Here is a 144,179-nt window from a genome sequence, read left to right as displayed (position 1 = left end):
AGTAAGCTAACTCTTTTGACCTGTCTCCCTGACTGTTTTTAAGCTCCAAAATGCCTTTCTTTGTTGCTGGAAAACAATAGCTGATTTGACTAATCTCCTTAAATCAGGAAATACCGACAATCAAAATCTGTGACATGAAACAACTAGTCCAGTTACATGAGTAATGATTTTGATGTAATGATAATCAAAATAGGCTTCAGTACCAGAGGTTGAATACTGCAGTTCAAACTGTATTATGCTGTAGAATGTTTTTATTTCAAAGCAAAAAAGTTGAAGTTCCTTGTACAAGAGCTAGTGCTACGTTCGGGATGCTAAAAGGTTTGTTTCTTAAACACTGCGCCATTTACGGTCCACCCCTATACACTGTGGGAGAGAGTCTAAACTTCATCCATTTCATAGGTATTTTTCTTTACCAGGCAGAGACATTAGCTGAAATCCCTTTATGGTTCTTAAACAATGTCTAACCCTTATCAGTTTCATTTAAACATCTCCCAGTTGAATACAACATGGTTGCAGCAGTTGTGGAACCCAGATCCAGGATTTTAAGAATTACATCAGCTGTTACAAACTTCGACGCTGCGTTTACTCAAGACAAGCCAGCTAAGGAGGTGGATAGAGTGTGGCATGAGACACCATGGTAATGGAGCTTATTGTGAAGGAGGCGTGACCTTGTGTCCTCAGCGTCGTTTTGTCAGCAGCCCCTAGGGTTTGCCTATGATAACCTCAGCTAGTCTACGCTGTCGCACACTGACCTAACTCATGCATGTGCGAGTCTTTGTGCTCGAGAGGCTGATCTCCGGGGAGCGTGCATATTTTGGGCTGATGGTTGTGGTGGGTTAGAGACATTTGGTGAGGGCCGGGGTGGGGGGGGGGGGGGGTTCACAGGTGTTTTGGAGGACATCCATTTGTTCCCTTTGGAGCTACAAGCCATTTGAGAAGATCACTATGATTGGAATTAGCTGTGGACACGTCGGATGGTATTTAAAGAGAGTTTATGACCTTGTTTTCGAATTAATGAATAATCAACCCTCTTGACAGCAGAGAACAGTAAGATATGGGTCTTATTTTCATGCTTATCCAACATCAGTTTAAAAATCTAATGGATATTCTTCAAAATCATTCCATATTTATAACTTAGAACTATATATACTTCGAGTATTATAGACTGGATTAGTCCCAGCGTTTACTGTCTACTGTCTGAGACTGAATGAAATTATACCCTGTTCAGATGCCAGCTTTGGTGAAATGGCCTTTGAATACAACATAGTAATATTTTTTAGTTCAGAACATCTTTCTGAAACCAGTTTTATTGCATTAAATAGCAAATATAAAAAGACACTTGAACATTATAGCTGTCTATGCGCATTTAATTGAGCTAATTCTGTCATAAGAAATGTATCATCATCAAATAATTCCCGTCCAGGATTGAATGGCCTACATAGATAAAGAGGTTGATGTTTATAGAGCCAAGTACAGTATAGGCAGGGTTTCAGGTACTTACTGGTTTAGTGTGAGCTGCCCAGTGCTGTGCATAGAGGGACTGAGCAGGCATGGCAGGGGCTGGTAGGACGTGGGGTGGGCATGATTCATAATAATCAGCACAAATCCGCAAGCATTAGTCATGAACCCAACTAAAGGTCAAAAACAATGCAGTACCCTAAAAATACAATGGTCAACAGATTGGGAGGGGTGACAGAGAAATAGTGGAGGTATGCTGGGAAAATTGTCCTATACACTGAACTCCTTCCATCTGAGTGTTGTGCAGTTTGCCATTATGTTTGAGCAGCAATACAGCTGACGGGAGTCACAGCTGACAATCGGAGCTTCTGGAAACGAGAGGCTGCTTCACAGAGTTGGCAACATGATAGAGCTGCCTAGAGACTCAGTGCTGTTTTCCTTTGCAACAGCCCACTGCCTGCAAACACGCACGAGCCAGACGGACTATCAGGCCAAGTAATGTACCCTTCAGTTACCAGTTACATCACTGTCAGACTGTGGGGGGGCGGGGGGCTTAATCCGTGTCACATGTGAGCTGCTCTTTCTTTATCCCCGGGACAGGCCATCCAAATTAGTCTTTGTAGTGACAACTCTATAACAAATTGTTTGCTGGATGGCTGGGGCACGCCGTGACCCCCCCCCCCCCCAGCTGACGACCATAGCAGGTAAGGTGATTTCCCCGGCCGCTCCGCAACCCTTATCCTTTTCTGGGAGTTCCTGCTGCAGCTATTTCAGAGCTCTTTAGCTCAGGTGTCGGAGATCGGCTCTGGAACTGAATAGCCACCCTGATGCCTGACCATCCTTCGCGGGAAAACCCTCATTCTATAACAGTGTGAGGTGCTATAGCATTGAATTGTGTGCTGAGTCTCTCAGTTCATGCAAAGGAATGACCAACACAAAGTACCTTATAGAGAGGCTACTGCCACTGCTGACCCCCCCCCCCCCCCCCCCAAACCACCACCCCCTCCTGTCCCGCCCCAAACCGGATGATTATCTTTGTGATCAAAGGGAGGGTTAATCCTATGAGCCTGGGTAAAAGTTTGCAAGCTTTTACAGCCCTCTGATTCACTGTGTTTGAAACCAGTCTATGTTACTGGAAAATGAATTAAATGCCAGAAATCGTCGTTCCTACTATCTGTTAGATACACTTTCAAATGTGATCCTAACTTTAATATTTGATGTACTGCTACAGTTTTTATTTTATTTTTAGTTTTCAATATATTTATAAATGAACACAAATTTATCTAGAGTTATAATGAAATGAAAGGTATTTAGAGTTATAATGTTTGACCTAAGACACCTCAGTAAAACCTGTGCAAAATGTTACAAATATCTAATTCTTGTATTTCAAGAAGGAACCAAAAGCCACATTACAGTCTGAAACTGCAGTAATTAATGAGTGTCAAAGCAGTGTGGATATTCCAGGCTGGTTCATATCAACTTTATTGGAACTAGAGGGGATAGTTTTCATCATCTGTTAAATGTTATTTTCTTATTTTACTTGCTGTAAGTTACAAGAAATTTCTGGCAGCGTCAAAGGATATTAAAAGTTGATAATGCTGCAGTGACAATAGAGTAGAACTGGAATATCCCAAATGCAAACCTTTTAACCGTACAGTATATTTAGTGAGGAGATTTAGACGTTGATTTAGATTTAGAAGGTTCATGGGGACTGTTGGTTTTACAATTTAAAAGCCGATTTATAAGATATCCAAAAAGCAGTTAATAGGGTATAACAGCAATAGGCTTCTTAGTCATTTAGCTGATGCTTTTGTCTCCACGAATTTGCAATTTAAATAAGAAGTGGAAATAACAATAATAATGCTGCAAAAAAAATGTGTAACATTATAATAGTGATGTGCATTAGTATTCTTTGGCGGCACATCCTTCCCCAATGCACCCCCTATTTCCTATATTTATTGCATCATTATTATTATTTTTTTTGTTTGTTTCTTTGTTTGTTCTTTCATTCATTTGTCTGTTTGTTGCATCTTTTGTTTCAGGTCTTATCTCTGCACTGTCTCAATGCTGTTAGTTAAGTTTTGCTGTATTTTTTTACCCTGTTGTCCTCCCATGCACCTGTGACAGACTGCACGCGGAGAAACGCAGAGTTGCTTTTAATCTGCATGCAGCATCTCCCATCACTGCAACAGGATTACCTACAGTATTGCAAATGAGATTCATAGAGTACGAAGCACTGGCTGCAGCTCGTAGGCAGAACCTGCAGGCCTGTTTCAGTGTTTTGCATTGGAGTCACCTTATCTTCAACCCTAGGACAACATTTTCCCTGTGAAGGACCTTCAGAAATAGCACTAATTTGGGTTTTAGGATAGAGCAATTGAACAACTATCCTGAGCGTTTTTATAAAGTATGTTGAAATGTCTTGAAAGGACCTACAACATTTTGAAGACCAAAGTATGGTTTGATGGCTCCACGAGACACAGCCATGTCCCAGAGATCTGGCTGACAAGTAGAATTACTGAGCTGCATTTCCCACCAGTTCTTACCAGGATGTGCACAGAGGAGCAACAAATTAGAGTCACACCATGCCTGTTTGCCCACTGGTACGGTGTTATCGTGCAGCACTCATTCGCTTCAACATGACAAATCCCCTCATTCAGTTCCCAGGAATGATTTTAGAAACTATTTACGTAGGAATGGGTTAGTTTGCATGTCCTGTGACAATCTGAGCAGAAAGGTCAACAGTGGCACAGCCAGTGCACTGCTGCAAGGGATAGGTGTCATCACCCACTGGCACCAGAAGGGGGCTCGTGTGACGTCAGACATGGTCAGAATGCTTGGTCCAGAAAACAAATGATAATCACAGCCTTCACTCACCATGAAGAGCAAAGCTGTATATTCTAAGCTACTGGTTATGTATAGGTTGTACATCTGATTGGTTACACATGTATGATTAATCTCCACATTGAGTTTAACTGAAACCAGCTCATTGACTATAAGTTCTGTGTCACACATCAGACAAACATCTATCTGGATCCATAAGCAGATCCCCAGCACCCACCATTGCTGCTCACACCCAGAGGATATTTACTGATTTGTCCTTTTCATTATAAAGTGAAGCTATTTCCTTATTGGTTTTTGTCTTAGTAACAACATAGAAACTACCAACAATCTGTTGCACTGAGCAACAGTGCCGTGCAAAGACTATACACAGGTGCTTAGCTTATGGGGGGGGGGGGGGGGTTGCTACGATCATTGGTGATTGGTAAAATGGGGGTGAGGGGGGCACAGTTAATTTTGCATGATTGTCGGTGTCATCGCAAACAGGCACTCAATGCCTCAAAAGTATGGAACTTTCAGTTGTTTTCACAAAAGGGATCCCCCCCCCCCCCCCCCCCCCCACACACACACACACACCTCACGTGTGATCTGCAAGGTGTTTTCAGATAAAACAGATAGTTTAACTGGAACACTAATAACTATTAATTGAATGACATATCTGATTAAGCTGGTTAATATTATGCTAATATAACTTCCGTAAAAATATTAAGGTGTGCAATATTCTGTACAACTTATTGCTACATACATGTTTTAATGTCCTCTTAACAGATAAGAAATGATCCTGGTTGTCAGACAAGTGCTATTCAGTTTTTGACCCAACATGGCCTCATTCCAAAGGGTGTAGTTAGCCTGACTGTCGGATGAATCTGGGGAGAAGGGATAAGGCAGCCGTTGTGGGCTCTCTCTCCTTACTGGAAGAGCAAGGCCGGGCTTGCACCCTGACTGATGACACTGGGGCCTTAACTGCCTGCAGGTGTGCAATGAACACCCAGGCCAGCAGGGGGCTTTGAACTCCAAGCCAAATGGGGCCCCTGCCCACACTGGCAAGCCCCATTTCTGCATTCTGTTTCAATTAACAGTTTTCTTTCTCTTATTCTCTTTTTTTATCTCCATGTACTTTTTGAAATGTATATATATTTTGACTATAGGTTTTACATCCATTAAAACGAATAAAGAAAATGATTTTCTCCAGAATTTGATGCATTTGCTAATCTCAGAGAATATGTAGTGTTTTTCTGAGGGTATATTAAGGCATGGGAGTTTTACTATTTATGTACCACAGTAACTTCATGAAATGTGCTGATAAATGCAATCAAATTGTCATTTATGATCTAATGATGCATGAATTTGCGTTTAATTTCTGCAAATGTATTTTATAATTATGCATTCATTTGATAATTAAATATAATTTATGTGGGGCTGCGCTGAAATACCTGAAGGCTTTTCCGAAAAAAGGAAGGTTTTTATAAGTTTAGATCTACCCCTTTTCAGGTATTAAATGGAATATCGCTGAAGTAAATTCCTAAGGATGGTGGAGAAGACTTGACTGTATTTTACAAAAACGGCATTGACGTCAAAACAATTATCATTTTTAGGTGTTCAAATTCCAAAGATTTAAGGCAATTTCAAGGGGAAATATATCAAAATTATTATTTATTCACTTGAACAAATTACTCAAAAATCTTTTCATACAATATATACAGGGCCATACCTAGAAATTCGGTGGTATCAAAATGTCACTGGGGTTCCCCCCCGATTTTATTTTACTACTTTTACATACTCAAGGGCCCCTGTCAGGTGCTAGAGCCCCTGAATCTGCCAGAGTACCCACGCCTTTCCAACACCCCTGATTATTCAATAAAAGATGCCCTTAGGCTATATTAAACCTGCCTCACAACGTTCTTAGGTAATGCTTCTGTTCCAGTTTATATTGGAAGTTAGAGAATATAATATGTGCTGTCAGCAAAATTTTTCTGAAATAGATATGAACGTATTCCTGATTGTCTTTGTCTATTTACGTTCAGTTTTTTAAATCACTCCTGTATTTCACTCTTGCCTCAGTAAAAGTGACAAATAATGCTAATGCAGAAAATGTCAACAGCAAAAAATATATATAATTTCTATTTAAAAGGGACAAATAAAGATGTACGGCTTATGAAGAACATGCACCTCTTTCCCTCTCACACTGTCTATGGGTCTCTTAGAGGTAATTATATACTGCAGAGGTATTTTACTGCCATCTAATGGCTATTTAAAAACTTACATTAACACTCTACTCATTTGTAGTGCATGATTGCTTGTAGGGTTTCTGCAGCCATGCCTGGTCTTTAGCAAAGGCTGTGTGACCCTCCACCTTCATATAATTCATCATTGCTGAGACATTGGCATGTTCTTATAGATGTAAGTGACTGTAACTTGTTTGAATCTGTCTTGTTTGTTCACTTTGTCCATTGAGCAGAGGTGGATAATTCAAGTCCAAAAAGTACAAATCCAGACCACGACATTATTTCAACCCACCACCTGAGTGAGTGACTGTGACTCTTTATACTCAACTGTTTGGTTATAACAAAATCTTGGTCTGGATTGTTACTTATTGGACAAGAATGATCCACCTCTGCCACTGAGTTTGCATTGTTACAACTGTCCTGCAAACCAAAGACACATTGACCACGAGGTATTTCAATTGTATTATTTAATAAGGGGGCTGTATACAGTACATCACTGTAGAACAGAACCCTGGACTCTATTGTCCTGTCAGACATGCATATGTATTTGATTCCTTCAAGATTTGCTTCGAGGGGGGGTTCTGAGGCTTTCATCACACTCCAGTGACAAGCAGCAGGAAGGTGTCACACAAGGCGCAGTAAGTTTCACTGAGATGCTGAACCGTTCAGCAGTTTTGCAGATACTCCTGTTTGTCAGCAAAGTAACATTTATAGGATGATGCTTCGATTTGACTGTAAAAACAATATGTGACATCAGCTCACTTCCGATATAATGTAAACAGGGATCCTACTTTGATTCAGATAAACAGAATTTTCAATCTATTTTAAAAATGTTCATAAAAGTTTTAGAACAAATTTTTATGAAGAAAGTCCCCCTCAGACAAGGGAATAGGTTTGCTTTCAATGCTAGGAGGGGTCAAGACAGCCCCGATCTTCTCACCCCCCCCAAACACATATGGTACTCCCACAATATCGGTAGGGACATCGTGTCCACGTCCAGTCCAAACCCAAATCTGCACCCTGACCTCCTACTCATAGTCCTCATTGACATTGGTTATAAATACCAAATAATTATTATCTATCTATCTATCAGAAGACGCGAAGACATTAAATAATCACATGCACATTGACACATTCAGATACACACAAGGCCTAAATACACACATTCACACCCTCGGCACGTATGTAAAATAACACTTTTGGCTACATGGATGACCCTCCTCCACACACACTGGTTTACATACAAACTCATGTTTTCAAACATACAGTAAAGTAAATGGATTTTAAGATATAAGAAGTTGGTGGCAAGTTTCCATCAGTTACATCAGGTCTCATATTAGTTCAGGAGCTTATAAGCAAATCAGAGCCAAGCGAGTGTTGGAGTTACTGGCATCCATTGTAACACCAGCTTCCTGTCCTCTCAGGCTGCTCCCCTGTCACCTCCACTCCAGCTTTCTGAGTTAAACAGTTATCATGTGGCTCAAAAGGGAGGCTTTAGGGAGAAATTAAAGAGTATTCCTGGTCTGACGAGCAAACAGGACAAACACTGGGTACTCTGGGAGGCTCCATAGCACACTGGGAGCAGGGATGACAGGCAGTGGGAGGTGCCGAATAATGGTCTGTCAGCATCATGCGTATTGTCTACACAGCCCTGACTCCGGACGCTTCTCTAGCAGTTCCCTCTGTTTATTTCCCTAAGTGGAAGTTAATGTGTAGAATCATCCATAAGACAATAAATAGGAAGTGTTGTAATTATACTGTGTTAAATGGTGATGCTTTGGTGTCTGGGTGAAAGATCATACGCTCACTAATGGCATGATTAACATGGTGTTTCATAAATCACGAAGCCTGGTATTTCAGCTTATCTTCAGCACGTTTCTTAATATATTTTCTTTTGTCAACCTGTATACTAATATAATAACAGAATCCAGTGCCAAATGTCAAATAAAGGGATTCAGCGAGATGTGAATGCTGCATCTTTATAGACGTTTATGTGGATTCTTGTGCAATCTGGCATCTGTTGCCTAACACTTCCCTGAGTAAATTCTTCACGTAATCGTGATTTAGGCCAGGACCTGGAACCGATTTGGGCTTGTCCTTCTGCAGTTATGCAATTAGCTTCAACAAATGCAAATTTGGTAAAAAATTAAAAACAAGGGAAAATCATCATAGATACAACTTTGTAAAAAGGCGAAACACATACAGCATCACCACAGGTCTGATTTACTTAGGGATCCTACCTAAGATGATGGTGTCTTAAGGTTTAGGCTCAGGATGGTTTGGCTAAACCCCAGTGAATAGTTTAAAATCCAGCTTTATTTTGAGCTTTTTACTTTAGCCTATCAGATTAACAGTCAGCAACAACACTGACTTTCATTTTAATAAAAACTTAAAATAATAATAAAAAATCATGTTATGTATTTTAATGTTGGAAAGTAATGTTTTCCAGAGTTTGACCATTCACATCAAATATCTGTTTTTTCCATAAAACGGGAAGTCTGTCGAGTTTTCCCATTCAGCTTTTTAATGCAATAATCCCAGTTTTAGATTTTGCTTCAGATTCCTATTCTCATGGTTGACATGAAACCAGTTATTTTCCCAAATTTGATTGTCATGGGTTTCCTGCAGCACTGACCTTGTCAAGCACAGAGGGACTGGAATGCAGTTACTGTATACCGAATCAGCCAGGCTTTAGCTACCATATATATATATTCGATACAACATAGCGATAGATAGCTTTTGTGATTCAGGCTTTAAATGAGATCATGTAGGTCTTCATGTTTAAAAGGTCTGTAAAGCTTTGTCACCCAGAGGCCTGGTGTCAACATCATTCAAGATTAATGTAAATTTATATTTTTAATCACTGTATGAATTGTCACCTCAGCCATGTGCCATTAAAAGTACATATTGACCTATGAGGATATTCTTCCTCCCACTCACTCAACTCCTTGGTGTTAAACTTGTTTTAAAAAGTATTAGCTGCAACTTGTTTTGGGTATGATTTGGGAGTGCACCCACCGTGGTGGCAGGGCTCACCAGTTAAGCATCCCAGATTAAGTTAAGTGAATATAGATGCTCTGCTATTCGACTCAAAAATGTTCTCCATAGAGCCAGGAGGGAACAGCTGAAAATGGGGAGAACAGCATAGGCGTTGAAGAAAGAAAAACTCAGAACTTCGGAGAAACGGTCTTTCACCTTGGTCAGTGGGTGCTGTTAAGCTAAGCCAAAGCCGACCTGACAGGTAGTCAGTCTCACTTTCACCTTGCTGCCGTTGTTTAGAGTAAGCCCAACTTTTTCAGTGTACAGTGAATATGAATATGCTGAGACCAAGGGTGGCCAGTGAAGAACACAATCCTGCTGTGTGGTCTGCTTTCTCAAACGTCTCTTAAAAATAACATTTTCCCAAAAGGAAATATCGTAAGACACATGAGCTGTAAAATTTTGTATCCTAAAGCAATTTATGTATCAAATGGGCATTCTTATAAAGAATGCTTATTTCAATCTATATATTATAAAAATGGCAAAATTATATAAACCTGGATTCCTTTTGAACATAAGTTCACTCCATATATGACAGACAAATAGTTATTTTTATTAACTGTGTATGACTGGATTTTGAAAAATATTAAGTCAGACATTGATGTTGATGGGAGTAATGGATGGAGGGCTAGTGAATCCATTCACCTGTAAGGAGATTAGAGAAAGAATCAGGAAAAAAAAACAAAGCAGTCTTTGTCGTTCCCAGAGGAATTCTCTGTCCAAGATTGGTATGTTCCTGGATGGTGAGGTGCATGGAACAGAGCATCCATCCGTTATCCAAACTTCACAGGCGTCACAGAATTACTTAGAGCAGAATGCAAGGCTACACCCTGGGCAAGAGGCCCTAAGAAATGCACACATAGGGACAATTTCAGGACACCAGTCGACATACGGAGGGAATATGGAGGGAGGGAGAACAGCAAGACGAAAACCTGACTCAGCACTAGCACCTAGGATGGAAAAGCCTTTAACGACATTGGTTGAGCAGGTAAGTCAATGCTTTTGAGTGGGGGTGGGGTAGGTAAGCAGAGGAGCAAGACCAAAGTGCTTAACTGAAAGCAGATGACAGAGCACATATAATACGGGCTGGCAGAAAAGAGGCCAGTAGGAACGAACAAGAGAGGGCAGATGAGTCAGTCAAAATGTATTTTAAGAGTTTGGGTAAGTCAAAGTGTGGGGGGGGGGGAGAAAGTGGTCAAGTCAAGGTTTTCACAGAGGTTGAACTGGATTACTGAACATGGCCAGAGCAGAGTGGGCAAGTGGAAGCAGAGAAGAACAGGTGACTGTTATGCCAATGATGAAAATCACTCTGTGGCTTTATTTTTATATCCACGAATTCCAGCAGCACCTACAATGATCTGCGTAGCTCACATTGCAAAACTGTGATGAGTGACCTGTGTCTGGTCTATTAATAGTAGGGCAATAAATTCTCAAAAATAAGAATAGCTTTGGATCACAGGGTAGGAAGTGTTTTCCTTTGACCCTATACATCAGAATTAAACTACGTTCTATTATAGTGGGTATAGCTTAATATAGGGTTTGTAGCTTAGGGAACGAAGAGGCATCCAGGAAATGTTTTCTGCTGTTAGACCCAGGGTGGGTCCTGCTGATATAAGCCTTGTCATGGTAACCTTAAGCGCTTCAGAAAAATACCCAGATGTATAAATGGAGAAAATGGTAAAACAATAAGATATCTAAGCCACTTTGGATACAATCTTCTGGATGAATAGCATCATATTTTAAAATCATATCTAAGTTGTAGAGTGTAGCAGGCCTGAGCTTTCCCCCAGCGAGGGGGCTGTTCTACCTTATCAGCTAGGTAGTTCACCATGCGTTTATGATTGAGCTTTGACATAAGTACTTACAGAAGGCCGTGTTGCATGGAAAGAGTCACACCTCTTAGCTACCCATTACTTCCCATTAATCTGCATGGAGCATCACGTGTTTACCTTAAGAGCCCCAAGACAGTTTGGATATGGCCATTTAAAGTTAATTTCTGCACTCTACGTTTCGCTCATATATTGCCTTAGAGTGTGTGCTGAACTCATTATGTAGATATATCAATTGCCATGAGTATAATTATCTGAGGGTCATTTATCAGGATTCAGTTCGCTACTTAGCAACTGGCCACATATAATCAGACGTATCCTGCAGGAAAAATAACTATTTGTCTTTCAGCTTTTGAAACGGACAGCAACCCTGAAAATAAGTCGATCTGTTAAGCCGAAGTAATAGATAACATACGCAGCAAAGTCCACAATTATGTGACTGCTGTAAGACACTCTTCGAACCCTCATAAATGCATGCAAAAGTGCAATGAACTGGACGTCTCAGAGAACAGGGAAGGTTTTGCAGGATTGACGGTTTAAGATCATCCTCAGGTCTTGAAGGGCAAAATGTAAATGCCGCCCTTTACATCGTTCATTCCTGGATAAAAGGGCATCTGTAGGAATGAAGCCGTAAAGTCCTGGCAACTGCTTGTCAACTGGCTGCCTCTAGAACTGTTATGCATATAATCCAGTACCGGTGAGCCGGGGTCTTAGGAATAGCACAGCAACAAGCATGTGAATGCTTAAAAATCCTGTGCAAAGTTGATGGCCCCCAAGCAATAAAGGTAATTAGCATGTGGCTAACAACGGGCCCCTGCTACTGACCTGTGTAGCCTGCTGCCATCAGGGCATTGCCAAACTCTATCTACCATGTGTTTCTAATCCACGCATATGGTCTGTGGCTGTTCCTAGGTGGTCTGCCTACATACACCCCCATAGACCTCCTCATTCCTCTTAGAATGTTCTCTCTGACTCCTAATGCTACTACAAACTCAAGAATTAACAGCTACCTATTGCTCTCAAACATGTAAAATCTTGCGACAGCATAATTGGATCATAAAATGTATGTGTCTGCCATACATTGTAAGCATAATAGGTCAAAAAACAAAATAAAAATAATTTCTGCACCACTATACATAAATCCACATGAAATAAAGGAGGCTGTGTTAGCAGCTGACGTATAATTAAAAACAGATGCATAAAGTACAAAATAACACATTTTAAAATTTGAATTTTAAATTTAAAGACAAGTAAAAACAGTGGAAGATACCTAGTAATGCTGAATTATGAATTCAAGACTGTGGGAAAATAATATATACTGTATGTGTGTCTTTTCTTATGTATAGGCAAGCAAATATACAATATTATGGTAATATGTCCTGTGTGTGGCTGTGTAGGCTAAGATCTTTGTGGTTGTGATTGGAAGGTCACCAGTTTAAGTTCCATGGCTGATGTAGTTGTTTCTTCTACGGCCCCTTATCCTCCATTTCTTGAGGTGCGCGGCCTCACCCTCTTCTTTTATCCTCTCTTGTATGTTGCTTTCAGCAAAAGCCTATGCTAAATTAACGTAGTAAAAATAAAAGGTCCAAGACACAGAGGAAGATTTAAATAGGAAAAAAACTGAACATTTAAGATAAACAGTCTGATGTCTCTCCAAGGAAAGGACAGAGATATTCCTGAAAAAAATCAACTGACAGCCGATGCCCAGTGTGAGTAGAATATCTCTACTTGTTCACGTAAAAGGCCGACATGCATGCAGGTATTTGGGATAATCTTTAAGTCCGAAGCTGTTCAAACTGAGGTGTGAAGTCTCTTCAGCCTGAAATTAGTGGTCTAATTAGGGAGTTGCATCAAAACCCCACATACACAACAGCCCTTTCTGGATAGTACTGGCCACACTTATATTATATAAAACATTGCTGGACATCATTGTGGTTTATGAACATCTGTCAGAAACAAGATAAGCAATTATGACCTTTATTAACTGGCTGTGACATACATGGGTGTTGCAACATTCATCAAGCAAATTCCTCAAGGTGCCAGTTCTCTCCTGGCCATGTGGGGGAAAAAGACAAACGCTGATGTCTGAAGTTTTGACTGTTTCTGTTAACACCTTTGAAAAAAGCACCGTCCATGCTGACCTTGTGTTGATTACAGTCTTGGAAATCAGTCCTAAGTTGCCATGGAAAGTAACAAAGAAGCATAACAAAGAAACAGACGTCATCCCAGCATCTAAAGACACACGGAACACACAACGTGGCATAAAGCTGAAACAGGACATGGTAAATCCTAAAAGCTGCTTTAAAAAGTCACGAAATCGTTATAGATGATGTGGAACCAAGAGACAGATGCGGTCTCCTGACCCATGCTGTCAGAAAGGCCCTTGTTTATGGAAATAAGTGATTCCAGGTGAAAACATTCTCCTTACTTTTTGGGACCTGTGGTCTTATTGCGTCATATAATTATTCGACACAGTAATAGCAAAATTCAAAAAATTAACTGGAAGCTTTTCGTTTTTTTTTTTTTTTTTTTTTAAATCACGGATTTGTAGCCGGGGCGGCATGGTGGTGCAGTGGTTAGCATTGTCGCCTCACACCTCTGGGACCCGGGTTCGAGTATCCGCCTGGGTCACATGTGTGTGGAGTTTGCATGTTCTCCCCGTGTCGTCGTGGGGTTTCCTCCGGGTACTCCGGTTTCCCCCCACAGTCCAAAAACATGCTGAGGCTAATTGGAGTTGCTGAATTGCCCGTAGGTGTGCATGTGTGAGTGAATGGTGTGTGAGTGTGCCCTGCGATGGGCTGGCCCCCCATCCTGGGTTGTTCCCTGCCTCGTGCCCATTGATTCCGGGATAGGCTCCGGACCCCCCGCGACCCAATAGGATAAGCGGTTTGGAAAATGGATGGATGGATGGATGGATTTGTAGCCAAGGTGGTCTGTATAAATGCTGTGTTCATATACAAATTGACACTTCATTAACCCTTCTCTGTTATTTGTATTTGTATTGAAATAAATGTGGAAATAGGCGTAACAATGCAGTTTTTATCACACTTCTGCTTTTAGGATAGTAAAGTGTTCATATAAGTGTTTTTCAACAAACTATTGCTGGGTTTATTAGCACCATAAAGAAAGTTCCACATTTAAGTATTCATAATTATTATAATGAACACGCATAGCCATGAATATCATTCAAAAGAAAATCATTTTAAACATAACATTTCTAATCCACACTCAAATCAATAAACTAAACTCTAAACTAAGAAGCAGAGGGTGTTAATTTCAGGTTCAAGTACAAATCCAGACCAAGATTTTGTTTCAACCAACCTGCATACACTCTGTAAATGTGAATGTAAATGACTCCACATACTCAACTGGTTTGTTGAAACAAATATTGTTCTGGGTTTTGACCTTCTGGAGCTGAACTTTCCACCTCATCTAATAAATGCCTAGGTGAACATTGTGAACCCATCAGGACGCCGAACAGACAGAATATAAAACAACAAAAAATCATTACAAATACAATACTTGAGAGAGAAGAGTTTTTATGGCAAGAAATAAACATTAATTAACCCTTGACTGAGAGATCTGGTGCAATACCAGTTATATTTTATACATGTCCGGGTTACGTTCAGGCCATTAGATGACTTTGATGCTATGCGAACATCATATACATCATATACATATAGTCCTGGGGAGCTGGAGCCCTGTGTAGCTTAGTTCTTTCCCTCTTCCACCACAAATGATGTGGTAATTAGCACAAGGAGTTGAATCAGGTGTGTTAAATGAGAGGAAACCCAAAAATGTGCAGGGATCCGACCCCCCAGGACTGGAGTTTGACATCCGTGATATACACTGTACTATATATCGTATGCTGCATCTACACTACTCCTGTACTTCTTTAAAAAGCCAAGATTTTCTGTATTACTGGTATTATAAGTTATCAGAGTTGGGTAATACAGGTCCAGAGAGTAAAGTCCAGACCAAGATTTTGTTTCAACCAACCAGTTGAACATAAAGAGTCACAGTCACAGAGTATTCAAGTGTTTAGTTCAAACAAAATCCTGGTCTGGATTTTTACTCTCTGGACCTGAATTACCCAACTCTGTAAGTTATCAGGCTATACACTGCGTGATTATACAGCAGCTACACATGGTGCACTGCAGCCGCATACATCAGCTGTGCCCCGCTCCAAACAGGATCTTTCAACTATGTTGTAACCTTATGGAACCTCGTGTCATGGCAGCAGAAGCAGGTGGAACGCAAACACCCACCATGCTCAGAGTTATGAGGAACACCAGCTATTTGACATTTTATTTTTTTGTAAAACTTCCCGAAAACAATAAAAAAATATTTGCAAAAAAGGAATATTTACAGTATAAAAACCCACTGTTTGGGCTTTGCGAAATACCGTATTTGGCTTCACCCATAAAAGGACGATATAGACCCTACCAATACTGTGGAAGTACCGTGTGTTTCAGGGCTGATTTTGTTCCTATCCTTAATCTACGTGATTCCAAAACAAAGCTCCGGATCCTGTCTCTTGGTTCCTAGGTGATAGGCTGCCTGGACTTTTGTAGCTCCTGGCAACTTTCATGTGTAATTTTCGCGACGCAGAACAGGAACCATGACCTTTATACTAAACAAGTATAGGAGATGAAAAAATGCGTAAGTTAAACTTAACACATTATTTCATATGAGACTACAGCATGACGCTGAAACAATGGAGCATAATCAAGTTGTTTTAAGTTGTTAGTTATTGGGAGGCTTGATCACAATAAAAACGGGAGACAGCCTTTAATTAATATTTTATTTATACGACCGACGACATTTTTATAATTCTTAATAAATCTGGTCAACAGGTTGATCTTTTCCACAGAATAACAAATGATGCAACGTTATTAAATAGGTAGGATGACATGTTAGAACAGTATTGGACAGTGTTCAATAAGGCATCGTATAGTGTTTTTTTCTGTGTGAAATTTCATAAGCATTTAATATTTGACTTACAATATTTTCATCTTACGATGAGTTCGTCGGAACGTAACCTTGTCGTAAGCTGAGCATCTGCACTTGATATTCTGCTTTTCTGAGACACAGAACAGTTTTAAGGCTTAACTTTGAAAGGTTGGGGTACAGGAATCAATTGCCCTATTGCAAAAATATGCAACTATAAATACTTAAAAGAGGATCAGAAGGGAAATTTCTCTTCAACCTTATCAAAAGACAAAACAAAAGAAGGTTTGAAACGGATCGGTCATCATGGAACGTATGAAAAAAGTACGTTATGCTACAGATGATGGACTAAACTTTCCTGGCCTGCTTACAATACTCAGTGTATCAGTAAGACACGAACATTTCTCAGCGGTGTCTGCATTGTTATTTTCCATGTTATTAATTCGGATTTCCTAAAGAAATCTTCAGATAATCATCTTTGAAACATAGGAAAGTTGTGCCTTGGTTATTATCAACATATTCATGTCTGAAACAGATGGTGTGAGAAGGATGTTTGCATAATTTTTGGATCCTATTTCAGGCACAGGTTCAAACTCAGAACTCTGCATCAAACCTCACAATGATTTTTGGTAGCTATTTTAAGTAATTTTAAGAGAGCTGTTAGGTTATGACTTCTCTGCTTCTCCCTAATATTCACATTATGAATGTAAGAAATAAAATTCCAGCCGTTTAAAACGAGCATTTACAATTTGTCTTCAAACCAATACATTCAAATTTGTATCCCAAAAATTTAATATTTCAAAAAGATATCCTTCTTTTGCCCTACATGAAAAGGGTCAATGATTTTTACTTTGAATTGGATACAAGGGAAACAATCTCTTTGCCCCATATCATCTCAGAATCGCTAGGAAGGTTACTTTGTCCCCTCTGCGGGTTTAAATAGGGTGATGGATTCAACTGAGTCCGTCCATCAGTGATTATCTCCCTTGCAAGTAATTTTCCATTTTTATATTTAACAGGTGAGCTAAATACTACATCTGATTTCTTCCAAAGCTACTTCTTCGGTTCTGAAGTTACTATCAGACTTTTCAATAAAGTTTGATAGCTGTACTTTACCAACAGCAGACCTTTCTAACAAAAGCTGATATATCTTGGACAGTATTTCTCTTCCTGCACAACCTTTCAGATCTGGATGTGGTTGTAATTTACTATGCGCTTCAAGTGATAAAATACATAAAGTGGAAAACGAACAAACTAGCTCTGATGATGTGGAACAGATCAAATCTACAGATTTGAAAGAAATCTCATAGCTAAGTTAAGCTAAGATATTGGTTTATATATTTTGCAAACTAAGTTTCTTCAGCTAACCTGATATGCCAGCCTTAAAAGTCCAATTCAGTATTATTGTTTTTGCTTAATGTACAGATGCTCCCTGGGTTACAATGGTCCATGTTACAGTATTTTGACTTTACAATGGGCATGATTATTCAATAAATAGCATGAGAAATTCAACATTTTATTATGAATTAGGCTTTGTATTAATGATTTTGCCCAACTGTAGGTCAATGTAAGTGTTCTAAGCATGTTTAAGGTAGGCTAGGATGGGCTATGATGTTTGTTAGGTTAGGTGAACTGTATTGAAAGGCATTTTCGCCAATATTTTCGCCTAACGATACATCCTCAACGATGGATTTATCGGAACGCAACCCCATTGTTACCTGGGAAGTGCCTGTACTTATCAACATGGTTTCCCTAAAACTGTTTAGAAATAATCTGGTTACAGTATTAGTAAAAAAAAAAAATACCCTTGGATATGCTAATGTTGTACAACTCAGAAAGTAATGTGAAAGTGCAATTTAGCACTCTACGGATATCTACGCTCCATATATAAATTAGGTGACTGTTGTTGGCATGTAAAAGCTCCCTCTTTCAAATAACCTGCTGTGTCCTACAGATAGGAGCTCCCCTTATATGGGCTAACCTTTTGTCCTGTTCAGCGACCTCTAAGAAAGAGAGAGGCCGGCATCCCTTTGCACATCTGTGGGCCTGATGTGGAGTATTGGCACACAGCGGCTCAGCCCTCATCCAAGGGCTTTTCATACAAGCTCAGTGGTCACAGTGTGTGCACCATGTGGGCCTCCTCACCTCTCCATTGGTTTGCAGCTTGATGCACCACCTGGATGTGGGGTCTTATGCTATTGCCCTCTTTTATACACCTTTTTGGACTAACTTGCCTGGTCTATCTTTCTTGCTTTCCAAATGTTCAGAAAATGCCAATTCTTATACCATGGTTCCAAAGATCAGTAAGGTACTATCAGTATTCCAGCCCAGAAAGCGCAACGAGAGTAATAGATAAATGTTAAATTGATTAATTGTAATAGTGGGCAATATCATTAGTGGTCTGTGTGACTAGGCAAAATGCCAAGCCAATGTCTTCATTAATGGGTGCCAACACAACTTTTCACGTAAACTGAGAAAATAACAGAATGAATAATGCAGCATTACATCATAAATCTCAGGCATTACAGAAGGTTTTATTTTTCATTTCTTAGCGGTACAATTACCAAGCAGTTTGGGTTAACTATCAATCTCTGGGATACAACAGTTTTGCAATGCAGTTACTTAACCACTCTGTCAGCCGGTGCCCTGACACAACAGCGCTGTGTTTCGGAGCTCGTTCTGAGACAAAAGCGAATAGTGCTTGTCAAGAAGATATAAGAAAGTTATTACATTTTTGAAACATCAAGTGGTTCAAACAGTCTAGAGGCATGATGAGGTGATAAAATTGCGCAAGCTTTTAGATGTTTTATTGGCAGAATTCTAGCACACTTGGTGAAGAGTTTGCCATTTGGTCCTCTGTGCATTTACTGCAGGGAGATGAATGAGGTGAAATATTTCTAACAAATCAAATGGAATCTTTTGCAGAAGGAAGATGACTGAGTATAAAACTATACAACTGGAGAAAATTGTTTCAGGCAATTAATTCTTCTTTGAAAAACCCTAAATAAAAAAAAAGATTAAACAAGGGTAGGCAAAAATATAATATGATCAACGACCTGCTCTTTGATGTGATGAACACAAAATGTGGCCACAGAATTTCAGTCTCCAGAACACCAAGCCATGGCTGCAATGATCTCAAGATTAAAGTGTAACACCAATATAATATAATAAAGTAAAAACTGTACTAAAATACAAGGAACAAAGGTATTTGATTTCTGCCACTAATGGGAACTGTTATGTATTATCTGCACAAAATATTACACCTAAATAAATCAAGTCTGACCAGGTGGAATCGCTTCAGGATTTTGACATTTGTTTCTATTCAGTCGCCAGCTCAACATCGCTGGGCTTTGGGCTTCATGCTGGCTGTGGGTAGTGGAGGTGTTGGAGTGGGAGTGGCCAGTGTGCTTGTCAGAGGTGGATCAGTACAGATAGATACAAAGACCCATGAGACGATGCATTCATTATTCTAGAACATAAGATTTTTGTTAATGTATCAACCATATTCGATCATAAGGTTCCACTGATAGTCGGTAGTCATTTTAATACCAGGAACAGGGAATTCTGGCCACACAATAATTTTTACAGAACCCATGTAGGACATGCACGATCTGGCCTCAAAAGAGTTAGCACAAATATATATTAGTCTGGCTTGGACTGAACTTAAACCCATAAATTTTTTCTCTTGAACGTCAAGAAATATAGAGACTATTTTATAAATATATACCCTGACCAAGCTCGGAAGCTGGAAGTTATTGGTAAACACAGTAGAATTACAAAACACTTTAATGAAAACAATGTGCATTTCATGGTAGGTTTTAGGGTCTTGGCAAGGACACAGTTTGGAGGGCAGGTCCAGTGCTTTGGCCGTTTTACACAATTCAGGGGAACTGGGATATTCTTCCATCAGAGACCATAATAAACCACTTATTACTACACCATACTAAGGTGATGAGTATTAATAAACATGCGCACAAATTCCTGTGTGAAATTGTGGAAATCCTACAATTACCTGTTTGGGAATCTTATATTTAGATTCTGAAGAATTTAAATAATGGTAAACCACTGACATGGAGTTTACATGTTCTTCCCATGTTACATGAATTTCCTCTGGGTTCTCCAGTTTGTTCCTGCGGTCCAGAGACATGTAATTATACTAGCTGGTGCCACTTTGTTGCCCCTGTATGTGTGTGTGTGTGCATGTATGTGATCTTCCATTCTTTCAAAGATATACCCCAGCCTTGCTTCCTGTGATAGACTCAACCTCGACACTGTTTTGAGTCTATAAAAGTGACTTGAACTGACCATTTTAAGTCTTCTTGAACTATGCACATGTACTAACTACGCTGCTTATCAATACTGTGACACATTTCTTAATATGGCAAAATAGACAAGCATCAAAAGACTTTGAAATAGAAGGAATAGGTTTTGGAAGGCCCCCATATTTGTTTCAGCAAAAGACCTTGTGTCCTAATGAAAATGCCACTCTACTAGTGTGGGATCTTAACCGGCTCAAATTCCAGCCTTGTTTGCCAGTTAAAAATCCAACAATTTTAATTCTTTAAATACACCTGCTTCTCAACTTTCACCATTCTGACGGTCTAATGGGGATCAAAAAGAAGTTACTGGCGAAGCTGTGCAACTTAGTTTCTACGAAAAAGCAAACAGATGCAAGCTGGCGTGCAGCAGTTTTGGCCCCAGCAGCTCTCCCATTGGTTCACTGCTTGCTTTGGTTTGATCACAGTACATGTGGCTCGTTTACGAAGCACCCCAGGCCTGGTCTACCCAGAAAGTTTAACTTATTCAGTTAGCGCCATTAAAAGCGTCCACTTTGATCTACCGGCCTGCTTGATATGCCACTGCAGATAGTCATCTCTGCCTGGGGCTGCTCTGTGGGCACGCGAGCAAAGGCCCTGCATTGCAATGAGCCTCTGAGAATGTTGCTAGTTAGCTTAGCTATGCACGGAAGGTCGAATTTTCCTCTTATGATCTCTGTAGTTGCATCAGAGCTGGGCCCAGAGCTCTCACACACGCACATGCATGCACACAAACAGAGACACTCGCTCGCACGCACATAGCCACAGGTACAAACTTTCATATGCACACAAACACATGTAAAGAACTGCAGAGAGCGATACACATCCATACACCAACACACACACACACACACACACACACGCAAGCATTCATAAAGATAGCTAAACACATACACATGCACGCACATATCAGAATGTCCTATCCTTCATTCAAATTACCCCAGAGATAAAACTTGCCTCAAGTGAGAACGAAAGCACAACTGGGCCTAGTCATTGTTTGTCCTCAACACTTACAGAAACCTTCTGCTCTACCAAGTTAAATATTAAATGCCCACAGCAGCTGGTTCCAGAGACCATCCTTCTACCAAAAATCTCCTCCTTTGATTTAAAAAAAAAAAAAAAGCACCATGCTGTTAAAAGTTGATGCAAACTAGGGTCCAGCATTTACCACGGCTCTGTGACGGCTGATTATTGCAAAGGCATTTACATCACATTCAAAGATATTTGATTTGATAAAATAGCCTGGGAAATGTACCAGATATGAACACTCACATGTCACTGCATTACCAGGCCTGATACCGATCAAATGTATACAACTGATTCACCGGTAAATGGGATTTCACAGAGAAATTTACCCCACATGCAGGCATGTGTCCAGAAACTGTAATGGGAGTGGTTCACTAGGGAAAGAAATGCTTCCTCTTCAGAGGGAGATTAATGACCTCTGTGATGCAGCTGTGACATCTAAGCAAAACAGTTTATGCAGTGGGACACATTAGCTGGGACGTTGGGAGTTGCTGGTTCGGATGGGGCGGGCACTTTATCCATATATAGAGATATATAGAGCGAGAACATTAATTCAGATTAAGGCCAGGTCCATAACCTGTGGTCCCCTCTGCCCAAACAATGTCTGATAAGAACACAGGGACATGTGAGAGCTGCTGCAGTCTTTCTGTGGGGTGGCCAAACGGGCTGGACTCAAATGACCCGCAACAGCTGGTAATCATATAAAGCTGACATCAGGCCGCCTGATCGATGATTTACCTCCAAGAGGCTGCTGGGAAAGAGGACTGAGAGTCGAAACAAGTTATGAAAAATAGGGAGTGAGCATTTTCTCCTACACGCCACATATAACTCGAGCAAAAAATAAAAAATAAAACCTCTGACGTGCTGTTAAATGAAGTCCCGGTAGGTACATAAATGTCATTACTGCATTATAATGCAGATAAATTTGTCTGCATTGACTCATGCTAGTGTTCCTTTGCATGATGCTTGTGATATTTCACAGGTTTTGCAATATGTTGCTGACAAGACACTTGTCTTCTCTTTTCATTGGGTGAGACTTTTTGGGCTAATTCACTGTTGAGGGCGTGAGGGCTTTTATTGTGTCTTACAAGGTTTACAGCATGAAGGAGACACTGACATGGGAGCAGTCAGAACACCGTCATTGAGAGGCTCTGTCGTTTGTGCATTTCTTCAAATAGTTTGTGTTTTTTGTCATTTCTGGGCTTTAACGGATAAAAAAAGGATGCTGCACTAAACTGACACTTTCATAGTTAGCAATGGAATCAGCTAAAGGCTTCAAGCATATGGTTTTGAACTTTTTCAGAATTCACATGGTCCTTCATTTTCCCTAGGATATCTGTCCAGGTTGTAACTTCTGAAGCTTTTTATCTGTAGTCGTTACCCACCGTTCAAGCAGCAGTCCTAGACAATAGAGAAAAAATACACTGCAGGCGTCACAAATGGTCCCAATAAAGATTTTAAAAACACTGCATCTTAAATGACCTTAAATACTTAAATGGTTACACATGCAATCAGCACAAACAAATTGCAAGTGAGAACAGCCAGTGTGCAGCAGTTAATACCCCACTCATCACTGCCTTATAAACAAATTTCATCTAATGACCTTCAACAACATTGAAATAGACGAACGTGATTTATTTTACGCCTATGTATACACCAGGCCATTAATATGTGTTGAAGACATGCTGCTGCAAACATCCTGCGATGGAATCCAAGCTTCTCTCTCCTTTAACAATGCAAATCCTTCATCACTCTGTCCAAGACACTGGCTCTATTTTCTTTGTCGTAGAATGAGTCAGTATCATCAGCAAAATATTGAAGAAGAATATCATGAAGCCCCTTTCCATATTTTGTTTGTAAATGTTCCTTTTTATAATTTTGTGTTTAAGTCAGTGTGTTTAAGCCAGCATGTGTTCATTTTTATCTCTGCAATATTTTGAGTTTTTTTTAGATGTTTTAATATTCCACTCATTTGATTTATACCGTTTGGTTAGAACTGTCACTACTCCAAAGTCCAGAGGTCCAATGAACACGCCAGACAAGCTAATACCTTTGTCCCCTGTATGTTTGAAACCGCATCCTATATAAAAGGGAACCACCAGATTTTTTTTGAATGATAACAAGCTTAAAATCGAGAATCCCCGGAAAGTTATTTTATTTATGGCCATGCTTGTTAACTTCATCCCTAATTACTCCAGATTTGATTGTCGCTATGAAACAGGTGTGTACCTGTGCAAAGGGAAATACAAAATGCAACAACCGCACTGAAACAAGCACCAAGAATGGATACTGACCAGGAATATCCTGTCACTCTCGTGGGTTCAGTAAAAGCAAATCAACTTTTTTTTTCTTTCTTCCCAACCATTGACTTAAAAGAGCCCATTTACAAGTGAACTGATTGCATTCCCGGCCTAATGGACCTATTAGAATGTCCTTCTGTCATTTTGATAAGATCAAAGCATTCCCAGGGTCCAATCATTACTTTATTCCTTGGGCCATTATGTACACTATTACGTCAATTAATACCATGACTGCAGCTGTATGCATTTAACTCCCTTCATTGCTGTCTAATCAGCTAAATCGGAGCCTGTGAGTCACACAAAAAGTAAATCATATCACATATTTATCACACAGAATCACGCTAAGCGAATTTGAATAAAAATTCATTAACCGTTAACACATTAAAGAGACCACCAGTACAGTATGAATAAATGGGACAAAATTGACTCAATATTGGAAAGAACTTCTTGCTAAACCTCTGTTCAACTTGATCTCTAAATTCTTCAGTAAGGAACCGAAAATGTATGAGGTTAAATCATACAGTGCATTCCGGTGCAACGAGGAAACTGGAATAAACCCAAGACCGCACACTGGTAGGGGCAAGGTCGTTCCTGGTGCAGTGCGAGATCGACTCATCGCTCATGTGCTGGAATGTTCCATTTTTCAGGTCTTCTGCAGCCCCCACGTCGTCTTCACGGGCCACAGTGCACGCCATATGCAAGTGCTCCAGCTCTCAGCTCATAAAGCGACTGCCCTGTCCAAACCTGTCACAGACCCTCCCAGTCCACCCGGCGAGGCCTGAGTGACAGATGACGTTTCCATCCTGACTCGGTACACAGCGGCAGCAGGAAAAACAAACGATCCTCCCTTCTCCGGGTGGCTCCATTCCATGCTGTCAAATAGTCCTGACCCCCACCTGCCCCGCAGACCATCCCACACCAACCCGGGATGAATCCTTTGCCTTTCTATAGCCTCCTTCATCCTCGGATTACCCAGGCTTGCGATGCTCTACCTGCCAGGTCATCTGAGGACCTTCCTTGGGTAGGGTATGTGTGTGGAGGGGAAAGCTAATGCACAGGCCAATTTGTGCCCCTGTGCCTCTGCATAAGGGTCATGCAGCCAGAGCAGAGCAGTGTTAATGGGGTGAGAGGAGCTGTACTGTATAACACTCTTGTCCTGTGGTTCAGCCAAAGCAGATATTTCACTGTCACTTTCTGGGGGAAATATGATCATGAAATACACTAAGCCAAACTACGGTTAATTACTTTTGGAGGGACTTTCATAGCAATGACACAATTTGAATTATCTACTATTAAATTTTAGTAATTCTGTTGCAATTCACCAAAAATAAAATGTCTTCTAAGGATGGGCTTAAGCTGAAATAAAGGATTTTCCTCACATTTTGTGTTTCAGAATCCGACTTGTTTCTGTATTTTTATTTTCTTCCTAATTCTGCTTCATGAGTTGTATGCAGTTAAGCAACATTTATTGTTAATATAGATTGTTATATATTTGAATTCAGAAATGGATCTAAGCCAGAGGTGCCCAATCCTATCTGGAAAGGGTCGGTGTATATGCGGGTTTTCACTGCAAGTCCCTAATTAGATTACTAATTAGAGGACTGATTGGCTGAAGAGTCCTCACACCTGGGTTTGAACAGCTGACATAAAGGTTATCCCACAAACCTGCATACACACCGGCCCTTTGCGGATAAGATTGGCCACCCCTGGTCTAGGCCAACTAGTAGAGCAAGGGTCTCTGTTCTGTGTGTGGAGTTTTCATGTTCCTCTGTGTGGCGTGAGTTTCCTCTAGGAACTCTGACATCTTGCTTCCTACCTTGCAAACTGGTCTTTGTGACTGGGACTATGTGTGTCCAGTAATAGACTGGCAACCCATCCACGGTGACTCTGTGCTGTGTGCTTCCCCCAACATGTGAACCTGTACTAGAGGAGTAAATGGAAAATGGATGTATGGATGTATATTAAATATACAGCACAGGAAGCTGTAAGTGTATGGAATATTTAACAAGTAATGCCTCACTATGCAGCGCTTCCTTACTACTGCAAAGTGTAATTTGACATCAACATAATTTTTCAAAATTAATCAAGTGTGTTGAAGTTAAAAACACTGAAGTGACTTACTCACTCTTAGAGTAGAAGCACTAAAGACAAGACTGTATTACACTGTTAAAGCCTACTCTTATTATCCAGGACTTTTAATGTAAATCACAATGTCTGATGCTCACATCGTAGTTAATCAGTGAACATTTTTGATACCTTATAACAGTGTAGAGATGCACATTCAGAAAAGTGTTATCAACATTCCCAAGTGTAGATTGCCTGAAGACTTCCTAATCATTCTGAATCAACAGGAAAATGTCACACAGTTTCCATGATAGCTGATGAATGGACTATTTGAATTTTAAGGCTGCATTTTAATTAGAGCTTTTGTTGGTAAGCTAATGCATGACTTTTAAGCAACATTCTACTGAACTGAATAAAGTATATTAGAATCGTATTGTAGCTGCATTTATTGCATTTTGTTTTTATGACGTTTAATTTTAAATTTGATTCTCTGATGCAGCTAAACAAAATTTAACAAGAAAGATCAACAATGACTTTGAGAGTTTTAGTAAACTAAAAAAAAAATAAAGAGTCAAATATCGCCCTCTAGTGTCCATACACTTTTCGGCATGGTCATCATTTTTCTAATGTTAAAAAATGCCTTCCATCCCTTTTCCAAACACTAATCCATGAAAGGACTACGAAGTTTAAAAGAAAACGTTTTGAAGTTTGCAAATGAGAAAAAAAAATGCTAGCCAGGGTGTCTGCAGGAACACTGATATGAAATTTAAGACCATTTTAATGCCACTTCACGTCGAATCAATATCAATCGAGACCCACACATTTACACTACGATGACTATATCCAGATCTTGTTCAGGTTTAGAATTAAAAAAACTTACAACAATTGATGTACGAATAATAAATCAAACTTTACTAAACAATCAAGGCATGGGTGAGAAATCCTCCTATTATTCAATCAAAAAAGAAGTGGAAAAACAGAGACTTAGACCAAGACATTTAATGTCACATTGTCCAACATTGTGGGAATTTAAAGTGGCAGATTTAACAGACTCTTGAGTATTTGAATTTACAATCTTCCATGGGTTGCTGCTTGGAAGACGATGCTCTAGTCTATGTTTCGGGAACAGAAACCCGGGAACCCAGAATGCAATACACAGGGCTTTAGTTCAGGGAATAGACAAACATAACTGGAATCTGCAAGCAGGATCAGAGTTGAGGTTGAGGAGCAGGAGAAGCTGGAATTCGGAGAAGTTAATCCTACACGGAACACATGAGACAGGAAGCAAGCACGTGGGTGGTTCCAAGGGGAAGGGGATTGGGACAGGAATGGCGCAAGGAAGGCACATAGGACAAGTCAGGGCTAAACAGAGGAGAAAAAGGAGACTGCTTGGTAAGTTTCATAAGAATCAACAATGTCTTTCTCTGAATGCGATGCGGAACAGGGGTAAATATAGAGCAGAACAGGTGTCTCCACTCTGACGGGGCTGATGCCATTGCATTCTCATGAGAGGGGCATGATAGAACCCCTGCCATGGCTGAGGAAAGCACCTGAAATGACCCTGGAGGTGAGATGCTGCCAGGGTTAGGTGGTTGCGATGGAACTGGGCCACCAGAGCAGGGTCAAAGCGCATCTGCTGCCAGCACCCAAGTCCTCTCTTCCAGGTTGTAGCTCTACCTATCCACCAGGCATTTCAGCAGGCTCAGGCCACAAGTTTTGGAGAGCCTGGACAGTGAAAACCTCATTGTTGTCCAAGGGAATGGGTGGTGGAGATCCCGTGGGGTCAACGGGGGCATGAACCATGCTGTAGTAGATGGGTGTGAGCAAGGATATGCGGAGCGACAGCAAAATGCGATAGATGTGGGGCAGCTGCAGATGGTGGGTCACGGGCTAGTCTGTTTGAGAACAGCCTGGACAATGGTGCTGGTCAGCCCAGATCATCTGTCGAATGCACGTGGTCTGGAGTTGGCAGGGGTATGCTTTCACACCTGTCAGCTGTGGGGCGGAACCACGTCTCTACTGAAGGAACTGAACTGGGTTGGGACTAGAAGCGCTTGGTAACTGAGGATGCGCTGAAAGCGAGGTTAGTGGACTGCTACCTCCTACCTCATCAACCTCGGTGACAAAAGGAATTGAGGGTCAGTCTGCTGAAGGATCGGCACTGAGCAGACGAGGTCCTTCAGATCGTTGAAGGGCAGATTTGGCCTTGGGGGTCCAGAGAAGTAATATCCACTGAGAACACGGCAGGTCAGTGAGCTAGGCAGCGACTGAGCTGAACCCTCAAAAAGTACAGGCAAATGTTTGTGAAAAACAGAAAGCACTACAGGTCCTCGATATTCCAAGGCTGGAGCCAGTTCCTCACAGCTTTCACCTTGTCCTCATTCATCCCCACTCCTCCTGGTTGGATCAGGTATCTAAAAAAAACTTGATTACATATCAGTGGAACTCAAATTTCTCACCTGTGACGAAGAGGCGATGGTTGTGGAGCTGTTGAGAGACTTGTCGATCGTGCTTTATGTGTTGTTCAGGGGAAGCATAGATGAGGATATACACAAGGATGAACTGGTGCCGCATGTCAGCCAGTATCTTGCTTTTGAAGGTCTGGAAGATGGACAGGCTGTTGGACAAGCCGTATGGCATGACAAGGTACTCATACTGACTAGTCATCATGATGAAGGCCGTCTTCCATTTGTGACCAGCATAGATATAGATCAAGTTGCAGGCACATATGTTGAGTTTCATGTAAAGCTGCTCTGAGCTGTTCCAAGGCTGATGGGATGAGAGATAGCAGCTTGCGTTGCTTCTGAGTGATGGCATTCAGGGTTTAGTAGTCAATGCAGAGACAAATTCCCCATCCTTCTTCTCAAAGAAAAAGCTGGAAGCAACCAGAAAAGATGATGGATAGACAATCACCTGGGCCAATGCCTTCAGGACGTAGGTCTTCATTGGCCCTTGGGTAGACTGCCCCCCTCCACCAGCTTGATGGTGCGGTCAGTGTTCCGGTGAGGGGGCAGTAAAAACACCTTGCTACACAAATCCAGGAAATCTCAGTACTCCACAGGAATCTGGGCATCTCCCTCGAGCTGTGCGGTCTCTACCAAGGATACCCTGGAAGGCAGTATTAGACATGCAGCAAAGTACCTCTCTGACCATAACCCAACCAGAGGCTAGTGGGGGTGCGTCCACTCAGTGGAGGGTGAGAGGGGGTGACACTGGCTCCACAGGGATCTTGTTGCACTGTGGGAGCTTCAGGTTGATGAACCTCCCCACCATCAAGGCTTGCTTCTCCAGCTGTTCCCCTTCCTAAAACAGAGTGACCAGAATCACAACTTGCTGTGAAGGCAGAGCTGGATCTGTCTTCTCTGTTGGTGCTTGGTGGGGGGATGTTGGACTCTGCCTATATGCAAGGGCTTGGGGTCTGTTGAACAAAGAGTCTGGGCACGGCACAGGAGTTTAGTCCAAGTCAGGGAGAAGTGGGAACCCAAAGAAGCAAATCCTACACAAAACACATGAGACAGGAGGCAGGCACATGGAGGAGGGTTGGAGGGGAACAGGACTGGGACAGGACCGGAACAGGCAAGGCAGGCAAGATCGCTTAGTGCTAAACATAAAGGAGAACACTCAATAAGTAACATAAGAATCAACAATACCTGGCACTGAATGCGAGGTGGAACAGGGGTAAACAGAGAGTGGAGCAGGTGTCTCCACTCTTGCAGGTCTAATGCTGCTTTGTTCTCATGGGGGGACACTATGGACTTTTGGCAATATAGTTATTTATTAATGAAAAACCTGAAATGCACATTTTAAACAGTACTAATATAATTTTTGGTTTAATGAATATTACTACACAAAACCAAGCAAATCTCACAAGTATAATGATCCCTGGACAGTTGGGTGACATGAAACAACAATCAAATTCAATGGCTAAAACCCAATTCCAAAGTTTTCAGTTATAAGAATATAAGAACTTATTTCTCAATGTGTTTATCTGAATGAAATTTAGATTTTTGTTTATGGCTTCTGTTTGTTAAATTGTAATTTAACAGTAATTCAAGACTCCGGTTCTCCCTATTCCCTGCAAATCCCGCTCATAATATGAATGATGTATGAGACTCAGCTTTACAGCTTTTCATGGATGTGATGCCCCAGAGGGCCAGAATGTGTAATAATGTGAAAACATTCCAAACAAACACAGATCAGGGCAGGTCCAGCCATGCCCATATGTTTTACTCAGTGCTGAAACATCCCATGTAAGGTGACCCAGGTCATGGTTAAGCCTCACAGCCCTTACTGGGCAATTTTCCGGCCACAAAAACACAAACAAACATTTCATCAAATTCCTTTATTTTACTCTGGAATACTTTTTTTTTTTGGTTCCAGGAATGTTAAAATGTTAACGTCACCTAAAATACTGGAATAGTGAAGTCTCAGTGAGGTAAAGCCTTAATACAGAAAGTATATCACTGTATCCCACATGATTCATTAAAAGTAAGAAACACAAAAGTAAGAAACACAAACTTCCATGTTATATACTTTGTAGAAATAAAAAAAAACCCTACATTTGAGCAGTATTTTGGAATGTGCTATTTTATGACGCCAAGATACAAAAAAAGGATCTATGTATAATTCAGATATTCCTGATTATCTCATATACATACAGTCATAAAAGACAATGTAAGCCCTAAGTATAAAAATGTTAATATCAAATTACCAATAATTACCAAAAACAGCAGTTCCAGTGGCTATTTTAATAACCATATTTAATCCATTGTGCTTTTAGTAAAAATGATGTGACTAATCATAATCAGTAGATTATCAATGGACATGGATGGTATTAGAATTCCAGATTTCAAAATCAAGGCCACTATCATACACTCATAAAGGACTAGCCTACATATATTTTTCACATTGTTTTCTCCATGTAAAGTGAAGGTAAGCTTTCCTTTGTGTGCACATTAGAGAATACAGCCTGGAGTTTAAAGTGTAAACACCACAGTAAGTGCAGCAGTTTGTGAGGTTTGACATCAGCAACATGTAATTGAGACACTGAGTATACATCCTTTACATCAAAACTGTATACTAAAATGCAAAACAAAAGAAAACAAATACAGTTGGAGTCTTACTTTGTCTCTTCATTTACCTTATATGCAGCATTCGCGCGAAGCAAGAACATCCGATACATTTCAAAACTGACAACAGCTGCATATAAGTGCAAGGGGACATACTCCAGTAGTGGCTATTTTCGAAGGGCCAAAACCTTAAATCATAATTAAGCAATTATGGCCAGAAAGAACAAGGACGAATGCACACTCTGAATACTTACATTGTTAAAACTCCATGAGTAGAAAAATTATGATGTTCAGTAAGTTTTAAAACTCTGATCCGATCGAATCTCTTCATACTTCTGGAAGGGGTAGTAACAATGGCTTAGAGACATGGGGATGGGACCTGTTCACACCCATAGAAATTTGTTATATTGAGGGGAATTTAGCTACAGTAGTACATACATGAGTTGCCGTTCGCTTGGATGCTGCTTAACCATTATTTACTCTGATGGTCACTGTCTCTGATTATCAGGATTTAGTAATCTGTTCACACAGATGGATGTTTAGTCACGACACCTACGATTTACAGTCATGTTAACATCATTTTAAGTTGACAAGAGGGACAGAAATCCAGCCCCCCTCCCCACAAATAGCTTAAGGGGCACAGAGGGGACTGAATTCAGATGCCACAGTAGGACGCAACGTCTGTGGAGTCCACAGGACAGAACCTTACCACATAGTCTGTGGTGCAGAGCTTATGGCTTCTGGGTAATTTTAGAGGGCAACTGTATGTTGCACCCTCTGTTTATATAACAAACTTACATACAAATAACATGAAGCCGAGACTGACTGACACGTGACTGAAAAACATGTCTTTTTGCTAAAGGTGACAAACAGGCAGCACTTATTCATTTAGCTGTCTGGATACTTATTGTTTCAACTTATCGATTCAAGTTCTTCAGTTCCCACCAAAAACAGTGACATGCAAAAGTTTTGGCACCCTTGCTTAAAATTTCTGTTACTGTGAACAGGTAAGTGAGCAGAAGATGAGCTGATCTCCAAAAGGCATAAAGTTAAACATGACAGATGATAAATATGCCTTTTCGTGATCAGTTCATGTTCTGCTCACTTAACTGTTCACAGTAACAGGCATTTTAAGCAAGGGTGCCAAAACTTTCGCATGCCACTGTATAAAGCACAATAACTTGCCGTGTTTTTAAGATGCAACAATTAAGTCATAGATTTAAAACGAAAGTTAATTTTACCAGTGTTTCTGCATCCTCAATCTAATTAAAGTATTTGCTGTGGAACTGTCGATTGAGCCAGTAGGGGGCGCATGAGGCTAGCTGGTAGAGGACACAACGAGGTCCAGCTCTTTGGCGCCCTCCTGAGTGCTGGTCAGGCAACAGCTGCCTGACAGCTCCGGGAAATGGCTGGCTCTGCCAGGGGGGCCTGGGGAGGCTGGTGACTGGGCCAGGTCAGGTTTCTTTGGGGGAATTGGTGGAGGATGCACCCTCTCCCCCCTAGGAACGGTGGGTGATTTAATCCCAGGGGAAAGGGGGCTGGAGGATTTGGCAGTTGGAGAGAGGCAGGCCAGGCTGCGGTAGTCTGTGCCAAAGGGGGAATTGTTAGGGGCGGATGGCTTAGCGCTGCCTTGCTGGCTGGTGAATCGCGATAACACCTGGGTGACGGTGTGGCGTGCTAACTGCTTGGCCGTGTGCTCGGCTGTAGTTGGCGAGAGGTCGTGGGGAGATGCCGGCCCACCAGCACTGTGCTCCTGCTCGGCTTGGGCCTGGAACTTGTGACGAGCAGCCTGAAATCGCTGGTTGACGCTCGCCTGGTAGGAGGATTGGTAGCCAGGGCTGAGGGCACCGGCCCCACCCAAACGCTTGGCCAGGACCGGAGAGGAGCAGGGTGAGGAAGTCAGGGAGGAAGAGGCAGTGCTGCTTGGTGACAGGCTGGCATGGGGGTGGATGGGAGAGCGCAGTCCTACCCCATTCTCCTGGCCATAATCATGGGCTGGCTTCTCTACTGACCCCTCTGCGTCCCTCTGAGTTTGATGGTGCCCGTTTATCTTGGGCAGAGCCGGTGACCTGGGTGCAGGCCTCTCGCCAGGCTCTGTCTGGGTGGCAGTGGAGACGGTGGTGGCCTTGACAGGCAGCATCGCGGCCATCTTGGCTAGATCTCTCAGCAGTCCTTCCACCTGCGCCTGCAGATCTCTGCGGCGGCCTTCCTCGTGCCAGAAGCGTTCCTGCGCTTGCGTCGCCTGCTCCCGCTCTGCCTGCATCTCCGCTTGCAGAGCAGCCACCCGCTGGCTGTCCTCCAGGGCCTGGGCAGTGGCCCGCTGGCACTCAAGCGCCAGGGCAGTAGACAGCTGCTCGTTCTGGGCCTGACCTTCCTCCAGCTGGCACACCAGCATCTTCTGCTCCTTCTCCAGACGCTTCACTTGTCCCTTCTCAAAATCCAGCTGCAGAAACAAACAGACACAAATGCTCAGAGCGATCATAGTATCATCCATTCACCATTTACAAGCTACAGTAGCTAATGCATGACCGTCAGCTTGAGAATATAAAGGCCTTCATTTTAACTTTAGTTATTTACACATACATTATGAATAAAAGGATGCCGTTTTGAACCTTCCGGATCCCTAACCTTTCCCAGGAGCAGAAAAACAAGCCACACTTCCCTACTGAAAGAGCCAAATGACTGCAGTAACTTAGCCTACTACTATAAGGCAGGAGGGATAGACCCTGGCCACCTGGACACAACCGGTTTCCTGTAAGTACAACAGCCGTTTCCTCTGCTGACTCGGGGGTGGGGGGTGGGGGGGGAGATCCCACTGCAAACACAAGAACATGCTGAAGAATCAAAGGTTCCCTCCATTGTGAAGCTCTGAAAAGAATTATGGCTTGTTGAGTTGGAGGAGGGGGTTAAGAAAGGAAGACGCTACACAGGAAGGGAGAAGAGAGGCGAGGAAGCATGGAAATGCAAACACTGAGAGCACATGCCATTCATCTCCCTTCCAGAGAATTCTATACAAGGCATGACTGTTGCATCCCATCGCAAAACCCAAACAGGGACCTTAGGGTTGGTGGAAAAAATGTTTCTGGCTGGAAAAGATTCTTTCCACACTGTTTCATAGGTTCATTGGCAAGGTTTTCTGTCTGTAATTCAAAAAATTAATTTATGTCCTTGATTATTGCTGTTTTCTGAAATGGGGTGGCTCTGATTTCTGGACTGTATGGATCTGAATATGAATAAACGTTTCTATGGGTAGGGGTGTCCAAATTTTTGACTGGAATTATATATGTCGATACACTTTGAATGATCAATGACGATCACGTCAATGTGTAACAGAGGCACTATCAATACACAGTGATTGCAAAATACAGTGTCATGCTAAAGTATTCAGACATAATCACATTTTACTCGTTATATGTCACAAAATATATTTAATAGTCCGGAATCTTCCATTTGCATTAATATTTAAATCTTTTAATTGTAGCAAACCTTAAATTTAAGGCGCAAACATTAATGTTGTGAGGCACCCATTTAACTGAATGGTGAATGCCAGTGTGAAGTAACAGTGGTTGACAATAAATGATCACAGGTCTTAAGATAAACACAGATGTGAGAGCTTCTGAGATGGATAAAAAAAACCCAAAGTTCCCAAAAATTCTTGTGAAACCAGCTTATTCAATCCTCAAGAAATGCAAGAAGCAATAGGCAGCACAGATACTGCCCAGATCAGGCCAAGCCTCTAAACTGAGCACTTGAGCAAAGAGGAAACTGGTACAAAATGCCTCTCTGAGGCCAAACTACAGACTGCAATGAATGCAATGGGGTAGAATGTGTGTCAGTCGTCCATTAGCAGAACATTGCATAAAACCAGCCTGTTTGGCTGGAAGGCCAGAAGGATGCCATCGCTTAAGAAAAAACACTTCAAAGCTTATCTATAGTTTGCAACAAAGCAACTGAGTGATGCAGCAAGAAAACAGCCAAAGGTTATGTAGTCAGAGGAAAGAAATGCGGAAAGCGTTATATTTGGCACAGACCCAACACAGCACATCACCCAGGTAACACCATGCCCACAGTAAAGCATGCTGGGAGCAGGGTAATGCTATGTGGCTGCTTTTCATCAGTTGGGACTGGAAAGCACGTGAAGACTGAAGGAAGAATTCACGGTGCAAATTACAGGCATAAAGTAAAGGAAAACCTTTTTCTGTTTGCTAAGAATGGCAAATTGGGACAAAATTTCATCTTTCAACATCTTAAACAGCCACTGCTACCCTTTGCGTGACCTCAAGCAGCCCAGTCAAAATCCTGATCCCAATCCAACTGCTGTCCACAAGCCATCTCCAAATCCTAAAAAAATCTATCAACAAGGTACGCAAAGAAAAACAAATAATAATAATAAAATAATAATAATAATAGCAGATGCACGTAAAAGTCTTAAAGCTGTAATCGATGTCAAAGGTGCTTTTGCCAGAAACTGAATTCAAGAATCTAAGTACTTATGCAAGCAGTATATTTTTGTTTTTCTTTTTTATATATATTTTGTGATGTAAAACTCATTTGATTTTTATTAAAATTGAATTAAAGTATCTAACGGAAAGAAATAATGAGATTTCTCGTCGAATAAAAACATGTCTGATCGCCATGAATGCTTTCTATATGCCAGGTAACTGCCCTGGTCATGTACTGTGAATGTGACCATGCAGGAGGAGAAGAACAGAAGGTGCTCAGAAACCCCATGAAATACAGAAGGAAAGCACAGTGAAGGCACTTTGCATGAGAACTTCAGCTGGGTACATCACATGCAGTCTTACTTCCTGCAGCAGCCGCTCCCGCTCCTTCTCCAGCATGTAAGTGACGTCATCCCCCTGTGCCGAATCCTGCGCGTGACGCTGCTTTTCTTCCTCAAGGTCAGCAATGACCTGCCGTGGACAAAAGGGGGCAGCACCGGCCCATGACCCGCACGGATGCATTAAGCCAGGTGATAACAGGCTCATTTCAGCGTATCCACACAGCATACGCAATCATTCAGGCCACAGCCGGGGACACGTCCACACATCTTTAAAATGCATTAGAGAGCAGGGACGCTGCAATCCTAGCCTTGATTTATGCCTGTCTCAAAAGGGCCCCGATTCATTGCTAAAGCACCATTTAGCTCCTAAACAAATTCATTTTATCAGTGATCAAATTTCAATAGCAGATGATGGATCAGTCCTGGCAATGAGAGCACACTCTAGCAACCCCCGACCCAAATTGCCTCTTATCCCTCCCCTGCTGATCCAGACCCATTATGTGAAGCCAAGCCTCAGAACAATTGCCAGCTGGAGGCGAGGTGCTGGGGGGGGGGGGGGGGGAGAGGGGACAACTGTTTTGGCAGATGCACAGCCCTGTTCATATAAGCTAGATGGTGTAGGGTGAGAACAGGAGGCTTTGAAAGAAAGATAATTGAGCTCAGTCCTGTTATTACTGTCATTAAACAACAGCTGGTTTGATTAGAGACACAGATATGTCCCAGAGACTATTATCAGCACAGCCTAATTGCTTTCTTTATTTATAAAAGAGAAACAGAGAAGAGAAATATGCACAAGCAAAGAATTATTATAATGAATAATATATAATGTACAGACAGTGATTAATGGATGCTTTAGCAGAGGCAGTATTCCGGTCAGCACTGTTTTTAACAATGAATTCAGTTCAATTTCAAACCTTTCCTTTAGCGATTAACAAACTGGGCTTGTAAACATAAGGTTCTAAGTTTATGTTCTATGTTCCGTGAAGAAAAGCTCCTGATGTTGCTGAGCAGCAGTACAACCCCCAGATGGACTGAGAACGTGTGGGCTTTGTGGATCTACCTTCCTGTGCCGCTTCTCAGCTGCAACCAGCTGGGCTACGGTTTTCTGCTGCATCCTCTTGGAGTGGGCTATGACCAGCTGGAGAACCGCCATAGGGCTGGGCTGGAAGGCGGCGGAGCTCGCTGTTTCCCCGGCCCCGGAAACCAATCCCCGGACTGCCTCAGTGTCACGCTGCAGGGCCAGGAAGGGGTCACTCAAACGGTACCGCCCATAGCGCTCCTGCACGAAGGCGTCCTGCTGCTGGGCCTGGAGGACGAGAGGTGGGAAGGGGTTTCCAGGTCAGAGGTCAGGAAACAGATCTACAGAGCGGTGACAATGATGTGATTTACATTTCCATCTGATTCACTGCACAGATGTACTCGTTAGAAGCACTTCACATAACCAACAGAAAAATGTGATGCATTCAGCTTCACATTCACCACTGACACAACGATGGTGACAGCACTCGCACATATAGTAGCAATAGGTACTATCACTGCAATGCACAAAGAGTACAGCTTCATTTGGAGATAAAATCTATAACCACAGAAAATCTGAAAAGCTTGTTCAACAATTAGGGGTAAAAATGATCCAGCTGTGGATTAGAATTCTTGCAGTGAAACAGCTGGAGATGTCCTGGTGATATTCCTCTCCAGTTTTTTAAAGGAGGATGAGGAATGAGTTTGCGGCCAGGCCCTGAAATGGTGTGTCAGCAGGCCATGACCAGCAGTGTGGGACAAGACAACCACACTGCTGAATATGAAATTGTTATTAAAGGGCAGTTTTGGAAAAGCCCCTTGAAATGGCATGTAACAGCGTAAGAGTTAAATGGGAGTTATAAGTCAGATCAGGTACAGAAAGAGAGAGCCGTATATTATTTTGGAAAATCTAAAGCAGAAGTTATTATTTTCAGCTTGATAAGTAAAAACATTCAGCTGTAAAGCAGGGTGTGGCCTGGTGCTACGGCTTTACATAAATGTAATAGTTTCTTCAAAAATGCAATTTAGATTTTTCTTGCCTAATTATTATTGCAATGCATATGCTGTATCCGCCCTAGTCGTCCATGCGCTAAATATTGCGATCTGGATATTAAGAAGCAAAGAAGCTGCACCTGCATACTAAAAAAAATCAGATGTAATGGGTGCAGTTACATGCGAGTAATTGTAAATAACCCGACGGTTGAACAAATATAGCAGTTCCAAGACAATTAAAAAAAATGTATCAGCTGACTGTGTTATTGCTCTATGGAAAATGACTTAGTTTCTGGAGACAAAAAAAATAGGAAAATTGGTACATCTACTTGGGGCAGAAAAGAGCCAGAAAGTGTGCAGTTGGAGAAACTGTAATTACCAGCAGCCTGCTGCACTGAGACTAGCAATTGGAAGTAAGGGTGGGAAAACATATCGATTCTATGATTATTTGGCTTTGATGATTCAATGCCAAGTCACAAAATATTGTTAATTTATGCCTTTCCTGAAATGAATTTGAAAATATTTTTGCTGAATTTTACCTAACGACCACACTTTATGGTTAATTGTTTTAAATATAGACATTTTCTGATTACTCTTGTGTACTATTTTGTTTGTTGCTTAACAAATAATTTTTTAGCATTGACCTTCATTAATGTTTGACATTAATGTACATGATGATTTGAGTCTCAAAGAACTGTTTAAAAAGAGATTTTAGCAAAATTAAATCTAATCAAAATTGAATTGAATTGAAGCTGAAATGCACTGGGCACTTGTGAATCGAAATCAGATTGAATTGTGAGGTCAGGGCTGATTCCCAGCCCTAAATCAAGAGAGATTATCCAGGTCAGATCAGGACTGCAACAAAAGGATAGACCTCTTTTCTGAAAGCTGAAACAGGACAGGCACGGAGTCCCAGCTGGCAAAGCACCCTGATATAATGGATAACAACGGGGGCTTAGCCCCTAGCCCCACCCCCAAGCAGGGGGCGTGAGCTTAGAAGAGATTGAGCTTAATTAGTCAAAATAGGTGTAAAAGCCCACTGTACCCCACCCTCACCATGGGGCATCTCCATGCCCTACATCAAGCTGAGGGCCGTAACAAATACAATCAAGTGCGTAAGCAGATGGTCTAGTCTAGCGTGTGCATTCAGGGTGAGAGATATACAAAGTGTGAATCTCAAAATGTGAGAAATGCATCTCAACTTCGACTTTGCTCTCATTCAAATGAGTGTAATACCTGCTGCCATGCATTTGCAGCCGGGCACAAATGGAGGGGTTATAACGCCAGTCCCATGGTTAATAAAAAGTCTGCCTCCTATATTACCAAAAGTCTGCTGCTGAAGTTCCGAAAAAATCTCGACACACCTGCCCATCTCAAATGGCACGCATGCTACAGTCTACGGGATTGACTGTCAGAGGCATCTTGTCACCGATACACAGGCAGGCCTACAATTCATTGCGTATGAATCCACTTTGGACTTGAATTTCAATGGCAGCCTCTTCCATGAAGCACCGACAAGATTCAATTTCATGTAAACACAAAGGTTACAGGGAAGGTAATTACCAGAAGCATGGACGTGCGGCTGCACACGGACTACGCTCCCCTCCGGGGGTGACTGCGACCAGTTAGCACTAATACCTCACAAAATCTCCTTCAAAGCTCAGCCCCTTAGAGAACTGCAAATGCACTAACTGTTATTCTTCATTTACAATCTATCCATCAGTTTTCTGTATCCCGTTGGTCCTATACAGGGTGGCTGGAGTCTGGATCCTGTTCATTTACAATCATTTCTTATGCATCTGCATAGTTAAATATTGTTCATTCAACTAAGAGAGGACAACCCCTGTAACGGAATCCAAATCATCCAAATTGAATATGCATGCTAATTAAATACTGAGTGACTATCTACAAACATTCTTTCTATAATACTATAGAGTCTCAATGTCAATGTCAAAATTTTCCATATTCTGGTACTTCTTTATGCAATTCCGTTTAAGCCTTCGGGACTTACGGGAAACGATTTGGCTCATTCTCACAGTCAGAGAGACCCGTGTCCTGTAAGAGAAAATGAAAGAGAAAGAAGCAGCATCCAATGCAGTTTCTGCTGTTATCTCCCTTTCAGGCTGGGCAGAGCCCACACAGCAGCAGGTGAACTGCTGCCAGCATTGCAGGAGGGGCAAGACGTTCCCAGTACAGCTGGAGGAACAGCTAGTATTTAGTATTTAAACTAATATTTACAATGTACAAACGAGGGGAGGCCATTCGGCCCATCAAGCTCGTTCGGGAAGAACTTAACTAATAGCTCAGAGTTGTTAAAATCTTATCTAGCTCTGATTTAAAGGAACCCAAGGTTTAAGCTTGTACTACTGCTGATAATGGCAGGAAAAACACTATGAAACGCTTTGATCGCACCTATACATCCCTTACATGGAACATCTGCCCATTGTCCATGCAGGGACATACAACAGGTGGAAGGAAGTAGAAACCCCCAAAATGACAAGGGGAGCTCATGCACACATGCAAGGCAGAGGCTCCAACCCTGGTCTCCAAGAAAAGCAGAGCATTCCTTAGCAGAAACACAACTATAATCTTCCTGTGTTACGCAAGCGTAGTTCTTTAAATCACTAGCAAGCAGGTCATCATTATGTGAGTGAAGTTTTACTGTAGTTCCCATGAACCTTCAGCTGGCAGACAATCGGCGTGCTTTCACGGCCAAATTCCTCAGACTATGACAGAATGCATTTTAACCTAATTGACGCTCAGTGAGGCATAATTTATGTGCGAAGTGAACCGATAGAATGGTAATGCATAGCTAAGCACAGGGTTCTGTAACTTTGGACCTTTTAGGAAAACAAATTCAAACCAAGATCATTTTTGTTCCATGTTTTTAAATTAGTTTTTTTTTAATTAATATTTTGATATAATTTTGCGACTTTGCTTCTTTTTCAGTTAAGTTTCATTTTAGTTTTATGAGTTGTAGCCATTTTATCTTGTATTTTTACTTTTAATTTTTTAAAAGGAAGGATCCCTGAAATGAAAACAGCAGAAAAAGTCATTATTCCTAACACAAAGCTTTAGTGAGCATTGTAAGTCCTAGAGCATAACCATAAAAGTATGTTTCTGATGCTTCTCTCAGTCACATTGCAGCAGTGACCATCTGTTCAAGGAGCAGACTGTAGCTCCAGCAGTGGCTGGCATTTTAAAGTCAGGGTCAAGGATCTCACAGAACCATATAAAGGCCGGCACTTCACACAACCCACTTGACATCATCGATCCAGTAAACTGTTGACCCAGGGCATTCCCCCTTTGTTTATTTTTTGAGTGACAGAATTGACCAGGGAGCACCGTAGCTGTAGTTTTAACTATGGCTGTCAAGGTTAACGTTAAGTCGCGGTGTGTTACTATGTCTTTGATTACATTAACGCATGCGTTACTGTTGATACCCAAATGGGAGAATCATACACGCAAAGATTTTTTAACAGAAACCTATAGCACTCATCGCTGGTTGTAAACAATGTGACAGGTTTTGTTGTGGCGCCAAGCAGAATCCCAGAATGCAACGTTAAAATCAAACGTGGGGAAACATTGTTACTTTGTTCATTGTGTCTTTTAATAAATTTTTATGTAAAATATAAGATCTATAAAATCTTTTTTTTTCTGGTATTGCAACAAGACTATATGCAATTAGTCACAATAAAATATATTGTGGACAGCCCTAGTTTGAACGTTACCTCCTGTTCATTCTTTCATAGCGTTGAGTTAAATTAGTTAGGTGCTTTCCCATAAGCTGTGCTCCACAAATACAAACCCTAACAGCCATGGCACACTTGCTCTGGTGAAAGTTTACGTTGTACTTAAAACGGTTCCACACTGTGCTTTCACTTATATGTAACCAGCATGACCATCCATCCATCCATCCATCCATTTTCCAAACTGCTTATCCTACTGGGTCGCGGGGGGTCCGGAGCCTATCCTGGAAGCAATGGGCACGAGGTAGGAAACAACGCAGGATGGGGGCCAGCCCATCGCAGGGCACACTTACACACCATTCACTCACACATGCACACCTACGGGCAATTTAGCATCTCCAATTAGCCTCAGCATGTTTTTGGACTGTGGGTGGAAACCGGAGTACCCGGAGGAAACCCCACGACGACATGGGGAGAACATGCAAACTCCACACACATGTGACCCACGCGGAGACCTGGAGGTGTGAGGCAACAGTGCTAACCACTGCACCACCATGCCGCCCCCGCAAGGCCATCCTTAATTTTGCCAATTTGAGATGCTAAGCTACGTTCACCATCAGTTATTTCGAGAAGGCACATCTGGTGGCCTATAGGCAGTCTTTTGAACTCAAAAACAGAAGTAAAAAACTGAGTTTCGTTTGTACTTATTTTTGTTTTTTTTCCTGTTCGTTTTGTAGCTTTTTGTTTTAATAACAGTTTAGGTTTTGTGCCCATGCTTTCGGTTTTGCTTTATTTCTGATTAATGAAATGCTTAAGTTACATATTGCTTTAGTTACAGTACTGGTTAACCTTAATTCAAATAACGGAAGTGCAATAGCCACCAGGGAAAGAGCTGGTATCCAAGCCTCTGACAAAATGTGTTGATGCTATAGCTTTGCTTAAGGGTTTGGCAGCGATGATTACCATGGGATTTGACCTAACAACCTTTTACTCACAGGTTAAAGCCCTCAGTGCTAAACATACTTTTTGCAGCTTGAGTCTGGCAGAGCATTATTAAAACTGGACTGGCTCCAGGCCCAGAGCTTCATGAATTAACGCAAAGCTCTACCTTCTCCCCTCTGATGCTGTGAGCCTTCTACTTTTCAGTAAGAAAAACAAAACAGAAGCAATTCTCATGAGTTTAAGAAGATTGAGGAAACAGCCCAGGAATGCAGACCACGTCTGGCCCCATTTACCAAGAGGAATTATGATCGTTGTCAACCCAGAGAGTTTAGCGACCAGTACACTTAGAATCACGGTGTCTGTTTGGTAAAGGACTTGCATACAAACCTCCCCCTGGAGCATTGTGTGCACAATAAATTGTGTCATGGGTATTGTAGTAATACTGTATCAGGTTATATGGAGTACTGTAGAGCAATTTTTGAGAAACAGCAAATAATTAACATCACACAATAACTTCTAATGAGTACACTTTCCTGAACACTAATAACGGCAGTCACGTAAAGAAGCGAAATATACTTCACAAATAAAACTGAACACAAATGTCAAACTGCCAAATTTGCCGTTCAATATTAATAGAAGTGAAAATTTCAGGTACGGAAATTAAAAATCCAGACCAAGATTTGCTTCAACCAACCATTTGAGTCCTCTGTGATTATGCATCTTTATACTCAACTGGTTGGCTGAAACAAAATCTTGCTCTGGAATTTTACTTTCCGGATCTGAACATTCCACTTCTGCATGTACTGCAAATGCAGATAAATCTCATGTATATCTGTAAATAAAACGACTTTCAAGCTGCAGTGCCAGTTCACTCTCTTGGTTTTCCATACATGCTACTGAATCCAATCTCATAACCAATCCATCCACATAAATAATTAATTGATTCTACATATTAAAAATACTCTGCACTCAGCACAGAATCTGCTAGAGATGTAGCTTTACAGAAACATTGAACGCCTTCCATTTGTTCCTGCCCCAGTTATCCCTACAAGGAACAAAGAGGTCTGTCCTTTCAGGCCTTTAGCAATGAGGATTACCCATCACTGCAAGATTTTCCCGAGATCCCCTTCAATTGCCTTATAATGTTATATTAGCCACATTCATTTCTGCTTGAGCTCATTTCCAGCATCTTATCTGTGTTCGGTTTCAGATTTGGGAATCGCTGCAACCACCACTCCCTGAAATCACACGACATTCGAATAAAGCAGACGACAACTGAATACGTCCAGGCCGCACAAAAATAACCACATTCCACTTAAGAAAGATACTAATAAGCTGTGAGTTTAAATGGAAGGATCAGCCATTCTGTTTGTTGCTGATGGCCTTCTTCTGCATATTGCAGGTGTGAAGGTTTGAATGGATTTCCAAAAACAGTACCCCTCCCCCCCATAGACCAAATAGACCAAATGAGCCCCCCTGGTTTTAATCTTCTTTCTATTATGTTTCATTATTGCACTAAGGCAATTGAGATTGTGAACAATGGTCAAATGAGCAAGATCTATAAAAAGAGCCTAACCCTTCCCTGCACCCCCACTAGCTTTGCACATTTTATTTTGAAGACGTGTCCTTTTCTCTTTTGTATTTATTTCTATATATTTAATTTCTACCAATGTCAGAGATAAAAAAAGACGACTAGAATAAAAAGCAAAGGGAGTGGCAGCTGTTTATTGACATGAATAAAACCTCATGCCCTTTGCAGTGAGAATTCTTACAAAACTGTACATTATTTTCAGGAGGATGCTGTTTTCATTCCTGTACCCATGAAGCAAAGTCATTACAGAACTTGTGGCCACCTGCTATAGCCTTGAAGAAAAAAAAAATAACGTCTGCTCAGATGAAAGGCTTTTCCGTCCAACCTGTTCCATCTCAGGCTTCAGGAATATCTCACACCTGGGGGCAGGGTGTGGGCCAGCAGCACCCAGTCCATAACAACCTCACATTCACCACTTCATTGCAGACACACCCTTCGCATGCTGCACCGAAGCAGCTTACCAAATAGTTGGGGGGGGAAGCTTGTGTCGGCTGATTCTATAAGCCCTACAGTTTCAGAGCAGGGCCAGATGTGGCCAGCATTCAGCTACATCACATCCGTCCACCATGCTTCTTACATCAGGTTTTAGGAATGCTGAGAATGTGGGGCAGAGCTAACTGCTCATGAATGTCATTTATTGTATAACTGCAAGTAAGTTAAAGTACTATTACACCAAGCAAGATATTAACCAAGACAAATAACAAGTCTGTTTTCAGCTTTCGGTCTGAGACGTGTAAGACGTGCACATGACAGCCTGCCAGCAGGACCATCCCACTTGTCATATTTCTCCAGCTGCAGACATGGCACCAAAATCTGCAATCTTGGGTGGGGCAGCTCGTTTGTTTTCCCTCCCCCCTGCTTCCCAGTCGCCGTGTTTCTCAAGGCCTTCCTTATCTCTGCCAAGGGGTCGCTTCCGCTGAATGGGCCGAGGTCCCGTACCGGAGGTGGACTTCAGACCCTGGTTTCCTGCCACTCCTGTGGCTGAGGAGCCCAGTCTGCTTACCACGTCGTTCTGGCTCAGTCACCATGGCGTGCAATAAAACTGGATACAAAAGGGAACGCCTGGTTCACCCAGAGATAAGAGACTTCAAGCGACGACAGATTGAGAAACAATGATCTTATTCATTATTGCAAAGGTAAGATAAATATGGCCTAAGGATGGAGAAATCTCTAGCTTCAGTCCCAACCATTTGAACTGGCACTAGAACTACTGCAGCAAATCTAGAATAAATGGATCACCCAAGGCCATTATTCTTGCTGCCCATCCTGTCCAGAAATGGCATTTATTAAATGGCTGGCAGTAGGAGGACAATCTGATGCAGCGTTCATCTAAGGCTTGGCTCCCTAACTTGTGTCATAAAAATTGACAGGGAAAATGAAAAACATCCCCTGTCTAGAGAGAGTAAAGGGTTGTCCAGACTGTTCAGGGCAGGTCTAACATTGCTGGTATTTTTAGAGGCGGGAGACGGTTGAATGACGGAACGCCACCCTCCCGTCAGCCATTCAGACACACCATGCGTGTGCAGGCACGTCTGTCTTGAGTCACAACTCTGCCATCCTCTCCCCATTTTCACCCACACATGCAGACTCACAAACACACACCCCACACACACCCACACCTGTGTCCTGTCGCACCTAGAAGCACAGCTTTGGAGGAGGTTCATTCTTCTGCGAGAGTGAGATCTTTTTTGTGTACTATGCTACAAGGGCTACAGCTCTTCATTTATAATTACAGACCTTCATTGGTGGATGTCACAGTGTTCTTCTCATTTTAGAACACGTGTCATACATCACCTGATACCTGATATTTGGAGGCAAAATTCCTGAATGAAGAAGTCAGAATAGCCAGCGTACAACATGTCAGAACTAGGGTGCATAACTCTTAAGCTTACTGTGATTAAATTACATCTTTTATTCACTGGAAAACATTATCTTAAGTTAGACTTTTCTAACTTTCTTAAACCACTGAACCCTAAATCAAAACAAACAAGAACTACTGATCACCAGCCACTAAAACATGAAACATAAGTGCTTGATCCTCGCTGTCCTAGTTGATGATAACTTACAGTTATGTTCTGTTCTCTCCTACCCATCTATATGGCTGGATATCTCACAGATGATACTCACATATAGTATCATCCTTAAGGGTACAATAATGGCGAACATTCTGGTCACGAATCAAGTCACCTAACTCAGCCAGCAGGTGTCTTCTCCTGTGAATACCTGGAATACTTAGCTAAAAATGACTGCGGCGATGGAGCAAACACAAAACAGCACAATGTTTTTCTCCCGAAAAAACCCCTGGTCTTTTAAAGGCATAAACACAGTCTCACACGGATCCCTCCAGGTTTAGAAATGGCCTTTTTGCCCCTGGGAAAATCTGTGCAGAAACAGAGACCCTTATTTGGAGTTGGTGGCCGTTCTCATCCACTCTCCGTGGAACTAAGCTAGATCTGATATCCAAGGAGAAGCTGAATGCAGGACAAGTAGTACGGCACTAATGGTCATACTTTTTAAAATATATAACAAAACACATAATTAAAATATTCTTTGTCTGTAACAATGAAGAAAGGAAAATAAATATTCTGCATGTTAAGTGTTACCCCCGATTTATTTAAACAAAAGTAACAGGCGCATGACCCAACACAATGAAACCATTTATTAATGATATTATTATGATTGTGATATCATCTCTGTGTAAGACTCCTGTTCAAATGTGCTGGAATTACAAACTGTTTTTGGTGTCATTGAATATATTTTTGGGAGAATGTGATCCTCCACAGAAGTAAACGTATCATTAAGAAACAATGAACAGTAGCATTATATGAATAATTCAACTAACAAAAATATAACAATAATAACAATCATTAAAAGTTGCAACTGCTGGATTGTGTCTATTAAAATATTTCAAGCAATGAACATGTACCAGACTTGCCAACTAAACCACATCCCCAGTGAGAGTCTTGCTTCAGATATTAAAATATACTTTCCATCTCCGTAAGTTGTATTGCAAAGGGTGAGAAACAAGCCATACTCCACATGTACATGTCAGAAACATTCTCCAAAGCAGTAACATTCAGGCTCATTTATATATTTAGCAGACACTTTTATCTGAAGTGAAGTATAATTGTGAATGCAGGGTTAGCAGCCAGTCCGGTGGTGAAATCGCTCTGTCAACAACTGGATTCAAACTGGCAAACGTCAGAACACAGACATGAGAAGTCTAACCTACTGAGCTACAAACCTCATTCATGCCATTGTAGTAATTCCATTGCATGGACAGGAATCGACTGGCCTTTTCTGTCATGCAGAATATGAGGAACCATCAGCAACTGTGCTGTTAATTTCAGTACAGTGGTTACAGTGAGAACATCTGCCCTGGTACAGCCACTCTCCTGTCACACACACACACACACACACACACACACACACACATATAGTTTCCATCATAACAAAGGCACCTTCATTATCCCCATGGTGAAAGTGTAGTTTTGCATATCCAATCTTACAATGCATGCCACATGTATATGCAGACATGAGCAAGTCTGGGGGGCAGAGTGCAGGGACAGCCAGTATCCAGCCCCTCCAGATCAGCTGAGGTTAAAGGCTGGACCAAGACATGATTACCCTGCTAGCTTCAGGAATCAAACCAATGATCTTTCAGACAGGGACACTGATCCCCAACCGGCTGAGCAACATACCGCCAGACACCCCTGCAAGGTATTTGGCCCTTCCTTTATCTCATCCCTAGAAGCAGTAGTGAATGTTAGTATCTTGCAAAGGAGCATTTCAGCATACAGTATAATGTGTTCTCCCATTGTGTCAGAAGGTGGTTTTCATTTTTGACAATGTTAACTTCCGTCGTCTTGTGAGGCATGACAACAGTCGACCTTTAGATCACAGGCACAACCCCACAGAGAACGCCAGCATCTAATTATACTGCACATGTCACTCCATTTTATCAGGTAAAGTACAGACACGCAAGTTAATTCATCTATGCCACCACAGGGCGTATCGTCATAGGTCATCTTTCTTTGGGGGTAGCCACTTCTGACACACATGTCAGTTTCCACCTGCTGTATATTGTAAATTCCCCACAAGGCAGCAAACTACCTCAATGAGACCCACACCTGCTTTTCATTATAAAGCCTAGATACAAGAGAATTAAGAGTCTGGATGGTTAAATTAGCCTCTGCCAATACAAAGTAGAGCACTAAGCACATGCAGAAATATAAATGTGCACATAATCATAGACAAAAGGCCAGTAATGAGATCCTCTAAGGAATTTGCCTAGCAAATAAGCCACAGGTATGAATAGATGGGAAAACCACGGGAATAGGCAGACAAACACGCAACAAAAAAGATATAATCTTTCCCAGATTAAATGTTGCCGCTCTGCCGAGGCTACTTCTCCTGTAAAGCGATAGGCAATCATGCCTGGTGTCACGATCTGGAATACATCAACACCGGTCTCCTGGAATTCTGATGATTCAGCAATAAGTATTTGCACCTCTCTGTATATAAAAAGGGCATTTCTTTAGGCTCAGCTCCCATATTCTCCTGCTTCCATTTCCTACTTTCCTGTAAATAAACAGGTCAGGAAGAATGAGACCGAGTCCAAGAATAAAGCATGTAACTTTAGAAAGACAAAGCCAGACCCCTCGCCCCTGCAAAAGGAAACTCTTTCCTTAACATTAACATGTAAATTTGTAAGGAAGCCAAGGAAGTGCACAGGACCAAAGTTCATCATAACGTAATTATGGAACATTTTCCTTTTTTATGCTTTCTAGTTATTAAATAAAAATAATAATACATATTTTCTCTGACTATATCCAGCCATCTTCCAGAACCGCTTACTAGTATAAGACCATTATATCTGATTATATTGGTGCAGGGGTGGCCAGTCTTATCCAGAAAGGGCCATTGTGTATGCTGGTCTTTGCTGTAACTCCCTAATTAGATTATTAATTAGAGGACTGATTGGCTGGAGGGTCATTACACCTGGGTTTGAACAGCTGACCTAAAGGTTACCCCAAAAATCACTACACACCATCGATCCTTTGTGGATAAGACTGTCCACCCCTGTAATACACGCATGACGTCAATGATGCAACTGCTCATTTAACAGGCATGCTGGCAAAGGGGTCATTTCTGTCTACGGCAGAGGTGCAGTGTTTGCTGGAAATTTGGGCCGACGAGAGTATCCAGGAACAATTCGATGCAACACACAAACTCTCAGAGATATCTGGTATAATACAGGACTATCTTCTTATACGTGCAGCACGATCAAAATTGCTGCACTGCATATTTCATAGATCTCTAAGACGACTATGCACCCAAAACGACTCCAAGTAAACTACAAAATAAGGTAATTAAACATGTGCGCCATTGTGATATGCGACAGTGCTTTCCTTCCTATGTGTTAAACACTAAAAGTCGCACGGTGATGACGAAATACTGCTTGGGCTCAGAATGTTAAGCGCAGACCAGTTAGTGGTCATCAAGTCTTTGTTTCTTTAATAGCATATTAATCATTTGTACTAATATTCTAATACAAAACTACTGACGTTAAATAGTGTGGTACTCAAGCAAGAACTTCCTCTCCAGTCCCGACTCATTGCGCACGTTCCTGTTTCACCCAATTTCACACAGCCTAAGTGCGCATACTTGTGCTGCCGTATCACTGGACATGACAGAACCATGAGTGAAGCGAACGATGACTTCATCGCTTACTTTGCTCCACTTCCCAGAAGGTGGGGGGGGGGGGGGTGGGGGGTGCAAAAGAATGGGTAATCTCTGCTTCAGGACAATGAGATGAGCTCATGTATGTATAAGCTCCTTCTCCCAAACCTTTTCCCAAGGCCATGGCTGCCTGCATATTACACAACCGGAGGGCAGTCGTTTTGTATTCATCTCAACCTAAAATTAAATAGTTCCGTGGTTTCAGCCAATGGCCCAATGACCGATTATTCTGTAGTGAGTCAGCAAAGATGAGTTCACCCCGACCAGAATCATTAAACTGTGCCTAGCAGCAATGGAACAAGGGGAGTATGGGAGCAAAGGCTCATTGTTTAATTAGCCAGCAGCAAAGGACAAAGAGCTCAAAGCAGATAGAAGGTTGAAGCTGAGGTGTCAGACCTTCTGCTTGCGCGTCCTGGGGGCCTGAAATTCTGCTCCACCTTAATTAGGCCATTCTACCTTATTAGGCCATTCACCAAATATAACACAATGGACTTAAATGACAAACAGACTGCTCCGAGGATTCACCAACATTTTTGGCCATCTTAATGTCTATTTTCTGTTATGGGTGCAGTTCTAGGTGACTCACTGTAAATCATTTAGATTGGATTAGTACTCAACTTCATTAACTGTAGTTTACACACAGTACTTGAGTCTGACTGGACAGAAGGGTGTTGATTAATTTTCTAAAACAGCTCAAATAGTGAAAGCCTGGGGTAAATCAATGCGTGATTAGAATCCTTAATTCTAGCTGGTGTTACGTAAAATTTCAAACAGAAAACACAATTCAAAAATAAAAGAAACTATAAAAACAAAGAAATTGCTACAAACCACTTAGATAACAACAGTGCTTGAGGCCAAGGACCAGGACCTGTGGTAAGTGATTTAATACCAAAATGATTTGCTGACGTAATGCACTTGTAGCCCAGTCATACTTTACAGATTTGTGTAACCTGCTTAAACGGAATGGTACGCAAGTCTGGTTTTAATAATCAATAAATAGTACATACTCAGGTTTTACTCATAATGCAGCCGAATAAGTAAGGGTAAATATATCTTTATGGGGACCGTTTAACCCTTACACAGCACAGTAATCAAGCAAAATACAAAGGTTTGTTGCATTTTTAGTTATTCCATTGCAGTCAGAGATTTTTAGCAAATTGAGTTTTTCTTTATGGGGATCAGGAAACTGGTCCACATGAGGGATAAAAAAATGGGTATTCATTATGTTGTGGGGACATTGTGTCCTCATAAGGTAAGGTATACCCGCTCACACACACACACACACACACACACACACATATGTCCCCACAATGTGATGAATATATGAATGAATACCAAATAATCGCTAAATTTCAAACAAAGCAGGTAGAATAGCAGTGGACTAGTTATGTAATAGTGAATGGAAAAGCACTTCAGAAATATACATTCCACAGATACATTTTTTCTTATTATTATTTTTATAATTACTTGTTTTATATATTTTTCATATAGGTCTTGTAATGGACTCCCATACTGTTTAGGTTACTCCCCTGTCTTGTGCTGTATGTTGCCAGGGTTGTGCAGATAAACATGACAAATATGAACCCATAATTATAAACTAGCTTGTTACTCTCCTGCATGGGTCTCCTGCGTAAAGCTGCTGTCAGCACCTGCTGTCGACAAGCTGTGTAACAGGGTAACAGGGACACCCAAAACAGGATGGGCGGGGCTACTATGAGCTCCGCAGCATGGAGTGGCTGTCGTCATGGTAGTGGCTGGGGGGGAGGGGAGGTTACACAAACAAAGTGCTGTTCTGAGAACAAGCTAAATAAGTTCCATGATTTAACCTTGTTCCCAAAACCCTTAACTTGGTCTGCAATTCATTGGCGAGAACATAAACAAAACTCCTCACATAAGACTTGATTGAATGAATTATTCGTCTAGACAGATTTCTGACCACCTTAGTGGTAACAGCAGCTCTTGCTTCTCCTTTCAATGATTTTCCTGCCGTGCAGAACTGCCAACACTCCAAATATCTTGGAGACAGCTACACTTTCCATTGTGTTTTTCATGAACAAAACCTGCATAACCTGTTACTAACCAGTTCTGGGCTTCCATGAAGGGTCTCTGAATCCCCCCAGCACGAGTGTGGCTCAGCTTCAGCTCTTCATACAAAGATCAACATGCCCATACAGGCCAACTAATGCACCTTCTTTGGTCATCATTGTTACCATTGGCAGGCTCACTCTACGAGCCAGTCCTGTACACTGTTCGCCTTTTAAGACATTACTCCTTAATGCATGCATGCATGCAGTACATGCTTAATAAAGACGCAAGACTTGGATTGGCATCAGCAGAGCACATGAATCTACAATAAGGCATAAATAAAGAATTTCATAATCTAGTCACAATGGTCATTGATATCTATGTCATTCGTCATGTACTGAAGCTACTAATCAACCATCTTGTAAAGCATTTTTTCGTGTTACCAAAGGAGAAATTGCTACAATGCCAGTGATGGCTTTTTGATTGCTTTGATGGGTCCCACTGAGGTTCCCCAAAAACGCAGTGGAATGACTTACCCTCAGTGCCTCAATCACCAGATCACGGGCCTCCAGCTCCCCCTCCAGCACACTGAAAAGCATTAGCAGCTCTGGCTTGCTCAGGGACTCCACATCCATTCTTGATTCCTAGAGGTATGAGCCAGAGTTAGGTGACAGTTAGGGACGAGTTCGGAAGAACGTTGACATCCCATCCCATCTTAAGAAGCAAACGACCTAACTGTCAAGTCATCCCTCCAAAATATTTTTGGGTTGTTGTCTGTAGGCAACACCTGCAGTGATGTCAATTACTAACAATTATATCAAGAATAATGATGACACACTTCTTGAACACCTGAGCAAAAAAAAATACATTGCAGGTTTTGTTCCAGTGTGTGACTGATGCTTCTGCCACAGTGCAATCAGGACCACATGGTTTCAAAATCTAATAGTGATAGGAGATGTACAATTTATCAGTTAACATAACAGTATCGGCCAATATTCATCAAAAATTAATGTACTGGCACCGGCCCTATGTGCCAATCTTGCCAGTTGATATTTAATCAATATTCAAAGCTAGCAGCACCAGAGCTAGAGACACAACCACTACATTTAGGAAGATAATTGTATTGAAAAAAAAATTATAATTTGCTGATCTGCACCAGCCAGCTGAGCAACTGTCACCACTGGCAACCCCCCCCCCCCCCTTTAATAAGTACTGATGACTTTCAGTTCATAAACTATAACTCTTTCCTAAACTAACAAATAACAGCAACATTCTGAACCAAATTATTAAAATATCAGTTATGGGAACCAATACTTATAAGTCTGACTGTCTTCATATGTAACTACTAATAAAAGAACATAGATCTGAAGGCCTGTGAAAACCATATAAAAACAGAAATAAATGAACATCTTTAAATATTTCTCTTCTACAATCTCATAATACTTTCAGAGATACATGTATAACCATCATACATTCAAAGTGCTGGCTTTATATTTCTATTAATATTGGCTCCTGTTACTAACCGTTCTAACTGTGACAAACTAAACCATCTCATCTCCTTCTAAACGGTCAAAAAGCACAGAATGACTAACTGTAATTCACTCAAGGCAAATACAGACACGTCTGACTTGCCAAAGCTGGAGTGAAGGGTTAGGCTATTGCCGAGTGAAAAAAAAACAGTCAAATGGAATCTCTTTGCCTTTGAAGCCTCTATAGAAACTGTACAGTATTTCAACACAAGGCTGTTTTGGATTCATCTTCCTTCAAATCCCACCTTTATACACAGAGTAATTATCATATTTCCCCTTCAGTTGTACCTTAACATGCATAGTAAAGATCAGATCAAAACATAATCACTGATCGTTGATAAAAAAAAAAGAATTTTTAGGCTTTTATTTTTATTAAAACTTCATGAAAACATATTACTTAGGCAGTTTGGGCAAGCCTAGAACTCTTCTTTAAATTCCTTGACACAGCAAGAGGCAAGCAAACTGGGACGACCATCTGCAGTAACAGGTTTAGAGAACAGTTGCTTTAGTTCCACAAACATGGCAGTTCTTCATACTGCTCCAAAATAACACTTCAATTTTAATCAATAAAAATTCATTCACTGGCCTGGGAAGGCAATAAAAATGGCAGCAGTCCTTTCTTGGCACCCTGATGCTGTGTCTTCAGCCACTTAACAGGAAGACAAAAACAGTAACACTGCCGCCATTCCAATGTGCGCACAACAACAGGAATGACGTCAGCTGCTTACAATGTTAAAGTATCTGATACTTCAAGCTGTAAGCTGCATTGGCACAAAAGTGTCCTGTTTAACCCATTCATATTTAATATCATTGTCCCAATGTGTGTCTACTCTGTGCCTGTATTCTGGATCTCTTTTTGCTGCTCACAGCTTCACTGGTGGTTTGTGGTTGGACCACAGAGTGTTAATTACAAAGAACAGCTCCCCCAATTCTGTCAAAAGTCTGCTAATTTTACACAATAAATCTTTATGCACAATCTACTGGTGTAAACTAGTAATTCTGCTCTTAATATGGGAGCATTTCGCATGTTTAATTTGTAGGGAAAAAGTAGAAAACCTATAAATACCCACAGAACTTCACCCTCTACACAATCCCCTTAACCGGCCGGATCTATAGTCTGCCACACATTGCATATTAGGTGACTTTGTCAGCTTCAGCCTATGACTTTAGTGGCATTCAGTGGCAATGCAACGCCTTTTGTAAAACTACAGGCATTTACCAGTGAATTATTAATTTAATCATGTTCTCTACATAAACACTTCTGGGAGAGTTCAGTGATGCAATTCCGTATTTGCTTCTGATTAATGCAAGAAAGGCTTGATGAGGGTGGATATTAATAAGGTGTTGCTGTGACTAAAATGATATTCATTTGAATGAAACAATATAATAATAATAATAATAATAATAATAATAATAATAATGATAATAATAATAATAAATGTATTTAACTGTTTTATCCAAAGGCAACATACATAGATTTCAGTTCTTAATCCTTTGCCCCCTCCCCAAATTCTAAATTAATTATTAATAAGGGTATCATTGTCCAGGATATTACCATTTCAATACTGTGACAATACACTGGATGAAGGGCTTAATGTTTAACTCAGGAAATAAGAAAAGCGTGAGAAATCAAACAAAATAAAATTTTTCTTCCTTTTACCAAGGTACAAGTTAAAACAGGCCTTGAGATTACACTTGCTATTCCATTATCTGCAGGGCCAAGTTCAGGCCTTAAAGCAATATTCCAATAACATTACCTCAGCCTAATAAATACACGCACAGTGAATAGTTTGTCACACATTTCCAGGTGGAGTCTGTACACAGATACAAGGCATCTTACGCTGAAGAGTGAACACATGGTTAAATGGGAGTGGTACAAAAATTATAAATGCAGTGACAAGTGTACAAGGAGAGATCTGGCAGTCATTAGCTGGGAAATTCAACCTGCTTCCTTGTACGTTATTTGGACGCGATGTTTCCCAGCACACATATCGGGCTCATCCTCGAATTCACAAGCCACGTGTGGATTAAACGGACACAGCACAGAGACAGTGGCTCCCATGGTTACAAAAAATGCCAATTCACTGGGAAATGCATACAGAACTTCGACAAAAGGACAAAAATAGTTCTTGTGGAATCGGCCGGAGAAACTAATATTATTTTTTTCCCGAACAGTAAGCCAAATATAGGGCACATCGCAACTAGCTATTTCTTGTAATCTTGTAAGTTTTTTCTTCTTTAATACATTTATGCAATTAAAAATCTAATTTAATTCATGTCTATTTATTTAGCTTTACATTTAAAAGATTTTAACCCTTGATTCTGCAATTTTTTTCATTAAATCCCCAAACCATGTACTTGCACGTTGTTCATTTATGAAAATTAGTCTTACTACAATTATTTGTAATGTATTGCGAATTTTACAAACACATACACAGGCTACAAGCACGTATATAAATGTAGTTTTTTACGTTTTGGGTAGTTGCTTTATGTTTCAAAGCATCTGCCAAAATGTTTCAACTAAGTTTTCTGTCCGATGCTAGTCTTTGGTTTACCATTTTTTTTGACAGTCTACACAAAAAAACCGATAAACATCAGCACAAAATATCCATACCTTCATGCACCCGGTACCAGCCTCTTCAATTTTCCCCATTCAAAATATGTTACAAAAATCGACTTACTTGTATACCAACCCCAGCGGAAAACACAGACAGCTATATTGACAAGGCGCTCAGCCAATTATCAGTAAGCATTCAGAGGCGCTGGCAAATAAGAACCAGTAGAGCAGGACAGGGGCGGGAAGGGGGCTGTCGCGCGAGGCTGGGACAAATCTCTTTGTTTGGATTCCAGTGTCCCACTGCTTCTCTCGATCCACACTGATTTATGAAGTAATTTCCTGTATATTTTATAGAAACGCGACATTTATATATTAATTATACTATTATTTTAGATTTTCATCTTTGGCTTTAGAATTGTTTTAAGCCAGGCGTGTATCGCAAATGACAAGTGACGTAAATCGTTTGGTTTAGCCTACATTTAAACTGCAAAACAGTCACATACTGTTTGTATAACAAACAATTATTTGTGATTAAATTAGTATAAACATAAGAAGGAAATGTGATTTAAATTGCTTTCATTATTTAACTCTGCTGAATAATACACTTAAGATCATCATCACATGGGGTCCACACCATGGCACATTCTGACAGTTTTGATCAAAATGCATTTTACCACGGACACTTGGTATTTTAAAAAACGCTATCTACATATATACTTTTTCTCAATCAAAACATTTGCAAATGGATACGTTTGTCCGTGTAGGGACAGGTGAATAATCCCTGGTAATAATCGGCAGATTCACAGAACTATTTAATACAAGTAAAAAAATAATAAGGACACCTGATCATATAGTTTACATGGTCAGTATTGTTTTCTACCAAAAATCCCAAACTAGTAATATATTAAGAATTACATTGTGGGAACGCACGTTGATGTAATGTACTGTCGTAATTAGTGTTTAAACACCCTCTGGTGGTACAAAATATTCCCACCGCTTTTAGCGAGGGCATTAACAGGACGGTAAGCTTGTTCGGCCTTCAGTCGTTTCTTATATGCGTTTCCTGCAGACCAGATTAAATTGATAATAAAGCTTGTTTTTTTCTAATTAAGAAATTCCAGCAGTATGTGTGGGAGAAAAGATTCAAGCTTGTAACATACTATAAACCCTTACCAATGCGATTTATGAAACAAAAGAACCTATTTACTTTTTCTCGGATTTCCCTGCCAGACATGAGAAATGCACATGCACTTTTAACTGAACACTTTGAAGGTGTTCCGTTAAATGTTGACCAGGTGGCACCATGCAGAAACAACACACTTTCCAATGTGTTGTCATTAAAGGATGGCTTGAGGTAATGAGTTTCAAATCCTTCCACACACACAGATATGAACAGTGAAGATGTGCTCTTTGGGGGCACCAGGTGCTGATACCAGAGAAATGGAGAAAAGCAGGTGGTGAATGAGTCACATACTGGATATTAAGGGATAGTGAAAATGAAACCCTATTCTTGTAAGTGTGTGTGGTGGCCTAAAGTCAATGGAGAGTAGGTTTTCAAAATATGTGAACCTAGTCAGGTAGAGCAAAAGGCACTTCTCCAGGTACCCCTACATCAAGGGGCATTTCCTAGATACCCCTGAAAAATCCTGCACCTTTATGTGATGCTGTGAGAAATGAAGGACTCTGGAACAGGCACCAGGAGAACAAAAAGGCGCTTTATCAGATTAAAACAGGAGTAAGGAAACTAACAGAACCATAACAGGTTGAAATGGGAAGAGTAGAACTGGGAAGAGCACAGGCCACTGGAGCACTGACATTAATGACCAAACTCAGGAACAGAGGACTTGGAAGCACTTATACACAGGACTAACGAGGGGCTGACATGATGCAGGCATGGACAATTAGCACAATAGGTAAAGGACAAGACCCAACTTGGGAGAATTAAGAGGGATCTGGAGGATCAGCAGCGACCCCTGCTGGTCCTACCAGGGCATAGATCAGACAGGGTGTGACACCTTGCTTGTCCTTTCCCATTCATGGTACTTCTAGATCAGGGGTGTCATATTCCAGCCCTGGGAGGGGGCGGAGCCCTGTGTAGCTTAGTTCTTTCCCTCTTCCACCACAAAGGATTCAGCTGGGCAATTAGCACAAAGAGTTGCAAGGAGTTGAATCAGGTGTGTTAAATGAGGGGAAACCCAAAAATGTGCAGGGATCCGGCCCCCCAGGACTGGAGTTTGGCACCCCTGTCCTAAGATGCATTCTTGAAGTTAATGAACATGTTTGGAATGCCTAACATCACCACTCACACCACCGGCACAATACTGATTGCAATTTGTGCCTTTTCAAATGATATTATCATATAGACACGTAGTTTATGTCTGAGGAGTTTAAAGACTTAAGGCAGCAGAATGGCATCATTAATTATGGAAGAACTTATAGATACCTTGAGTCAAACATTTTACGGTGGAATTAAAAACCTTGGTCTTTCTAATGCTGCATGGCAAAATATGCACTTACCTCTTTGGACTATGTCTGCTCAATCATTATCCACTTGAAGCAATATTCAAAAAGCTACACTTAAAAAATAGCAGGAGATAGATCTATTCCTATAGACGACACAATGGACATTCAAAACAGCATGGGGGAGGAAACAAATGCATTCCAGGAGTGACAGCTATGCAAACTGAATCAGGGTCCTACGGCAGTGTTTCTCAACACAGTTCTTGTGGACCCCCAGACGTTACAAGTTTTTGCTACCTCCCAGAGCTGGGAGCAAAAATATGGAGCATCTGAAAGGCCCTGAGAACTGGGTTGAGAAACTCTGCTCTACACAATCAATGGTAGAGAGATTGTTATCACATACAGGAGATGAGCTTATGTTGGGAGACTTGATGAGAAGATTCCAGGTGGCTCAGATGGGCAGAGTCCTGTACTGTCAGTAGCCATTAGAGACATGACAGCGCAGACAGTGCAGACAGCGCAGACAGTGCAGACAGCGCAGGCAGTGCAGACAGTGCAGGCAGTGCAGAAGTGCCTGCAACACCTCAAAGTCTGTGCTATTCATTCAAGATTAGGAGACAGCCTGAAGAGTACAGCCCTCAAAGAAATCAAAGTACTAAAAATAAAAGAGTAATACAATCAACTGAAGCATCACGGGCTGTTCTGTCTGAAAAAGATTTCACATGATTCAAACAAAAAGGGACAAAGATAATTCTTTGCTCTAAAAATAATATGACACTGACATGTTACTGGCTGTTGCCAGCACACTGTGTTTGAGTTACGGCTTGTTGTCGCTAGATATTACCATTGTTTTAAAATGGGGGCTAATGCAGTATATCACATCACCAAACCTGGGCAATGAAGATCAAATTTAACATTAAAGGATAGAAAATAAATTAAATATTATATGTTTATTTACATTAATAAAGAAATTCATAAATCCAATGCACGCTGGGTCAGTGTGTGTTAGACATTTAAGTAAGTTATACTGGCCAGTTTTTGGACTGAATTTTACCCCTAGACTCTTATACATTGGTGATACAAAATGTTCATAATATTCCAGAAGCTTGGTGTTTCATGGCCAGACTTCTGCAGCTCTCTACTTGCAGGTTTACCAAGTTGAGCTGTCGGTTCGCTGCAGATGATTCAAAATCCAGCAGCACGTCTGGTGTTCTATCGGCCTAAATGCTCTCCTGTTACGGCCCTCGATTCTCTATAGGCACTCGCATCAAGTTCAAATCCTTGGTGCTGGCCTTCAGAGCCATTAATGGATAGACATATTGTACACCTCCATCAGCAGGCTTACTAAGACCTACATCCCATCTTGCCCTATTCAGTCAGTAAACCACCACCCCTTGGAGATCCCTCCACCACACGGGGTAACAGCAGCCTGGTTCTTCTCTGTTTCTCATTAATGAGGGGCTTCCTCCTTCCTTTATGAATCTTCAGTCCTGCTTCTAGGAGCATGATATTAATCATCCTAGCAGTGCACTTCACACTACTTAATATTTCCTACTCTTTTTGAAGGTCACTTGAGGTCATCTTCTGATTTTTGAGGCACTGCTGGATAACTGCTGGATGGTCATCTCTGGAATTAGAATGTTGTTTCCACCATCTAAATGGCAGGTTTTTTATCATTGCCAGTGTCTCCTGTTTCACACTTTTCTTGTCTTACTGTGGCCTCAAAAATTTTGAGCCAGGAAGCAGCCTGCTACCCAGGGTAGAAGCAGGATTAAACCAGGATTTAAAAATGCAGAATTTTTTTAAATATAGAGTGTTAATTTTCTCTAAAGATGTATTATTATATGCTAAGGCCATAATGTTTCACTGTAATCTGCCTATAATATTGTAATCCAAGAAAGGTAATGCTAAATCAGTATAATGTTCTTTATGAAAATTAAGCTAAAATAAGAGCAGACTTACATACAGGCGTGTATAGGAGTTATGACAATAATATCCCCATCTTCCCAAGGCTCGCTAACTCATCTTGCTTAATGCTATAATGCTGTAACATTTAGGAATGAAGAAATATAGCTAAAACTGAATTTGACATCCATCACAGATCTGTTCGGCCTTTAGTAGCTTTCCTGTCACTCTGCAGAAACACACTGGCTGAGTGAAAACGGAACCTTCACCTGCCGCAGCATATTATTGACAAACAGTATTGACCTGCCAGAGGTGCGTCCTTGTTGGTCTTCTGGGAGCTGATTTATTTTTCTTTTGACTCCCATCCCATGCCCACTGGATAATTTCTCTGGGCACTGCCACAGGCTGAGTTAGGCCACACACAATGCTTTGCCTGGGGCTGCCTTTAGCTACTTACCTTCTTGGCTACTTTAGCCATTTGCACAAAATGAAGGTTTACCGAAACAGTTCAGCTTGTTCTTCAGTTCGGTTCTGTGCCTGTCAGTCAGACAGAATAGAACGGTAGTGCTGCCCCTTTGTTATGTCACACTCTCAGCCAGTGGCTTATTACAGTTAGAAAAAAAAGGTTAAAAGGTTCTGCTTGACGAAATCTGAAATGTCTTTACAAAGACCAGGTATAGATCCATCCGTCCATCCATCCATCCATCCATCCATCCATCCATCCATCCATCCATTCATTCATTTTCTGTACCAGCTGGTCCAATTCGAGGCCACAGGGGTCTGAAGCCTATTCTGGAGGCTACAGATGCAAGGCAGGGAACAACCCAGGACAAGACACCAACCTCAGGTATAGATGACAAACTAATTTCCTAAAATTCATAAAAAAAACGCGTGATTTTAACAAATTATGATACTTTGATGTAGCCTTGCATACTGCTGAATATGAATGTGATAAATGTCATCATTTATCAAAGGCCAATTAATGTCCATATAATATATCCACGCATAGCAGTCCTCCAAACATCTTTGTTTTGATTATTGCATATGCTATTCTCAGATAAGAACATACTAAGACCCATCTAGACTTTTCTCCTCTACATGTCAATCATCTTCAGAAAAAACATGAAAACAGCAATGACAAAGGCTTAATGCAATGTTAAAAAATAGATCTGTCTCATGAAATGGGTGTTTGGCTGCCACTTCTCAGACATAAATCACACTGTGAATTTTCAAATCTGCAATGTGAAACAAAGGCAGCTATACTCTGTATCTCACTGGGCTGATATTAAAAATGACTACAGGTTTTTGCTCTCTCTCATTCAAAATGAATGCAACCCATTAAAAGCTCTCTAATAACACATCTAAGCAAAATTTAATAATATAGACACAAATATTATATAGTTATAGGTTACTGGTCAGGTTGGGGAGGATGCACTGATGCAGCGCATTGCCACACCCACCACACAGCGAAACTCCTCGGGATCCTGGCCGGCGACCCCCCAGGCAGACACACGGTCCAGTCCCACCCTCCGGAAGTGGCCATCCATCTGCCACAGCCAGGTGTTACGTGGGCGTCCCCTCGGCCTGGTCCAGCTGCTTGCGTTCTCAGTTATGGTCGTAATGCTACCCTCACAATGCAAGTAACGCGCCTTGTTCAGGACTCCTCAAGCAACCGCTCAATCGACACAAAGTCAAACCAGCGGTACCCAAGGATTCTCCGAAGAGACACAGTACCAAAGGAGTCCAGTCTTCGTCTCAGGTCACTGGATAACGTCCGTGTCTCACAGCCACACAGCAAGACATGGAGCACCAGGACTCTGAAGACCTGGACCTTCATCCTCTTACAAAGATATCGGGAGCCACACACCCCTTTCCAGCGTCCTCATGCTCCTCCAATCCATCTGCTGACTTCATAGGAAGAGTCACCAGAGACATGAATGTCGCTGCCGAGGTAAGTGATCCTCTCCACAATGTCGACATTCTCCCCGCAGACAGACACACTACTGATGGCTGTGCCTAAGAGGTCATTAAAGGCCTGGATCTTGGTCTTTATCCAGGACACCCGCAATCCCAGGTACTCAGACTCCTCACTCAATCTCTCAAGAGCCCTGATCTAGGAAACTACAACCAAGGTAGTTTACTAAGGAAATTAAGAATAAAGTCACAAATGGAAATAAACTAATGATTTAAAAACTAAGCAGGAGTATCAAAGTCTACAGGCTATGAGCCTGAGCCTCATAATTGAAAGGAGTGACATCAGACACCATTGGAAGGAGCTGATCCACTGCAGCAACAGCTACTCCCTGAGTATGGCAGCCATGAGACCGACCAGACCAAAAGTCGGTATACCCAACAATGCAGATCTGAGTGCTGCCACCGAATTCGGCGTTTACGAACCCCCCCCACGGCGGCAGAGGAAGATGGTCATTTTGCCGGAGAAACAAGACGTTCCACGCGCCTACCGAGATGGGTCACCTCAAACTGGTACCCACACCTCAGCACCACACCAGCCCCGGTCCCCAACAGGCCTTCCTGCGGGCGGCTGCAGCAGAGCTACTCCCGCGGAGAGCAGAAGAGTATCGTGCCTGTTTGTATCGAGCAGTTGTGAGCTGTTTTATGACGGCTGGAGTGTCAATCCCGCCACCAACCCCCAATAAAATTGGTCCCCTGCAAGGTGGAGGACTGCATGCAGGGTTGGATGCAGTTTAACGTCATACCCAGGACGTTATAGTTACAACCATAAATTAATAATGATAACAAAATCATTTATTTTCTTAAATGCATAAAATTATCACCCCTTGATGAAATTCAGTACAAGTAAATCAACCTATTTAAGAAAATCATTTAAGAAAACATAGTGTATGTGTGTGTAAGTATGTATGTATGTACAGTATGTATGTATACTGTGTATATGTATTATCTAAAATACTTCATTTATTGTTCTACGTGTGATATGTTCATTGAGGTAGTGGCACAGAACTGGCTTACATGTAACATTTCTGTCATTTACTTCACGTTTGTGTTATCACCACCCTGTACGTCAATCCCAGCCTTTCATGTCTCCTCCGCTGATGGTGTCCATCATCTTTTCTGCCTGCATCGTGCCCCGCTCCCATGAAAAGAATCCTCACCCCTGTGACAGAAACTCCCAAGTTCCTGACACTTCATTTAATGAAATCCAGCCAGCAGCATATGGATTATTTGACTTGACAGGGCTTTAAATAGGGGACCTGAGTTTTGGAGGAGACATGGGGGAACACCTGGATAGCTCTGCTATGTGTAGCTGTAGTGTTTGTATCTGAATCTTATTGTACATATTGTATCTGTGTTGTTTCATATTTCTGATTGCATCTGTAATGTAATGTTGTTTGTCGCACAATGACAATAACAATAGTTGCATCTATGTTTCTTTAACATGAGGATCTGTTTTTGCTTAATTTTGAGTTTGACAATTAAAGGGATCACAAAACAACTTAACATAGAGTTTTGCCAATATGATATTTTCAAGTGTCCAGAACTTCTATTCCACCATTGTGATAGACTCCCACAGCCTGCTCCACTTTTATTTCTTGAAACCTTCTCATATATATATATATATATATATATATACAGGTATGTATATATATGAGAATATATATATTCTACTCAAATACAGATAGTTTTTTCTTTAATAATCCCAGAGGGAAATTCAAATTTCCCGCAGCTCAATACCAGTGTTAGACATAAAAGGTTGGAAAAACACACAGAATACTCTAGAGTACAGATATACGTTAAAAGAGGGTTACTGCCTATTCTAAAAGTTCTGTATAAAGTTCTGTATAAATAGTATTGAAAGTAAAAATAAAATAAGTAAACACATTAGTAACTGAGTAAGTGAGTTGACTGACCCACCATGCATGATATTAGGAATAAGTGAGGTTAGGATGAAATACTATTACTGTACAGTATGCATTGAGATGGGTTACTCACAGGCTAAATAGGCAATAAGTAACTAAATTAGTCCAGCTTTTGCCTTACTTCTGGGTCAGCTGTGTTTCCAAACCGCACCACGCATTTACACTGTATTTTTGTGTTTACACCCATTTCTGGTGCACTATAGATAGGCCCAATACCATGAACATTCTTCAGTACAATTGTAGTAATTAACCCAGGAAAACCAATAAGGTTAACACAGATACTGCATGCAGTATAAAACCAGGGAGGCAAACATTGTGTCCCTAAGAGAGCAGCTAAAAGACCCTCCTTTCCAGCATATACTGCATCGAAAACCGAAAAGGTCTCTGGTGCTTTTCATTTATTATCTCTCCTTTTATTTATTATCTATTATCATATTATCTGTGCTTTTAATGACTGTTGTCCTCTATTGCATTATTTGTCCCATGAGTCAATTGAATAAACAGCTTCATACAATAAAGACACAATTCAGTATGAGATGGAATGTGTGTTCAAAGCACTGAACACCATGTCTGAGTCTGGTAGTATAATGAAACATTAATGAAGCATGACCGTGCATGAAAGGCTTGCGTTTTTGGGAGTTTCTTTTTAATACTGTTTCCCAAATAGCATTGTAATTGAACTACTTCTTAAATGTATATTTAAATATATGTATTGTTGTATCATATTAATACTTGTCTTTTACTTACTTGACACTTTGCTCTCAATGAGAATATCATTATACTTTTATACTTCAAACATGTAAAAATGGAGGAAAAAAAACCTTGAGCCTTAAACTATAATGATCCCTTTGCAGTTCATAGTACTGGCCAGTAGAGGGCAATGCTGCTCAGTTTGAAAGATATATCTTGAGCATCGTGACGATGTCAAACTGAGAAATAAATGTCTCTGATTGTAAAAAATGTTACTGACTGAAAAAATGAAGAGAGAGAGAGAGAAAGAGAGAAACACAAAAGACACAAAGAAATGCAGAAGTCCTGTTTTTCCACACTGATAAAAATAGCATAATTAAGCAGGAAACTCCCTAGATCTAGTTTAGCAAAACACAAAGCAAAAAGCGGGAATCACAGTTATCATTATCCTTGTTCCATTTTTACCCACCAAACTATTTTGCCCCCGAAACTAACACGTATTAAACATATTAAATAAACACATTCTTCACATTGGAACAGATCATTTACAATCCATTTAATCCATTTACTCATTTAATTTAATCAGTTTACTCAAATACTCATTCATTTAAAATAAAGTGACAAGCATGGTGATGTAGTGACTATTGTATGACTATTGTCACTGTGGGGATTTTGAATCCCACCCTCCTCTCTTTGTGTGGAGTGTAGATGCTCTTACCCTGTTGCACAAGTTTCCTCTGTGTTCCCTGGTTTCTCTTCAAGTTATAGGACCACTTGTGACTCAACTTGTAGGGCCAGATGCAGGTTACCGTCATACCCAGGACGATTACAGATGTGCCAGAGATTAAATACTATGTGCCTACAATTTTTGAAAGCCAAGTAGCAGCAGCTATGTGGATTTCAAACCAACAAGGATACCCCCAATCAGATACTCGTCTTTTTGACCCCTTTGTGTGCTTCACAGATATTAAGTTCTCACAGCTGCCAAGCTTTGGTCGGCTCCCCACATAAAAGACCCACCATCCCACAGCCCGTGATGCTTTTACTGCTCTTCCTAGATCATGCAAGAGTTTCACTCTTCTTTCACTCAAGGGGTCAAACGCATGACTTCTTGTTTCCTGTGCATGATGAAGCACTGCAGCGTGTTTCTCTGTAAACATTTGCTGGACAGTCAGGTCTCTCTGAAGGGTAAATATTGAGAATATTGGAATAATTTTACATTTAATATGAATAAGTATTTCCTTTTGCTATAACAGTGTATGGTCTTTTGTTTTCTTTTCACTTTCTTGCATGATCTTCCTATCTGATTATCTTCCTCTCTTTTCTTCTTTTCTAATTAATATAGCTCACTGCAGAAAAAAAAATGTCTCAGCTGAAGGCATTCGTCCACTATCATGCGCTGATCCGTTCCACGTTGGCAGTGCATTATTTCCATTGTACATCTAAAATCTCAGACACCATTAGCTTTCTCCACCCACCCTATTACAACATTTCATGTAACTATCACAAAGTTTGCAAACTGCTACTAGTAATTAGTACTTGAACTGACAGAGGCATGCTTGCAACGGTACATTACAATGTATGGCTTGTTGTTCTTTTCACAACAAAACAAAATTAATACTCAAACATCATCAATGTACTTTAAGCCAATTTGTCATATTTATTTTTTTCCCTCTGTAATGAATGTCTAGAGGAAGCCCAGTACATGAGTTATACTTATTTATTTAACAATAAACATGAACAAACATAAATCAAAGTAATTGCAGTAAACGCTTTCAAGCTTTAGGACACAATAAAGTGCACTGCTGTTGATATGGGAAAGCAATTCGGTCACTAATTAGTGAGGATTGCATGATTCCTTTAGCAAACCTGTAAATCTCTATGGTTCTTTCTACTCGTGATGATAATTCTTTTTTATCACACAACTAGGAAGGATGAAGTAAAGAAAAGAAGACCCAGCAGCGAGACAACGAGACAAGCGTCAACAGGCCTCCACCACAACAGCAAAAGCCACTTGGCAGTGAATTTCACATACAAGGCAGCTTCACAGATAACGGTCTAGCAAGCTTGTATTGTCTCACGCTTCTGTGATGTCGGGGCAAAATATTTGCTAAAAGGTGCTTGCTGTTTATTTCATGGAGGAAGATGGGGGATTTCTATGCTCTGTGACACTCTGTGTTTCATGTAAAACACATGCTAATCAGCCCTTATGATTCAATTCATGACACAATCATGACCCCTGTGTTTGGAATCTGAAACTTGTAAGTAATTGGTAATGGGCACGGTCTGTATATGAAAAAGAGGCAGCAGGCCCATTTAGTGTCTTTTAATTATTCCAAATTGTCTACCAGCCTGACTCTTATTTCAATGTTTCTTACTTGATCCCAGTAAAAAACGTCATTACTGTTTGAGAGCTACAGAAAGTCGAATACAGGTGAGTGTGTGTGTATGTGTGCGTCTGCGTGTGCATGTGTGTGTGACCAAATGTTCCCCACAATGTAATAAAAACCTGTTACTGTATTTTGACGTTGTGGGGACCATTTTCCAGGTCCCCACAAAGATCTGTAAATGCACTCAAAGAACTGAAAAGGTATAATTTGGCTACTTATGGGTAAGGATAGGGCTGGGTAGCAGTTAAGGTCGTCATGTTGGGATTGCAGCTTCACATAGAACAAATTTAAGGTTATGATTTCAAGTGAAGAAATTGGTGAGTGGAGCCATTCAGCAAGCTCTGGTTATATGTTTCTGCACGGTATTTATTACCTTCTTGTCAAGGACTGTTTAACTGGTGCATGAAACATTCTCCACAATATTCAAATATTTATTAGCCTACCTCAACAGAATTTTGAATCATTTTTAAGAGCCAGCTCAAGGGCCAGTGGTGCATATGTAAATTCAAGGTTTGTTCTACAGTTATAACCCACGCAAATGAAAAGACATGAACATCTTACAGCTCCCTAAATGCTGAATAATTCAGATGCTCAATAAATAGCTGAATATGTGGTTGTGCTACTTCTTCGCACCACTGTGATTTACTATAGTATTTGTGTTTGGGGGATTGGCATAGAATAACAGATTTAATAAACGATTAGTTCACTTGCAAATATCGGGAAATTAATGCATAAAGTGAATGATCCACAAAAATCTGGCTTACAAACCTCAAAGTCTGTCTGGTTCCGAAGTCAATGTTACACAAAAGGTATTATTACGGTTTATCGAGCATCCGGAAAGCCAATATCAAGTTTGCTGAGCAATAACACTACCACTGAGTCCCACTGAGCCAAAAACTGGAACAGAGGTAAGAGATGGTTTACGTTAGAGTAAATGGATCTACGTGCAGAAGTAGAGGGAATTGTACTGGATGAGGAGAGTGGCTGCATTTTTGGAAAGACTCTATTGATTGGCAGTTAAATCCAAGAAAACATTGTTAGGTAAAAAAAAAAAAAACAATGGTTGGTCTAAAAATTCCTCAGAAGAAAACTTAAAGGGAAAACTACTTCTAGTACACTAGTGACACGCTAGGAAACTAGAAAACTAGGTTAGCAGGCCAGTGTGCAAAGTAAGCTATCGTCAGGACTTTATGTAGTGCCTGACAAGCAATATATAGTGGTTTCTATATTGTGGCCCCAACCCCCTGTAACACCAAGTCAGGACATGGTCCAATGGGCTGACCCCTGCCTCTAAGGTGCCCCCCCGATTATTCTGGAACACCCAGATACCTGAGTGTCATATGGAACTAAAGGAAAACTTTAGTCACCAAATTGATTACCTAGTTTAGATTTTGCAAAAGTAGGATTTTCCCTGTATGCTAGGATAAAACTGTGAAGGAGCCAACCGCCGTAGGCTAAATTTTCAGTGAGGGACCAGAGCTAAGATAGCTGTGGGAAAAAGCTGTATGAATCAGGAATACTATATAAACAAATATCCCCAAGAGAGAATCTAATAAGAGACTAAGTCTGATTAAAAATGCATCTAGTAAATATTGAAACCCGCCCCCTCTCCCCCAATAAAATATTCTGTTGGGTTAAGAATCTGTCATCTTTATTAAAGCTGGCTAATTGTAGTTATTAATAGATTATAGTTGCTCATTAGTGGACTATGTTTTGGTACCTGGACTACGTTTTGGCACCTGGACTACGTTTTGGTACCTGGACTACGTTTTGGCACCTGGACTACGTTTTGGCACCTGGACTACGTTTTGTTACCTGGACTACGTTTTGGTACCTTTTCAATCAAGAATCAAACTTTTCAGACTTTGTTTTTCTGACATTATTATAAACATGTTGTTGAACAAAGTCAGTCCGAGAACTGTATTAAATTAGTTCATCTCGAGTCATGTATGGTAAATATTAAGATTAATGCTTCTGGTCTTTTCTTTGTGATCAAGTTTTAATTAAAGAAAAATCTTTGTTTGTTTTTATTCTGATGTTATCCCTAAAATCAGCCCCCCCCTCCATTTTTTGCACAGTACAGGAATGATTTACTCTCTGGCCATATAGAATTATTCTGACCTGACCCTGACTTATTAATAATGATCTGAACATCAGACAGCAAAAATTAGCAGTTTAAATCACATTTGGCAAGGAGTTCATCGATTTTTTTTAGCTGGTGCATTAATGTGCCAATTGACTTGGTTCAGAATTGTCGCTGTTGATTGAATCAAGTTGTTAACCAGTAAGATGGTGCGGAATTTAAATGATTATAAACGTTGTGGCTTTCAGGCTGTACTGCACTTCATATTTCAGCATGTTATGTCTTTGGTCACTGTTCATATGACATGCATTGACTAAAATATAAATATTTCTGAAGGGAAGTGTTTGGCAAATAAAAATTTTCATACAAGACATTCTTCATATAATTCTGATATCTACAACCCTGATTCCAAAACTGGACAGAATGGGAACTGCTAATAAAATCCTGACGGGACAATTTTCAAGTTTACTTTGATTTATATTCAAATTAAAAAGTATACAAACAAGGTATTTCATGTCTTATGTAATCAACTGCATTGTCTTTAGAAGATGCGTCTTTATTCTAAAATTGCTTCCTGAAGCACATTCCAAAAAAGTTGGGATGTTATACTAATACAATGCTTATTGATTGCATATACACAAAAAAAAAGGACTCACAGCAGAAGATTAAATGCGTGTGCCTTGTACTCACACCACACCATTACGAAGTGATCAACGGAAATCACTGGTAATAAAATCTCTTCTCAAAACACAGTACCTTAATGATGGACTGATACGCAGCTCCAGTTAATAAACGCTGTATATACCGTGGATTCTACACACCAAGCCACCGATACAGAGTCCCATTCACATCACAATCATTGCCTGACTGACAATACAGGGCTACAAGGTGGGCAAACTTCAATCCAAACGATCTATGTGCTAAACTTTAAATGATGCTGAGTAATCCTAAACTAAAGAGGGAAATAACAAGAAGAATAAAAATATATTACCACGGGCTACACTTAAATAGCCACAGATGTATAAAAGCAAGCAATCAACCTTGCAGGCTGCTTCTACAAACATTTGTGAAAGAATGGGTCATTCTCAGGAGCTCAGTGAATTCAAGTGTGGTACTGTGATAGGATGCCATCTGTGAAATAAGTTAATTTGTGAAATTTCATCAATACTAAATATTCCTCAGTCAACTGCTAGAGGTATTGCAACAAAGTGGAAACAGTAGAGAACAACAGCAACTCAGCCACGAAGTGGTAGGCCATGTATAATCAGACGGGGGACAACGCATGCCGAGGCGCACAGTGTGGAGAAGTCACCTACTGTCTGCAGAGTCTGGTGTGGAGGAACTGGACTGGTCACAGAGCCCTGACCTCAACCTGATAAAACACCTTTGGGATGAATTAGAGCAGAGACTGCAAGCCAGACCTTCTTGTCCAACATCAGTGCCTGACCTCACAAATGCTCTCCTGGAATAATGGTCAACGATTCCCATAAACACACTCCTAAACCTTGTGGACAGCCTTCCTAGAAGAACTGGAGCTGTTATAGCTGCAAAGGATGGGCCAACTCCATATTAAAGCCTATGTATTAAGAATGGGATGTCAATAAAGTTCATGTGTGTGTAAAGGAAGATGTCCTGATACTTTGGGGACAATAGTGTATATAATGTCTTATTTTTAGTATGCTTTGTCCCTGCTGGTAGCCTCCTCAATCCAATCACCCCCAAGATAATCATTACTCATTTATGACTTTGTACAAATAGTCAGGATTATAGTATTGAACACTAAGTAAAAGGGAAAATCTTGTACTTTTCCAGTCCATGAGAAATGTATGTATATTGCTACAAATATCTTATATGCAGGGAGGATGGTAATTTTGTGCTGATTAAGTGCCACATTTTAAATAAAGCAATAAAAAAATCTTGTGGAAGCACATTAAAGTGTCACCTTTAAATCCCCATTCAAAGGAATATATTTCCTTTGTCATGCATTAAAAATAATCCTATTCATGCTTGAAAGATGGTACTCAGTTTTGGCAGGTTAACATGGACCTGTCTTCCTATACATCTGACGATATTTAAAAATGAAAAGCTATGGGGTTATTTTTATGATAACATTGTTATAATGTTAAACTACAAACGGACAATAGCAGAGCGGCCAAACAAATCCGTGGTGCTTTAATGTGCTCATATCAGGAATCACGCATGACACACTCAGCTGTTCACCATGTATTGTGAAGCTTTGTGTGTCTATTGTGTGTGCTTCTGTAAGTCCTCGCAATGCTCCGTTTTTCAGTCTGGCTCACAAATGAATACAGCCAATAAAATAGAACAGTCAAGGAAAAGGAAAAGACAAAACAAGGACTGACAAAAAAAAGAGAAAATCTAGCCAGCGGCGAGGGATGTAAACTCTGCAGCCTGGCGTAGAGCTGGATGCATCAATAAATGCCAAAATAGTTACTTTTTAAAATGAAATGTTGGATACATGCATAGAATAAAGCAAACAATGGAAACGCAATAAGAAAAAGGATTTCAAATTTAAAGTAACTAAACTATCACAGTTTAATGCAAATGATCAGTACTGTATATATTAGCTATAAAAGAGGCTGGAAGATCATTAAGAAGCTAACAGAGTTCCAGAAAACTGTATAGTCAGGTGTGCTGTTACAAAAAATACAAAGGGAATATAATGTCTTAAAAATAATGACGGCATTAGAAGGGATAGATGGATTCTTAACTGGATGATTGCTAAATGCCCCCAAAGTGTGGCCTGAAAATGGCTGGAGATATGAATCAGCACCTCTGTAAACTAGTCTCAGACACAATTGCATGCCAAACTGGAACTTGTGGCAAGGTTGACGTTAAGAAACATATCTAGGACCAACGAATACAAAATTTGCAGCCCTGTACAATTGTAAAAAGAATCATGGTTCGATGGGTTCTGTTCCACCCCTTTCAAAGTGAAGATTAAATCAAAATCTAAAGCAGAAGCTGATGTTAGTCTATCGGGTACAGCTGGGCTGGGCAGAGCTCAAAGTCAGAGACACACAGAAGTAAGAGCAGGTAGAGTAGAGATTAGACAGAGAACAGGCAAAGATTTGAAAAATAAGCAGTTATGGTCCTTATGGTCTCCTGGCTCTTTGCTTTGTCCTCATGTCGCCAGGTTGTCAGTTCATAATCTCAATCATCCATCTAATATAATTATCTTAACAGGAATATAGTTAGCTTTTGTTCTTCCACTTGTAAATTTGCTGGGTTTTTTGTTGACTGGTAGAGTCATGCTTTAAATAAAATTGTTTTTTGGTTAGAATTTTGGTTACATGAACGACTTGACTTTACCCCTTGAAAGATTCTAAAATACTAAATTCCTCTTCGGATTTGACCTATTCCTTTATCTAGTTTGTTCTTACTGGTTTTCTTTTCTATGGCTTTTGGCCATGAAATGATTGTCCCTTCATGTAGACTGTGTGACTGTTTCCAGTAAAATAGAGAGAGGTGTTTTTTTATGGTCTACTTACAAACAAAATTTATTTACCAGTGGAACTCACAAATGCAGGACTATTTAATCATGAAGGACTTCGATGTGTCAGACAAAATCTATATACCATTTGTGAGCTCGCAGGTCCAGATGAGATAAAAAGAAAAATCTATCCCAGAGAGGAAGTGAGGGGTTTGTGAAAGGAACCATGTGGTCTCTCTCTCCCTTTGGGATTATCTACTATCCTGTGCTAATTTTCAAAGATAATGTGAACTTTGCTGGTAATTTTATTACTATTACAGTTACAGTTCCCTCCCATTAACAATAATTGAACTGACGGTAAAAAGGCATTTGACACTAGACTACAGAGGAGTTGTGAAAACACAACCCAATAATGTATGTTCTGCATAAGGTTAACCAGAGATGATGTCTGACATTTCATCCTCTGTAATATTTTTGATTACTTTCTAATGTAATAGGAGAGTGCCTGCATACAAGTACAGGTAGACTACAATTGTACACCACAGCTACAGTTGTGACACAAAATTTTGGTATACTTACAAGCCCCTGTGCATTTCACTGTGTTCCAAGAGAAATAAGTGTAAGCGAAGAAAAGCTATGAGATTTTCTTATTTTTTAAGAATGAGAGGATGCACTGGCATTCGATAACTCGATTTAGACCCCTAATGTTAAGGGAAGCTACTTTAAGAGCCTCATCTCTATCTTTCCTGAAAGGGTAGCAGAGGAAAGCTGGTGTCCTGCAGACAAATAAATGAGTATATAAAACAAATAAATCACTAATAGGTCTAGGACACAATGCATTTTGAAGAAATACCAGTACAGAGAGAAAAGTAGGAGTCTTGAAATAACACGTTGCCACATCACATTCATTCCTAAATGATAGATTTTCAAATATGCCCTTCCCACCAGCCCCTTAGCGCTAAGCCAAACTGACCACCTTTTACATCTCTCAACAATACAAAGGAACGTTTGAAACTGATGCGTGTTTCATTTAGTATGGTGAGAAACACTATTTTATATTTTATTCACCATTGGCTTAGGTTGATGATCTCAAGTGTATTTTGGTGACCCACAAGGCTGGGGAGTCAAGTGTCAGAACTAATTGTTCTTATATTTTGTACCGAAATGTGAATTCCAGTGTCCTCTGTACCACTAGTCAATGAGAACAATCATTTTAATCAACATGTGCCTTATCTTTACGGCATTATCTGTCGCGATTGACATTCTATTTCTGGCTTAAAAGATTTGTGTCATGTTGTGTTCAAGATATGAGTTCCTTATCCAGCACTGAACTGTTGTTTTATTGGTTATGATTAAAATACACGTCCCACTTTGTTAATGTGATTTCCTGAACTAACAGGAGATTATGCGTTTATTTGCGGTTCAAGTACTGTAAGGGTGTTGTTCAAGTGAGGATGTATCTCCTTCGGTCACCGATATGTGAAGATGTTGCTAGCATTTATTTTGGGATGTACAGGGTGTCCTTTGCTCTGGGCATTCTCCAGTAACCTTTCGAGGTACACACCTTTGAAAAATTAAAAAACAAAATCAATGTAACATTATGACACATGCAATCAAATACATTTGAAACATTACACAACCAGTGTTTCCTTACCAGTCATGCCAGACCTTCACCAGTAGCCCAGTCACCTGTTAAGTTTTTGCCCCAAATAAAAATAACATAGTGGGAGAAATTCTGCAAAAAGTTTTTCACTTAAATTGGGCTTAGCTGTAATTGAAATTAACTCTGTACTCTCTTTTGAAAAAGCAAATAAGAAGCTTTATGATCAATAGATAGTAAATAAAATCACTCAGAATGACCCAAATGTTACTGGGTTTGTAACAACCCCCCCCGGCCCCCCCACCATATCGTTTTTCTCAATTGCTTAATTTTTATGTTATGTTGCTCAAAATCCATCTGTCTGCTAAAGACAGACTATGTATTTTCATCAGTGTCATACCTAATATTATTCTGTGCCATACAGCGTAGGAAGAGTCTCGCTCCATGACGGAGCTATCCTTTGCCGTAATTGACACCCAGTTTACATTCATAGCCTCCAAAGGCAGATGAATAATATAACACTTTATATTTTCCGGAACCAGATGGTATAAATTAGCAGCTGCAATTTAAAAAAAAAAAAACTGCCAGGCAAATAAATGATGGCAAACCTGTGGCGATTTGGTGGCACACTCTTTGTTTCTGTTAGTGACGGGCTCTGATTTGTAGTGTGCTGAATAGCCAGTGTCCTTGTTTCCACAGAATATTTCAGTTGTGTATCTCGCTATCTGCCCCTTTCTGGTTGGACTATATTGTTGTTTTTTTCATGTTTTTGTACCGGTACTCAAAACCTCACTTTGTGAATGTTCTGGTGTTGACTGAAAACTGAGCTAGTAGAAATTACATCTGTGAGGTATGTATGAACATTTGATTCTTGGAAAAAAATTTGTTCTTTTGAGGTGATTTACTTAACTGGTCCTTGTATCAGATATGCAAATTTGTAAGTACATTTATGATTATGGGAAAAGTGACGTAAAAACAGTCCTTTTGCAACACATGTTGGCTAAGGTAGGTGTATGAGCAATAGAGCTATATACTGTACAGCTCTGGAAAATCTGAAGAGGCCACTCTACATTTAAAAAAAAATCTGCAATGTTAAATCCTGCTTTAATCGTGGTTCTGCTGGCAGAAGGCTACGCTGAGCAGCAGGTTGCTACCAGGTTCAAAATTTCTAAGACAGCAGTACACAAGAATAATGTGAAACAGGAGACTCGGGGCAGAAGCAGCTTTCTAATGGGAGAGATGACCGTTAACTTATCTGACAGTTTCCCATAAATCAGAGGATGACTTCAAGTGACTGCGGAGCATTAAGTGCAGGTGTGAAGTACACTGCTGTATGCGTGTCTGTGTATATTTATGTGTGTATGTGTATGTATATGTTTATATATACATATATGCACTCATAAATTGAGAGATGGTTGAAACAAAAATTGTGCTGTGGTCTCTTAATTTTTCCCAGAGCAGAATACAAGGTGCTTGCCTACTTTGTATATGCTGATACCGAAATGAAATCAATATCACGATATGCACAAAACACAGTTTCACGATAACTACCATGTATCAGATGAAGGAAAGAATTTCTATTTAATACATAACAGAGGAAACACCAGTGCCCATACTACAGTAGATGCTTTGTGTGCTGGGGTTGGGGTGTGGGTATCCTTGCAGGGAGAAAAGACTCAAGTTCCTAGTTACAGATACAAGGCTGGGTGAGGCTGGTCTCCAGAACACACAACAAGATCACCTGCACCCTCCTGTAGCCCTTTGTTTCTTTTGTTTTCCTCACGTGTGTTTTATTTTCTTCTGTCATCTGCGAGTCTTTTGTGAAATATCTCCACCTTTTTCCATATTTCATACCCCTGTCTCATGGTTCTGTTGTCTATCCAACCAGGTTTACTATTATATTTAATCCTGAAAAAAAATGTGTGCTAAATCTTACCAGTATTGGCTTAGTGGACTAATGACCACTAGAGGCCGCTGGATGGAAGGATGATACCATTAGCAAGCAGAACCAGCATCTGGTATGTGAATATTAAAATATGCAAAACTCTTCCCACTGCAACGAGTTACCTACTTTAGCTTAATGTCCGCTGTGTCCTTTATCAATGACACTGACCCCCTGTGGACTGAGATGGTGTTAGTTATGCCCCTCCTTGAGGAATGGCATGGCTGAACCAAGATGCAAAAATATTTTCCTGGCCTGAGGCTGCATGCAGGGAATCCTCATTTTTGACAATCCATGGACAAGGTCACTAAATCAGCTTTGATGATCTTTTCCTGAGTGACTTCTGCGCACTGGTGCCTCACATCAATACATGCATATAGCGTAAAACAGAAAGGGCACCTACTGTTTTTATTGTGCGGATCCATTTCACTACCTTATCACTTTCAGCACTGGAAAATGGACCGAAACTCCCAGGAATTGATGGTGCATTTCATTCGGAGCAGGGTAGTGGTCCCCTGGGAGACCCTGCGTTCCTGGTTACACTGCGGGGATGCCTCCTTCTTCCCCCATAGCTCCGTCAAGCACAAAAAAAGGAGGGAAAAAAATTCTCAATGGCCACTGGAATGCAGTGTTGTCAGTACCCTCCATCACTGACAGAAATCATTACGACACAAAGTTATAGGCAGGAGGCATCATTAAACTAACGAGCAGTGGAAAAGGAAACATAATGACTGATTAGTCAGACATCACAATGCTTGTAGTTGTATTAGTTTCTTATTAGATAAGAAGGTAATGGTACAATGTGTGTATCCTATTTATTTCTGGTTTTATATGAATTTAACCCTTACATGGTGGGGCTTTGTGCTGCTTATAAAATCTACCACTCATGCTAACCCACTCTGATGGAAATCATCAGTCTGTCTTCAGTGCATTTTAGGTTTGTTTTTTGAAGCTGGCAACAGGGTAGAAGATTAACGTTCTTGCACTGTCCCCAAGCAGAGACCTTGCAGGAGCAGTGAACCTCAATGTAAACCATTCACAGTACCCCTTCTCCGCTGCCTTTCACTGTTCATGATGAGGAACTCGCCATAATATATCAGTACAAACCTGCCAGCAGTATGCCGGCCAAAGACAGGTCAAGTGCTTTTATTACATGCAGGGGCTCGAGGATTTTCAAGTACGAGGTTTCCGTCTGGATCACTGGCAGCAGTGGCACCTGCAGACGTTATTTGATTGGGGTGGCCATCGAGGACCAGTTATATTTTTGGGGATGGCTGCACTACGCCATGTCTGTTCTGTGGATCTGCTTAGGAGATAATGTATATTTTAATTTTATTGCTTTGATGTGGGATGGCAATGGGGGTGGCCACATATTTCCTAAGGGGGTCTTACCCACCCCTTAGATTCTCCCTGACTAGCGGAAACAGCAGGGCACTCAAACCTGTAAAATTAATGCATTACAACAATGTATAAATAACTGAGAGTGCGGAGAAACATCCAAGGGGTCTGTCATCTCCCTTATTTTAAGTTTATACCCGTTAATTCCAAGGAAAAAGACCAGGGAAAAGGCTTGGTTCTGCTGGGACAAGGCATAGTCTGGCTGACAAGCCCTATTTACCTGCAGTCAGTCATCCATCGTATAAAGTGTCCTCTCTTGTCTGGTCCGCGATCACATATTAAGCCCTTGTGCCACAACAACTCAGACCCTTCCCCAAGCCCAGCATCAGTCTTGATTTCCTTGCCTGTTCCCACTTAGGTTTTATGTTAGTTTCACCCCTTTATTCACTGCCCTGAATACAATCACTGTTTCCCTGTGTCACATGGAACTGTTAGCCTTTTTAGCAGCACCAAATCATAAAGGATAATTGCTTTCTATCTAAACTAAGAATTTTGAAACGTATAACTATACAATACATAAATTTAGATAAGCCAGAATTGATGGAAGAGCTGACTTCCCTCAGTGTCTGAAAGTAACTATGCCAGCTTTTTATAAGCGTATCTGTAGTTAAAGCTGACATTTCTACCGTCATATGTATTAGTCAATGTTCTTTTCTTTGCCAAAATACAAACATATATATATCCAACTACAAAGAATTTTTAGATGTTCCTAGGTGTTTTTCAATTTTCTATCTTTGTGCTCCTAATGGTGGGCAGTTTCCTGCCTGATGCCCAGCCTGGCTACACATCTGCTGTCCTCCTCTGCTTGCTGCCGGACCGCACTGCTCCCCCATCCCGCTGAAAGAAGCAGCTTCTTCACCTGCCTGTCCTGACATCAGCTAGACCTCACGCATTTTTTCCTAGACTATATACAATTTTACTTTGCAAACTGGGACTTTAATATTTGAACTTCCTCTACTGGCCCCTGGAGGATGGGCTCCTCCTTTGAGTCTGGTTAGGGTTAGGACTTCCTCTGCTGCCCCCTGGAGGATGGGCTCCCCCTTTGAGTCTGGTTAGGGTTAGGACTTCCTCTGCTGCCCCCTGGAGGATGGGCTCCCCCTTTGAGTCTGGTTAGGGTTAGGGCTTCCTCTGCTGCCCCCTGGAGGATGGGCTCCCCCTTTGAGTCTGGTTAGGGTTAGGACTTCCTCTGCTGCCCCCTGGAGGATGGGCTCCCCCTTTGAGTCTGGTTAGGGTTAGGGCTTCCTCTGCTGCCCCCTGGAGGATGGGCTCCCCCTTTCAGTCTGGTTAGGCTTAGGGCTTCCTCTGCTGCCCCCTGGAGGATGGGCTCCCCTTTTGGGTCTGGTTAGGGTTAGGGCTTCCTCTGCTGCCCCCTGGAGGATGGGCTCCCCTTTTGGGTCTGGTTAGGGTTAGGGCTTCCTCTGCTGCCCCCTGGAGGATGGGCTCCCCCTTTGAGTCTGGTTCCTCCCTGTTTCTTCCCTGTGGGCTTTGGGCAGGAACAATGTAAAGCTCTTTGAGACAATGTAACACTGTGAAAATGACCTATTAAATAAATTTGAATTAAATGTTTTTAAAAAAAAACCACCCGTAAAGCCAAGTGGAATATTTTGCAGATATTTATACCTGAACTAGAATAAAATCATCTGTAATATGCCTGAAGACAAGATGAGTTAGATAAGATATAAAACGGAAAGAGATATGAGAGGAGAGAATGAGAAAGTGAAGGCCTAAGAATGAAAAGTGATGTTATCCAATTACTTTGAGTGATCAAGATGTGACCAGCCACTGATACAGTTAATGAAGTAATTTTATTCTTCATAAAGGAAACATAGATATGACAATGCAGATTAAGCTGATACAACATTTGAATCACATGTCTCTGAAGAATATTGAATAGTCAACAACCAATTTGAAAGAACCTACTGATCTGTACATGTACCAACCAAAGCAAGCAGAAATGGCTGAGATTAATTAATAAAGCTGTATCACCTAGGCTGCTAGCTGCTGACTGACATACAGGGTATAATGATTGACTTGGCACTTAAAATTGTACCACAGGGTGTTGAATCTGAACATCTGTGGAATGTTTATTCAAGAGAACAAAAGGAGAATGCAGAAAGGTGTTGGTGGCTGCAAAATTTTCTCATGTGTGTTTAAATGCATGGAGCCCACATTGCCTGTGTGTATGTGTGGCGGTGTGTGTGTGTGTGTGTGTGTGTGTGTGAGAAAGAGAGAGAGAGAGAGAGAGAGAGAGCTGGTGAGAGGAATGGTTTATCCCATTAGCAGATAAGACAGACTTTAGGGTGCTGACAGGCTAATCATGAATGTCTGCTAAACTGTTGTATGCAATGCAGCCTGATTCTGTGATAAAGCAAATTACTCTTTTTGTGCTTAACAGCTCTGATTCCTGTTTTAACCAGCTGCCCCTGATTAGATACTGGGTCAGTCCAAATCAATAAATCTCCCTGAATCAGTTAATCTCCCAACAGAGCCTAAATCGCCGCACTGTAGTTTTCTCAGAAGTGTGAATTTATAAAATAAAGAGGTGAAGCCTTCACTGTGATTCTTTTCATTTTAAAGCTTCTATCCTGTAGAGATACAGCCGAGCCTTTGTGCTCCTGATGTATCTGATTTATCTCCACCTCCCCATAATGCTTCTCTTTGCCGCGATGGTTTTATTGCAATGCTGGTGTGTCTCATTCTCCTCACTTATATTTTATGTGACAGTTGGGGCCGTTGACAGCTGTGCTACGAGGACAAGTAAGACTGGCTTTTGGCTGTCTACCAAACTTGTCCACAGGCCTGACAACAGCGACTCCATGTGATGGAGTGTCCCATTATGACTCTTTTCAAATTTGTCTCTACGCACTTATAAGCTCTCAAACGAGGACATAATTCTCTTTAAGTGCCTTTGTGTGTACTTTGTATACCCTCTTCAAGGTGGTTCTTGACAGCAATCATTTTCATGTGCTTAAAAAGGAGAGACAGCATTATCGAGCAGATCCTTGGTACTGTACTAATACTGGTATCTCACATGTTTTTGCATTTGAACATTTTACATCAGCCGATGATGAGGAATGACATTCAAGTTCTGAAGTTCAGTTCAGATCATGTTTTTATTCTTGGATGGCTGTAGCTGTTCCATCCTTCTCCTGCCACAGATGCTTTCCTGTCTGGTCCTTGAACGCCCCCCCAAGTCTCGGCACTTTGACATTTGACATTGGAGAACCTCACAGCCCAGCCTCACCTTTCTGCATGAGTGGACCACTGTATGTGAAGCACTGTGTCGTCTCCTTAAAAGCTGCTGTCCTGTCCTTCTTTGAATGCACTGTCAGCAATCTACCTTTTATTCAAAAAGCCCTAAAAGGTTTTTATCAGTAGCGGAAGAGTGAAAGTCAAATCTCACTTGACCTCTTGATCTTTACATGCCTGACCAAGTTATTCAATGGAATCGTTTAAAAAAATGCTGTTAAAAAAATGTTAAATAATAAGCTAACATTTGATACTCATATTTGAAATGCTGAATGCAGAAGAAATGAGAATAAAGATGTGAGTGACTCTCACAATGGGCAGATCATTATGGCCAGATGACTGGGTCAGGTTTGTGAGGTGCTCACAGTCAACCAGGGCATCTACTGAGGGGGGAAAATGAACCGATTTGTCGATGTGGGACGTGAACGAAGACTACCACACCTAGGAATGGTAAATGGACTGCATTTATATAGCACTTTCCTACTCTTACGAGTACTCAGAGCGCTTCACATTTCATGCCTCACATTCACCCATTCATACACACACCGGTGGCAGAGGCTGCCATGCAAGACGCCAACCTGCTCACCGGGAGCAATTTGGGGTTCAGTGTCTTGCTCAAGGACACTTTGATGGGGTCAGGAGGAACAAGGGCTCGAAACGGCAACCCTTCAGTTACCGAACGATAGCACAACCTCCTGCGCCACCATCTTACACATGACCTAGGACACACCAAGAGAAGGGCTACTGTGGCGCAAATGTCAGGGATCAGTGCACTGTGTGTTGTGACACTTTATTCCCGTGATCTGCACACATGCACACTGTAATTGTGCCTGAATATACCCAGCTGACCCCATTTATCTAGCTGATCCCATTTATGTTCAATCAGGCACAGATGGGTTTCATTAACAGAGGTATGTGTTGGTGATCAATTGCTATGGCAGCACAAGTTCGACCAAAATAAACCCCATGACATTGTTCTGTCTACCGCTTGTAAAAAATAGATGAGTTAAGGTTTAATTATAAAGGGCTGTTTTATAAAACCGACTGAATCAGTTTGATCGACCCAATGTAGACTATGAGTGAGGTGCTTATTTACACACCTTCATTCCTCACATTTCTAGAGTAACTGCTGCTTTGATGTTTGTGACTGAGAAGGGTTGCTGTCCTGATGCAGATTACTTGCGTGATGTGAGTCCTGCATGTTCCTGATGCAGTCCTGGCTTAGGGGATGGGTAGATGCCTGGTTCACTCTGCTTCTACTGGTTGCTTCACCCTGTCTTTTCATGGACAAACATGTCCAGTGCTGTCTAAAAATGCATCAGAACCTCCACTACATAAGGTCAGCTCATTTTTTCAACATCAGGGGGTCTAAATTGCCCCATGAATGTCAACATTAGTTTCCTTGTAATCGAAGAAGGTTCCTTTCATTCTTTGAACTCAGTATTGTTATGCATGTGTCTATGGATAGACTACGTTGTTTGGTGGTGTATGGTAACCTCAGCTGGTCATCTTTCCTAATACTATGACACTAAATTTCTGCAAACTCAGAATGAAACACAAATATCAAACAAATGGATGCATGTATGATGACGTACATATTTGTGCGTGTGTGTGTGTGTGTGTGTGTGTGTGTGTGTGTGTGTAAAACATAAATAACACTGCAATTAAGTTTTGTATGCATATCGTTAAATATCTGAGAGGGAGACATAGAACTTGAGTTTGGAGGTTTATAAGGTAAGCTAGTTTAAACTGGGAGATTTTGAGATCATTTATCTGTGATTTCTTAACCTTTGTGAAAATTGGAGTTAGTGAGCATAAATGGGAGGTGGGTTGATGTAGTCTTTTCTATACAACTTAAACGCCCTTACAGTTTTCAATATTCTGTTTTATACCACTGTATGCACTGAACACCCTTACTGTTTGAAGATTTTTTCATAGCATCAACAAAGTTCATCTGTCCTCCCAGGTAAAATATAGAGACCATAAAAATCGTTATGGAGGTTTTTAGTATCTCTTGCATGAATCAATGCTGCACTAGTTGTCCTATCCTTACTGGTTGTTGACATTTGTGTACAGTATCCATCCATCCATCCATCCATCCATCAGCTTACCCTGCTCAGTGTTGCTGGGGCCTGCTGTGTATCCCAGGCAGTGTATAGCACGAGGCTGGTGTACGTCCTGGGGTGTACTGTTTTATGAACCTGCGAAACCTGTTAAATCAGAAAATTAGTTGTATTTTGTTCCAAGCTTTATAGAAAGCTATTTTAAAATAATAATAAAAAAATGTTTATTATTCAGTTTATAAAACTAGCTTAAATTATGTCCTTCCACAGAATAAAGCTCTGTAAATTATACACTAAAAATAATGCATTAAAGTGGTTAAGCCATAGAATTGACAGCTGTCTTGCCCTTTTTCGTATAATTTTAAAGCCAATGTATCCTGGCTAATAAAATCAGATTCAGCATTTTATTTATCTTAGAAAAATGTGAAAAGAAGTTCTTCGTCATTCCATGAACAGAAACCAGCAAACATGAATTCAAATCTGTATCACCTGAGTATGAAGCCCCTTGTTTGGTAAATCAAGACTGTGTGTAGTGCCCTTGCATTTGTGTTTTTTTTTCAAATAAACTGCAATTGAGTGGAGTTCCACTGTTTGCTTGTGATTGGCATTATCAGTAATGGAGGACTTAGATGCCATTGTCTGAAAGAGAATTCCCCCTTGGGAGACCCCAATACGATGTAAGTACGATGAAACAACTAGATAAATCAAGTTTGGGGTCTCACATCCTACTTAACTTTAAATTAAACTACGCATCCTACTTAGCTTTAAATTAAATAATTCAAATACGTTTGCCACTAAAACTTCTATACCGTCTTAATAGCCTGTCTTGCAGGAGCATTGTCTAAGAACACTTTTCAATATCCCATTACTAAATCACTCTTCTTCTTCCCTTGATAATCTGAATAGATATATCAAGTCTCATCGTATCACAGCAGAATTCAGTTCGCTCCAACTAAGACAATATCTAGATAATTAGAATTGGCACACAGCTAAAATTAAGGAAAGGAGACTTTCCTTTGTTGTCCACTAGTGGGAAACCACTCATGGAAGACCGTGAGTCCAATATGAATCATCCATACTCTGTGTACACATTGTTTTCCAAAAGTGGTACTTCATCATTCATTTAATGGATTAATAACATCAAATAGGGCTGGACATTGTAAACGACATGTTGGCATATAATATTTAAATGATAAGAAAATTAGACACTTTGCTGAACTGTCGATAAGGAACATTGCATGACAGCACACATCAGCCTATCACTTCAGAAAGAAATGTTATTCCAACCAATGAATGATGGTTTTTTAAGAAAGGCAACCAATGGCTAACTAAAGCAGCTGAGCTCTCTCTTTAAAAGGATATATAAAAGAGATGAGCAAAGTAAAAAACGTTGGTGGGGTGGCAGTATTTTTTGCAGCTTAAAGTCCGACACACAACAAACTGCTGTCATGTACTGTAAACTGCAACAAAAACTGGAAACACTACAAACTAACTTGAAGCTTTGGGATTCATCATAACATGCAGTAGGCAAACACTTACATTCCTGAAAATTTGCAATTCGGGTTTCCACTTCCAATCAGAAAAAAATATGGGACAAATTGCATCCTGTTTTGCTTTAAAATGGGACACAGCGCTTTATTTTTCATTATGGGATGGATGACAACTCTACCAGCAATGTCAAACCTGCCCCCTGGAACAAGCAGCAAGACAAGCAGAGGGAAAAACAAACCAAGAACACACCATACTGTCTGCATTCACTAGTCTTACGCCATAGGACCAAAAAAAAACATTTTGTATGATTCATTCAAGATTTCATTGTGCAGAACATTCATTATGTTGTCTTATTTCATGCTCTGAATCAGTTTAAGGTCAGTCCTAATTAAAGCAAAACGAGAGCCATGAAGTAAATAATATTGAGGTCAATTATACTGTGATAATTATCAATATTGACTGATATGAAAAAAATATATGATAAAATGCTTTGTCATATTGCTCAGGGATAATTGTAGTTTTTCTCAAGCTTGCCATTTCTGACTTTTTTTCTACTTTTCAGTTCCTTCTTTAGTCACTGCAAACTCCTTTCAGGTAAACTTGCATGTAAAAACATTGTAGTAAGTAAAAAGTAATGGATTCATTTATACATCCTACTTACCCTACAGTCTCAGTACTCAGCTTGCAGATGGAAACTATTCAGCTTTTCCCTTGCGTACAAGATCAGCCCTGCTAAAGCATTGAGCTTTAGTGTGCGTAGTTTATTTATGATAAACACAAGCTATAAATCTCTGTACATGAATAGAACGGGATGTACCTGCAAGGCTATACTTCATCCTCAGTAACCTCCACTGTTCCAAGCAAACACCAGACATTTTTTCATCAAGATGCCAGATATTCTGTTTCAGACTTTACTTTCCTCTAGCATGTCTACATAATGCATAATATGCAAATGACATCTAAACTCTTTAGTGTCTTTTGGTAACTATAAGCTTATACTGAATACTCGCTTTTCAGTATAATACTTTTGGGATGACAGTATGACAATATGGGTTCTTGTCATAAATGTGAGATACTTATAGTTATAAAGACAGTCTGCTGTCATTTTACACCCATCGAAAGGCTGCCTACATTAATAAATATTCATGATTCCTGCATCCACTGCTCATTTTTAGCAGTAAAATGTGATCTTATTTTGGTCTGGGTCATAATCACTTTGCTTTTTACAATTCTCCCAGATGTCATTTCAATGCTTTGGGTAGAAATAAGCAGAGGATATAATAAAATAACATTTGCACTGGTCTGAACTGCACCACAGATAATTGATTTGTCTGGAAATACAGATGGGGACCACAGATGACGGCTGTAAACAGAGACTGTCTCCAATTTCTCTCACCTGCCACCATCAGCGGCAGAAATAGCAGTAGCAATGTTTAGAAGACGCAGAAAAGGAGAAGAGGAGAGGCACAGATTTCTGGCACGTTTGTCTTCCAAGAAGCTTCCCACCAATTACATCATTAAAAAAATGTTGAGATAAAGATGGGAGATGCTGTCAGTAATCATCTTAACATTTTTACATTTTACCCATCCAGGTCTGATTGTAAAGTCATCTTTGTCAATGCGTTTATGTACCTAAGACAAAGCTTTGGCTGATGCAGTGTATGGGGCAGTGTGTTGGTACTCTACAAAAACTCCTAATATGGATTTTACTTCTAGCCAGCCAGTGTATTTTTGAGGGAAAGTGATAGGGTGAATTATCTATTTAAAAGCAGGGTAATTACGGCACTCTCAAGTCACTTGTCTTGAAGTATGGTGTTCTCATTAATTCCAGTCACAACATTGTTGCTGCGAAGTGGGTGTGTAACGTCCTGCCCGTCATGTCCGCCTGACCCTCATGTCTCCTCTCTAACGTGACCCTGATGAGCCGCACCTGTTCCTTTTTACCCCTTGTTAGTCTTTGTATTTAAGGACCTGTTTGGATTGTCAGCCCCAGTCCAATCATTAACGTCGTCCTGTCGCTTGTGCCCTTCCCAGTACCAGACTTCCCGTTTTTGCCCTCTTGTGGTCCAGTTTGTTTCCCAGCCCCTGTTTAGCTTTGGTTTAATAAAGCCCCTTTCTTTCTTCGAGTCCTTCATCTCGCATACCACGATAGGGTGGTATGAATTTTCCAGGATACTCAAAATAAATTATAATAAAAAAAGACTCCAATCAAAGAGCGATGCTCACTAATTGACGCCATTTATTCTGCATTGAGGTGGTAGAAGGTCCTTATTCTATGAAGCCTCGACAAGAGATGTATGAATTATAGGTCATTTGGCTTGGCAGCAATCTGAAGGGGCATTTGCCTTCCCAGCTGCCCTTGCTGCAGATCCCCATTGATGGTGAAATTGTATTTTAACACTGGTAACCACCGGTTTTAGTGAGCAGGCAAACCGCCTCAGGTGGGCAACTAGGAGGAGCTGGGGGTGTGGGGGAGTGTCGCACAACATGGGGGCCCAAGTAATCTTAGGCTCAGGAATTGTGTGTGGAATACCTCAAATAAACCATAATATAATCCCAGTAATATTCTAAAGATGTATTGATTAAGGTCTGCATGAAATACTTCCCATTGGGTCTGTAAAATAGTGAGTCAAAGTTTAGTGGAAAAAAATGTTCTGGGAAATCAATGTCCTTTTGTCCACATTTAACCTGTACAAGCTGGAAGTAAAAGGTATACATGTATGTTTGATTTTTTGACCATCTCATGCACCGAGTGCACACAATGTAGGCATTCACCCAAATTTCACCTAAAAGGTTCTGCAATGGCTTAGAGAAACCAGAGGTACATTCAACAGTCCTTATTCATACTATGGTTTTCTTTTTACACACCTAGACAGACAAACATTCTTGGCACAATGCACAGGCAGCTGTATGCATTGCTAATTCTGTCATTTGTTTCTGATGCCTCCGAACTTCATGTCCCTTTTATAGTCCATCCTTTTCAGCTTCGGTATGACAGCGATTCCTCCCTTACTCTGTATGCACTATACAAAACTACTTCAAGTAAATCTACAATTACATATAAAGTTACAGGTATTTCTCCTTGACAAAACACATGAGAAAACATATGAAGTTCTTAAAAAAATCCTACAAGTCATTAATGAACCAATTTGTGGTAAACTATCCAAAGTCCAAGTGAGTACCAGGGAATTAATCTGTCCATGATAATAAGGATCATTTGCTTTTTGGCAAAGGCATTTCTTCATAATACCTTTACAAATGCAGCATCTCTGGAGGTTTGTGAGGATGTGTGGAGCAGCTTGTTTCACTCTCTATGCGCCACACAGCTCTTTTTGTTTCGCTTGCCTTTGTTTCACCTTCACCCAGGCCCAGAGTGGCCAATCAGGCAACTCCCGAGAATTCCTGGTGGGTCTCTAAGCTGTTGCGCCGGTCAGAGACAAACTAATTTGAGAGGTTTAAAATTGAGCCGGTCGGAAACAAAATAATTTTACAACTTTAAAATTCTACAACAATGCTTCAAAATGTTAGTGTGTTTTCTCTCTCTCCCTCTCTCTCTCTCTCTCTCCCTCTCTTTCTCTCACACACACAGGTTTCAAGTCATATCTTTGTGGGGACTCTCCGTTAATGTCTATGGGGAAAACTCTAACCCTAACATGACGACCTTAACTCCCACCCAGCCCTAACCTTAACCCTAAGTAACCAAACAAAATATGAGACTTTGGCATGTTTAGTTTTTGATGGAACTCACCTGAATTCACAATGTTAAATAACAGGTATTTTTAATCACATTGTGGGGGACATTTGGTCAGCACAATGTAATATAAACCTAATCCACACACACAGACACACACACACGCACACACAATAGACCACGATTGCTCTCCACAGAGAAATGACGGGCAGTTGCAGAGGAGCCACAACTAATCGCTTGCTATTGCAAATCACTGGAAGTTTCTCAAATTATGATTATGAATGTTAGAAAGAGACCGTGCAGGAAGGGCTGAAAAAAATCTGACTGTTTGAACAGTTCAATATGCTATTTATTACTTAAATTTATTGCTGACTTTTCAAGAAGTCCCCAGAACGGAGACAAAATGGGCATAAAACTCCTGGGGTTGAAAATTAGTCCCAATCCATGCCTGCCTTTAGCCCCAGGATAGGAAATATCAAATCCAAACAGGTACATTTCAGCTAGTGTGGTGTTAGATGTAGTACAGGGTGTATTCCAGTAGAGTAATCCTGGGCCCACCCATATGGAACTCAGGGCCATCCATCCAGTGTGCATAGCGATGGATGCAGTCCAATAAAACAACTGTGTCAAGAAGAGAGTTAGTGAGATCAGGCACAGATGTTGGACATGAAGGCCTGGCTCGCAATCTCTATTCTAGTTCATCCCAAAGGTGCTCGATGGGCTTGAGGTGAGGGCTCTGTGCAAGCAGGTCAAGTTCTTCCACACCAAATCCATCTAACCAATTCCTTTATGTACCTTGCTTTGTGCACTGGGGCACAGGCATGCTGGGACAGAAAAGGGCCTTCCCCAAACTGTTCACACAAAGTTCAGAGCATAGAATTGTCCAAAATGTCTTGATATACATACCAACACAGTTGGGACAATTCCATGTTTCCAACTTTTTGCCTCACCTCACAGATGTTCTTCTGGATAAATGGGCAAAATTGGCCACAAACACACTCCAGAATCTTGTGGAAAGCCTTCTCAGAAGAGTGGCAGCTGTTCTAGCTGCAAAGGGGTGACCAGCTCCATATTGATGCCTGTGGATTTGTAATGAGATGTCATAAACATTTCTGTGAGTTTGATGGCCAGGTGTCCCAAAACTTTTCTCCGTATAGTTCAGGTTTTCCATTCCCTTTGTTCACTTGGTCCCAGAAATGCCACAAGTCATTTCAAAACTGTGGCCAAAAATATATAGTTGAGCCTGTAATGTGATTTTGTCACCAAGTAAATTGTTATGGGGCTGCCACATCTGATTTTGTACCCCTCCCCCGCCCCCATACTATTATTTCTGGCAACACTATTGATCCTAGTGATTCCCAAATGAGTGCTATACACCTGTGTTAGGACTCGCTTTGTCTTTGTGGAAAAATGGCTCTGGAACGCCATAGCTGTAGTCCATCCCAAAAGGTAATTTCAGTCTTCCTGGAATAGAAAGGTTTCCCAATCACCAAATTACAGGTAGTATATACTGATAAACTTCAGATAAGTCATATTTTATACTTGTCCCTATCTGAGTTTGAGCAGTAATGAATGATGAGGTATCTAGGAAGTCAACATTAATATTTCCAGAGGCATAGGAGGATCCCAGGTCTGACTGGCAGAGGTAGACGACTGATATCATCAGCACTGGGAATATCGCTGCCAGAGTGCTATGTGAATGTTTACTTATAAAGTGAGAAAATCAGCATCCACCATTCGATCCTGCCTGAGTATATTGGTAGAACAGCCTAGAATTAATCAAAGAGACCAGCCAGGGGGTTGTGGTCTGTGAAATACCATCCATGCAAATAATGGTGAAGCTTTTTCACTCCATATGCAATTACTAGGCCTTCCTTTTTCAAGTGAGCTTCAGCATTCCCAGCTTCACTCAATAAAAGTGCACCAAATCGGTTTTTCACTATCTTGTATTATGTGAGATAACATGGCTGCAATTCCACATAGGCATGTACTGTACCTGTGTGGCCTCAGATTGGAGAAGGTTCTTTTTTAACCCTGTTTCCCTGTTTGGCATCAATAGGAATTTTTTTGCCAGATGTAATGTAGGGGCAATGGGAATATGGATGGATTGAGCAGGAGGAAGTAATAAATCACCCCAAGGAAGGACCTGAGCTCTGTGATATTTCATGGGGCTCTGACCCCTTCATTGGCCTTTATTTTGTCTTTGACACACTGAAGGTCTAAGTCTGTCACTTGTGGAGCCTGGAAAACACATTCATCTTTCATTAAGCGAATTTCAGCTTTCTGAAATCTTTTCCAACATTTTCCAAGGTTTTCAAGTGCTCTGAAGTCTTCTCCGTGACTAGAACATTATTGAGGTATACCCTTACACCTGAAATACCCTTCAGCAAGTTCCCCATGATCTGGTAGCACGAGTTGGCTCATTAAAAAGTAGTTGTGTATCCTTATATAGACCTACATGTGTACTAAGAGTTAAGTACTCTCTAGAGTTGTTGTCTAGCTAAATCTGTTGATATTACTTATGTCAAGCTTTGTGTACAATTTCCCTCTTGTCATCTTAATAAAGAGAGCATCAATTTTTGGAATAGGGTATTTGTCCATAATTGCACCTTCTGGGATGGGCTCCGGACCCCTGCACTGCGATGGGTTGGCGCCTCATAATGGATTGTTCCCTGCATCGTTGCTATTGCTTCTGGAATATGCTCTGAATAGGACAAGCAGGTACATAAGATGGATGTATGGGCGGATGAATGGATGGATGGATGGATGGATGCCAGGGTTTCATCATTCCCTTTCCAGTCTACTATTTCTTCCAGACCTTTTTGCAAATGAGTGGTGTGAGGATCAATGTAGATTTTTAATTTCACATCCTTTCACAGTCTTACTCTGCTTATTTCTTCTACAAAACTTTCTTTTGGATATTTTCTTTTGTAGCCTTTCTGATTTTACATTATATATTTCATTCCAGTGCAGTATAATCCAGGGTGGCCACCTAATCCATGTCATGGAGGACACTATGAGCTACTTAAGATTCTACAAACTACTTTAAAACTAAAAGTCTCTTTGCACTTGGTTAAATAGTTCAGTTCTTCTTGTGGTTTGACTGGTTTGTTCCTTCATTGAAAGACTCACCCAGCCATCTCACATTCATATTAGTGGCACATGTATGATTATACTGTAAGAGACTGACCAATCAGCATACAGCAAGAACTCTCAGATGAAATCTGATTGGATGCAAGCATGCAGAAGGCCAAACATCTTGCAATGACAAGATCCTAAGTGAAATCCAGGACCTCTTAACTGAAATGGTAGTTTACAAATCCTGTCCTAGCTCAAAGTATCCTTCCTGACATGGAATATCCAATGGATGATCATATCTATATATGCCTGTGCGTACATAATAATAATAATAATAATTATTATTATTATTATTATTATTATTATTATTGTGTTGTTATACCATATTTTTCTTTTTTAATATTTGTCTCGGTTTTCTTCTTCAACAGTACTTTCTGTGCCAGGGTGCATTACACCATGTCTGTCAAAATCTTAAACCTTCCAGCCACTATACAGCAATTGTCACCACAGAAGAATAGTGTAAAATGAAAGCACCTAAACTAGCAGTCAAATTAATATCTGATTATATCTTATTATATATTATGTTATTAAATTCCGCATAGCACAAAACAAATTCATTATTATTTTGGTTAATTACTTTCCATCCTGTGCTCTGCGTTTCTCTCCAGTAATTAATGGCTGAATAGTTATGCGCGTTATAATTAAAATCTGTTATACACAGAATTAAAAGTTATATATTTAAATATTTATTTATTTGTGGGGAATTATCAAAACATGATGCCAGATGTAATCAAGAATTTTCATTAACCAAAATAAAATTCATATTCTAATGTGGTAGTAATAGTTTGTAAGAGTGCACCCACTCGACTCAACTTGTTTTCCCAACTCCCAGGTGGCTGATTCAGAATCTCTTACCCTGTTTTAAATCACCGGCAGACGTTCGAGGTTCAACAAATATATACATATGGTAACGATATTCAGTAAAATTGAATAATTTGTGTGTGAAGTTAACAGATTTATTTGATTATGTGCACGGCTTGAAAACCTTGGAAAAAGATCATGAGGAAATCTGCTAAAACCTGATAAGGTGCATTATGCATCATTTTATAAATAAATGGATCTAATGAAACATGGATTATTGTGTTTCCAGCTGCCCCTGAGGTCATAAGCGTGAAAACTATTCCAATTCGATTATCATGCACTTCGTTGCCTAATGTCTCAGTTGCTGCACCTGCCAAATTAAGTAACATTAGGCAGGTTCAAGTAATATTTAACAGATGTGTCAAGTGGCAGAAGGTTATTAATATTAAAATGCATGTTATTCGATGGGTATATTCAGGGACAGGCAAGGGAAATTAGAGGCCCCTGAAGACAGAAGTTGCACTTAAGGATACAACATAACATGATCATGTAAATTATAGCAACATGTCTATTATTTGCACTTTTAGTGACAGTTTTCAGGACAGACAAATTTGCCCCCCATGCCGGCTGTAATGAGCTATTCCTGCTTTGAGATCCTGCCCAGCTTTCTTTCACACTAGAGTCTAGTGACAGGCTACTGATTGTTTCACTGCCAAGCGAACAGGTACAAACCAAAGACAAAAATTACGCATCCCATGTTATTAATACTATCCCGCTCCAGTGGATAAATTGTGAACAGACAAGAAGAGAACACAATTAAATAAACGTATGAAACAATTCGAGACTAACCTTGGTAAAAAAGGGAATGGTTAAACTTCTTAAATTTGACCAATTGATCAAAGACTCTGTTCCACAAATGGAAAATAACTAGTGATTTTGGAATAAAGCAGGAGTATCTATTACCTCTTTTACACCAACCCAGAACTGGTCAAGGGAGGTAATGCTTAGATTATACAATTTCTTGGCAGGACCCCACCTAGAATATTGTGTGCAGGTTTGGTCACCTAACCCTAAAAAAGACATTGCTGCCTTGGAAAGGGTTTAACGTGGAGCTACAAGAATGATTCCTGGTCTTAGAGGAATGTCTTATGAGGAGAGGTTAGCTGAGCTGAATCTGTTCAGTCTCGAGCAAAGGAGACTAACGGGGGACATGATCCTGGTATATAAGATTCTAACAGGTCTGGATGCTGTTCAACCAAATAGTCACTTCAATGTCAGTTGAAATACAAGAACTCGTGGCCATAGGTGGAAACTAATTTGAGAACATTTTAAACTGAATTTGAGAAAACGCTTCTTTACACAGCATGTACTGTAGTTAGAGTATGGAATAGTCTTCCTGTTAGTATAGTGCAAACTAAAACCTTGGGTTCCTTTAAATCAGGGCTAGATAAGATTTTAACAACTGTGAGCTATTAGTTGATTTCTCCCAAATGACCTTGATGGGCTGAATTGCCTCCTCTCCTCTGTAAATTTCTTATGTTCTTACCAAGTCTCTCTTGGCTTCAAAAAAATAGCTCAAGTGGAACACTTTGGGGTCCCCCTACCCATATCAGCCTAGGGCCCCCAGAGAAGTTAATCCACTCCTGGGTATATTTCACTCTGAATCAGTTTTTGTAAATTTAGATTTTCCGTGGTGCCATTACTTATGTCCGTACTGAATTGATCCGTATACGCTTTACGTTTATCCCAAACTGAAAGGCTTTTCTCATATTACTTGAACACAGGACAGCAACTGTTACGCTTTCAACTGATCCATCTCTCTGTTATTGAGGTAATTGGTTCGCATGTTTTCGCTCTGTATACACTGAATGTCAACACTCACTCTGTACACCTCAGTACACTCCAGAAAACAAGAATGGAATGTGTCGTCAACATTGTTAAAATGACAGTATAATGGCGTTGGATGGATTTGAGCATCATGCTATTGATGGTAAGTGCCTTCATCCTTCAGCACACAGAGAAATTTGCAGTAAACTATAAAATAACACTGCCCATGGTTTCTGCCCATTCCTTTGTTGGGGTATAACAGAATGGAGCCAGACCACACCCCCCCCCCTCCAATAGTTGGAGGGTTTCCAACTATTTAAGGTGGGGAAAAGATAAACAATGCCTCTTTGTACTGTAAGAGTTAATAGTTTTATGAATAGCTGGTAGCATTTTCTGTGCTATATGTCAAAAAATGAAAAGGGGGGTATTCAGTGAGCTGGAGGAGTACAAGGAACTTTGAAATTTTTTTTCATTCCTGCCTGTACAAAGGGATAGTTTGGCAGATTAAAGGGAAAGGAAGCACATGTTACCTTGATATTTTCTACATGTCCGGTATATTTATAACTTCAGTTTGCAATTCCCATGTGGAAGCCACCAAAGAGAAGGCATGCTTTGGAATAAGGTGGTCTAACGGAATCAATGGCTAAATCCTACAATTTTAGCAATTGTGGGGGAAAGCATACAGTCCTACCTTAGCATGTCTTAATGTGCTTCAGCACTTCTGATTCACCAACAAGATGATACAAGTCTTTAGAAATTCTGTTAGAAATTAATACATCCTGTACAATAGCTTGCTGTGTCTTCAAATTACTGGGGCCCCTGCTGGTGTTTAAATATTCAAAGAATCCTGTCTGCATTTACATGTCGTCGCAGGCCTGCCACCCGCATTCAGATTCTCAGTTTCTCTTATCTCTGTCTGCATCTGCCCCCCGTCGTGCCCAACGGTAGCGAGACGGACCCTCCGGAGCTGATCACCCTTACCCCCCCCCGGAGTGCCCCCCGTCTCTCCTTCCCCCTGGTGATTTCTTCACATCTTTGTCCTCACACTTGCAAATGCAATTCTGAGGATGGCTACAAGAGGGAGAATCTTCTTCTGGCCCGATCTGACAGGCCTATTTGACGTATCTGTGCTGCTTTCCCAATCCTAATCGGCACTCACAAACATGCGGGGTGTGACAAGGAATTAGACAAACCGCCTGTATTGTGCTGCTTGGGGATTGACTGTGGGGAAAGGACAATGGGAATTTGATGGAGGTTGATGTCAAATTATGACAGATCTGAGAGTTTTCTTTTTCTGGATTCTTGAATATCTGAGTGTATGCATGACATGCATTATGGGATCATAGACAGAATCCCTAGTCTAGGTTTTTTCTAAGCTAGAATGGCCAGTGGTCTACAGAAGAAGGCCAGTCTTTGAAAAGCAGCACTGAATTCTGGTCACTGGCCAGTTTTCTGAGTTCAGTCTTCTCATTAGTCGCTGCAGAATGGCGGTTGTGTATGGGATGTGTGAAAAGCAATGCTGCAAGATGTTTGTCCGCCATAAGGGGGTGTAAGTGGCCAGCGAGCATTAACTGGTAGGCAAGTGGAGCCTGTGAGCTCCTGAGTATTGCTACAGAGAGCTGCACAGGATCACAAGGCTGTTCTGGTGCAGAGAGACCTCCAATGCAGTTAGAACCTGCTTTGAAAACAGTGGGAGACTAGGAGGCGCACACCCCCTCCTGTTATGAGGAAAAACACAGATGGGGAATCATTTCGCTTTTAATATCACTTGGCACTTTACTGTTCTGCCTCACTCATCCTTACAGTATGTCCTGATGCCCCCAGGTATAGAATGTCCTTCTTTATCAGCCCAAAAACTCTCATTAAATTTGAATCTCTGGCCAAGTTCCCTAATTAAAAAAAAAATACTAAGGAGTGTGAAGGGATGATCATATTTCCCAGTATTCCAAAAGGCAGCCCTCGTGCCCACAATAAAAATGATTTAAAACTGAGTTGAAATGTCATAAATGAAATATTCCAGTATAACACAATTGCTTATTTTATATATTATATGGCATTTATTTCATTATACGTCTTCATTACATATTTAACAAATGCATATTTGCCAACAATTAAGTGATGATATTCATCTATCCCTCCATCCATTTTCTGTAACGGCTTATACTATTCAGGGTCATTGGGGGGCTGGAGCCTATCTCGGAGGCTACCGGCCCAAGGCAGGGACCAACCCATGATGATATTTAATGTTAATTACATTATTAAAATTTAAAACGAGCAATCAGTTTATAGGACAAAATAAATTTAGCAACTTGTATGCTTTTGGGACATGAATCAGTGAACGATATTTCTAAATTTAGCTCTGACTTAAAAGTGAAAGTCTATACGAGCAGCATGAAGACTTCTCGGTATCTTAGCAACTGGCACTAAAATATCTTGAGGAGATAAAGTGGTTCTCTTTGGAAATGTGAATGTCAGATGGTGTATCTCTTTTAAATATTTCATATAGTTATCTGATTAAACTGTCCCACAGTGTACATATACATTATTCCTATTTGCACATAGCCCTGGAAATGCAAAGTAAATGCTGTTATATTTTGTGTAGCATTAGCACAATTCATCTTTGATAGTTATACACTACATTATTCATCATTTCAAAAAGCTCACCACAGATTTTGGTGTCACATAGAAATGTTATGTAATTCAGTTCCTTCGTCGATCAGGCATGTCATTTCTAAGCAATTTTATAATGTAATTTTAACAATGTGGGTTTTCTCAGTATTATCACTTGTGTTTTAATGCTGTTATTTGGCATTTCTCACTACCTGCTTTGCATTGCTGTAGTTAAATGTTAGTAATAGATGTTTTTGCCTTGAAGAGACTGTGGAAAAAGTTAGACGATTCAGGAGGCAGAAAGAGGTTCTTGCCCATACTGTAGGGCGATGGAACAAGTACTTCCAAGCTCCTCCTGAATCCCACTGACATGCCATCCTCGGAGGAAGTAGCGTCAGAAGAATCAGGGGAGGACTTGTCTACAACTAGGGCTGAGGTCACTGAAGAGGTTGAAAAAACTCCTAAGAGGTAAGGGGTGGATGAGATGCGGCCTTTTGGATGTTGTTGGGGTGTCTTGGCTGACACACCTCTTCAATATTATATGGAGGTTGGTAAGACCCCATAAGTCTATAAGTCAGGGTACATTGGTTGAACCTTGGATCCAAGAGGAACAATGCGAATTTTGGTCTAGTTGTGGACAAGCTGTATAACCACATAAAGATACTAAAGGGTTCATGTGAGTTTGTCCAGCCAGTCATAATGTGTTTTGTGGACTTGGAAAAGGCATATGACTGTGTTCTTTGGGGGGGGGGGTCCTGTGGGGGGTGCTTGGGGAATATGGGGTACAGAGTCCGCTGTTATGGGCCATTAGGTCCCTGTATAACCGGAGCAAGAGTTTCTTTTGCTGGAAGTAAGTCAGACTCATTCCTGGTGGTTGTTGAACTCTACCAGGGCTGCCCTTTGTCACAGATTCTGTTCATAACGTCTGTGGCGGGAATGGCGTAGTCAAGGGGTGGAAGAGGTTCACTTTGGTGGGGTTCATTTCTTTGCTTTTTGTGGGTGATGTGGCCTTGTTCAGCATGCACTGTGAAGCAAGCAGGATGAGGATCATCTTCTTCCAGTCTGAAGTTACAGATATCAACCAGAAAAGTATGGATTGCCCCCTCCTGCTTGGGGGTGAATTACTGTCTGAAGCAGAAGGGTATTTCAGGGTCTGGTTTATGAGTAAGGAGAGACTGAGATCGACAGGTGGATCAGTGCAGCATCAGCAGTTATGTGGGTGCTGTACTGGTCTGTTGTGGTGTAGAGAACTATTTCGGAAGGTCAAGCTATCGATTGTCCAGTCAATCTATGTTCCTACCCTCACCTACGGTCACAAGTCGATATCCGAATTATTGGAATAAGATGGATGAATGGATAGATGGATGGTTTAAGTTATGTAAGCATGGAATATAATAATAACTAGTAAAAACTTCTATTACTAACATGAATGCAAAGTAGGTAGCGATGGATACAAGTGGTGGAAATGAGCTTCCTTTGCAGGGTGTCTGGGCCCAGCCTCAGACACAGAGTGAGGAGCTTGGAGGGGCTCAAAGTAGAGCTGCTGCTCCTCTACATTGAAGGAAACCATGTCTTGAATATTAAATGAAACTTAAATGATCACTTTTGCTAGGTTAAAGACATGTACCTTGAGAGACACCACATTCAGAAATGCCTTAATTATTACCAGCTCAGACTAAATGGGTATTTGCCTACAATGTTAGAGCAACCAAGATTTACTTTTACTTTTAGCAAAGCAAAATGGGAAAAGAAAATTATTTAGATTAGAATCCCAATGTCCCCAAAAATGTGGCAGTCAAACCCCCAGTACAGGCAACCCCAGGCAGAGAAAAAAAATTTACAATTATCTTTTTTTCCCAGAACATATTTTATAAAATTTGCAAGATTATCAAATTTATCCTTAATATTGACTGATATTTAGACAATTTTATTATTCCCAGAAACTGCCTCTCAGTTCCAGTCATACCCGTTCTCATTCTAAATTTAGAGACCAATTCATCAAACCCCACGTTTTTTGGAGGAAGGAAACCAGAGAACTCTTAAAACGTGTGGTGAAAAAACGCAAACTCCACACACACAAGGCCAAGGGCAGGAAAGAAACACCTAACCTTGCAGATAGGTAGCGATTATGCCACCCCAGTTCAAGATTGTAGCTATAATTTTAAATTGACATAACTGAGTCAGGTGATGAGGATTTTCAATCCTTTTATGCATATTAGTAGGGGTCAATGTTGGTGTCAACAGTCGTTTTTTCTTTTTCTTGGTGCCAATAAGCTTAGTCTTTTGGATCTTTCCTACTCTTATATCACAATAAAGACTCAATCTATTCCTCTCAACCTTATGATATGCGATTCTGTTCACCTTTCCAGCCAGAGCAAGTGTCACACATTCATTTTCGGTTCAACCCAAGGTCGAAAATTTATCGTACTGTATCAGAGGTCATTGTGCTAATGCGAGTCTGCGGAGATGCTGATGTCATTCCCTGGAGGCAAGACAAAAGTGTCATCAGCTTGTTTAGCGGGATACTCTGACCATAGCTTAACAAGCTAATCATATCTCCTTGTGGGAGGCGGTGTGAATTGTGTTTCCTGAGGACATGGAGAAAGGTCTGAAATGCAGTTGGGTCAAACCTGTTAGACAGGACAAAGCCCAAGGGAAGCAGAAGTCACGTTGAGTTAATAGCTATTCCTGGACACCCAGCCAGCAACAAAGAAGAAGTAGAAATAAAAGAATTACATGCTGTGTAAAAGTTATGACCCATATTATGACGTATTCATCTTTAAGAACAGTAACAATGTAACTGGGTCAGATATACAACTTTTAGCAGTCAAATAGGCCCATCTGTTATTATTAACACTATATTATTAAGGGTCAAGAACTAAGATTGCATTTATCCTATCTCATTGCTACTGTAAGTACAATTCAATTTCAGACATCCCGGATTTAATTTAAAGCTATACTGTTATTCCCCATCAATGCAACGAAATAGATCAGAAGAAACACAGGTGCCATAACAAGATTTAGTGCTGCGAAATACTGTCTTGACATTTTGCGATTTCATTTAGCCTAGAATTATAAAATACCGCTACCTTTCAAACTTTCATCACCCAGTTTCCTTGCCTCAAAAATAATGCCATAATATGGAGTTCATCACATTTGGACAAACACCTGAACCGGTTTTGTTTCCGAGGTCAATGCTGAGTTCATTTTTGTATCAATAATACATAGACTGTGGCTGCACCATGCAGCTGTAAAGAGCGTTACTCTCATTGGCTTTTGACTGCGCCTCACTGTTTGATAAATAAATCATGGTTCTGGAGCTGAGGAATGAATTGATGAGCATGCCAGATACACACCTCAAGGTCTCGAACAAAGAAAGCTGCTGCCCAAGTGGGATGTAGGATTGCTTGGATGTGTTGAATGATGTTTTCTGAAGCTTTCCAGTAATGCATTGAGCTGATATTTTCCTGTAATGATTATAATCAAAGTTTCTCACTGATGGAAAAACAATACTGATACGAAAGAAAGGCGATGCTTAAAAATGAAAGTGCTTATTAAAAACAGACTAGCTTTTGGGACCCATTGCGGAAAAGGCAACGGTGAAGAGCCGTGGAATTGAAATACACATTTTAACCTTTTGATGCTGAGAGTGGAGTGGAACTAAAGGGCTTTTTGTCCCATCTGGATTTCTTTAGCCACCCAGAAAAATACATGCAAGAAGATAAACATTATGCCAGGGATTTCACACTGAAAATAAAATACAAATTTAACAAAATATTAACAGTAAAATGTTGGGGGAGGGACTGGCATGTAACATTCTGTACAACATCCTCCATCCATCCATTTTTTTGTACCTGCTTGTCCTACGCAGGGTCAGGGGGTACTTAGCCTATCCTGGAAACTAGAGGCGCAAGGCAGGAAGTAACGCAGGATTGGGGCACCAACCCATTGCAGGGCAAACATGTATAGGAACTGAAACAAGCGGAAATCCAAAAAAAAGAAACAATTAAACAAATCCGTGACTGTGGTTATAAGATCAGACAATTGTCTGTCATGCTGGGAAGACTGTAGTCCCATTTTTTAATTCTGTTCTCCAAGCCTGCGTAGGATTTATATTCCAGTACTACATCAGCAGGCCTTTATATTTCATTTACGCTTATTCAGCAGTCTCAGTCCTTGGAGCAATTCCATCCTTCTTCTAAGCACTTATCCTGGTCAGGGTCACAGGGCGGCCGACAGGCTGTCCTGCCATCACAGGGAACAAGACTGCAGCAGACTCTGGATTAGGTTCCAGTTTATCACATGACACCTGTACACATAGTCTGTGGGTAATTAGGAGACACCAGTTAGCCTGACTGAATATGTTTGGACTGCAATAGGGAAACCAGAGATCTGCGTGACACAAAAGGAGCGCACACATTCTGACAAATAGAGAGCACAGCGGGGATTTGGTGGACCAGCCGTAGAACTATGGAGCACCAGCACTACCCACTGAGCCACTGTGCTACCCATTTAAAGTTAATTTTGCTGAAAAAGAATCACACCTAAGACCGATTCTGCTAACCTCTTTGGCAAGTCCTTAACTAGTGACAATGATGGAGTTCTGTTACAGTAGTGTTCCAAGATTCATAAACGCTGAGCCCAGACACTGAGTTAAACTCAGCCACCAAATCATCCAGCAACCCATTTAGCACTGAGTCACAGGGGCTGTGGAGCCGATGCCAGACAGCATGAGAACAAGGGAAAAGGTTTGACTGCATCACAGGACACCGATTTAAAGACTAATGGTATCTTTTGTGGAGTTCAGGAAGAAACTGGAGTATTGGGAGGAGACGCAGGCCAGACAGGGAAAACATACTGACCAGACGGAGAACAGGGTGGCATTTAAATCCTCAAACGTGAAGGGAACAAAGATTCTCACTGTGGTACCATGTTGCCCTCTGAGTTCCACCGACAAAATATTATACTGAACCTGAGATAAGAAAATGTAAGATTTTCAGTATTTGCACAAACATCTGGGTCCAATAAACATTTTAAATGGCTGTAAGTTATCGCTACCATTTAATTTTACAATTACAAACCGAATGGCAAAACACCATGAATACAAATATATTCCGTTATTTTATGGCAATGAATACCATTTTCAAAAATCTGAAATTAGTTGTTAAAGAAAATTTTATATAAAATTTAAATATTCATGCAGTGGCCTTTAAAAGAGATATACGTATAATGTATTTCATGATATAGGGATTATTCTAGGGTGGCATGGTGGTGCAGCGGTTAGCACTGTTGCCTCGCACCTCTGGGAGTAGGGTTTGAGTCTCTGTGATGGGCTGGCCCCCTGTCCTGGGTTGTTCGCTGCCTCATAACCGTAGCTTCCAGGATAGGCTCCAGACCCCCCGTGACCCAGAAGGATAAGCGGGTTTAGAAATGGATGGATGGATTATTCTGTTTAGACATTTCTAAAATGAAATTGCAGCTGTCTGTAAATAATTCATCTCTAAGGATAATTTGCCTCAATGAATTATTACAGAATCACATTTCTTACTGCCAATTTAATAATATCATTAAAAATGTCTTGAAATATTTACAGATATACCTGTATGTAAAAGAATAATAAATAATGGGGCGGCACAATAATGGGGTTAGCACTGTTGCCTCACACCTCTGGGACCCAGGTTCGAGTCTCCGCCTGGGTCACATGTGTGTGGAGTTTGCATGTTCTCCCCATGTCGTCGTGGGGTTTCCTCCGGGTACTCCGGTTTCCCCCCACAGCCCAAAAACATGCTGAGGCTAACTGGCGTTGCTAAATTGCCCGTAGGTGTGCATGTGTGAGTGAATGGTGTATGAGTGTGCCCTGTGATGGGCTGGCCCCCCATCCTGGGTTGTTCCCTGCCTCGTACCCATTGCTTCCGGGATAGACTCCGGACCCCCCGCGACCCAATAGGATAAGCAGTTTGGAAAATGGATGGATGGAAATTGCCCGTAGGTGTAGATGTGTGAGTGAATGGTGTGTAAGTGTGCCCTGCGATGGGCTGGCCCCCATCCTGGGTTGTTCCCTGCCTCGTGCCTATTGCTTCCGGGAAAGGCTCCGGACCCCCTGCAAGCCAGTAGGATAAGCGGTTTGGAAAATGGATGGATGGGATGGATTTTTAAAAGATATTCTGGTGTCAGACCGACCGAGGCATTGTGGCGGTGGCAAATAAAGGTGAGGAGAGGCAGAATGCCTCAAAATCACCTTTTACGTTAGTCCTTAATAAGGACTGCAAAAAAAGCAAGAACAACACAGACACAATCAATGGCAGTAAAACGCAGGGAGGTTATACACCAGATGGGAAGACTCACACACGGCAGGTCATTACACAATATTAGAGGACATCAGGATCACACAAAGGTAGGGGTACATGTGATACTCGAAAGCACAAGCATTCACACTAACAAATACAGCTACTTACAACAAGACAAACAAGGGCTACACTGTACACACAAATTGTGAGCATGCTGGGATATGCGAATCCCACTGGTGCCACAATATAAAGATATGCAGTTTGGAGATACCTTCAAATACATGTGGCCATGAGCAGATGAGGAAGCAGTGACCTGGTGCTCTGACGCAGGGAGTCAAAGCTAAGGTCTAGTCACAAAGTTATGCCTCATACAAAATGTGAATTTACCAGTGGATCATGACTGCAGTGACTCATACGCATACTGCATATGTTTGACACATATCAGGACAAAACAGAAAATTTACAGGTACCTTGAAACAGCTAAAAAAGTCTTTTTTTGACACAGCTATAACAATACTTATGCACTCAATTATACTATCCTTAAAGCTGGGGTGTCAAACCCCCCAGCCTTATACATTTTTGGGTTTCCCCTCATTTAACACAACTGATTCAACTCCTCGCACCTGATTTACAGAAATCTTCATTATCGCTGTGTGATTAACTTACAGATATATCTCAAATGACCTGAAGTTAATTAGAATTTACTAAGATCCTATAAAATGTAGTGACGCATCTTGCATAATTCTTTCATGCCCAAACAAACAGTACCTTAAATGCAGAGCTAGTACGTGCTTTGTGGCTTCTAGCTATATTCAGAATTATCTGGGCTATGCAGTCCAAACCACCATGAATATTTTTTCAAAAAATTGGCCATTTCTTTGGAGAATTATATTTCTTACCAAGTTAATCCAACAGTCCTACAAAACTAAACCCATCTGATTTCCAAGCTTTTTATTATTATGATTATAATTCAATGTGATTTTGCTGAGCAAAACTTTAGAAGATGCCATATATAAATGCATGACATTGCTGTCAGGACAATTTAAGAATTTTTAGACCATAGTTAACCTATAGGATTCAATCTTAACTAATGGGTTTTGCTCAGTGATGACTGGCTACAAGGTTTAAGCACATAATTGTACACATGCCTGCTTTTCATAGATCTTGTTCTGACTTTAACCTGACAGTAAGCTACTTGAACTCTATTCGTGGAAATGTTCCATTAAAATTGTGCCTTCAACCATTTGCAAAATGGGTAAATTGTACAGCATTTCAGCTTTTCAGCTGTATAAACATGGGTGTTTAGCCAGTCTTCCTTATTTATTTGCCTGAAGTAAATTGAAATTGGAGCCTTATCAAGTTTCCTCTGGTTAAATTCTTAAAGGTGCCAAGCATTAATTGTAGGTGATTTATTCCAGGGGCCCATTATGAATTTTAGGTTCTGTTATCTTGCCACCTATGGGAAAACAGAAGCGTGTAGCACATGGGAAATGAGCTTCATTCTGTTATTCTTTTGCAATCTTTAAAAGGCACCGAAGGAAAACACTATATTGATTTTCTGGTTGCCTTTAGCTAGACTTAGAGAACTAGCGCGCAAGAACATCAAGCTGTCCTGTCCTTGTTTCCCTTTTTTACCATTTAATCAATTGTAATTTACCAACCTTTCAAGCAAATGGAAATGATTTTCACCATCTAATTAATTTCAGCCATGTTCCCTGTAATTGTTTATTTAAGCCACGGCTGGAAATCAGTTCACAGTAAGGTGTAGCTGTGGCCTCTACAGTACAGTATGTATAATACCTACTCTGTGGTCACCACTACATTAGAAACTCCAAAAAGATTGTATAAGGATAATATATAAAGCAGATCTCAAAAGTAATGTAGAAATAAAATTAATATACATGAAATATGTTATTTAAATTGGATAAGAAAGTTGGCTAATTATACAAAACACAAAACCCCAGAAGTTAAAACTGAAAGATTACTTACTGTTGATTACTTACTGTTGCCTTAAAAATAAGCATCTCCGAGGAGCGTACTGGCAACTCCTTATGTTACATACAAAGCAAAACAGATGCAATTGGTAAGTTTTATTTTACTTATATGACATGGTGTTGTAGTTTAAAATAATAATCTGTGAGAAAAGGAAAGTATAATCTCTATGTAGTATTGTTGAAACACAAGTAACGCTAAATACAGCTAGTTTCAAAAGCTTATTCAGCGTGACATGAGTATATCTTAAAGAGAAAGATTATAGGGCAGCCCCGCACAGGTCATACCGAAGTATATTGTGTGTATCGGAGTTTAATCCCCATCTTGCCTCCTTAGCCAGCTGGAGTGAATAGACTCAGAGGATGATCCTCTTGGCCCTGTTAGACATCAGTGTTCGAGTTCCTCTTATTGGTTTAGAGAAATGTTGACAGGTTACCTACAGAGCTGTGGGTGGAATCAAGGGAGCCGTGCTCTTTTCTATGTGAGGTTACTTGATAAGATCTGCAGCTCTTAGAGTGACAAGCCAGTCATTGCCAGAATGCACATCGGAGGGGGGCGTGAGCTTAGCTTCCAGCCTCCTGTGCTGGCATGGGCCTTGAGGAATGAGGTACTGGCCTATGGGGTGAGAAATGGCCATTGGATTGTATCACGCAGTGCAGCCCTATCACTGGATATTCATTTTCTGTTCTGTACTGCTGCAGGGTCTCTTAAACCCCAGCGGCCAGCACGTCTGATCCCTGTCAGCCACATGTCTCCGACAATGGTAATGATGACACCTTGCTATGCAAATCTGTCCCTCACACAGCAAACCGCTGTCTTGGAAAACCGGGACATTGGTTCTCCACCAACTTCCTTGCTGTGCTGAAATTCTTCCTTCCACCAGAATTTGAGTTTGTTTCATTGACCTTTGAGAAACGGCATATTATTTTCATGTGTGCATGTGAGTTGGTGGGGGGAGGGGTGGAGTCTACGAGAAAGGCTCATTTTAGACTAATGGCCATGCAAGTGCGGGGTGTGACATTTACCCAGCCCCCGGGGTACCCCATAGCCACCCTGCCTTTTATAAATCATCCTGACTCTGCCCCAGCTGTCAGCAAATAGTTAATATATTTCCAAAATTAAAAGCCCCATATGAATGTTTTCCCCTCATTTCTGTGCTTGAATTTTGGATATGAGGTTCCGTGGCAGGAAAGCTATTGGAAAAAGTAGTTGATGAATTGGGAGGAGACAAGATTAACATGGAGACCAAAGTACTTGTGAAGGACGATGGCATTCATCAGATTGTTTGCGATCTATTTATGGGGGAGGGGGCTGGGGTTTCGAAGTAAACCAGGTTGCATAAGATCCCCCTGAGTACCGTTCACAGGCTGTGGTGGCTATTAGCGGTGATAGGTGAACCATTATTTATATACAGCCATATCAATACACCTTCATATTTCACACGGAAGAACCTAAAATAGATTAAATTGAGCGTTTGCTTGTGTTAACCCAGTAGGTACTAGCAAGGTAATAAAGCAAAAACAGAATGCGTAAACACAGTCACTGTTCAGTCTGTATTACAGAAAAACAAATCACACATCCTCGGCTGATAAAAATAAAATAACTACTCACGTATTTCATTAATCAAAGAGTGCTGCGCTTTCAAGTTATGATAATAATAGGACTCATTTTTATTAGGCCTTTAATTCCACATTAATTAACCGTTCGCAAAGATATTTTCAAGACAGCTAGGAAGAGACAGCAAATGATGAACGGTAGCTACGACTAACACCTAATGCTGAGAAACCAATATGGATGTGGTAAGTTATGACATCCTCAATTTACACATAAAAATAAGGGATGGATGCAGGTAGGCATTACTCAGCTGAGGGTGATGTTTGCCAATGTGTAAACTAGGTTAAATATTGATGAGGTCATTAGCTGATTTAGATTCTGATGTTCAGGGATTTGTCATGTGGGAGTCAATAGGCAGCAGGAGCTAAAGGATTAGAGCATAAATGTATATGTAACATTGATCAGTGAAGTGATTTGCAGTCTGCGTTGTCATTATCCTCATTTTTACAGACCTTGTGTGTCTTGTGTATCAGTTATATTGTCCTGTTTTATAAACCACTGCTTCAAGTTGACAGAGAGGGAGCGAAGGAGCTCGATAACGAGCAGAGGGGTCAGCCAGCCCTGCATGGTCTGTCTGCCAGTGAGCTATGGATCAAGGTGACTGGAGCCAAGCTCTGCTTTGGGCTTCCATGAGTCGTGCTGTCTTTTACGCTCAGCACCGGACAGCTCCCGTTTATTCCTCCCGGTGAGGAGCTCATTTGGTTGTTTTGCAGGGACATGTCCAATTGTTTGGCCTTCCATTCTGTGACATGCACACTTGTATATACAAAAATAATAATCTATGTATAGTAACAAAAGAAATCATGACAGGATAGATCAGGCTGAATGAGTCATAAGAGTACGTAGAAACCAGCGGGCTTTTTACATTTAAGTTATAATGAACAATATCCCAGATCATAACAGGGAGGCAAAAACAAATAGTATGTTTAAAAATACCCCGTGTATTTCCATACACAAAGTAGATACTCCTGTTCAGAATATATTACATGGAACATATAAAGTCGCAGTGCACGCAATGCTCATCTAAGACCACATACCTCCAACTGAAACTCTTTACACTGAGGAAGATATTTCTGGACAAGAAATACTATATTTTACATTAAATTAGAGGGGAAAGACTATGGTAGAGTAATGAGCATTTCGGTATCTCTGTATGCTGAGAATGTGTGATGAGGAAAGCAGATCGGTCCATGTTCTCTCTGTGCTGGATGGGAGCTGAATGAAGCCATTGTGAAAAAGGCAGCGATAGGAAACTGAGTACGTACTAGGTATTACACTTCATCATGGACTTCAATTCCCACTGGGGCATGTGCAGAGGAGAGGGTGAGGTGATGCTAGGACTACGGCACAAGTGAGAGTAATGAGTTTCCATGGAATACGGCCATTTGTAGGGCAGCATAATTGAAGATGTCATGTATGGCAGAAGGCAATCAAGGGAACAGACCAATGAAAATCCAACTCTATTGCATACAGTAGAGTGCTAACCAAGAAGGCCTTTGGTGTTGAGGGCAGTACAGCCGTGGTACAGTTACGGTGAAAATTGCATATCATTTCACAGCTGAAGCTGAAGTATGAAGACATGTTTCTTACAGTATTTTTGAAAATTCAAGAAATAAAAAAAGAAACCATGGATATTTGGATGATTACAAATTTTCTCACATGATTTTCATGTTCTACCCAGCATGCCTACTTGATCCTCCCATTTCCTCCCCGGTGCGGCTTTAACAAGCCATTCCTTGTGATTCTTTAGTCTTACGTCTCTTTCCTGCCCTGTGGTAAACACCCGCAGCTGCCTCCTCCTGACTCCCGTATTAGTCCTGCATTTAAGGGCCTTCTAATACAACTGAGTAACACACAGAATTCTCACATAAAAGTAACATGAAGCAACACAACCAATCAGGAGAGACACGAGACAAGAAGCAACAGGTAGAACAATAAACAAGCACTGGCACTGGAAATGGGAAACAGGTGGAACTAACAACAAAAACGATCTCTGAACTACAGAACTAAGAAGCATAACAGACAAACTAGGAAACAATATCTAACACTAGGAAACTAAAGCAAAGTAGAATGATTACAAAATCATGAAGTTACAAAATAAAAGCCAAATAGTATCACTAAACACTAGAGATAAGGAGCGTGCACTGATTACAGTGCGATGCCGCACCCACCACACAACAAACCACCTCAGGGATGAGAACCTGACTGCAGTCATGCAGTGGGTGATACCTCAGCACCACACTAGTCTGAATGGACCACTGTGCGTTTTTTTCCCGGTGGCTGGAGTGTCAGGTCTGCCACCAACCTCCTAGTTATTCTCTGCAAGTTGGAGGCTCTCCTTATAAGGCTGGAAGTACTGTAGACTAACGTCATACCCAGGACAAAGCAAATGCAGGTTAAGGGCCTTGTTCAAGAGCCCGATGGAGTAGAATCACTCCAGGCATTCATGGGATTTGAACCAGCAACCTTCCAGTTACTGGCACAGCTCCCTACCTTCATAGCCTCCCCCCACCCTACATAAACACTACAAACAATAACTCAAATAAGTAAAACGAAAAGGGTGAGGCGAGTTTTAAGCCAGCCTCAAACACACAACCTGCAGGTTCAATCTTTAAGCCTAGTGGTCAGCCCACTGAGCTACTGTATGCAGCAGGCCAGGAAGCAAGCACAACACAAGGGTTGAAGGTAGCGACAGGGAGGAGGACAGGATGGCCTGCTGGCCAAACGGGGAGGAGACACGAAAAGCAGGGTCGGGCGGGTGCTGACCCTGACACAGGTTTGTAATTGACATCAGTGCCCTGTGTTGTCTATTCCCCAGCCTTACTCTGTTTCCCCTGCTCTGGATCCTACACAGCCCTGTTTATATTCAGCTGCTATTATTTCAGTTTAAATAACCCCCTTTTGTTTTGGATCCCGTCTGCTCTTGCTCTCTCCTTTCCCTAGATTCCACAATAATCAAGAAGATTTGAAAGTATTCTGAGGAGAGGAAAAAGTATATTGAAAGTTATTTAAGGGCATTGTTGTTGTCTTAGCAAAGCAAACAATACTGAGTATAAACTATAGTGGAAAGTGCACGACTGCTGGCTCTGACAGGAACCCGTGACCCTGAACCGCGTTGGCCTGCATCATGTCTTCCCTCAATGAGAACTGTCAAGCTGGCTCAGAAGAAACCAGGCTCAGAAATTCACCCTGGCATATCTATCAGACCTCTCACATCTCTCACTAAGTGCAAAATGGCTCCTAAAATCCCATTCCTTCCTTTCCTCTTATATCATACATCCAGGTTACAAAAAGTCCATGCAAAATTATTAGATGCTTTATGTGACTGCAAAAGGTATGTTTGCTCTCATTTCATTGGTTCTGTCCCTGTGGTTTACAAATAACCAGGTGTTAATTTTTAGCTATCTGACAGTGAAGGGGTCTCTTTCATTCGGTTTGGTATTTAATGAAGGACGGTTCACAAGAAATTCACTTTGCCTCCAGAGCTAGCACATGCTACTATATGTGTATCATTTCTGGTCAATCCCTCTCACATTTACTGTGTGCATCTCCTTATCTCCCGATGGGTATGTATTACTCTGACTCTTTGCATTGTTTTGCATGCTTGGTGTAGTTATTTTATGTAGTTAAAATGTTGCCACTTTAATCTTTAATCTAAACTTTAAAATGTTGCCTTAAATTGTAATTGATATGTATTTTTTTACATGTACTATTTCTATTATATTCCTAGGTAGTAATATTACTGTAGTTCCAGGTCAGTAAACACTAGAGCAGGGGTCCCAAACTGTTTATCCCTGAGGGCCAAACTTCAACAACCAAGGTCCACTGCATCCGAAAAAAAATTCTGACTGGGGGGAATTGATTGCACAGTCCATTCGGTGAACATTGTATGATCTAATGACTGCATAATACTGTACAGGATTCCCCTGCTATCTGAAAGTACAGTGTTCCTGTGAAAACAAAGGAGTAATTACTATTAATTTATATTTGGAAATTATTTAGTGTTCCCAGCCCCAATAAAATAAAAATCCAAATCAAACCAAATAACACATACAACCTAAAATAACACTAACATATAGTAAAAACAGCAATACTATGATAAATACACAGCTTACTGAAAGTATAAATAATGTATGTACAGTGTAATTTCACTAATGAATAGGATTATGAAGAGCATTTGGAGATAAAACACAGATGCTCACAGACGCTGTTCAAAGCTGTTTATGCTCAACTGGTTGGTTGAAACAAAATCTTGGTCTAGAGTTTTACTTTTACTTTCTGGACCTGAATTCTCCACCTCTGGTACTGTACATGTACAAACTCTTTTTCTTGTAATCATTCCCTGAACAATACAGTATAATAACAATTTACATAGCATCTATGCATAATCTAGAGAGGATTTAAAGTATACGGGAGGATGTGCGTAGGTTATATGCAGATATTACGGCATGTTATACAAGGGACTTGAGCATCCGTGGATTTTGGGATTCATGGAGGGTCCTGGAATCAATCCCTGGTGGATACTGGGGGACGACTGTATAATATTAATTTTGGCCAATTGTACAGTATCTTTGATGACTTTGTGTTCTCCACAAAATACAGGATTTTCATTAGAAAACAACATTGTTATAAGATATTATATGATTAGCTTCCTTTTAGTTAGAATTGAGAAATGGACTGTAATGAATAACCCAGACTGATCCGTATGCCCCAGTGACTGGAGGTCTTGGTGTAATGGAGCATAAAATGAATGCAGTATTAAAACTACTGCAATAAAGCAAGGTGACATAAAACATTACGCTGTGCTTGGTTACATGTGATTAATTATTATCTATTAGTACTTTCTACTTCAATATATATTGTTTTGTATTGGTTATCTCATCTTGTTCTAATTTTGTTGTTTTCCACCTTTTTTCCAGTATGGTTTTGTGTTGCATTTGCTGCTTCCATCGTTGCTTGTTCTAAACATCATTCCTTACTGTTATATCGTATGACTGTTTTATTCTGCACTTGTCCTGTCTAACCATGCATCTTGTATGTGGGAACGTTATTCCACATCGCTATATGTTGTAAATTGAATATGGTCGCTGTGACATTAAAGTCCCACTCGACTAGATAACCCATGTACTCCAGTGCTTGCTATGCACTGCAACTGAATAGCTTTCGGCTGCAGTATTTGACTGAAACTCATGAGATCATGCAGACTGCACATACGCAGAGCCAGCAGCCAGAATCAAACACCCTGGGGGAATTAGGGAGCAAAACTCTGAGAAACAAGACTAATCTAGTACTCAGTCCAGCAAGAACACTACTAAGGACTCGAAAAAATAGTGTTTAGCATAAGATCTGCAGTATGAAAAAAATAGCTATTTTTTTTATACGATTACTTCTAATGCATTTCAGCCTAAATAAGAATAGTATAGAAAGGCAACTCAAAAATTCAGCAAGTGAACTAGCTTGTTTGCCACATTGGTGAAAAAAGGAAATAGTGCAAAATTACAGGATATGGCTCTTCTTCAACAGCCTCAATTTCCCACAGAAATCCCACCATCCCAACAAGCTGACTGATTGAAAAAATGCACTCATGCCCATGTTATACAATGCAAATAGCACAGACATGAAAGCAGGAAAAATGTCATGCATCTCCAACAAGAGCACCCTTCATTTTATGGGGGCTGCTGAAGAGAGGAATATGCTCAACGCAGATGTTCACGCCTTCACTCTGCATTCAGGAGATTCTTCCTGTTGAAATTTCGGTAAAACCATTACTGAAGGCGTCAGTACAGTCATGACTTCATTTTCACTGGAAAAAGCTGGAATGAATCACGGAAATAAATGGATAAAAGCTAAATTCTATGAAGTCCTTTATATAGTCCTTTACATCATGTTTCCTACAAGAAATGAAAGAACAGTAACAAAATATATGTATAAAAAATAAGACAACGGTAATGTCTTCATCCACCATTTTTAATGAGGAAGCAACATTGTGCAAGCCTGAGGACAGCATATGGCTGAATTCTGAATTGATTTTCTCTTTATATGGCTCGCTCTCAAAAAGATAGCTTAATGAACAAGCATCTATCCAAGGTATTTTCATCTCCAGTGTAGTCTCAAAGAAGCTGAATGTGAAACTGCATCTAAATATTCTTCAATCCTTTTAAAAACTGCTCTCTGCAAAATTGTTGAATTGCACAGTGAATGCAGAGAACATTTACACTGTCTGCCTCGTGATGTATTACATTTACTGGTCGTTCTGAGATCTTATTACATTTGTTTGAATATTTGTTTAAGATTTTCTGCATGAAGACAATGTTGTGTACATATTGATTTTTCATTTGCGAGGTGCTGTTTAGAAAGGATTCATCCATCCATCCATTTTCCAAACCGCTTATCCTACTGGGTCGCGGGGTCCGGAGCCTATCCCGGAAGTAATGGGCACGAGGCAGGGAACAACCCAGGATAGGGGGGCCAGCCCATCGCAGGGCACACTCACACACCATTCACTCTCACATGCACACCTACAGGCAATTTAGCAACTCCAATTTGCCTCAGCATGTTTTTGGACTGTGGGGGGAAACCGGAGTACCTGGAGGAAACCCCACGACGACATGGGAAGAACATGCAAACTCCGCACACATGTGACCCAGGCGGAGACTTAGAAAGGATTCATGACATAAAATACAAGCAACTATTAGTTTTGCTTTATCAGTTTCATTCAAATTGCTTTTAATACTGTACATGTGCCAGTAAATTTGAACTTTTGTATTGTTTCATAAATTTGATGAAACGCTTATGAGGATTAAAGATTTACTCTCATGAGTAAAGCAGTCAACGAAAGAGTGAACAGAAATTACTGTAAAATCTAATGTCTCAATACTAAACCTTTCTAGTGTTTCTTTACCCTGAACGTATGTGGACGGTCATTTCAGTTTCAAGAGCATTTGCACATTATTCGAAAGTATTTACTACTTTAAATTACATTAAATTAACACTGCCGTTTCCTCATTGGGAAAAAGACTGACCTAAGTCTTCATATGATGAAGAGATTAATATTAATCTGCTGAACACAGTTCTTACAAAGGACATCTTGCTTCTGTGAGGCCGTACAGCAGATAATATGGAAGAACCCCTGAACACTGCTAAACTTATGCTGAATGTAGTATATTTTCACGATATTAAAAGTCCAAGCCTCTGACTAGGGTTCAGCTAAAAATCCAGTTGAAATGAATATCCGGTACGAATAATGTGTTCTTTCAGAAAGCCGATTGTCATCCAATCATCTAAGTCTCTACATCTGTTTCTTTCTATTTCCTCATTGGATTTCAGGGATATAATAACCTTCACTGGCATGCAACACATACTGTCCCTCCCACATAACCATTGACTACAGGTGATTCTCTTTGCCAGCTACTCATGAGAAGGAGAGATTCTTCTACACATCCCTGAGGGGCTGTTTGTTAGATGGCTTTATTTATGCTTAGACAGCTGTTTTACTTTGCATAGATTCACATTGTGCGATTCACATTGTGCGATTCACATTGTGCGATTCACATTGCGTTTAGTTGTTCTTGTGCATTTTAAAAGCTTCCTGTATTTTTTTTTCTATGTGATATTTAGTTTTGCTAGCTAGAGAAAATGTAGCGTTATCAGTAAGCTACTTAATTGTCATTTACCAGACAATGACTCTCTCTCTCCCACACACACTCATCTGTAATATCCCTACTGGGAAAAAAATCATTAGAAACCATTAAGCATTTCTGCTGGTTTATACTGGAATTTAATATTTTCCCAGTAGTGTATATGGTTATCTTAATGGTATGTATTGTTTATAATGGACTTAAATTAATCCATATGGAAATCTTCTGCTTATGCAACAGAGTCCTACTGGTTTCTGATTGTCTGGTTTCTGATTCTGACCATAACCTAATGGTTTTGGTCTATAATTTTGCTTTATGATGGTTTTTATTGCTAACTAATGCTAACTAATTGGGTAGCTGCTAATGGTTCTTGTATTTATTAGTAATCCCTAATGGTTCTTGTATTATTCTTAACGACCCCTGTTGCTAATCATAATGAACCCCATTGGAAATCATCTACGCATATAATGGGGTCTTAGTGGTTTTTGACTTCAGGCATTTATGATAAGATTATGTTGATCACTTCTGGGATAAATGATATTAACTCCAATATTAAGCCCTTTAATCCATTGTGAATATGGATATAGATAATTTTATTGATTGAAAAGATAGCAATACAGATAGTTCTGCACTCATTCACTCCTACCACTCATTACATCTTAATGATTGCTAAGGGGAAGTTTGAGATTTCCCCACCAATTTACTTCACAGGCATTTTTAATAAAATAATGGTTACATTAGATTTCCCACAGGCAAAGAGGACATATGATGAATTAAGCAACTAATAGCTTCCTGTCCCCTAACCCACAAAAGGTACTTAAAATACAAATTGTTTTAGACAACTGAGAGTTTTGAAAATCTCAAAAAAAAATGAAATACAACAATCAACAGATAAATCTCACACATTCATTCATTCATTCATTCATTCATTCATTCATTCATTCATTTTCCATACCCACTTGTCCTATGCAGGATCACAGTGGTCTGGAGCCTGTCCATGGAATAACCCAGGACAGGGCGAGCACACAATGCAGCTCTTAAGTACATTTTATATAATAGAAAAAGAAATTCAGAAGTAAACAGATATAATATTAGTGTTTCAGACATCAAACTTAAATGCCTTGTGATGCCAGAGACAGACTACAGCCGCCCCCCTACCCCTCACCCCCCAACACCCCACAAACAGAAACCTGTCCTAGACCTCGTGTACTTCGTTTGACTGGAACAAGCCTCAGGCTCACCATGACCCTGTACTCACTAAGCTACGAGATGATGGATGTATCAAACTGACCCGGCTAGAACAGACAACCTGGAACACTCAGGTTACAAGTTTCTTTGTAGGTCCTGCTAAAAATAATTAAAATTATAGCCCCCCTAAAATATAATAATAAGGCAGAGTCATTTGGTTTTGAATTATTCCAAGGACAATCTGGTACAAGGGCTAACCCTTACTTTTACAGTTCCATCATTACTAAGTAATAACCTGGTAAATACATGGTGAATTATTATTGGTTAATTGCCACTTGTAATAAGTTTTTCCTGGTTTTGTTGGCTCTGGTGAATTTTCATTGTTTGCATTCCTCTATAATGATAATTGCCTTCACTTACAGCCTCTGCTTTTGTTCACTTTTGCACTCATTATTCCAGAGTCCTGAAGTACGCTTATGCTCTACATGCTCTCGCCAGAAGGAGATTCATAGCTAGAATCTTTTTTATGCATTAAAGACTGATGAAACAGACAAAATATATGTACGGTGAACAGGAAATGAAATTTACACAATTATATTTTATGATTGTTAAATGTGTCTTATTCAAAGTTACCGAGAGGTTATTACTGAAGTACAAGATTTAAATAACGTTAAGCAAAAGCACTATTAAACAAAGCTTTAAGTAAATTTCATAATTTAAATGGTGCTAATAAATCAGGCATGGCAGTCTGGTTTAAACAGGGATGGTGGGCTAAATTAGCATTATGAAAAAGCAAAAATTTAACGCTGAGGTCACAGGGATGGCACTCGAAAATAGAAGTGTGTGTTTTTTATTTATTAGACCTTAACATCAAGCCGAGGGCCATTTTCAGTGGCCTTCTGAACCCCACAATAATAGAATGGGTGCTGGCTGAGTGTACCATAACTTTGCCAAACATCTATATTTATCCAAGAAGAATATGTAACATAATTGAAATGTAACTCTGTAGTTACATTTTAATATTGTTATGCGTGTGTATATACACACACACTCATATGTATTGTATGTATATATATTTGTATATGTGTGTGTGTGTGTGTGTGTGTGTGTACATTGCTCCTTATAATTACTTCCGGCATGTGGTTAAAGATTGCTACAAAAGGATTACCTATAAGTTACCTGTAAGTGTGTGTGTGTTTGCGTATGCATTTATCTTAATAGAAAGAATAAGTAGTTTTAATTGTAAGCATGTCGTAATCATGTCTGGTAGTAACAAGCTCAAAGAATGCATATTAAATTGGAATGCTGGTGCTATTGGAATTGGAAAGATGCTGCAGAGCTTTCAGAGTATTATAAAAGCAGTTCTAAACACTTATTAATCTCAATTCATATATCATGCAGAATATCAAAAGAGCACCATGACCAAATCCAGTAATCTGTAGGCTTTTCTTGTTGTAGCTGTTCATGGCCTTGCCTCAACAATAAGCCAGACTCAATAGCGATGGCATTTCAAGGCCGATACCCAAGAGAAAACCTATATGGTCTCAAAAAAGAACATTGCCACTTACATTATCTTTATAAAAGACTACCTGGCTTTTCCCTGTAGATTTTCAGAAGATCTTCTCTGGACAGATAAGTCGAAAACTAACTTTTTAGCATTGACTAGAAATACCACATTTGGTAAAAGAGAGAGAGAGAGAGAGAGAGAGAGCCACAAGAAACTGTCACCAATGCTCAGATACTTTATTCCATCTGTCAAATATAATGGTGGCAGGGTTATGGTTTGGGAGCAGTTCTGTTGCTTATGATTTGCCATCCTTGGTGTAACCAGAAAATACAGACCCTGGCCAAAATACACAAGTCCATTCATTAAGGTTTTCCAGACGTTATGCATCTCATCTGCAGTTCAAATGCTAGTTGGGGTGATTTGTTATATAAAGAAGTATTTTGGCTGCATGAAAAACTTTGAGGATTAATGTTGCTTTATAGTACATTATTCAAACGACATAGGGTCATTAAGAACAGAGTTCTTAGAAACTGGCAAATGTCTTTACGTATTTAAAATACATTGAAAGCTCTACAAATTTGGATGTATGGATGTCTACCCTCGTAATCATACTGAAGTCTTCATTAGTACCAGTCGACAGGACAGTTGAATGAAACGTGCTTCTGTTCTGTAATTCAAAATCTCACTGTCCTGTCATGCATGATCAATGTACCAAGTAAAGAAAAGGGAAGTGAAAATAGTTATTGATTTTGTTTTTGAAACTTCACAACAAAAATGTTGGTAAAGATAACCATACTGACTAACAAGCTTTCTACATGTTATTGACTTTACAGTCTTACTGGTATTATTTCGGCAGGAGACAGAGGCCTTGCGCGTGGGTGGGAGTCTGACAATGGACACTCTGAGGTGTTTTACTGACAAATAATGCAACATATTCTATTTTCATCTAAAAATAAAATATGTTAACAAAAAAATAAATAAAATCTCATTTGACATATGTAACCATATTTTCTGTGTATGTAATGTGTCATCTGAGGCTAACAGGATACAAAAATTGCTATTGTCACACGACGTGGGGCATATACTCTTCTATGCTAGCTGAGAACAATGCCTCACTTGCAGTGAAATGTCCAGCAGCTGTTTCATCAGTTCCTCACTGGGGTTAAGCACCTCCATACGTATATCAATATGTCAGAATCATCTGGAAAGGGAGCAAACTCCTCCATCACCACACCTCTGGCATTACTTTTCTTTTAATACTTTTTACATCACTTCAGTACATTATACTAATGTAAACTTAGTATGATATTGATTGATTTAGGACTTCCATCCTCATTTGCATGACATAGCAAATGATCAGAGGGTAAATATAGAGGGATTTGATTAGGTCCAGATAAGGTCACCTGTTAAGTGGTTTTAGAATCAAAAACAAGTCAAAAACACAATGGAGAAGCGAACACAGAAGTGTGTTTTTTGAGTACCTGTATGAGACACTAATGGCTGACTGCCTTTTGGTTTTAAGGGGTGGCCTCCCATAAAAGGACAGCAGATGTTTTTTCAACATGCTGGAGAGCAGCTGGGGTTTCAGAACTGGGGGGGGGTAGATGTCTGACTCAATGGATGCCCCTGCCGAAGATCTTGAGGTCTTTGACGTCTGTCACTACTGAGGCTCTCTGATTGGTCACGTAATCAGAGGGAGACCTGAAAACCTGAGTGTCAGTGAATGGCCACCAACTCTTTGGCAACATGAATTTGTTCATATTACAAATCTGCCACGTTTCCATTTACATTTATCCAAGGCACACAGTCACAAACAACAGAAGAGTTAGAGACACGAATCTGTGCATGTCTTTAGATGAGAAGAAAGTCCGCTAACTTCACCGGAAAAAATAACATGTGGAAATATTATCCATGTAAAATATACCTATTAAATTGCCTTAGGGAGCAGTATGTGGTTCAGTGGGCTATGCCTCTGTACCTCTGATTGGCTGCCTTCCCCAGAATAGTCACATGTCTGTAGGCCCTCGGACAAGGCCCTTAAACCCTCAGATCTATGGGGGCTGCCCTTAACTGCCATGTGTGTCATGGAGAGCAAGATGGGATAGGCAAAAAGAGAATTTCCCCACAAGGGATCAATAAACTGTCATTAAAAAGGCAGAGGAGGACATTGCATTTTCCAGACAACTAAATCAGTTCAGAGAGACACAAATCTGACTGTCTTCCAAAGCCAAGGATAAAAAAATATAAATGCTTTAAATCAAGTAACTGTAGAAGTTGCTACCTACGGAAAAGTCCATTGGCTACATATTAGGTTATTTCTCTATATACCTTAGCATGGGCATGAACAATCCGAGGCACAAACATTATGCAATATGTACACACGCCGTGACTAGCTCTCCATGATGGACATGCAGGCAGAGGGGCTGGTATTAGTGGGCTGATGGTCAGACAGCAGTAGATGCTTGATCGGACACATTGTGCAAATAGAATTCTGCTATTACTACTCTTTTCACCTCACTGGTCACAGTATGTGACGCATCTGATGATTCACTGTGAGTGCCAATAAGCATCCCATGCAAATTCCTTTCAACTTTTTACTGCAAGCTTACTCCATTAAACTAAAGCTGCCAGACTGCTTTAAATAATAACCAGTTATTTAACTGCTTTGCTTAGGGTGTTTCACCTTAAATTTTTAATTTTGTTTCAATAGATTCTCAGCACAAAGATATTAAACTACTTGTCGCAATTTTTAAATTTTATATCTCATTTTAAAACATCCTCAGTGCTTGCTGTTAACTTTTGACAAATGTGTTTAATTTAAGCATCTTATACAATAAAATAACTAGTGACAAGTAAATTGTTTTATTTTCATGTAGCTTTCTCTTTCCATACTTTTAATGAATATCAGGAATATCTTTTGCTGTCTGAGTCGTGCCAAACAGATGTTATTGGAATCATTTCGATGTAATAGTCCAAGAATTTGCCTGAGGATGTAATGACTGCAGTTGCTTGGTTATATTATACCAACACTGTCCGCCTGGTAATAGCTAATGTTCTCATGTATCATAAATTGTCCGCCAGCAACAATGACCATTTTGGCAACAAGTAAACAGTATTTGTTTTCAAACTGGCAGTTTTATAGCAGTGAAGATCCGTCTTCATGATTGGTAGTTGCCCCATTAAAGGAATATGTCCCATTTCTGAATCTTGCTTCACAAGTGCTCTGAAATAAAGTCTAATTTAGGTAAAGGCGATTTTCATGGACATAATAACATTATATAATTTGAAAAGTAAGAAATCATAACCTTAAAGAGCTATATGAAATCTATGTATCTATGGGAAAGGGAACCAGGATGGTTCCAATACTTTTGATATGCTTTACTTAATTTGGGCTGCCTTTACTTAACCATGATAATTGAAAGGATTACAATTATTTGTCCAGTTGACTGATTTGATGCTGCCGTATTTTTAAGAAGAAACATTTGCTGCATGTGCTGATTAATACATAACCTCCAGAAATCTGACAATGACTAAATGCCAAATCATAGTACTGTATGTTAATTCACAACCTGCATTTTAGAAACAGCCCCCCCTTTCAAAACAATAAAAGGCTGGGAAGGAATTAACAACAGCACAAATAATAGAACCAATGACCCCATCCAGGATAAGAGTTTGGAAGATGGATGGATACATAATATTTCTCCAGTATGCATAACAGATATAACAATCCTCTAAACAGTAACAAAATTAATATATTAATTTGTTTACTGAGAGTTGTGGAAGGAAAGTAATACTTTATAATTACTATAAGCTTATCCATATATCTGAAACCTCTGTGGAACCAGACTTTCAGTACTAGCACTTCAGGTGTAGCAAGAGTTTTTATGGCCTGCAGCATCATTACAGAGATACAGGCAAAATAGGGGGAAAATATCACTTTTTTGACTTAAGATCTGAAAGATCTGGCAAATATACAGCATCATCAAAATTGCAAAATTGTCTGTAGATGGATTGTAAGGTATTCTAAGGGTAGCTATGTTTCTTGATACAAATTTAAATAAATGACCCTAAGAGCTAAGGGAAATATAAAAAGTAAAAGAGATTTTTTTTTATGGCGTAGACAATGGCAAGCTGATAAGAGAAGGTGGGAATCAGTAGGGAGAACTTGTGACTGAGAATCGCCTCTTGTAATGGTTCCTGCTTCTCCAGCTCAGTTCCATCTGTTTCTGACAGGCGAGATACATCACCAAGTAGCAACAACCAGCCACAAGGACCCAGCCAGTCCAGCCTGTCTAAGGAGCTCATTGCTCATGACATCCTCACTGTCAAAAAGCGAAGGCGTAACGTTCTCCGCTGTCCCAGTGGCACAGAATGCAAGCCAGGCAACCTCAGGCATTTGAAGGACGCTGCTGCCCTTCTTCCCTGAGAGCATGGTCCTGCATATGCTCACCTTTTGCATCTGATAGAATGTCTGGAAATGGAAACGCTTATCATATCCGAGCCAAAATTTTGTTACATTACAGATGTCATATCTGCACTACATGTACATCCTACAGTCACCCTGGGGGCAGCAGACAGCAGAAAGTGCTCAGTAAGTGTCTGGGTTTGTATATGCACTGCGGCTGTTGACTGCACATCTCCTGTGGCTGAAACATATCATTTCTAAAGAAAGAGGGCCATATGTGATACACTTCACATTAGAGAAGAATTATAGTTAGAATTATATATAATTATCCTGAGTTCCTTTATGGGAAACAAATCCAGTTAAAATGCAGCCAATCAGATTAATACTCAGGTGCAAAAAAACCATATGATTTAAATGAAAAAAGTAATCCAACTCACCAAATAGGAATTAATGAAATAAAGCAGACATTTTAAATGCCCTGTCTCAATCAGCAGTTAGGATGTATTTTTTTTTACATTTTGTTATAGAGCAGAGCAGCAAAAATATACCCAGCAAACACGATGATGTTGCTTGTTATCAATTTGTGTTCCCACTAATCCGGCTGAGCTGACCTCAGCCAGCTACTGCTTCGCTCTCATTAGTTTGGTTGAACATATTCCTTCGGGGCATCAACTAGAAGAATAAGAAGATATTACAATAAACTCAGTAGCTTTTAAAAAAAAAAATGGTGGAGTTTGTGTCACAGTCTTCCAGCAAACAAATACAATTCCCCTCTTTAAAGTCAGTAAACCAGGGGTGTCAAACTCCAGTCCTGGGGGGCCGGAGCCCTGTCTAGCTTACCTCTTTCCTTCTTCCACCACAAATGATTCAGCTCAAGAGCTGTGTGGTAATTAGCACAAGGAGGTGCAAGAAGTTGAATCAGGTGTGTTAAATGAGGGGAAACCCAAAAATGTGCAGGGACTCGCCCCCCCAGGGCTGGAGTTTGACACCCCTACAGTAAACTTAAAAATGAGAGTACATGTAGGTATATGTGTTCATGACCTAGTTACATATTGAATTGAATTGAATTGAATGGAATTGAATTCCTTCATTGTCATTGTCACACAGTACAATAAGATTCAATGTGCAGCTCCTCCATAGAGTATTCAATCAAAATAGTACAAATATACAATATGAAGACATAAATACAGTGTACGTATACATAAACTGCAAATGGTTCATAAAATGGTTCAAATTCTGTCAAGTAATTTTAAGTACAAACAATCCTACAGTGGGCACTTGATGGATTGATTGAGTGCATTTATAGTTGTTGGGATGAACCTGTTTTGGGGCCTTGAGGTCTGTGCATGAGAACTTTTGTTACTCCCCCTCCCTGTAATACAGAAACCAGGAGACCAAAATGCCAAGCAAGGCGGCAAACAGCAGTTGGAATCGGCAGGCTGGGTTGGGAGCCATGATCAGAAGCACAGAGAAGGTTGAAAGCCAGGAAACTGAGTCCTCTGGAGAGATAGAACTAGGAACATAAGCAGACGGGGCAGGTCCAAGAGCAGAGAGGGAGGGCAGAGCCAGGAACTAAGCAAGAACGGAGAATTGGTAGAACAGGGGAAGATGGAGAGTAAATGCTCAGTGTACTATCTATCTATCTATCTATCTATCTATCTATCTATCTATCTATCTATCTATCTAGTCTGTCTGTTTCTCTGCTTGTCTATCCATTCATCTATATATCAATTGTTTGTTTATTAAGTGTTGCAGTGCAGAATTAACATATACAGAGAGAATTCTTCTGCATGAGTAATAACTGGATTTTGAAATGCATCTATAAAAAAGGGCCTCCATTCGAACACATTACTACTACTGTACTTTGCTGCTGGTCATCACGTATAAATCCATTGCATGTTTAAATTTCTTTGAGTGATTGTTCAACACTGGAATAATAGGTTGGAGAAATAAAATTATTATCTTTATATTAAAATATAAAACTAATATAAAATATAGCCTTTGTAGAGTGATGTTTCACAGTATTCAGTAATGCTTTACATGAAGTATAACTTCATAATGCAGGTACAGAAAATTTATAAGCATCATGTACAATATGTATACCTTAACATCCTAACATACCTTAAAAGCTTTAATATACATTAATAACAAACATTATATAATAGTAACAAACATTAAAGTCATACCATGTTTCTTATTAATGCATTTTAAAGCTGTTAAGGTATGTCAGGATGTTGAGGTATACTTACATCCTGCATGTGAATGTTCTATACATCATGAATGTATTATGAAGGTGCAGTTAATATAAAGCCTTACCCTTATTCTTGCATAAGACCTGGAGCAGTAGACTAGCTCTTAGGAAAGACTCCCTTTGACAATGTGCTGTGATTGCCTTGTTTATTTAAGTTTGATTGTGAATGTTAGGGCTAATGTGTATGGATGCCTGTGGAAATGGATAGTGACAATGTATTTGTGTCTGTAATATGTTCACTGACAGCAGAGTGCTGATAGTGTTTAATGGCTATGGGTAAAGCAGAGCAGAGGTAAGAGCTTCAGAAATCAAAGCCGACAAGCTAAAGAGGTGCCACAAAGTGTGGGAGAGGAAGGGGAAGGGGGGGGAAATTGGATGGAAAGGGGGAGCAAGAGATGGGAGGGGCACATGGAATGGAAAGTAGAAACACACAACAGGGTGACAGGTAGAGAAAAATAAGGCCAGCAGGATCATTTGAAAAAAGTAGGTTCACTGCTGATATATTTCCTGAACGAACACAGGAACTTTGCTGAAACTAGTTAAATTTGCTATAAGGTCAGACAAGATAGACTGCGACAGATAAAACACCCCAAATCGGACCCTCCCACCATACTGCTACATTTTCAGCCTCTGAGTCCACTGGAAAGGACATCGCGGAAAACAAATCACCAGTGACTTATGGTACTGACTTGACCGGTGGTTCTGAAATTAGGTAATAAGGACGGTTGGTTGGGGAAGTAGTGGTGGTGGTGGGGGAGGAGGGATCAATGATGATCAGAGAGGAAAACTGAATATACAGATTAAAAGCAAACTGAGACCACAAGCACTGACAAAAGTCCTACAGTATCCCACTTGCATTTTATAGTATGCAGTAAACATACTTTAAATAGTTACGTAATGTACGTATACAGTAACACACACATATGCATGCTTGCACATTTGTGTGTGTTTGTGTGTCACAGTATATGTACATTGGAAAATACTACATGGATAGATTTCTTTAGTGAAACCTCAGGTTCTTTTAGTTGAATGATGAGGCAGATTCCTTAAGCTTAAGCAGTTTATTAAGACAGAATGAAGATGTTACAGAAAGATGTTTCTCACGGCCGGTTTAGTGTCTGTCTGTGTCTGTCTCTGTTTCCACAAATGAACTAGGGAACCCCTCAACACTTACAGACTGCACTGTCATTTTGACAACACGGCCAAGCATTTTGACCATCTTGTTCATGAACGATGGAACTTGATTGTCATGGTGCTGACAGGTTCATTGACATAAATATTTACTTTCGAGGGATAAACTAAATATTTTGAATTGTCTGCTGTTTTTATGTTCTCATTTGCTTTTGTCATCTCAGTCAAAATGCGTTATGCTCATTCTTTGTTAATTAGTCCTTCCACTCAAAGCATCTACTCATTATTTCATTGCCTTAGTAATTCTGTGCACAAATGATGACAATCTGTCTAACATATTTATTTTATGTATTTGGTAAATCTGAAATTTATAACAGTATTGAGTAATTGGTCTCGCGTGTCTCTTAACCTATAATCACGAGGCATTAGCTGAGCTAACGATCAACCAATTCTCTGCAATTGTTCAGAGGTGAATTCCATGAACCTTCAATTTACTGTAGCACATATACTGTACACCAAGCATAACATAGATTTTCTGAAACATTGTCCTGCATGATAATGGACCAACCGCCAACTAATGGACAGGCACAGCAGCCTGGAAAAAGATGAGTTAGGATGCAGGGTGGAAGAGTAAGGAGACAGGGTACAGCCAAATACTGGGCGAACTACTGTGTCCTCAATCATACAAATGTTTCATCGGGAGGTGAAACCACAGGTGGGTATTGTGATGTAAAAATATGTATATTGTAAACCTTGCACAGAATTCACAGTAACTCTATATTTCTGTATACTTTCTGTATATTTTCATTACGTAATTGATGCTGTATTGTGCACTAGTATATTTACTGTATGTATTTTCTCCAAAATAGGACTGCAAGGCTGCCTTGGGGGTGGTCGAAGGCACCTTTTTACTATCCAACAAGAGGAAGCCAATGGTTGCAAATAATGCCATTCAACTACAGGAGATACAGAGAGCTGTGATTGAAGACAATGTATTTGAGAACATCCCATATGTACAGTAAGTGGTGTTGGAGTCCTGGTTCAGTCCCATGGAGGGTAATAAGAATGAGACCCATGAACTGTATCATCATGGGTGCAGCCTTCATGGCCACCAGACACAGCACATCGTGTAGAAAACACTAATTGATGGACTTTGGCCACCCTTCACAGGCCAACATGGATAACGGACTATTTGATGGACTTTCTCTTGCTTCTCAATCACAGCTTATACCTACCCTTTAGCAAGGATTTCCACTCTTTTCTGTTTTCAGTAATGTTATTACAGCAGCCGTTTGACCTTGGACCCTCAGAGGATTTTTTTTCTCCTTACTTGGGAGTTTTTGGTTTCCAAAATCTCTCCTCTGGCACCACAAACGTGCTTTACACTGGATACATGTGAGCAGGGGGATGTGTCCACATACTTTTTTTCCTTCCCTGTATCATCCACACCGTTCCATTTTCACACATGCATTTTTCTATAGATTATTTCTTCCCACCTGCTACAAACACTGCATAAATATGATATGGTGTATTATGTGGTACGGAGATAATGTACATTTCTTTGGAGAAATACCACACTGCAATCTCACATAGCAAAATGTTTTGACAATGTTGAGATACATGAATTAAAATGAGAACATTCAGCATACAACCCAACATCTCAGTGCTGTTCTTACCTCCAGACTGTTGTTCTTATCGTTTCCCAGGTTTTCTTGTGCCTAAAACATCATGATGCAGTTGCATTTTTCATAAGATTTCAATTTTTTTTTGCTTTACTGCCTAGCTTCAGATGCAGCAGATATTCTCCTGCCAAATTTTGGAACACAGTAAAACTCATGGTTCCTTCAGTGATGCCATAGCATGCAGGTCTTGTTCCAAACCATAACATTACCACCAAGAACTGTGACTTTCTATGGTGGAATGCAGCATTCGGTTTTGACCAGAAATTTTATCTAATGGATTATAGAGGATTATACAGACAACATACCTCTAGATTTGCATGTTCTCCTTTTCCTCCACCGCACAAGAGGTCTTTGGTTCCACGATGGTAAAATAAGCTGCCAAATCATACCCGGTCATCATATTCCCACTCCTCCTTCAATTAAAGCCTTAAAACCAACCTGTGCCAGGAGTAACCCTACTAGCCTGACACCAGTACATTGCAACCTGTGTGTGGAACGTTGGGCCAGTGCCAACCCTGTGTATAATGTAAATAGTTCTTTGTATTTGTCACGTGGCGCAGTGTTATTGTGATGCATGTAATGTCATGTAAAATTTACCTGTTATAGTTGGGTCATACTGTAATTTTTTGCATCGTGGGCCAAACTTGGTGCGGGCAGGCGTTCAAGGAATAGGCACACAGGCAAAGATCGGGGGTAAACTATGGGTTTATTGTGGACACAGGGAGCAGGAAACATTGGACCACACCTAACCACAATGACGGACAAGGCAAGCAGGTAAGACCAGGACTTAAATAAGGCAAGACCAATCAAAATAAGCGGACACAGATGGAGACGATCAGGGAAGTACACGTGGGTAATCAGGGGGCGTGGCACACACGAGGAGCGGACGAGCCGGGCATCACAACAATACTCTTCTTTTTTTTTTTTTTTTGCCTGCAATGGCGATATTGCCCTTTATTTAACACAATCCTAACTAAATTGTTTCATTCTGGAGGGCTGTATTGCAGTAGATAAATGCTCATCTAGATTCTTTATATTGTGATCCCATTACAGGATGGGGCTGGTAGCAGGTGACCTCCTGTGTATCTTTGACGACTGAATACCGTGTCTCAATCACTTTGCCACATAAGTAACAGCAGCCTGCAAATGAGGACATCATGCCCTCTTCACAGTTCGCATTATGGGGCAGCCAACACACATTTGCATTCTTGCTTGTGATGCATGCGTGAGTGTTTTCCTAAAGAATATTGTTACAGTATGTAGCTATTTAACAGATGCTTGTACTGTATCTAAAGCATCATGTTGATTTTGCACTTTACCTGCTTTACTTACTTACAGTAATTTACTATACTAAAGGTTGGCAATTAGAGGGATAATGGTACAGAGCAAAAATTTTTTTGGTTTCCATGGTGACTAATCTTCAACCACTCATAAACTCTGCTTAATGAAACCCAGCTGGGCTGAAATGCTTGAATGGTGGATGATGCTATGCTCCTGAGATATGTGTTGTAGGGAGCCGCCCACTGGCCCAATGGCGGAATCCAATGGCGCAGCCGAAGGCTATGAATGCGTGTTGGTCCTTCTGAGCGCTCCTGGGAATTACTTACCCTTTTTAATATACAAAATATTCTTTTAGACACATATCTGACTCCATTTTATTAAAGACCTTTATTTCAGTATATTGTAGTCATGACATTTATGTTGTTTGGATTACTTCTGGACTCTCCTTTAGATTACCAACTCTAGTTTACCCCTGATGAAGGAGTCCGCCAGATTCGCCTCAGCCGACAGGGCGATCCGTGGGCTCGTTCCACAGGGTTTGTCTTAGAGGTACGGAAACCGCCCCCATTTAAGACAATGTCAGCCTCTGATTATTCGGGTCCCTCGACCTATATAATTCCCCAAAGGCTCAGTGTCTGCCAATTACTGAGCATATGTGGGTGCCTCGGAGATTAAGCTGATGTTTACCCGAACCACACGTACGTCCACCTCAGAGGCTCAGCCGGGGGCAGCCCATATCATAACATGTGTCAACCTCAGCGGCTGTGAAGGCGCACCTTTTGTTGCGGTAGTTTGTACGAGGTTTACTTTTGGCTCGTCTCAGGGACTCCGCCGATGCTACCCGGTATCTACCTTGCGAACGTCTCAGGGAATATGCCCGGTGCCTAGGAACATAGTTTGTACGTCCCTCAGGGGGTAGACTGGTACCTTTCATCAGCTTGTGTTGACCTCAGAGGTTACGTCGGCCCATAACTGAGCTTGTGCGAACTCCAGAGGTGTAGTTTTGGTATCCACCTAACTTAACCTGGGCAGTCGAGTTTGGGACCCGGATAAAGGGGATTTAACCCAGAGGCTGCAAGATAGTATTTACCACTTTAGTCCTAATCAGGATAGAAGTCCAATCTATAAAGTTTATAAAGAAGTTAGCAAATCAGACAGTCATAAAGTAATCAAGACAGCATTTATTAAACATATTACAATATCCAATCATTGACATGTGGCCACATACTTGTAAATACATTTTGACAAATACAATATTAAACAATCACATTCCTCAGCTGAGAGTGAACAAAGTTCTGTGGAAAGTATCTGACTACAGATGAACTTTCGCCCAGTTCTCTGTGGGAGCTCTGATTACAGAGTGACTCCCCGACCTCTTCTGAGGCCCTTCCTTAAGTATCCAAACCAGGTGATGGTATGTCTCTGAAGACTGACCAATTCCAGTCAATGGTTAATTATAAGGCCATTTCTGACCTTGGTTCTCAAGTCCCCAGCCAATCCGATTACTTTAGGGGCGGCTGTAATTCCCTTGTTCTACCCTGTGAGAGGCTCTCTCAGTTTGGTAAGTTTAGCCAAAGTTTCTATATTTCTCTTAGGGAAAGTTATACTGCCTTAAATCTGAGAGTGTAATACTCCTCGTCTCATGCCTATTCAAACGAGACCAAACATGTGTGTATTTGTCCCTAACATCTATGTGTGGTGAGTTATCCTGTTTATAGTGGAAAAGGTGCCAATGTATGGAGACTGACAGCTGCTGTTGCTGTGGATTGATTGTGGAAATTTAGCAAGTCCAATTAGCCTCAGCATGTTTTTGGACTGTGGGGAGGGAGACCGGAGTACCCGGAGGAAACCCCACGACGACACGGGGAGAACATGCAAACTCCACACACATGTGACCCAGGCGGAGACTCAGACCCGGGTCCCAGAGGTGTGAGGCAACAGTGCTAACCACTGCACCACCATGCTGCCCCCCTTATAATTATATATAAACACAAATTACAGTACTGTGCAAAAGTCTTAGGCACTCAAAAGAAATGTTTAATGCTACTTTTCTGGGTAGTAAGTGCACATTTTCTTAGAACAAAAAAAATTATTTAACATAAGAACTACTAAAAATGTCTTCTGTTCTCTAAAAAGTTACTGATATCTACTTGGATAGCTAGATGATCACCACTTCAGTTCCCAAACTTCTCCTCAGTGGCAACCGAACCATTCTATGCATTTACGAAATTTCACCACCAGCTCACTTAATTAATTAACTTAATTAGATTAGTGAACGAGATATTGAATAGATATATGAGGTGGGCTAGTGGTCAGGGCAAAAAATACACAGGTGTGTTGTATGGTTGCTGGAAATAACAGGGTTATTTTGAAACAATGCTTCATACTGCAATATAGATAGATAGATAGATAGATAGATAGATAGATAGATAGATAGATAGATAGATAGATAGATAGATAGATAGATAGATAGATAGATAGATAGATAGATAGATAGATAGATGATAGAAAGAAAAATGCCCCCCACAACATTAAAATAACAAGTTTTTATTACATTGTGCCGAACATTTGGTCCCCATAACATAATATAAACATAATTCCTACACACACACGCACAAGTGCTGAGAGCATTTTATGGCTTAAATGTGCCCAATGGGGGTTAAGATTCCTGTGTCTGGAAATTAGTAAATTTTAGACCCTTGAGTAAGACGTCCAAGCATAACTAGTCCATGAAATTGAAAGGAAATCATCATTCTTTGGTCAGTGGTTAGTTTATAGTGTTCAAGATATAAACTACTATACGCACGTCATGTATCAACTGGAGAAAAACTAATAAATGTAGCTTTACATGACATTTATATGAAGTACATCACAGTGCTAACTTACCACCAAAAAGGTCCCACAATAAAAAGCTGAAGAAACTGTTTGAGGTCACCTGAAAACAGGCTATTCTGTTCAATTATATCTTATGAGGTCAAATCGTCTTTAGTGGTTGAATAAGCCCCTTACAGCTCAGCTAAAGTGGATTCCCTAAGCCCTACCCATACTTATTTATGTGGTTAGTTGACCTTTCACAGTGAGGATCTGAAACACATTCCAAGGTTACATCACCTTTAACTGCACATACTGGGAAGCAGCCAGCAATGATGACATTGGCCACCCCAAGAAGATACTGTAGCATCAGTTCCTGGAACTTGCATCCTTGCAATGGATGGCGACTAGCCCTTGCTTGTTTTTAAATACAATAGCTTTATCAAGATACCTTAATCAGAAAAGGTAATGTGCTTGTTTTATTAATATCCTGAAGTATAAAATAAGAATTTTAATCGACAAATAGGGCGAAACAGATAAAATCTTTAAATTTCCCATTTCATCCACACATAGCGATGAATAGTGCATGTAGTAGTAATTCAAAGTTTTATTACGTTTAAGTTTTCATAGCTGCATGAAATCACAAATACTTCTCTTGCTGAAATTTCTGCAGAGATTAAAAAGCACATAAATGAAAGAGTATGTTCATCAACAGGAAATTAATTTCTTAACAAGAAAAGCATTACTGTACATTATCGGTGCAGTCTCACAACAGGCTCTAGATACCCACAACCTTGAATAGGGCAAGCAGGTACAGACAATGGATAAAAGTACAATGTATGTGGTATATTTTATGTGTCTAGTTTATTTTATGCAGATAGTGTTCTAAAAAGTTTTCCACTTATGAGGTCCCCTTTACCCCAGTACTTCCAGTTTCAGTCAGCACCAAATCTGGAAAGACAGATGTATTCCCATTACGTCATGTGACCACACAGGGGTATGAACACCTCCAGCAGGGGGGCTTTTTATTCATCTAAAGTTAATGAGAAGCACTCTGAAGGCATCTGATATTTCCTTTGATAAAACCTGAGGCAGGCAAACACAAAGGCAATGACAAGATTAAACTCCCATTCAATTTAAGCGGATAAATGGAAATTGCAAGTTGGAAAAAAATCACTGACAATTCTTTTCATATTCAAATTAGCATTTGAAAATAAAACAAATTATTTAATATCCATCCATCCATTTTCCAAACCGCTTATCCTACTGGGTCGCGGGGGGTCCGGAGCCTATCCCGAAAGCAATGGGCACAAGGCAGGGAACAACCCAGGATGGGGGGCCAGCCCATCGCAGGGCACACTCACACACCATTCACTCACACATTCACACCTACGGGCAATTTAGCAAGTCCAATTAGCCTCAGCATGTTTTTGGACTGTGGGGGGAAACCGGAGTACCCGGAGGAAACCCCACGATGACATGGGGAGAACATGCAAACTCCACACACATGTGACACAGGCGGAGACTCGAATCGAGTCCCAGAGGTGTGAGGCAACAGTGCTAACCAGTACACCACCATACCGCCCCCATTATTTAATATATTATTTTTAAATAACAGACTTTTACAAGATGTCTACGGTTTTCCTCAACACTGTTAAAATTTTCTAAATCTCCAATTCTCTAAACTTTAAGTGCAGTCACTAATATCTGTTTATATGATGCAGCCAAACACTAGATTTCAAAACTGAATAATTTACTACAATTTATGTTTAAATCACATTCAAAATCACAAAAATCTATAAATGAACACAGTCAATTTTACCAAAATAATACATCCTATTATTATTGATTAAATGATGATAATCAAAACGCTAAAGAATAGTGTTATGTCAGAATATCTTGGTGATTTTCATTACCACATTTCTCACTGAGACTGATCACCCCCATAAAATTAGGTCAAAATGTATCTGTACCCAGCTGTATAGTATCAGTGTGAACTGAAGTCACTGCATTGAATTCTCAAACAAGAAATGATTGAGTTCACTGGAATTCCATGGAGAAATATTGCATGGTCACATGCGTGTTTTCCCTCCTAAATGTTCAGACTATTGATGACAGTGTGGACGATACAGTTCAGGCTGCACTCTCTGACCAGCCTCCACCATACAGTACTTAGGCCATGGCTGATTACATGATATTTAGCTCTAGATTGCATTTCTACTGAAATCACTCCTCTTCCCTATGCTGTGATCCCCTCTACCAATTACAAAACCAGCCCGCATTCGAACATCTTCTTCCTGTACAACAACTGGTTGTTGTGTCTGTCTGATACCTGGATGATCCATATTCAGAAATTGTAATTTTTTTTTTTCACCCCTTTGGAATAAATGTTTCAGAAATGGCAGTTCCAGCTGAAGGCTAAGGTTTATGTGTGAGTTACTGTATAATGTGACAAAATTAACTTATGTAAATGAAGTGTTTTAATTTTTTTTCTGACTCTTCAATGCTAGATCATTGCAATTCATGCAAAACTTCTGTTTGGCAGTTTATGACTATTGGCTGGAGTATTTTGCCTGTTAGGATTGTGCTATACACATGTGAATGCAATGAAATGAAAAACAATGCAAAGTGAATGAACGGAATTAATTTTTTTTTTACTTAGACTTACTGCAAAACTGGGCCATTCATAGAAAATTGTACAGTTGCATAAATTGTTTTAATTGTTGAATTTTGTGTGAACTCTGTCGGAAATGCTTAAAATTCTTCAATTAAATGCAGTGTTGATGCGGAGGATTTAAAACATAGCAATCAGGGAAACAATCATTTGAGAATTCTACTTACAGTATGCAAAATAAAGAAAAACATCAAAATACAACTAAATTACATGCAAAGGCATTGGCACAGATGCATGACATTATTTCTGATCCAGTTTAGCAAAGCTTAGAGAGAAAGATGTCCACAAATTTAAACGTGGAACAGTAAAAGAATTAACATTCCTTGGGGTTGGTTAAAGAAAAGGTTTTCAGCATGTTACTGTTACAGTGAATAATACGCAGAATCAGGAAATACACAATAAGCTTACATTGCGACCAGGACTGACCTTTCGCATGTAATGCAATCTGAGCTTTTTCCATTCTGGGCCATTCAACTTTCCAGTCCGCTCTGCTATAACCTCATCTATATCTATACTTCTCATTGCATTGTGAGGTCAGGAGCAAGGTGCTATTTTCAGGAACTGTATTCTGTTCTGTAGAAATTGCATCAACGAAGTCTTCATAAAGTTGCATTTTGTCATTGCAAGCTAAAAACTATTAATTGTTTAATCAAACTGACCAAACTAACGTAAACTTTATCTAGCAAATGACAAGCAACACAAAACACAGACCTAAGTCAATATGATTCTTGAGCATTTACTGTTAAATGAAAACACGGTCCATAAAACAAACAACATAATTAATAAAATAAGGAACACCTTAATTCATTGCACTAATGTTGCCCTTAGTAGCATAAAAATCTATATCCTTTAAGCCCCATAGCACAAACAATATTGTGTAATTTATGTCTTCAAAACTTCCAAACCCTTTTATCTACGAATAATGGTGGTTGTCTTTGTATCACCCTTGGCACAGTGTATAAATACTATACTACAGTATACATCCATCCATCCATCCATTTTCCAAACCACTTATCCTACTGGGTCGCGGGGGGTCCGGAGCCTATCCCGGAAGCAATGGGCATGAGGCAGGGAACAACCCTGGATGGGGGTCCAGCCCATCGCAGGGCACACTCACACACCAGTCACTCACGCATGCACACCTATGGGCAATTTAGCAACTCCAATTAGCTTCAACATGTTTTTGGACTGTGGGGGGAAACCAGAGTACCTGAAGGAAACCCCACGACGACATGGGGAGGACATGCAAACTCCGCACACATGTGACCCAGGCAGAGACTGGAACCCGGGTCCCAGAGGTGTGAGGCAAGAGTGCTAACCACTGCACCACCATGCCGCCCCCTACAGTATACAGTATATACTATATTTCTTTATCACCTTTATCAGTAATTGTTATGGCAATAAAGCAAACTGTTCAAACAGATTGACAGCCAGAGGTGTTACTACGCACAGGCTTGCTAACACTGTTTATTAGAATTATAATCCTCGTGCAACCCCCCCCGACCCCCTATGTTTTCCTGCCATGTGCATTGCCATGGGTGGTTGGTAGCTTAAAAAATTGAGGAGGTATGAAGATAGTACATTATACATTATTACAATAGTGATGTTGTCCAAAGTGGAGAGAAAATGCATTTTTACATGACAGTAGAATTTGAATGAGTTTTTTTCAACGTGACTTGTTTCATAGTTTAATCTCAAAAACAGTGGCAATACTACCTCCTCTACCTCTATGGACCATCCGCCTCTGTGCTTTGTGTTTCCTAAAATAAGCTCTCTGCTTCATAGGGGGTCAGAAAGTGGATGGATGGAGCAATTGGTGCATGGAACTTGACTGCACTGCAAGTTTACAGTGACAGGTAAAGTCAATATATTTAACCGATGCAAGCAATTCTCATGTCAGATGGCAAAATAACTTAAAATATCATACACGAATATAGATTAAAACAACAAAATGAAGGCATAGGCACATAAAAAAAATGTCAATAATGTCACAAGTATGTAAATTGCAAGCAGCATATGCCACAAGGTAAAAGAACAGCCTGGATATGATTCTATATCTTCACAGGATGTACGCACAGAACTGGCCATTTAAAACTGCTACTTGGCCTAACGGCATGTTTTTGAACCGTAGAAGAAACCCGGTTGCCATTAGAACACCTCCATGACACGTGCCGAACATGCAAGCACAAACAGCGAGGGTAAAATTTCAGCTGCCAACCGTGGAGGTGTGAGGCGACGGTGCCAAGGTGCCAGCTAATTACAGTAGTAGGTCCTGCATTAAGCTCATTCACTTTTGCCCACCACCCCCTACAAGATGAGGTGTGAATTTCCTTTTCCTAAAAGCATGAAATTATTGTTATTTTCTGTACTACAGTGGATCATTTGGAAAATATTATGTTAAGGACTGGTATTAAATACCAGTTAGAAAAGGGGATTGATGTGACTGGTCTTAAATTGTGCCAACTGGGAGCTAGTAGTAGATTATTAGTGTGCATAACACATTAGAAATCAGATAAATATTACCACCTCTAAAAAATATTACAGAAATAATACAAGAAAAGGTAATAACAGAAAGGTGTTTATTTGTTTTAAACAAGTAAATTCAGAGTAAGAATCTAATTAGGTAAAGAGAGGAAACAGCAATATCTTAAATTGAGTTTCTTCCTTAACATTATCAGCATTTTATTAACATGGAACATTTTGATTTATACTTACTGGTCCACATCTGTTACCTATTGCTTGTGGTTTCGAGCTGTGTATTACATTTCAGTAATAATATGACCAATATGATTTGTCCAGTGACTTAGACTTAAAGGGGCAGAATTTATTTTTTTCCCACAGTGTAATACACAGTCACAAGCTGTCTCTTTGTGCTTGAATTCCCACATGGGATATTCTTTAATTCTTGGTGTATGGAATGTTTGAACCCCATAGTGTTCTTGTTTATTGTACAAAATAGTATATATTAATAAGTACATATTTGCTCAGAAAAAACACACACACAAACACAATTTAAAATTAGAACGTATGTAAATTAGCAGTTACACAACAAAAAATAAACAAGAGTTTCTTCTGTTCCTCAAAAACTTACTGATGTCTTCTTGTATAGCTAGATGAACCACTTTGGTTCACAAACCGCTCCTTAAGGGCGTGTCAGCCGTTTCATATTGGTTAAATTTCTCAAAAAATTCAGTTAATAAACTTGCTTTATACATAAATAATAGATGAGAGTTTCATTGAAGCTTATGAAGTACTATAATCAACACTATCATTCCTTGTGACTATCAATAGAAGATGCTGTAATGCTTTATTCATTTTTATAATAACCATTGTAATGCATCATTAATGAGTCTATAATGCATTATAGACAGTTTCAAGTAAAGTGTTACCAAAAGTTGTTCCACATCAGTTTGTGATTTTCTTTCTAGATTTTTAGGGTTTCTACTTGCAGTATAACTCATTCTAGGTCACAAAATCAGTATTCGTGCTTTTTTCCTTCTATACCTGATTCCCTGAAAATGTAGGTAAAATTCTCAAAATGTGCACCGCTTTGCTTGTTTAGCTGTGAAACCATGTTTCTGGGGCCAAACGGTTCAAACACAGCATAGTGGCTGTGGTTACATTACTTTATAATATAAATAACTTTTTTAATATGCATAACTTTTTTCTTTAGCAAGGTGCCGTTAAGGGTGAAAGGGGGGTTAACTTACTTTAATTAATGCAAAAAAAAAAAACACTGTAAATTGTGGCTGTGGGTTTGCTGTGGTTAATGCTGGTTAGTCATTATCGGCGGTTTGGGTACGTTTCGTTTTCCTAATTAATTACAGCAACACTGGAGAGATAGTAGTTGATAAAACAAAAGCTGCCTTTCGGTGTTAGACCAAGTATGGATACAGTATGTTGCTGAAAACACACGACCTGACATGTGTGTACGACCAAACCTTCCCATGTCACCAAATTCCCCATCAGCTGTGGTACAATTGTGCAGGAATTCCTTAGTCACAGGTGTGGCCAAGCAGATCTGTCACATGCCCTTGACCTGGGTTATTTCCTGCTGACCATCCCGATTGACCTGGGTTCTTCCATTGAGAAATACAATACTGTACAAGAGCAAACAAAACATTTCATTTCGTCATGCCCACTAATGGCATAATTCCTGTGTATCGGAGACCACACGTCCCAATCAAGCATGATTTACATGGGAATACACTCACAGGGCACAAGTTTCGTAATTTACTGTTTTACTGTTTATCATTTTATTAGTATTTCACTGGAGCTGAAGAGAGAAGGAGTGCAAAGTGGGAAACTGTTTGTGGCCCGGATAATGAGAGACACCTGGTAAAAAAAATACAAGAATGTAGAGGTGATGCAGAGGGGAAGGGAGGTGAGGCGTAGTGGGTGAGGATGCCACGCTGTGGGCTTTTCTCTTAGTCTCTGTGTGGCAAACACTCCCATGGGGTGGACATTAGGTATTTCACAGGCTGGAAAACAGGCACCATTTGCACCCTACTTGTCTCTTGGGTCATTTGTTCTGCTGCCTTGTGCCCCCCCCCCCCCCCCCCCCCGGTATAGTCCCCTTGACTTTACACGCTGTGGTGTGTGAAAACCGAGATGGGTTGGAGGGGGAGGGGTTTCCCCCCTTATTTTGCCTGGCCTACTTGCACTGAGTATGTGTGGTGCCCCCAGCCCCCTCTCGGCAGTCCTTCTGTGCCACTGATTCTGTCAGAACTGCTTCCACAGAGACCCTGGGAGACAGAACATATTGAAACAATACGAGTCAGGCCCTTGCGCTCGGGCGCCATGGTGCAGGCCTTCCCCTGGAGTGACCGCGGCTCCCATAGCTGATTCTCACTCTCGGTCAGCCTGTGTTCTTTGCAAGACTCCATCATGAAAGGAATCCATTGGGCATTTACAGTGCGCCATTTTTTAAGACCACCTATTATTGCAGCATGCTGCTTTGGTATAATATATTGTACCTATGGGTCAGAGTTTAATAAAAAATAATAACTGGGTTATTAGAACTCTTCTGATGGATGTATACAGCTGCTGATTTTCAGGCATAAGTGTCCATTTGGCTCCCCAGTGCAGTGCATCAAGTTTGCCATGTGACTTTAATAGTGCCCAATACTTTTTGGGCCAGGGAGAAGGTGTGGATCAATTTATCACATACCACTGTCTGAAGACACAAAATTAAACCTATTTATTTGGCTTCAAGGTTCCTGGATTCCCTCTGAGGCTGAAGTGAATTGGTTTTGTTTTGTGATTACTGAGCCATCTTCCCAGGTACCTGGTTTATTCTACAGAAAAAGATCCCATGAGTCTGTTGTGGTACAGTGGTATGTGCGATTGGAGGACACAGACGAGCAAATGAAACGTTAGGGAAATACCATTTTCCTTTACCAGAAGTTGAACCACATATCATCAGAAGAACACTGATGGTGACGAACAAGAAAATGCTTCATATTTCTTTTTAATTAGGTGTAAATTAGGTGGATGGTCCTGCAGGTATTCAGTCTTTGCCTATACACATCCCTCATAAAATTTCTGTCTTCCTGCCCCATCAAGCATGTTTATCACCCAGTTCATCCAAAATCAAACCGCCACATCTATTTTTTTTTTTACTTGTGCAATATTGCACATCTCAGTCAGAATCAGTCATAAACCATGGAAGGTTAGTGAAGACATAGATTTTGATGCATTTGTATATATTACAAAAGTCAGGCTGATTAATAGGTGCTTACAAGTTCAAATACATTTTCTTGCCAATCTGTGTTTCCACTAGACATTTCACATTTAATTGGAATGTAATTTCATTTATATTACTCTACTACTATCATGACTACGACTACTACTACTACTACTACTACTAATAATAATAATAATAACAATAATAATTATAATAATAATGGGATGCATCTTGGCACTGCAAATTACAACATTTTAGTTGTCACGGGATACGGTCGGGCGAAGCGGGCAGAGCGAGCAAGGAGCAGGCAGGCAAGCAGGATACGGGAAAACGGGGGTTTATTAGGAGCAATCCGGGGCAGGGAATACAGGACGGCAACAGACATCAATGACGGACACTGGACTCGGGTAAGACACGGACTGAAATACACAGGACTGAGCAAATGAACTAGATACAGCTGGGTACAATCGGGAGAAAACACGTGGGTAGGCAGGGGGCGTGGCACACAGGAGGAGCCGACGAGCAGGGCATGACATTAGTGACATGTTATGACATTTTAACATATGACATATTATTCATTTAAAGCCACTGGCAGCTTAATAATGTCGAAATGGAGCAAATATATCCATTACTAAGTAAATTAATGTAAAATTTGGCAAGAATTAAAAAGCTAATCTGTCCATTCAATACTATACAGAGCTGTTTTTTAGTCTATAAAGACGTCTTTACCAGTATATGGAAATATATCTACAGTATGCATTGCTGAAATGGGCATTAAGAGCAAACTGCTTTCCATTGGTCTGGGGTTTTCCATATGTGCTTGAAATGCTTCTTAAGGATACAAAAAACTTCTATTTGTGTGGCATAATGTTCAACTTTGATAGTTCAGTTACATCTAATCTTTTAGACTGACAAAAGGGACCAAGGTGGTCTGTCTAAATAGAGAGACCATCGACTTGGGGGGGACACATTAGTTTTCATCAGCTCTGCTTAATTTATCTAGTAAGGAACAGAGATGCAATGGAAAGATGCATTCACCTCGAATAAGAACCAAGGCATAATGGTATACAGTAGCACATTCTATTTACGATAATAAAGGATTATATACTGAACTCTAAATTGCTGTGTTTCCAGTACGTATACAGTTTGCTCAAGAAATTTTGATTGAGATTCTCTTTCCTTTTTTTTTTAATTGTTTCGTTTCTTCTGCGCACTATACAAAATAGCGAATCTTCATTTTGAGCAGCCACATGCTTTAGTACAGGGGGGGCATTTAGCACTAATGAAAGTGTTGGTAATTGAGACATGGGCCGCCGTTCTTGAAGTGGCCCTTGGTGAACCACAGTAATGAGCGCCCCAATTAGAACCTTTAACACGACACAGTTCTGTGTTACTTTTTCAATAGGAATAAATAAAAAAATGTCCACTGTTTACATACAGTAAACAGATCCCTGCGTTCCATCTGCTTTGTCGTCATTGGTTACCATGTATCATTTCTTTCTGCCCATTGTGGACTAGTAACCTAGATTGTAAAAAGTTTATTTTTTTCCCTCCCCCTGCTCCTCCCTCATGAGGGCCCAATGGGTTGACTGTCGCAAACCTTGATGCCCACACAGAGTGTAGGAGAAAGAGAGTTCGCTGGGTAATGATGCCAGTCCTTAAAAACTGGGTCTAGAACGAAGACTGTGAAAGCAAAGTAGGTCACATTCAAAACAGTCTGCCTCTCCAGACTACCGACATTTCTATTTTTGAACAGAGATTCTAATACTGGGATGAGTTGGTGACTCTCCACCAGGGACAAATAGTCACGTATCAGTAACGGTCTAATTGTGGTTCGGACAGGGTCTTCTATGGAAGATGTCCGTCCCCATTGCCTGTAATTCCAGTTGCACCTGCCTGCATGCACATCTGTGACAGATTCACCTTGGGCTGTTGTTTGCTCTGATAACTACAGTAGCAAAGCCCATTAAGTGAAACCCAACAGCTGAAATGAGCTTCAGGGTGTAATTGGATGGAAGAATCAATAATGAATCTGACCAAAGATGTATTATTCCTCAAAAATGACAGCAAATCAAATGTATCCACTAAACTGTACAATAAATTGAAAAACAAATAGTAACCATGACTTCTATAGGTATATTTATTAAAAACAGACAAAGCATTAGACCTCATTTGTATGTTCAATCATCTGTTACAGAATGACAGGAGTGAAGTTTGTATTTTATTATAATTACATTTCACGTCATCTTTTTCAACTAGTATAAATGGATTTGGCTGGTAATGCTAACATAGAAAAATTATCGAATCATCTGCTAGGAACCATGTTATTTCAATAATAGCTAGTTTTTCTATTACACATGTACTTACTTGAAAGCGCTGATCCACCAAGATATACACCTGATAAGCTGTTTACTTGCTTGTTTCGGAAGTGCTCATTCTTAGTTGTGTAATGAAAATGCTACATCTGGATCAATCTTAAAATGAAATCAGCCAAAAACCATTAAACCCGTCACAAATCGATATACCAGCCTTTTCAGTGTTCCCGTGTATTACTGTTATATTAATTTCATGTGAAAATATAATTAACTTCAGTTCAGATGTTTCACAGTGCAAAATAAATTGATTTGATTTGAAGAAATAAAATCTTTTGAATTTTGTTTTTAGTTCAAAAGTTCAGTAGTTCAGTAGGACACTTATTAGTACTGGTGCTGGTACCATACTGTCCTGACATTGGTGTAACTTGATGCAAGACACACACAGCCAAAGATAAAGTTTCTACAAATGGAATGTAAGCAGAGCTATAAAATAGCAATGCATTACGGAACAGGCAAGAAAAAGGTTTTCTTCTTCTCCAGGTTCCCTCATGACTCCTTACCAAATACTTTTTTAATTACCACTACTCATTATCTGGAGCAATTAATTACTCTGACACATTTCTGTCAGAGAAAAGAACCACCTCTGTCTGCCCAATATTTCTTTAATTAAAACATTGACCCGGTGAACAGATGAGTTTCACTGTATTGAACGTGGATTCAGACAATGAGACAAATGGACAAAACACAGGCAATATTCACAGCGGTTAGCTTATGCTTCTGATGGAAACGCGCTTTCTTTGTTGTTTAATTAGGTACAGAGACAGTTTTACCGTGGAGCCAGTCGCTTATGATCATTTGATTTAATTTAAAATCAGACTTTCCTTCAGTTTCAAATGAATACAGATTAACCTTCAAGCAAATCTTCTTTTAAATCAACAAACAACATCCCAGTATAGTTTCAAATAATTAATTTTATTTACTCTTTTCATAAGTAATTTAATTTTCTTTCATGGCAGACCCCATTTCCTGCAGCAAATTGACACTGGCCAACCAACGAGCAGCGCACCCAGCTGTCTACTAAACACCATCGCAGGCAAGGGAACATTCAAATCCCTGGACAGTGGCCTTGCTTCACAGAGGCAATGCACACTTGTGACACGTCCAGTCACCAGTCAGCATCTACAGCAGTCTTTGTCATACCCCAAGATGAGGTTTGGGATGCTGAAAAGCACAGAATCAAGCACAACGCCGGCATTCTAGCAGTGCATCACAAATGAAATGTCATTTGCAATATCGCCACAGGAGAACATTCAGGCTATCCAAGGCATTGTCGTCGATGATTCTCCTGCATTTGCACATTTAATGCGCCCAACTGTCTCAATTTCATATTCAATATTTTTAGAATGAACTGTTGGAAAAAGCATACGTTGTGTGTCCTTTGTGTGTCTGTGGTTATGCTACCCTTTACATACCTAGTTTAAGGTCTTATTCACGGGTGCTGCAGCCCACCTTGAGCAATTTCAGCTTGCTGTCCAATGTCATAAGTCACAAGTAGTCTTTGCTACTTGCTCCAGTAATCAAGCATAACAACACCCATTACTGCACTTAAATAAACTTGATGTACTTCAGACTGGCAAGTCAATACGCAGTCTTCAGAAAAGTTGTACAATTTTACAGTGTGCAGAAATCCTGATATGAAATTCAAGACTTTTTAATGTAACCTTTTTAATGCCACTTCAAGCCAAATTTAAAACCAACGTGTAAGCGGAAATATATTTTTCCAGAATCAGTACTCATATGTTTACACTACAGTGAAACACTCATTGTTCATTACAGCTTGGATTAGAAAATCGTCTAACAATTCAGGTGTGAATAATAAATTAAACGTAGCATACAATGACCAGACCATGGGTGCCTCAATTATGAGAAATCCTCCTATCAAGAAACATCCCACCTCAGATCAGAGTGTGATGATTCGAAACCCCAATCTGGCCCGCTGTCTTTTTGCACAATGGACCAATATTGGTCCGATTACAGCCATATCTGGGCCAGCTTTACATTGAATATTACCAAATCTAGCTTGTATTTACACAAGAATCAAAAGTACAATTCAGGTCTGTCACGAATGTGGCTCAGACTCATTTTTTTTCAGACTGACTGCCAACTAGTTCTGCTCCAGGATCCTAACTTGGGATAATATAATAAACACTTTTATTCGCACAAGTACATTGGAATGCATCTCTTTGCCTAGCCCACCTTGGGCCCATGGACATATGACTGTTCCGGAAAAGCTGGGGCTTGAACCACTGATCTTCCAGCTTGAGCAGTGAGGAGCAGTGAGACCTAAGCTGCTGAGCTTCTCACCATCCATAGGCGTTAAGTTCAATGTTGAGGAAGTTACTTTTAAAATGTAATCTGTTACAGACAGAGGTGGAAAGTTCAGGTCCTAAAAGTACAAATCCAGACCAAAGTTTTGTTTCAACCAACCCCACTGAAAAAAAGTGTGAAACAATTCAATTGAATCATGTACAGTGGTTCCACAAAACTAGAATGGGCATTTTGAAAATGAGTTGATACATTCACTTTGATTTCTGAGAACATAGTTGAATTAATCTCACAAAATTAAACCTAGTGAATCGGTTGCTAGACTGCATAACATTATTTATTAGGACTGAGAGAAGGTGAGAGCCTCTTCAGTGGCTATAGAAGTGCATTTTTCCTGGAGCAGATATAATGGGTGGAGTCTGTATTACTTTTAGACCGCGACTTTGGACAGAAGAACAAAAAAAATCATTTTGCTCATTTAACATTCAGATTTTTACTAGGCTTAGTTTTTAGAAGCCCATCATTATTGAAGATGCTATGTTGCGCATATTAGTTTCCACCGCATTATATAATTGGTATTTCTTCAGGAACCTTTGGGGCTGCTGGAGTTAAATGCTCTATGTCATTGGGTTCCTTGCCTTTAGAACTGTAGTAGTATTTGTAAACGTGAATTTCCAAAGAAAACCTGAAGTACTTTCTTCAGTATGTGCAGTACATCAG

General features: G+C 40.3%; 1 protein-coding gene across 4 annotated transcripts; it reads right to left on the bottom strand.

Moving 5' to 3' along the window:
- Positions 1-30,375: 30,375 nt before the first annotated feature.
- cttnbp2nlb (CTTNBP2 N-terminal like b) lies at positions 30,376-85,442 on the bottom strand. 4 transcript variants are annotated; one of them, XM_049017943.1, is made up of 8 exons: positions 85,424-85,442; positions 85,268-85,335; positions 83,106-83,262; positions 76,809-76,977; positions 52,436-52,543; positions 36,961-37,206; positions 35,923-36,030; positions 30,376-33,560 (listed from the first exon to the last, which is right to left on the bottom strand). In XM_049017943.1, exons 5-8 carry the CDS (start codon positions 52,532-52,534, stop codon positions 32,436-32,438), a joined length of 1,578 nt encoding a protein of 525 aa, XP_048873900.1. In that variant the 5' UTR covers positions 52,535-52,543; positions 76,809-76,977; positions 83,106-83,262; positions 85,268-85,335; positions 85,424-85,442; the 3' UTR covers positions 30,376-32,435. The 4 variants fall into 4 exon arrangements, with proteins under 4 accessions (XP_048873900.1, XP_048873902.1, XP_048873899.1 ...); XM_049017945.1 differs by lacking the exons at positions 76,809-76,977; positions 83,106-83,262; positions 85,424-85,442; XM_049017942.1 differs by lacking the exons at positions 76,809-76,977; positions 83,106-83,262; positions 85,268-85,335; positions 85,424-85,442 and adding an exon at positions 56,043-56,274.
- Positions 85,443-144,179: the final 58,737 nt, after the last annotated feature.

Source organism: Brienomyrus brachyistius, chromosome 6 (genome assembly GCF_023856365.1).
Source record: "Brienomyrus brachyistius isolate T26 chromosome 6, BBRACH_0.4, whole genome shotgun sequence".
Lineage (NCBI taxonomy): Eukaryota > Metazoa > Chordata > Actinopteri > Osteoglossiformes > Mormyridae > Brienomyrus > Brienomyrus brachyistius.
Note: the sequence above shows the minus strand (reverse complement) of the source record. Positions and strands in the feature narration are given on the sequence as shown.

Coding starts and splice junctions, on each gene's coding strand:
- cttnbp2nlb (XM_049017942.1), bottom strand. CDS start 56,081: ATGGGGAAAATTGAAGAGGCTGGTACCGGGTGCATGAAG. Junction 37,207..52,435: donor TGGTGATTGAGGCACTGAGG/GTAAGTCATTCC, acceptor CTCGTCCTCCAG/GCCCAGCAGCAGGACGCCTT. Junction 33,561..35,922: donor GGGAGCGGCTGCTGCAGGAA/GTAAGACTGCAT, acceptor TTGTTTCTGCAG/CTGGATTTTGAGAAGGGACA.